General features: G+C 45.8%; 2 protein-coding genes and 3 long non-coding RNA genes across 6 annotated transcripts; 4 read left to right on the top strand and 1 right to left on the bottom strand.

The window, feature by feature from the left end:
- The first annotated feature begins 13,218 nt into the window (after nucleotides 1-13,218).
- On the top strand, nucleotides 13,219-15,179 carry LOC125759369 (uncharacterized). Of its 2 annotated transcripts, XR_007416973.1 has the most exons (5): nucleotides 13,219-14,154; nucleotides 14,262-14,479; nucleotides 14,544-14,598; nucleotides 14,702-14,758; nucleotides 14,907-15,179. It is a non-coding gene; the product is annotated as an uncharacterized LOC125759369 (long non-coding RNA). The 2 variants fall into 2 exon arrangements; XR_007416972.1 differs by having other exon boundaries at nucleotides 14,262-14,598.
- A 10,575-nt stretch (nucleotides 15,180-25,754) lies between these two features.
- Nucleotides 25,755-80,393, top strand: LOC119400171 (uncharacterized). The gene is made up of 16 exons (XM_037667159.2): nucleotides 25,755-25,961; nucleotides 27,551-27,717; nucleotides 32,268-32,381; nucleotides 35,308-35,565; nucleotides 35,791-35,875; nucleotides 38,296-38,454; nucleotides 42,696-42,988; nucleotides 43,849-43,939; nucleotides 50,264-50,396; nucleotides 51,829-52,194; nucleotides 55,292-55,982; nucleotides 60,384-60,590; nucleotides 66,526-66,589; nucleotides 76,401-76,563; nucleotides 78,048-78,168; nucleotides 80,282-80,393. Exons 1-11 carry the CDS (start codon nucleotides 25,830-25,832, stop codon nucleotides 55,453-55,455), a joined length of 1,962 nt encoding a protein of 653 aa, XP_037523087.1. The 5' UTR covers nucleotides 25,755-25,829; the 3' UTR covers nucleotides 55,456-55,982; nucleotides 60,384-60,590; nucleotides 66,526-66,589; nucleotides 76,401-76,563; nucleotides 78,048-78,168; nucleotides 80,282-80,393.
- On the bottom strand, nucleotides 70,974-71,885 carry LOC119399115 (tigger transposable element-derived protein 6-like). The gene has a single exon (XM_037665930.1). It carries the CDS (start codon nucleotides 71,883-71,885, stop codon nucleotides 70,974-70,976), a length of 912 nt encoding a protein of 303 aa, XP_037521858.1.
- A 13,135-nt stretch (nucleotides 80,394-93,528) lies between the features above and the next one.
- On the top strand, nucleotides 93,529-96,798 carry LOC119400174 (uncharacterized). Its single transcript, XR_007416974.1, has 4 exons — nucleotides 93,529-94,193; nucleotides 94,325-94,381; nucleotides 94,446-94,546; nucleotides 96,720-96,798. It is a non-coding gene; the product is annotated as an uncharacterized LOC119400174 (long non-coding RNA).
- Nucleotides 96,799-100,936: 4,138 nt separating this feature from the next.
- On the top strand, nucleotides 100,937-103,271 carry LOC125759370 (uncharacterized). The gene is made up of 4 exons (XR_007416975.1): nucleotides 100,937-101,057; nucleotides 101,829-101,893; nucleotides 102,324-102,405; nucleotides 103,024-103,271. It is a non-coding gene; the product is annotated as an uncharacterized LOC125759370 (long non-coding RNA).
- Nucleotides 103,272-144,179: the final 40,908 nt, after the last annotated feature.

A 144,179-nucleotide genomic window follows, 5' to 3' on the forward strand; every position in this document is an offset into this window, starting at 1 on the left:
CCACTTTGTTGCATACAACTAACGCAGGGCAGTTGTCGGTCCCTTTAAAGTAAACCGTAGACTTTTTCTATTTAAGAGGAAAGAAATCACTTGCGGTGGAACTGGCTTAGATTTCTTTTTTTTTTTTTTTTCTTCAAATGAAAGCTCAGGTCCTCTAGAGCCTCGAAAATATACTGGTAAACTTGCATTGATATTTTTTAAAAGACTTTCCAAATCAAGTCACCTTTTTTCTTTTGTTCTTTTAAATGTGCCACACTAAATAGAAAAAAAAACGTACACTCAAAACAATATTTTTTAGTGAACATAAAGAAAAATGTCAGCAAAGTACTAGAGAAAGTTGGCTTTCCTGTGCGGCTCCTTGTCCCTTTTACTTGTTGGCCCCTCCAGCCAAAGGTGTCGCTGTGTCATCGTGGCCGACCGTCTTCGCGCCGCTGTCACGAGAGGAATCAAGAAGCATGTTCTTCCGCGCTTATGGACCTCAACCAAAATGGCTGCCACCTCTGTTCACGACAATCTGTCGGCATCGCCAGTGAGATCGCACTCTCGCAAGCTGTCTTTAGTGCCGGTCATTCGTATCACAATTTGAATTACACTAAAAGCCTTGATTTTGTGTTGTGGGCACTGTCTGGTAACAACGATCGCCGTGGTGTTTCTTCTGCTGTAAGCGCTCGGCGCTGCCTGGAAACAGCCGCCAATGCACATACTGGAATATGAGTATTTGCACCGTTTATCGGCACTTCATGCAGTACCCTGTGCGATGCAAAATGGCCGTTGCCATCGGCGTGCCGTGGATGGTAATTAAACAACTGCAGTCTTCATTCGGGAGCGATGAAGTACATTTTGATGTCACCTGCTCGGGCTCCATGGCCAAAAAGAGAGCCAGCAATGTGCAAAACCAGAATCAAGCGGTTGAGGGAAAACCCAGAAGAGCAGAAATTCACCGTCAGCAATAAAGCAGCAATTCACTACTCCAGCTGCCCATTAAACTCCTTTCACATGTTGTATTTTCACGGGGAAATAAAAAAAAAACGAACTAAAATTTTATCTGCGCTCAAAATGAAGGCTTCCAGAGGAACTATATTACGGCACGGATGCGCTCGTAGAAGCTTGGGTCCAAGCGCTGCCTGTAGGCGCAAAGCGGTCGATCGCAACACTCCCCACTTCCTTTTCGTCTCTCGCGGCTCCCCCCCCCCCCCCCCCCCAAGCCCATGCCCCACTTCTTTATTTTTAACAGTCACATTGACGCAGCGACACTATGGCTCAAGGTGGTCCTTTGACGGCGAAAAGCCGCACTGCTCTTGACTTGTAGCCGAGTATAGATATGATTGGCTTCACAGTATAACATTACCGTAAAATATATACAATATTTAGGAATGCTAGCCATTTGATTCGAATACGGAGGAAACCTATAAAAGCGGTCAAAAGACGGTATTTTTTTTTTCGGTACGGACAGTGCCCTTATTTGCTGGATTATTTGCGAATGTTGTAAGGTTGGCCCCCCTGCTAAGTTTTTTCCCAACCAAGAAACCCTAGTTACGAAGCTCTTATCTTTTTACTCCAGACACGGTATATTGATGAAAAGCCAGGGGGTGTGTAACAACAGCTCTCCACATCTATGGTTTCTAGTTAATCGTTTGTCCTAACAACCGACAGTGGTTCTTGTTTTTTATTTTATATCTCTTGCTCTCGCGAGGAACGAGGGTAGACAGTATTGAACTCTAGTCCTGGCACACTGCCTGGCTGGCTGCGTCTGCAATTAGCCGCGGAATTTTCCGTGCGACATTCCACGGCGCCCAGGGCCGTACCCAGGATTTTTTTTCGGGGGGGGTTTGCGTGTAGAACGGCTGCCATTTTTAAAGATTTATACTGGCTTATTTTTGTGAATAAATCAAGTACATCGCTTACTTGTAATAATTCGATGGTACTTTTCAATTATTTGTACCCAAATAAAGAAATTGGTATGTCAACCTCAAATTCTGGTTAAAGCAAGAAATAAGTTTGGACAATAGCACCACCAAAGCCGGGGACACCGCGACCAACGGCTCCTGATGAAGTAACACAATGTAACCACGGTACAAAAACGGTATGTATGTGTTACAAGCTGCCACTCTAGCGTCGCCAGCGCGAAGTCGGCGACGGGAATGGCAGCAGGTTAGGTCGTTCCGTACGTAAGCAGAGACAGTGAAGAGATCAGAGACGTGTGTGGGGAAAAACAAAACTCTAGTGATATTGCAGCACGAGGAATCTAGTACAACACTTAATACCAACTAACAAAATACATATAAAATCAATAAATCAGCTTACAAGAGAGAAGTATTACAAACTACACAAAACTAACCAACAATAAAACTACAGATGAGAAAGTCCGAAGGTATAAGCAGGTGAAGGGATACCTGTGATGACCGGCAGCGTTGAGTCCACGACGATCGGATGCAAGAAGTCAGAGAGAGTTCTGGCACAACTGCGATGTCGGCGGTGTTGCAGCGCTGGTGTTTCCGGTAGGCTAGTGCTTGAAGCCGATCTCGGGCAGGTTGAACTTACTCGACATTCAAGTACCGATGCCTACGTTACAGACGTTAATTTCGCGTCACAACTAGACGAATGGCTAAGTTTAGGTGGCCAGCCGATACGGAGCCACAACCACTTAAGGGATACTTCTTGATCTCCTTCTACACCATGTTGGTCAGCAACTAGACTGCTTAGCAAGGCGAAATCCTGCGCTTAAATCGACCTCCGTGTCCCCTCATTCTCGTCCTGGGGGAAAAGAGACCTCTACATGGGTCCAATCATGCACGTTTCATTGTTAGAAACTCCACCCTAAAAATATATTGACCGCGTCCCTTTTTAATTAGGAGAGGGTCCTCAACTGAGCGAGAGTGACAACCTGTTGGGGTTCTCTCATACGGCTTGTCCACAAGCAGTTTTGCCCGTGGGAATGGTCAGTTTCCTTGGTTTCAGCCGGTGCGTCTTGCAGTCTACAGCTGGTTCGGGGTGCATCGCGGCCTTTGACGACCCTGCCGACGCCGCCGTAGGTACAAAGGATCAAACATCGGCGACTAACGTTTGAAGAAGAACACCCCATTCAGTACTTCCCTGCACTAAAGACCAGTCTTTTCATGAGCGAACGGTTCCACCGGTCAGCGGGGGAGTGCGGCGCCCGTTAATTTGCCGTTACGCCGGGTCGCAAAAATGGCAGTCCGTGACAGTATGTATGCAAGCAAACAAACAAGTCGCCCGACATTCCGATCTTCTTGTTACCGTTCGCACATTCTGCTTGCTGGATAGTTTCCTCGTAATTGCGAAAGAATAGAAGGGTTGAAGCTTGGGCTAGCTGGGTTTAGCTTTTAATCGACTCTTGAAACATAGAGGGAAGTTTAAACGAGGAAGTTTTTCCTTCTCGGCAACTTGCAAAATTCTGTGAGGACTTGTTCTGGGGTCACTTGAAGTTCTCGATGGATGCTGAGCAGTGCTAGTCCGGTCAATCTGTCGTTGTTCATATGATTTCGAAGGTAGCTCTTCAGCCTTCTCAGTGTGGAAAAAGTCCGTTCCGGGGTCGACGTCGACACGGGTAAAGTCGCCAGGATAGAAAGTAGGCTGTGGATGTTCGGAAAAAAGTCGCGGTTGCACATCTCTAAGGCCTGTAAAGCACAAGCTGGGCGATTCTTTTCTTCGATCTGGCAGCATTTGTTCACCCACAGTGTGAACTCTGCTTCGATGACATTAGCGGAAGGAATGTCGCCAAGGTAAAACTGCACTGCATCATCAATATCAGAAAGGCTAGCCGATGCGCAGAATTTCGGCAGCAGCATGTTAAGGCCAACCACGACCTTCTTATGGGCATCGAACCGGTCTCTTAATTGATTTTCGAAGTCAGCCAGCAAAGGCAAATACACATTCCTCCGGTAGTACTCTTCGGGAGTAGCAGAAGGTACGTTGCTTCTTTGCATCTGCCTTCCAGTGATGCGTGGTAGGGCCATCTCAACATTTGTGATCTTCAGCAAAGAGAGCGACTTCAGAAAAATTTTATTAAATTCCGTTTCCGCACTAGCCCTTTTTGTGGAAAGAACGTCTATAACATTCTTTACGTGATCGCACGCTTGAGCCAAGTCACAGTCAATTTTTTGAAGAAACTTGCAAAGTGGCAGTGTCAAAGAGAAGAGGTCGCTACAGATCTGAAGCGAAACGACAAACTCGGGCTTCGTAATGGCATTGAGCAGTTGAGAAGCTTTTGATGAAGTATCAGATGACGCGGCCTCTTCTTCCAAATATTCGAGGAATTGTACAATAGGCACGTACAGTTCAAGGAAACGCTGAAGTGCATCGTGACTCTCTACCCACCTTGTTTGGCAAAAGGAGAGAACTGATTTTCTTTTTTCTTGTGTTAAATCTAAATTGTCGAAGCTCAAGAGTTTTCACAGTTTGTCAGACTGTCTGGCACCCCAGCGGGTAGAGCCATACTCGGCATGCTGGGACGCAACCCCGCGGTTGTCGGTCCTGACGCCGTGAAGCTGCCCAACGACGTAAGATCCAAGATTTCCATACCCCGGATGCCGCGCAATATGCATCCAATCTACAACGAAGCACGAAGACGAGCCAGGGGTAAATCTTTGCTCGCCAGTGCCCACTTGGACAAGGATCGAGCCTGCTTTGTAGATGCGGCTTCGTACACTCAAGAAGAAGCCTTCTCCTCAGTGGTCGTCGACTGTGATTGCAAAGTGATCAGCTGCGCTACCATCCGCACTTCTAGCTCCAGCGTTGCAGAGCAGGTTGCCATTGCTCTTGCGTTGATGGACGGTGTGCATGACACAATTTATTCAGACTCCAAGGCCGCTATCAAGGCCTTTCAGATGGGCATGGTGGCTCCCCAGGTCCTACACATCATTCACAAAGTCAAAGACCTCAAAAATCACTCATTGGTCTGGTTTCCTGCGCACCTTGGAACCATTGAGGGTGTCTCGCTCAATCCCAACGAGGAGGCGCACTCGGCTGCACGAGGTTTGACTGACCGTGTACCGGGTAACGCGTCATCTCCTGGGCGACCCGAGCCTCTCTGCTCGTACAACGAGATATGCAAGCACCACTATCTCTCAAGAAGAGTGTTGCCTCTACCACACTCCTCGCTATGCAGGGCCCAAGCTGTTACTCTCAGACTGCTACAAACAAGCACTTACCCGAGCCCTGCAGCACTGCACTCAATGTACCCTGAACGGTTCCCAAGCCCGGACTGCCCCCTGTGTGGTGGTTATGCGGACTTCGAGCATGTCCTGTGGGGATGCGCCTCTGCCGGTCCCCCTTTCACCCAAGCGGAAATGAAGAGGCTCATTAAGGCCCAGGACCAGACCTCTCAAATCCTGGCCGTCCAGAGGGCCCGCGCGAGGGCCGTCAGGTTTAACCTGATGGTCCCCGAGTGGGCCTAGCCAGGTGACGTTGAGTTTACTCGCGTCTATTGTGGACCGAATAAAGTTGTTTCACTCACTCTTGTGTTAAATCTTCTACTTTGTCTCGCAGTTGGTTCGTCCTCTGTGGCGAAGCTCTCACAAACGTACAGGTTGAGGATACAGTTCCCAAACAGTTGCGGATGCTGGGGAGTTTGCATGCGTGAAGCAGAGCAAGGTTCAACGAGTGGGCGCTACAATGCACGTACAACGCTTTGGGCGCTGTTTGACGAATGAAGGCTTGAACACCGTTAAGGTGGCCGCTCATTGATGCCGCGCCGTCGTATCCTTGCCCGCAAAGTAGGTTCAGGTCAAAGCCATGACCTCTAAGGCTGTTCAGGATTGTGCTCGCCAGCGCCTTGCCAGTGAGATCGTACACGGGAACGAAATCTACAAAATCTTCTTTAAGTATGGGCACTCCCGACGTGTCGTGTCCAACGTACCTTACACATAGGGAAATGTGGGCGGTGCGAGATATATCAGTGGCCTCGTCAGCTAGAACTGAAAAACACGAACCTGAGTTGACGTTTTCAACTATCTTTCTTTGTATGATTTTACCACAGAGGGTGATCAACTCATTTTGAATTTTTGGGCTCGTGTACAGCGCATTCGCCGGAGATGTTTCCATGTGAGCTCTCAAGGCGGCATCTCCACATTTTGCTCTCATCCTAAGCAGTGCGCGGAAATTTCCATCATTTTTCAATGGCAGCACTTCAGACATATTTATCGGACCAGAGTCGTCTGTGCCGCGAAGCGGTACTTCTTGCCTGCCACAGAAAAGGATTGTTTCTATTATTGGCAGCAAGATCTTGCGGTTTTCTTCCGCCTGCTTTTTAAGACCGTGGTCAAGTTGTGTTAAGATGTCATGCTGTGAGCGGGACCGGACTGCTAAAAAGTTCTCCGATAGCGTTGTTGACATGGCGTGATAACTGCTGGATGCGTGGCTCTTAAAGGCGTCCATGGCTTTCTTGTAATTGGTGAACTCCTTAGTTACAAAACAGCCCAAGCGCTGGTGCTCCCCTTTTCCTGCACACTCGCTTGCGAAGACTACGCAATATTTGCATAATGCTCCTTGAAGCTTCTCTGAATAAACAAGCCATGGGTAACGATCTACCCAGTGAGGTTGGAACTTCAGATTCCTTTTCCCTGTGGCTGGATAATCATAGTTAGCCGGAGGGGTCCACGGATTGAGCAGCAGCTTCATCGTCGTCTCTGGATCATTTACATTATTGCTTTTCGAGACAAACAGTCCAAGTCCAAAATATTCGCACTCGTCGCACAGAGGGGAGGCGAACCAGAATGTGTAGGTGCCATGCCACTCACCTTCCTTGGGCATTGCCCAGTGGTAAAGGCGTCACTTTGCCCAGCGTTGACTGTAGAACAAAGGTCACTTGGAGTTGCACTGCGGCCACCATCATTTTCCGGCGGCGCATGGGTGTCCTGCTTGTGTTCGTTCTCAGGTGATTCACATAAACCGGTGCATTCTCCTGAGTCGCTACAGAAGTTCCGACGCGCTTGGCTTTCCACCAGTGCTGAGGAGGGCGAAGTTTTATCCTTCGAAGGAGGCGGTTCTTCTCCGTCCGCTTCATCGGTTCGAACTTTCTTGAAGTAAGACGCAAGACTCCTTTGCTTCGTTGTTGCAGAGTGTCTTTTCATTTTGCTGCCGCAATCCTGTGCACGCACACAGAAGTGGCCAGTGGCTCCAAAAAGACGTTTGCGACTGCTTCGACTGCCTGGCGTGAACGGCGGGCGATGTTTTCTTCCTCTCTTATCCACTTTACAGTGGCTAGAATGTAGAAGTGTGATGAACGCTCCGGCTCCCGCGTGGCGCATGTGTTTTCTGAACGCCGCTACAGCTGGTGTGCATGCAGGACCATTATTGTACTCCCGCTGCAGCAAACTGGATTAACGCTACTTAAAGACCTTTTCACAGAAGACTCCATGGGCACTCCATACTCCCCTTAATATACGTGAACCCCCCAAGAATGCACTGCCGAGACATTTGCACTCCCGTGGTACAGTCCAGAAAGCAGGTGTTGCTCCGTTCCTGTGAAAAAGTCACCTTTTCACAGACGGCTCCCTGGGCGCCTGCATAATTCTCTCTGGGCTGCGCTAATTAAATAGCCGTGACCCCCCAAAAATGCACTTTGTAGGCTGTGACGTCAGCCTCTGTACTCCCGCGCGCAGCCCAGCTTGGCGGCGTTTTTCCTCTCCTGTGAAAGTTGACCGCTGGTGCCGGATTGTGTGCCGGCTGTATCCTCGCTTTGTGTGCTTTGTAGGGAGGCGCATATACCTTGTGTGTACAGAAGAGGTAGATTTCCTTGCGTGTGGTTAAGGTTGTTCGAAGTTGCTCGGATATGCCAGTCTTTCAGTAGATGTCATCTTCGATGATTCGTTTCGGTGGCGAAGACTACAGTTTGAGAAAAGTTTACCCTGCAGCCTGCGTCCTCGGAATGCGCCGCTGAGTTTTTCCGCTTAGGGGTTTCGTTCCCTGGCAAATTTGCGCACGTCGTGTTGGTGTTGCCGTTGCTGTCGAACTGTTTACTTTCACAGAAGGAGACGCGCTTTTCGTAGAAACCCAAAGCCGACACGTGCGGTCCGCACAGACGGATAACTTCTCCAGCGGCAATGCACAAGGAAGCATCTGGAATCAATAAAGGAGCTGCTACGGGGTGAAAGACGAAAAGAAAAGACTCGAAGGAACGCGAGGGCGAAGTGCAAAGCTGTACAAATAGGGCAGGTGCGCGTGCGGGGGAGGGAGCGCTGAGGTGTTCTGGTAGGTTTGAAGAAAGGAAGAAGAGGGAAGCAATGCCAGGAAAGTTGCAGTGTAACTTTGGCAGCTGGGGGTCGCTGTGAAGGCGTGTAAATATTTTAGTATCACCCGAAAAGTTAAAGCATCAAAAAAATTTCGGGGGGGGGGTCAGAACCCCCTCAACCCCCCCCCCCCCTAGTTACGGGCCTGACGGCGCCTACCTACCAGGGTGGTCTGGTCGTTATGGTGATCGGCTGTTGACCCGAAGGTCGCGGGTTCAAGTTAAGTGGTCGTATGGCTGTGTTAAGTGGCAGCCTGTGAGGAACTCTGAGCCACCAGAGGACATAAATGACACGAATTCAAATGGAAAGCATTTCTTAGCAAGCTTCAGCCGCTTTAAGCATATCTGTCTATCTAGCCGCCTATGACTTTCTGATCTGGTGGCCGTTTCATTTACTGAATATGTACCAAAATTGGTATGGCATGACATGAGTGCATGACGAACACTAGTGACAGGTCATAAAACATGCAAGTCGTGATGTGCATGTCACGTACGTAGAGCATGATTTGCACGAGATGGTCTTGGTGCCCTACCAGCCATTTCATTAGATTGATATATACCAATATCGGTATGACATGACATGAGTGTATGATGAACATAAACGGCAGTTAGTAACATGAAAATAGAGACATGCATGTCATTTTCGGCATGATTTACATGGCGCAGTCTTGGCACAGTCGTTTCATTTCGATATATGCCAAAATTGGTATGGTGTGACTTAGCATATGACGAACATAAATGACAGGTCGTAACATGAAAATCATGACCTGCATATCATGTACAGAAATTAAAGAGAAAACCCCAACGAAGTTTTTTTTTTAAATACCCAGCGCTTAAATTTAAATACCCTTAAAATTATGTTGCCCACAACCAGGAAGATATCCGCCGAATGTTTACATTTGTTGTCATGTACAGTATGATTACATCACACTGTCTTGGTGTGCTTGCGGCCGTTTCATTAACTTGATATATATAAAAATTGGTACGGCATGACATGAGTAAATGACAGGTTGTAACATGGGAATTATGACGTGCATGTTGTGTACGACACGATTTACATGCCACGATCTTGGTGCACTTGTGGCAGTTTCATTAACTGGGTATATACGACGGTTGGTATGGCGTGACATGAGTGTATGAAAACCATAAATGGCAGGTTGTAACATGAAAATAATGGCATGCATGTCACATCATGACTGACATGACACAGTCGTGGTGCGCTCGCGGATATTTCATTAACTTGGTATATATGAAAATTGGTATGACATGACACGAGTTTATGAAACCTCATGCGTTGCATATTATATACCAGAAAGTACATTTCATTGTTTATACCGTCTCGAAGTTCAGCCGGAATGCTAGATTATCTTTTGCTCGCTTTTGTTGTCCACTGTGTGTGTTACATTTTGTAACACACACAGTGGACAAAGCTTGAAATCCTCTGTCAGTGCCCCTATAAAGCGAAAGTTTTAGATACCTCATAAAACATGAAAACGGACTGCGGCGTCAACATGAAGTGCTGCAAAAATCATCATCATGACGTCACAGATTGCCTAAATTTGTGATGTCACATGGCGATGTCATCGTCTGACATAATCACTTCGTCAAACGTTGCCCGATCCCGAAGGCACTGCTGCAAAACTTAAACCATGTTAGGCGCAGAAAGCCCTCGGGGCTTGGCGAAGGATAGTACAATCAACTGAGAAGAGGAAGAAGAAAAAGATGGCTTTCGCTGTCAAGTCATCTTGGCCGAATCTATAAGGGTCAGTATGATTTTTGCTTTACAGTGATCAATGCTCACAATTTGGAACCACACAGTGTTATTAAGAGTGTTGTGTGCCACTGAGAGATATGGTGCTTTTCACAGAGATGCAGCTACATCGACACCCCAAGCAACGCTGGCCGACTGCCGACGTTTGGCTGATCACTGGCAAATAGCCGGCAGCCGACTTCACTGGCCACCAGACATCCGAAAAGGGTCTGCCGGAGGTGCGCTGCCAGCTACGTCGGCACTAGATCGGCTGCACGATTCGCGCCACCGTCGGTGGCCGAGTGAACGCCTAGCGCGCCAAACGCTTGTCGGCACTTGGTCGGCTGCACGATTCGCACCACCGTTGGTGGCCGAGTGAACGCCGAGCGCACCAAACGCTTGTCGGGGCGACAAGTCGGCAACACGTCGTGCCGGCCTTGGTTGCCGGCAGAGGATTCGAACAGCGTGTATTATTTTAGGGCAGCATAAAATACACTGCAGGAAGTGCAAAAAACTCCTACAGTGTGATTTTTTAAACATTACAAAAATCACCTGTGACACACAACATACTTGTGGTCCTTGAGCTGATTACACCAAGTGGTAGAGATTATTTGTGCGAACAATCCAAATACATTATTGACTAAACAAAAATAATAGCGAGCCATTACATTCGTGCATGGTTTCTCCAGGCGTGCATATCTACTTTTAAAGATTTTTTCGAGACCATCATTCGCCAAGTGTGCGACAGTATTTATATACATGGGCGTTAAACTAGGCTTTTGTCGTTGTTCGATGCTTAAAACTGATTCTTACAAAAATAAACGTGACTGAAGCAACAGTGAACTTCTGCCTAAAATTTGATGGCATAAATATTAAATCGTAAGATTTCATTCCAATTATTGCAAACTCAGTGGCTACAGTTAGTCAGTTGCAGTAACGGTAAGTCAGTGTAATTTTAAGGTCATTAATGAACTTTATTTAGATAGGCGATTATTTATTTTGCTTTTTCATGCAAGTAATGTCCCCCGCTTGCATTAAACCGAGCTCACATAATACATTTATGTCATTTCTGAACTAAAACGGCCATTAAAAACAATTCTGTATAATCTAAAAGAAGCATCGTCTGTATACAGACGACACGAAGCATGAAAATTTTTGCGTGCTGCCCGAGCAGCGCTGCACACCCAAACAGTCTGTGGATAGAGAGACGCAGTGTTTTGTTCTAACAGCTAGTCCTTTATTATGTAATTTGCGCAATGTAATGAGTACAAGTTCTTATCTTTCGCTGACGGATAAGTCAGGCAAGCGGAAATACCATATATGCTATGTGAAAAAAACTCATCAAAAGGCGTGGCCGCAATGTAAGATTTTAGTACCAATACACGAACAAGAAATATTCTTTCAAGATTGTTAGAACGAACACATTGCAATGGCAATCCACTGAAGACTCGTGCTGTGAAAAATAAAACGCAGGAGGCGGAAAAGTGCGGGAAAGAAGAGGGTCAGAAGGAACCGCGCTGCTCTACAGTATAGAGCGTGGAGTGAAAAGCACATTTAAAAAAGAAGCAAAAAAACATGCGCTACGGCGGCCCGCGCCCCGGAAGGTCCCGGTGGGGAGAGGGAAACTTCTTTTTTTCTTTTTTTCCGCTGTTCTCCGGTTTTCTTTCTCAGCGTGGAGCCGCCTCCTCTTTCGAAGAAGCCGCACATCTGCAGGCCCACCGTCAGTGCCCAGCAGTGCTTTTTGCCGCCAAGATAAGAAAATGGGACACGTCCGAAACAGCACCGCTAAAGACTTGCGTTTGTCAAAATTTACGCATGTACGTCTAGGTAGCAACAAATTTTCAATTAAGTTAAAGCGAATTTATCTTTTTTTTATTGTGCAATGTAGTTACACCTTTACCTCCCACAGATAATAAGCTCTGGCTGAAACCAGGGAACTATACAGTTACGACGGGTATATTCCCCGATATGCCTATTTGAAAAGTTTCTGTTATTCCATCACTTTGTCAGAGGTCGCCTTGTATATGTTTGTGACATTCATCCTTTTAGCACAGCATTTCAAATAAAAATGAACCCTTGTTTTTAATAAAAGACAAAGCAGGTACACCGTAACCTACATTATAAAGAAGTTAAAATACTGCACAATTAGGATATCACTGCCTCAAGATACGAAATAATGCCAGTCAGAAGTCGCATTGTGGTCGTTTTATACGTCTTGAAAATACTAAACAAAAAGATAAGCGAGCGAATATGATGCATGGAAATGCATGAGAAACATTCCGCGGATTTGTCTAATCTTCTTACTCATACGTATAAAAGAATCGCATATAATGGAGCATTTGCGGCGGGTAACGCGCAACGCACACTGCTGTTCTGTTGGATCAATGTTAATAAAATGTTTGCTAGTTCCGTTATTTCACAGAATAATAATTATCCATATAGGAGCAACACGTGCTTAAAACTGGACGCTGTAGCTTTATATTTCTATGATTCTATGGACGCTGTAGCTTTATATTTCAAGACGCATTAGGGGCGGTTAGTTGGTTAGGGGCGGAATTTAAATGTCGAAGTTTTTCACCTGTTTCGCAAGAAACTTCGCAAGGGCGTCCGCAGAACTTTTTGCAGGGGGGTGCATACGCAAGGGGGGGGGGGGGCATTCAGCACTGGCAGCCTTTCTTTCACTGCCGTGACATGACAGGCAAGATTAGTCAGTAGTTTGTAAGGCGCGAAATTGAATGGCAAACCTGAAGGCCAGGACCTGAGTGTGCTAATGAAGCTGTGTAGCTTATCGCAACTGCATAGGAAAATAGTATCCGAAATTCCAAGGGGGGGCAGCTGCCCCCCCTTGCACTCCCCTCCGGACGCCCATGAAACTTCGCAACCTTTAGCGATCGGGCCGCCGAGAATCCTCCGCCGCATTGTCATGAGTACCGATCAAGCCCTACCTCTTATGATGAAGCACTTATATGCTCAATGTACAGTGGTACGACATGAGTGCTTTTCAAGTGTACTGAGCGTTTACGGTTTCTGCTTGAAGCTCAAGAAAACGTACCACCTTTGCATGCATTAGATGCAAAACACTTGAGTTGAACAACAGCAATAAATGGGAATAAATGCGAGTGCCGAGCAGAAATTTAATTTTGATCGTGATACTATAGCGCGCTAGGCTCTATTAAAATATCTACGATTTTGAACTGTCCACGGAAAATTATCATCCCCTCCTCCGCCTTGTCTATGAGCTCAAGTGGGACAGTTCGGCACTTCTGGAACGCTAGCACGGTGCTCACGCTTTAGCACTGTCGTGAATATAAATATATGATTGATCTGATCGAGCCGCATGACAAAGGGGGGACATCAGATATAATGGTTAAATATAGAAGTGTGCGAAGATTGAACATTTGGAATATCGAATCGAATATCGTCATACTTGATTCGGTCTTCGGGAATAGCCCATATGCGTTAATACGAATATTTCAAAATATCATCTATGCCCAAATAAACACGAAATTAGCGTAAAAATACAATAATTTCTACGGTCATAAGCTATACGTCGTTTGCAGAGCCAGAATTCGATAGTCCGCACACACTGAAGAGTTTTAAAATTTCTACTTGATGCTCAGTTTATGGTTTTCATGTTAATTTGTTTTAATGTTAGAGTACCAACGATATTTTGTGTTAACAACGAAAACGGTTCAATTCAAATTCGATCCGCTTCTTGCACGCATTAGCGCTGCCCTAAAATGTTCAGGCATATGCTTCAGTTGAAATTTCCCGCTCCTTTTTTTTCTCACCCGAAAGAGCTGATATAAGCAACACGTGCGTTCCTCCGAAAAAAAAAAAAAAAGTGGTGAGATCTCTCTCCCAGAAAGAATGACAAGGCCTGAAAGGAGGAACGAAGAGGGAGGCGGGGCGTGCAGCGGGGCTACCATAGCGGGGCGCCGGACCCCGCACCTCTCGCGTTTTCTTTTTTTTCTTTGCCACAGCGCTGGGGAGGGGAGCAAGCTCCATGCGTCAGTTCCCGCCAAATTGTAGCTCTTTCGAGCGAGGACGTGCTGACTGAAACACTGCACAGAGACGGGCAAGCACTCAGAGGCATTTCGTTTGCCTTGATCCTGGAGGCGGCCTTCTCCCATTGCCGAGGATTTGAAGCGAACTCGTAAGTGGCATTTTATTTCCTCGCTGTATCGCATGGTGAGTTTTGTCTAGCAACAAAATCAAATTTTATTTGCACAATTGATGCGTCAATCTGGTCGTCTCTTCTAGCTGGCAGATCAGAAATGTTCAGGCGAACGGCGGTTATATTTGTCTGTGGACCCAAGACTTCGTTGACGGGCAAATATGTCAGATTTTCTTGTTTTTTATTTGTGGCATCTTATTGTAAAGCCGTGACATATTTTGCCGTTTTCTCTAGGGAACCCTGCAACAAGGACTGTAGTGTGAATAGCGTGCTGCGCTGCTCTCGCCAACTGAAAAGAACTCTGGTAAGATGCATGCTTGGTTATGAAAGTCTCACGCAATCGCTTTTCACATTGAATTTGGTCGCAGGTGTGCTGTAAATGCCGACTGCACAATATGTGACTGGCCCGCGGCTGCTTTGAAGGTAAGATTGTGTTCTCATTAATCTATTTATTGTACCATTTGTTTTCCAGTGACATAGCCAACAACAAAAACCTCGATCCATCCTCTCTCCACATATTATCTAGTTTGTGCGCTGTGGAGCTTGAAGCACTTCTCGGAATTTCAGCACACTCGCATTTATTGTAAGTGCAGTGTTTTTCTTATTTGTGCAGCGACAAAATTATTTTGTTTAGTTGTGTGAATAGAGTTTCTAGACGCGACATGTCTGTGCAACTGGTCAAGTAAATAATCTACCTTTCTCACAGTATTATTCATTGTTGTTTCTTTCAGTTTTTCCCGACAGAAGAAAAATGCAAGTCTAACATCTCGACGGTAAAACGTCGCATCTGCGCACGTGTTCAGGGCCAAGAGCACGAGAAGTGGCCGAAAGAAGGGAGCCGATCCAACAGGAATGCCGTCCGTCTTTATATTTATATATGTCAGCGTTATCATGCCGTGATCACATGGACTGTACGGTTGCGTTGCACAAGGGCTGATGCAAACGCTCCGTGCGAACAATGTTGCATGGAAAATTAGTGCATCTATACAATTGCAAAATAAAGATCTAAAGAGAGAAAACTTATATTCACGTCTTTCTTTTATTGTGTGTTACGTATTAACACGTTAACAAGTGCAGACCGTTAGAGGAGTTTAATTCCGTCTTACATGTGCACTCTGCCCGTAATTAATTCAGATAGAGTTAAACGCCTCTATAAACTGCCCGTTCACATTAAATACGACACGCATCAACACACCAGAAAAACAATTGATGCGTTTTGTTAGAACACGCACAAAAAATAAGAAAAAAAAAGCAGAGCAATACTAGCGAAAAACGTCCGCAACCGACCCACGGCCGTCGGTAAATCGACGCTTATGTAAGGTCGGGCATTAGTCAACCCGCGAGCGGCATGCACTCGGCCACGGTGTTAGAAGTACAGGTGGAACGACGCAGCACCGGCGCCGTGCGCTCGCTGCGTCGAACTTCGGTTCCTCCGCGCCGTCACGCCGCGAGGTGGCAGGAGCAGTCAAGAGGCTCACAGCGGCGCGCGCCGGCCTCTCTTCCGACCAAGCCACGGTGACGAAGCAGTTGTGGCCACATTGCTTCCTCGTTTAATTCTTGTTGTGCGATGGCAGGTCATGCTATTCGAGTGAGAAAGCCGTGAAATGGGCAAAAAGTGTTTTGTGCCGCTGTGCAACTCTGTGTACAAGACCTGCACTGAAAAGTCGATTTTTCTGCACCCTGAGATGCGGAACGCCTGAATGTTTGGCGCCATGCGATTCCGCGCAAGGACCGCGTGCTGCAGTCGACTGATTACGTGTGCGAGAAGCACTTCAAGCCGAGGTACATAAAGAAGACGTGGGAAGCAGTGTACAATGGGCACGTTCTTGTGAGCACATCACGAAAGGCGGCTCTGGCTAATGACGCCGTGCCGACGAAGTATTGAGTTCGTTTTGAGTTCATCGTCTTGAGTTCATCCACGCCGTGAGTTGGCCCGCTTTTTTTTAACACCTACGTGCGTTTGCAGTCTTTCTCTCTCTGTGCGAAAGCTACGCTTGTTAACAATGAGAATATATGGGGTTTTACGTGCTGAAACCACGTTATGATTATGAGGGACGCCGTAGCAGAGCTCCACAAATTTCGGCAATGTGGTGTTATTTAACATGCACTGACATCGTAGAGTACACGGGTCTCTAGCACGCCGCCTCCATCAAAATGCGACCGCCGCGGCTGGGATCGAACTAGGGAACTTCGGTCAGCAGCCGAGTACCGTAATCGGTGTACCATCGCGGTTGACAGGCTACGCTCGTAAAGACTCCGCACACCGCGATCGACGTGTTCCTTGAAAGACGAAGTAGTAACGCTGTCTTCGGGTGACTATGCGAGACATAAACAATGAAATATATTCCTCAGTTGGCAACAGAGAAGAATCGGAAACATATATCCACCATTCATAATGTCTCCCCTTCTCGCAGTGCCAAACCAGGATGCTTTTTCATATCCTTCGTCGGTGCCTCAAACTTAGCTGCTGGCATTCGCTAAAATTCAGTATTTTATGCACGACCAGCTAAAGAGTCGTATTCGTGACACATTTTTTTATCCGCGATCAACGACCGCAAATTACTTCGAATGTTCGCGACAGCAAAGACACTGTGTATTTTCTGTTGTAATACTACGGCTAATGCGGTATTTTTTCTAACTATCTAAACTATACTTCTACAAATAGAACTAATTTTTGTCATATTTCAGCGTGACGTCACTGTCATATCTTTAATTGTCCGAATGAGGAAAGCATATGTTGAATTTGCCACCGCCAACCTTCGCGGTGGCAAATTCAACATATTCAACAGGTAGCGGCTGTATCGTCCAAATTTCGATTTATTCGAAGCTATTATTTATTTATTTATTTTTGCGCTCGTTATAGCGCGAACGCACAGTTTTTTTATTCATTTCGAGGGGCGGTCGCGGCTCCGAAGCGACCACGCCTGATACCGCTCTTGAGCCACCAGTAGTGTAGCGCCATCTAGGGCCCTGCGGACAAAAGTTCGCCGCTTCCGGAGGCGCCGTCGGTCCACCTATACTTCTAACACCGTGCACTCGGCCTCGTCGGCCACGGTGGACGGGCCTACATTGGGTGCCGACGCAGGCCCACATGAGGCCAATGTCAATCCCCGAGACCGGCCCTACATCGGGTGCCAAGGTTGGGCCAACGACAGTGCAGTTGGCCAGCGACGTCAGGCCGACATTTTGCCAAGGATAAAATGTTGCTTGGGACGGCATTCGCAGGATCGCAGTAGTTATTGACTGGTGCCCGTAGCAGCTTCCACTTTTCTGCCGAAGAATTTCGAGCATGCAAGGATTGTAACATAAATTTCCAGCAGGTGTTTAAAGGGAAACTCCGGGGATTTTTCGATATTCACTGATATGAATTAAACTTTAAACATATGTTCTCTTCGGTACCCTGATGATATGGGCCAAATTATACAACCGTAAGTCGTTCAGTTTTTTAGAAAACGAATTTTAAAATTGGTAGCCAATTCCGGAATCACGCCTGTTAACGCGGGCCACCCTGTGTGTGTGACGTAACGTGCCTACTCTTTTTCGAACCCCGCCTCGCCCAGCAGACGGTTGCATCGCGCGCTTCTACGAGGTGGCGACGACGCGAGTAAAGTTGTTCGGTTTTGTTAGCTGCTAGCGTCTTAGTCGTCGTTGACATCGGGTTTTACAGTAAGCACGCACAATACTGAGCAACGAGGAGATCGATGCGGGGCACATCAGCTACTTCACGCGCCGGCAGGTCGAAATCAAAAGGCGATGCTTCCGCGCTCAGATAGTAGCTGCAATCATTGCTGAACTCTTCACTGGTAAGTTGATACGGGCTGGCACAGCTTGATTCCGCGTCGATGACATAGCCAACTTGCTTTTCGCGCGATAGAGGAAGCACGTGTGCTATGTTTACACCCTGGCCAGCCGTGGCGGCGTGTAGCGCACTTCATGACGTCATCGCATACCAGCACGGAGCAGCTCAGCTCCCTGTTTCGGTTTCGACTGGTCGTTTTTTGCTTATTTAAAATTAATGACGAGTCTTTCAGCAAAATGAACCACCCTTGCTGTTGTAAGGCTGTTTATACTATTTGAAAACGGCATTATCTCAATATGGTCGAAAAGGCACCGGAGTTCCCCTTTAAAGCAACAGCCATGAGAAAAGGCGCATGTGCACAGGGTCGACCACATCCAAGGTGAACGCATTATTAGTATTCAAGTCGGTAAAAATAGAATGTTTATTCTACTTTATGAGGGAAACCTCCATTACATGATGTCTATTTGTGGTGTCGATAAACAGGATAATAATTTTCAGAATTACATATTAAGCATCAGCTTCTATGAAGTCCGGAATACAAAGGCGTTCACCTTGTAGTTGGATACAACTTAAAGGGGCCCTGCAACACTTTTTCAGCATAGTCTGAAAACGCTGCCGATCGGTAGTGAAGGTGCCTTAGAACACGCGAGCCAAACATAGCACAGCACATGGCCTGGAATTTAAAACTGATTCTCATAGTCGCTAAAAATCGTTCCCCTCGCAATCAAATGCCATAAACCCAAATGACCATGCCTAAACTCTAAAAGTCAACGGCCATTGGCTGTTTTGAGCATCGTGCGCTGCATAGTTACCGTGGCCGCCGCTTGATGTCGTGAAGTGGCCGCTGTCTCGACCACATTGAAAGTAAGCCACGCATTCGAAGAAAAGTGCTCAAGGTCATAACTCGTGAGGTCCAAGGGACGCATCTTGCTCCCTTGTCATCACCATAGGCGTGTGCAGGGTTCCTCATCAGAGGGGCGAAGGTTCATCGCAGACCCCCCCCTTCCCCCCCCCCCCAAACGTACGCCTATGGTCATCCCCCTCCCTTCGTAGCTTTCAGCGCGCTCGCTTGTACGAAAGGAGAGAGCGCTTGAATCGTGCGACAAATCCCTGTAACTCCGCTCGTACTTGACGGATAATTTTTGCGGCAGTTGATTCGTAAGGCAATAAGCTCTTTTAATGAAACCATTCGACAATTACTTGAGAAAATGTCGCAGGGCCCCTTTAAAAAGTCCGTAGAGGCCTCGCCCTGATGACCGACACGCGGCCAAGGGCGCGGCAGCCAATCGCTTCCGCTAAGGAAAGAGTCCCGCGCATGCACTCGCAATGTTCTACAAAGGGAGAGCCACCAGTCTTCCGGCTCATGACGTCAGTCTAGAACGCGCGTCAATTGGAGCAGGCTTGTGCGCATCGGCCTTGGAAGAGGAAATGCCGCAGACTTCTAAAGTTCTATCCGACTATTGATGAGGACGACTCTGCGTTGCCCCTATCTAATGGCATTTCAGATTATTCAAAGAAGCGTACGTCCTTACATTGTAGTGTTCAGCTATAACATGTGAATTGGTTAACCAAATACAATTGTATTTGGTTAACCAATTCACATGTTATAGCTGAACACTACAATGTATGTATTCTTAGGATTGTCAGGCTAATTTCCCAGCAACTAAGCCAATAAAATCACTTGTTTGGGGCACCTTTCGCAAGCCCTACTTTTATTCCAAAAATACAAAATTTTGCATGTCTGGCCGGGATGAAACATTTTAATTTTTAAAGAAGGGATCCAGACACCGACCAAATAATTTTTAAATCCTTTTGGTCTGTGTCTGGATCCTTTTTTAAATTTTGGCTGTTCACAAAAGATGGAATGAATGTTACGTTCAGTCCAGTTCATAAAACCTGCTGTTTCAAAGTTACGTGGGATTATCTGGAAACATTGTCCATTCTACAGTTTGCGCCATTTTTTTTAATGGTCTATGGTGCACATTTTAGGAAACAGTAAGTTAGGTTTACATATAACGTAAGGAGTCTGTTGTGTATAAACTGGTATTTAAGTTATATCTTTTTAACAGAGTATTCTGTGTTCAATATACTAACGTAGAAATTTGTAAGAGGGCTCCGTTTTACGGAAACCGCTGTAGTTTGGTAATGTAAATGTGCTCCGCAACGGTTTACGTTTGGCTTTGTTCTTGACCAGGAGCATAATTTTTTTCTGATAGTACCTGATGCAGATAAAGCAGTGATCAATACAATCGGCTGAGAAAAATATAAGCTTTACGTGAATTCAATCGCTGAAACTCTAAATCCAGCTCTAATTCTTCGGTTAATGTAGCGCTGATGTAGTTCTTGATGTGGGTCTTGGCGTAGTTCTAAATCTTGCGCCTAATGCGTCTCCACCACCGTGAAACCTGAGGAATTGTGTAGCACGGGCAACCCAGCGATTCTTTTGGCAATCGTGCGCTTGCCGAGGCGGTGGCGCCCTCTGTCGCGCGGCGCGGGTCTCAGCCGGACGTTTCAGAAGAGTTTTTCGCGACTTGAGGCAAAATATTGCGATTAATTCTTGGTTATTTCTGTAGTTTATATTATTGCAGACCTTTTTAGTTTATTTTGAACGGGTTCTGAACGTTTTTAGCCTTGTTTTGGACCTGTATTGACCAGTGCGTGGCCATGCGACACGAGACAGTGGATGGACGACAAACTGGGCCCCTAAAGAGCTACGCACTTGAAGGGACTGACAACTGATTTTTCCCGGTGCAGTTTTTTTACACGGCGCAACGAGGAGCTCCCCGTCATTAGTGAATAAACCTGCAGCGGTTGATTCCAAAAGCGCGTGGATATTTTGTAAAGAGAATTTTTCAATCTGAGAAGCCGCTAAAAAAGTACGAATGCCTCCTCCAGCAACGCCGAGAACTGAGAGCAATTCCGATAGCTTTCCTCGCAAAATATGTCCATCATGCTAAATGTTCTAATTTCACAGGAATGAGTGCAACTTTGGTTGACCACCTTCATTTTGACATTTTCAACCGTTTTCTTAATTTAAAAAAAGCCGGTAGAGTAAGCTTTTCGAACGCTCGTCATCACGTGAAATTCCTTCACCGCCTCGCGTGCCAGGCTAGGGCCAGGCGCTCGTGGTACTTTTCTAACTTGTCTACAGGTGCCGCTATATGTCTGCAGGCGCTAGATTCACTGGAAAAATTCTCTAGTGACTAACAGGGGCCGCTTTCAGCTAACTTGCATGCTGCCCGTGGCCTCCGCGATTAGCTCCGGTAACGAGCGAATCGCGGAGGCCACGTGCTACCGTTTATGAGCATCGGATCACATATCAGGCGAAGGCGGCGCCGCTGTTCTGCTCACTACAAACCACGGTGTTCTACAAACGAAGGTGTATCGGCACATTTTTAGGCTAGAAAAGATTATAATAAAAAAGTGTGCTGTATTTCAACACTGATAAGAGACCATTAACCGCGTGCACCAGTAAAAGATATCGCCATCATATGCGTCTTTGCTTTTTGCGCCGCTTGAGGCGCGAAAAGTGACCTTAGTGAAGAAATAAATATGTAAATCCGCGTTTAAGGAGAAAAACAGGGCTCGTTTTTAGCCAATACGATATACAATCTTTCCAATAGGGGGGTTATCTAAATTGTAGTTCTGGGCGATTGTATGCGTCCCTTTTAAAATGTGGGAATCTTGCACTAGTGGTTCAAGGCTGGACTAGCAGCGGAGCTGGTGACCGACCTAGAATATTAGCAAGGTCTAAATTAACATGATCCTAATTATAAGGGCTTCAATTAGCTTGGTCCTAATTGGTATGGTCTTATTTAGCAAGGCTCTCTCTCTGCTTCTTTTTCTCTTCAGAAGGCACCCGCATTGAAGAAACACACTGCACAACCATCGTGTCAACCTCAATGGGTGTGCTGGCCACAGGCAAGGTTGCCGTTGGGTGAACTTGAAAAGGAGCCAGAACTCAAGTCAAAAGTTGCCAAATTAGCCGTGCCATTTATTATTATCGCCAAATTTGTACCCAAATAGAACAGAAGGGGTATTATGAATGGATTATTTAGTACAGATTGATAAATATAATACCATTTTGAATGAACAAGACCATAGAAATAAGAGCATATTTTTTCCCACTATTAGTTGGTCTTGACACCACAGATAAGTATATAAACTCATTACGCGCACATATAGCTTATGTAGAAAAGATACGAGTTCTTGCCAGGTACAAAGTAACATAGAACATTCCAACCAGGAAGTCAGCAGGAAAATTAAACGTTGAAACAGTTTTTCATTGAAGCTGCAGACCGAATTCGATAAGTATAGTTTGCATAATACAAGTACAGCTTCAGATGGTGAAATCTGGTTAAAGATGAACACACCCCAATAGACTACAAACAATCCCCAGTACATCCGATGGATGGTCATCGCCGGATGTTCGAGAGTCCAGTGGACACCCGTACACATCCCAATGACGTACGGCGGACATCTGACGGACCGTCCCGCGCAAACAAAAATGCGTTAATCTGGACGTCCTGGACACGTCTTTCACGGACATTCAGACGTCCGCCGGACTCAATTTGGACATGGACGTCCAGGGGACACTTGTCGGATTTTAAATGCGGTCATCCGTGATAAATCCGGAATTTCTGAAGCCTTAAAAAACTTACATGCATCATTCAGTTCCACATTAACAAGCCTAATATCTAAATTAACAGTTATTACTATTCAAGTTAATATACAGTGCCTTTATTATGCATATTTCGGCTAGTATGGTGCATGTGGAAGCACTTCTCATACATTTATGATGACTGCACACCAATGTAACTTACATTAATTATGTTGAATGGGCTATTGCTGAGCATGTTGTGTCTTGAGGTAATATGTTGTCACCCATGCAACCTTTACCAGTAAGAAGGTCTTTTAGTTGCTTTGAGGACACATCATTTGTGAACGCAACAGCACAGTAAAGAAGTGAAGCATGGTGCATATGTTGTTGGGAGTACAGCTTCTAAAGCATTGAAAATGGAGAAGTATGAGTTGGTTTTGTTGGTGTATCCCTTGGTGTAACACTTCATTTTAACGCCGCGAGTTTCCGTAACTTGTGACGTCGCGTAACAAAGAGGCGATTTTATGGCACATTGAAAAATTTTGACGAATAGCGAAGAGCCAATGAAAGACAATACGCCGTATTGAAAATAGTTCGTTATCATTTTTTACGCAGTCATGCGTACGTGGTAATCACACGGTGGATCACTTACGCGTCATTTGTTGCGTCGTTTATACGAGCAGGTGCTCTGAGCATGACCGAGAAAATTTCTACTAGTCATTAACAGCTAACGACGACCTATATAGAAGGAAACAATGCGGGGTAGTTTAACGTTATAATCGCTCACATTTTTTCAAGGAAAATCTGAGCTTACACAGTTTACGTAGGCTATTTACTTGAATGAACCGGAGGGGAGGAGTACACGGCCACTTCACCGATCTTCCGTCAACCCCCCCCCCCCCCCCAAAAAAAAAAAACTGGGAAAAGTAGAAGGCCAAGGAACGACACCTAGCATATAAATTCGTAGTCATTTATAATCTTATACCTATACACAAACAGCCCAGTGTGGTTGCTTACGCATTAATCGACTAAACTTGGTCTTCTTCTTAAGAAAGACTTTATATTACAGGGCTCTAACAGCAAAGAAATTGGCACTCGGCTTATCCTGAAGACTTCTACGAAGTACCTTGCTTTGTCAGTCACATGTTTTGTTTAATAAGTGAGAACTTCAGGTACTAGAGTCATAGCAGATTCTTTATACTCGTCGTATATCTACAACGCCAAACTAAGACTGCGAAGTTTGCTGATGCAATGCTCAGATAATCAGGTTAAATTTGGGTTTACTTTTCAAACATCACGGTAATATTTTCCAAAGTGTTATTCAAGACTGCTGTGTTGTCGCGGTATAAGGCGGCCCAGCCTGCACACTCTGTTTGTGCAGATTCTTCCTTGATTTAAAACAAACAGTTTTGAAAAGCAAGTCATCTGATCAGCTCTATGAACATAAAAATCACCTCAAGTTATATATATATATATATATATATTGGTAAATATTCTACGCTGGTATGTCTAAGATACTTCAAGGGCGCGCCCGTAGCGCATATATATATATATATATATATATATATATATACATACATATATATATATATATATATATATATATATATATATATATACATATATATATATATATATATATATATATATATATATATATATATATATACATGCGCTACGGGCGCGCCCTTGAATTATCTTAGACATACCAGCGTAGAATTTTTGCAGTATTTGACGGCAACATACGTGTTTTTTTGTGTGTGTGTTACCGCGCCCCCGCATAACAATCGTTTCATTTTTGTCGTTTTGTGTAGTTGCATCAGTGTTCGACTGCTATAGACCATGGTCAGTAAAATAAATTCATTTTTTCACAACGTCGAATCGCACAGTGCGTCGGATTCAATCCAGCTTGCGAAAATTTTTTGGTAAAATGCTGGTTCTTGGGCCGTTCGTGACGTTCACGCCAGTGGCCATGGTTTTATTCTTGGAGGACCTGGAGTCAAGCCCGTAGACCCGAAATTTTGATAGAGGGGGTGTTTTACCGAAAAAAAAAACGATAATATGTGTTTTTCTCAAGTTGTCGAAGCCTTTAGCAAGTGCCGTCCCCCCACCACGCCCCCCAAAAAATTCCTGGCTTCGGGCCTGCCTGGAATGATCGCGCGTCGGCCCGGGACATTGCAGGGCACACGCCGCACAGAACAAAGGCTATCCTGTGTAGTGTGTACTCTTTTATGTCCCGTACCGAATTTGTGCTCTGCAGTTCAGCATTATGAACTAACCAGTTCAGCAACGAATTCTCTTAGATGTTATATTGTTGCGAGGCTGAAGTGTGCTAAAACTGGCACGCAGATAGGAAAGGTCGCATTGTTAGAACGTGGCACCGTAGCCTATGGTGGCCCTGGCAGCCACACGCCGACAAGGAGGTTACAGTTCACTGTAGTTACAGGTGGTTACAACCTCCTAGCAAGCCGATGGCCCTCGAACACTGTCAAATCCCTCGGCTTCGTCCCTTACGCTTTCACGTCTCTACTCGGCTTCTTTACTGCTACCATGACTGGGACTGTGTGCATGTAAACTGAAAAGTTTGGGGCGGGAGCACTGGTTAGCCAAGAGGGTTGTTGGGGGGTTCACCCCCCCCCCCCCCCGCCGCCGGAAATTTTCAAGTTTGCATGTGTATGTATGCACGTACACATACAAACTCACGCAAGAAGATTCATAAAGTATGGTTGAACCTCCTTCCCCCCTCCCCGCCCCGAAAAAAAATGCTGACTACGCAACTAGGCGGGAATTTGTCACCTCCTCCTACCCCCTTTGTGGCTACACCTTTATTTCAGAACGGAGGAGGATGGTGCGCGCCATGCAAGTACTGTGCAAGTACACGAGAAATACGAACACAGTACCGTAATATGAAATACGAAGGATTTCACGTGGTTATTTCAATGGCTGAAGGGACGTCATGGTCGCCATGTTTTTACCGCTGTTCTCATTTCTTTTCTATAAACGTTGGTTCCAACGTAGACTGACATAGAACTATAAACGTTGCTTTCCGTTAAAACTATAAATTAACGTTTGTAGGAACAAGTTTTGTAAACGTTGCTTCTCACATTTGACTGGTTTTGTTTGACCACCAACCACGCACTATTTCCGCTCACTTTCCCGCGCCGGCTGCGTGTGTATGAACGTGCTGATCGTGTGTGTTGATGAGTGACACGCGCAGTGGTGCCCCGGTTCCCCTGCGTTGTTTCTTTCGCCAAAATGGGCGATGTCTTTTGCCTCGTCATATTACAAAACGGCAACCGGCGAAAGCTGAAGCTGGCGATGGGAACCTACGCCGAGTTCCTGGAGAAACTGACGGCAATCGTGGATGTCGATCTCGAAGACACGCTGGTATATTTTCCTTGCTCCCTCTGCATGTTCTAACTGCTGTGACTTGTGGATAGTCGGGGGGTGAACAAAGAGCTCAAAGTGAAACGCATGCAGCTTGTATTGGGCCGTATTGTTTCTCATATACCAGCACTATTTGTAACCCTCTTGAGTACTTCATCCACACTCGTGTCAACTATCATGAAGACCGTAACGTTATTTTCAAGCATCGGCGCGGTTTTCGCAAGGGCTACTCGTGCCACACGCAACTTGCCGAATTTATTAACGACATGCACGCACTAATGGACGGGTTTCAAGTTGATGTAACATTTCTAGATTTTTCAAAGGCACTTCATTGCATTCCACACCGTAGGCTGTTACTGCGCACCTCTGGTGCTGCCACTGATGCGCATTTTACTCCCCGATTCGGGCTTTCTAACGATCCGATACGCTGCATGCCGAGGTGTCATGGAAGTAGCAATCGAATTTACGCTTTGATGCCGTAAAGAAAAAAATGCATGCAACAAAAAGACTTTTTAAAGGAGGCACTGTGTGTGCGTAATTAAACGGGACTCCCAAATGAAACATTGCTCCAGGCATCAAATACAACAGTTTGCAATTCAGTTTGAACATCGCTTGTCAGTGAGGTCGCCACTATTAATGTAGTTACGTTCAGGACTTTGGCCCAGGAACCGTGTGAAGGCCAAATAAAGTGCACCGAAAACAATAAAAAAAACCGGCGATACTTAACTGCTTCAAAAATTTGTTGCCCGCAAAGTGAAACACTTCTGATAGTAGTGCATATTTGAATATTTGTGAAGTGTTTTCAGAGTCGGAAGGTAGATGTTTGGGTGCTTGCTAGCTTAGATGTATGTAGTTGTTCCTTGAACTTTTACTTTTCTCAGGTTATTACAATGTTTTACATTGGGCCTTTTTTCCTTTTTTTTTTCTAATAGATCAGGTTCGCTGATACGATAGTCTATGTTCTCATGTCTGATGTACCTTGACGAAAACCAGTTTAGAAATGAAATTCATAATCCATTATGAATCTGTACACATTTAATTCATTCTGAACTGTGACAGTGTGAAGCGAAACTAAGTTTTTGGCAGAATGAGTGTGCGCCTGAACGGCTTAAATGCATAGCCTTCTTTCACCAATCAGTAGTGCGAGTCTGGCAAAGATTGTGCGACATAATTGTGAATGCCGTTTCCAGTCTGTGCAAGTGGCAGGCTGTGCTGTCAAAACGACATAACCCGTCGGGCTGTCCCGTTACACAACAGCAATCATTGTGCGACATGTTTGCATTTCTTAAAACTACGTCCCGATTGCCTCTCTGTCACAAATGCTGTGTATGGCTGATGGCGCGCACACTGTTCATGGACTGGACGTTTTAGTTGCAGTTTGTTGAAACAATTACAGAGTGTGACAAAATACACCCTAAACAGTCTGACTGTTCTTTTAGTGTTGGGATGAAAACAAATGCTGCAAATGATTAGACAACACACTGATTAAAATGCATAACAATGCCTTGTTTCGTGAACTGCTATGCATCCCATGCATAGAACTTCCCATTCTTTTTAAGAAACAAAATGCAATACCCTGTCCCAAACAGATCCAGATGTTTGACACGGACCTGGACGACTTTGTGGACCTTGTACCTGGAGACGAAATTCCAAACAAAGCAAAGCTACGTGTCGTCTCAAGGAGTGCTTCAATTCTGTGCAATGCAGCAATGGCTACTTGTGGTCAGAATGCCGAACCCACGTCTCCACAAAATCTGTGAGTGTTATCCAGTATTGGATATTTAATCAAACATCCCATTCAGTCATGGTTTCTCCATCAGCGTCATCATTCTCAGCCTATTTCCATGTCCACTCCAAGACGAAAGCCTGTCTGAATAATCTCCAATTTACCCTACCTTGCGTCAGCTGATTCTCATTTAGAGATGCAAATGACCTTTGGATATTTCAGATCAGTGATGATAAGACATGGAGCAAGAAATATTAAGGAGGTGAAACTCTGGTTGGAACGGGCATCCAGATAATGCCACAAAAATAGCATGCGCTGACGGAGGCACTTCAACTGGCAGCATCACGGTGCATGAAATGAAAAATGGAAAAAAAAAAAAAAAACGTGACAGTTGCATGAGCCAGCTTTAGATGAACACACTCGCACGTACTTTTTGGCAGCGTTCTTGAACAAACAGCACCATTCTTGTCAGCGAAACGTAATTTCTTTTTTTTCCTTCATTAAATTTTTTGTTGTCAGTTTCTGCGAGCTTACGCAAGGAGTCCGCAGTGATAGGGCAAGAAACGATTACAGTCGAACGCGTTCCGCATCCACACTCCATGTGACTGCGGTGGAACGGGAGCCACACACGCGACCGGTTCCCTTGGCAACTGAAACGGCAGTGATTGCCTTGTCTGCCACCAGATGCTGCCAGCATGATGTGGCTCTCTGGGAGCGTGACGTTATCTGATCGCCTGAAATAGCAAAGTTACGCCTCCAAATGTTTCTTGCCCATGCAGTAAGACAAAATGAAATGCTCACATAGCATTTGATGGAAGGGCCATCGTCTTATTTCGAACTAACGATATTCTGATACATTTTAGTGAAAAGAATGAAATTCAGAATAGCTGTATGTTATAGGGGAGCACGTTTGACAAGAGGTTGGGTATGTTGCTCTGTATTACTGTTGTTAATTGCTGTACCTTCTGCCATCAGCTCCCCCAGCTCAATCATAGCCACCAATTTGTACAAAATTATTTTCGTTCATTTTATGTTGCAACACATCGTCAAAAGAAATTTAATTGACTATTTAACCAGATTACGCAAACTGACACAACTGAATGATCGATCGCATTGCTGCGATAGATGAGACTGAAAAAAAACTATTAAAACTGAGTGGGGTCAGTGTTAAAAATTAACCGTACTTATATTACGGAAAAAGTCGTGTGACAACCACCAACTAATTCGCTGCGGCTGCTACCTCGAAGAAGCCGCCAGCAAACGTTTTCCTGTCTCCACTTCGTGGCACCCCAGCGGCCGCAAATACAACTATTCTCGACACCCGCTCTCCTCATAGAAAGCCGCCCAACGCGGCAGACTGTACTGTGCGTTTTTCCATCCAGCAGCCGTAGGAGTACTGACACAAAATTTTGAAGGCGAGATAACTTACAGGATAGATTTGTGTGGACACATGCATCATCTACAAAATATCAATGGATAATGTAGCCTAGAACATATTTAAAATCAATTTTAAAGTGCGTGGGCACATGAAACGCGCCTTCGGTTTTCGTGTAAAGAACCAACCACCACCTGCGTCATAAGTTTGTGTTGGCTGCCACGATCCTTGCAAGCGCTCTCTCCTAGCAGACCTTTTCAACGAAGAGAGGGGGTAGACTTGCACGGGAGTGCAAAGGCTGATGTTCTTGCCTCGTCAGTGCATTTTTGGGGGGCCATGCATATTTACAACTTCTCAGAGGGGATTATGGCAGCACCCAGGAAGCCTTTGTTCAAAAGGGTGGTCAACGCAGTGCTCATGTGCGTGTGTTTTTGTGTGCTCATGTAGCCAGCTATGTTTACACGAAAACCACTCTGGGTCCTGCCTCACTAGGCACTCTCTGAAACCGAAACTGCAACTGAGCGCTATAAAACTCCAAATAATTAACCGTCACATGCTCAAGCAAACGAGCTTTTCAGCCGTGATAAGCGAGTCATTTGCTACTTATTGCAACAGAAAAAACACGCGAAATTTTTGTGTCATTGCTCCTTTAAAGGGGCAGATGAGATTAAGAAGTTTGTTGGGATAATGTGGCCACCAACAAGCACAGGACCGGGTTAATTGAAGAAACATGAGAGGAGGTCATTCCCCTGTAGTGGGCATAGTCAGGATGATGATGATGTGTAATTGCCTTATAATTAGCAATGTTGAGACAACTGCTTTTGTTTGGCATGTGCTACATCACAGCAATGCGTGATACGCTAATCACGCTTTGCATGTAAGTCTTATGCTTTTAATTGTATCGGTAACCCCTGGTAGTTGTGGTAGCAAAGCAATATGGTAGCGCCCATGCAGATGTGGTCACCTGCTTCAATCTGAACTCGCGCTTGCTACTTGCCCACTCTCGTGACACCAATAAATAAACTGTGAAATCGGCTCACTTGATGTCATCTCAAGATGACGACAAAGTATCAGGCATGTTTTAACGCAATAGCATTAGAGAGCTCATGTTGCAGAAATTCCGGTGTCGGCGTTGGCGACGGCGTCGTTGGTCGTGAGCGAAAAATCGTTCGTGACCTAAAAATTGAAAAAGATGCAAATAAAATAAAGAAGAAAAATCTTCGGTCCCATTGAGGTTCGAACCCGGGCCGTTCGCGTGGCAAGCAGGTGTCCTACCCTAAAGCCACGATGTTACTTGCAACTGCTTCGGAAAAAAACACTATATAAATGCCAGGTAGTGGAAGGAGTCTTCTTCAGTAGGGTACGGATTTGGGCTGGTTGGTGCATGACTTCACGTAGAAAACAGCGCTACGATGGAAGAAGCGCACAATCACGCGAGGCGACGCTTAACTGCATCAACTGTTTCAGTGCGATTTTCATGTATGAAAAACTTTGAAGTACACATGCATGTGAAGACCAATTTCACATCTTTCGCATTCCCATCGGTTCTCGGACTTCTTGCCGTGTGCCTTGTAAACTAAGCACAGCCTTGAGGGATTCTTTATTTTGTTCGACAAGTGTCACGACGAAACTGAGCCTATTCGGTGATTTGTAGGCGCATTAACGAGGCCATCAAACTACGTTTCTTGCGCGACGCCATGCTTCGAAAAAGCCGGTATAGTGCAGCCATCGCCGCTAAAAACACAATTTACAAACAGCTCCAAGAATGGACCAACTATGTCCATCTAGCGGAAAACATATAAAAAAACAGCAAACATTAGATAATGTGCTGCCATCTGTGAGACATTGTGACATTGTGTTGTCTCGACCATAACCTCCGAGATGGCGAGCGCGCGGCTCTCCGGCACACAATGACTTGATAAATTCTAGGAAGGCGTCAGCTGCAACAGGTGCCACCGTGTCGTTTTGTTCCGATGCTGCCGTGTGCTCACTTTAATTGCCCAAAGTGTGCGCGCAGATGCTTTGGGGGTGCCAAGCGAAAGACGTGGTGCAGATAAATACATCACTAGGGATACTCGCTCTTTTTATTGACAATGTAAGCCTTCACAGTGCTGTAACCAACGTGTGAGACGGAGTGTAGTCCGTTAAATTGGGTTTAGTGGCACAAAAGTGGCACAGGCCACGTTCTGCCAGGCACAGCATGCAAAACTGTGCTGCAAAACTCTGGGCAGAATACGTCATGCATGTGCTCGTCTAAGTGAAATGAATAAACGTCTCGCTAAATACAGTAGACTCTCAGTAAACGGAAATCGCTTGAATGGAACAACTGCCTCTAATATGGTTGGTTTCGTACTTGGATTCTGGAGCCCTGTTCATCTTTCAGTAATCGGAACTCCTGTTAAACGGAACACATTTCCCTGGTCCCTTCCTGTTCCGTTTAACAAGAGCCTACTGTACTGACCTTTTCCGGCCACAGACATTATACAGTGGCCAAGGTTTTCACTTAGTTTCGCCTCATGTGCCTTTGAGACGTGACGCTTTATTGCACCGTGTTTTTGGTGTGTTTTCAGTGCGATTCCCAGCTGCTTTATTACATGCTTCGCCTTTGGGCAAAACTGCCAATTTCTCTTTTGAAGTGTTTACTATAGAAAGGTCATCACTGTAATAGACCTTGTAAATTTTTAACATGTGAGCTGCAAGTGTTTTACTGTGTTGATTGCTTGCCCTTGAATAGATTTTTGTGTGTTCTGCCAGGTCACTGTCAGCCGCGTCAGTCGTAGCATTCGTACATGAACTTTTATGCTCCATCGCCCAGTCAAGTTGTGTTTTTGTAAGTTTATGTGGCATGTGTCGATATACGTTTTCCTATTTTGATCAATGTCCTGCATGTTGTGCTTTATCAAACACAAGAGGTGAGACATTCTAGTAATATTTTCACTAAATCTTCAGAGGCTGTGTACGAGCCTTTATGCAGTAATCCTTGCTCACTGTTAACTATTGGTGACATAAAGTAATACATTCGTCAGTCTTATGATCCAAGTTTTGCCTTAACGGGGAAAGAATTGCAGTATGGCTGTCAAGCTTTCTGCAGAGCAGTTGATTATCAGGTGTAATGTGTAAAAGCTGCAGTTTATTGATCTGCCGTTTATATTGCAGAATAGGGCTTTTGTTTCTGGACCAGAAAAATTTCTTTTGACATTTGCAGTTGTGCAATCCAGCCAGCTTCAGTCGATGAACAAGGGGAAGTTTTGTTGCAAGCAAGTGACATTGGAATTCAAGAGGCCGGCAGTGATGCAATGGAGACGTCTCAAGCTGTGCTGTGAGCTGACCATACATTAAAAATTTCACTCTTTCGCTACAGTTACAAGCGAGTCTGCAGCAAGGAGTAGTGTACCATGCATATGTAGCAGTGCATTTGCATCTGCAACCGTGATCCGCCACGGTGGTCTAGTGGTTATGGTGCACGACTGCTGACCTGAAGGTCGCGGGATCGAATCCTGGCTGTGGCAGCTCCATTTACGATGGAGGTGAAAACGCTTGAGGCCCGTGTACTTAGATTTAGATGCACGTTAAAGGGGTGGTGCCACCAAATTTGTGACTTGCGCATTCTTTGCTGTAAGCGCTTCCTATAGCTCCAGGGAGCATGATGCACGAACTAAGATTCATGTATTCTCGCTAAATAACTTAATATCGCCTTTTGATTTGGACAACTTTCGGTTTCGGTTTCTGGGCGCCGAGGTTGGGCAGTGACGTAGAAGTGTAGGAGGCGTGGTCACGTGACCACACAAGGTTGTGACGCACATAGCCAGGAAGCGATCGAAACTCGGGGAGTGATGTAGCAACCGATGCTTTGCCGGTACTACAGTGAACTAGAATGTATTCCAGTTCATTACAGCCGGTACGTACGTTGCGGAAGTGGCGGAGGTCCGGAGGTCACTCACGTTACTACAGCAGATTTGGTGTGACGTCACTACAACTTTCGTTGCCCATCCTACAGATCTACGTCACTGTTGGCGCGCTAGCGATGGGTTTCGATCGGGAGAATGAGCATCTAGGTACACTTTGGAAGTGAATTAAAATATATTCTAAACGTTTGCTGTGTCCGACCCTTCGTGTGGAATGTCCTTGCATACAGAGGAAACCCACAACAGGCTTGTTATAGCCTCGAAATTTGATGGCACCACCCCTTTAAGAACCCCAGGTGGTCAAAATTTCCGGAGCCCTCCACTACGCCGTCCCTAATAATCATATCATGGTTATGGGACGTTCAACCAACAATTATTATGTGCAACTGCACTGCTTGCCTGTATCTTTTGGTGATTAGTATATTGGATGCAGGTATGAATCCAATTCTTGAAAAAATATCAGTCTTTCTTTAATGTTGTAAATGTGTCTGGTGGTAAGAAATAGTGTACCTTGTGTATCTAGCAGCGCATTCGAACGTGCAACTGCACTGATATACAGTTCCTGTGCTGGCTACCATGTTAAAGGCAGGCATAGGTTTTATTCTTAAAACTTATAGTTAAAGAACTGGAAGTGCAGCATTTGCAAAATAAGTTGGTATGTATTCATGTTAAAGAGACAGTGCTTGTAAACACGGACACAAGAGAGAAGTCAAGACACCACAAACGCCGACTAACAACTGCAAAGGCACGAAAACTTATCTGCGCATGCCCATGCAATAGGCGAACCTATCAATCCGGCATGCGTAGTCTACATGAAAGATAACTATTCAGACACTTGATTTCTTCTTTATGCAGGTTAATCGATGGTTGGCTCACGCATGCGCTACCACTATTATCGATATGCCAGGCCTCAACCATTAAACGCGTTTCTTCATTCCTGTGCCGGTACAAAATCGTGCATTCATCGAATTTTGCCATGCACTTACACTCTCTACAATGTAAAGATTTTTGCAAAATCGTGCATTCATCAAATTTTGGCGTGCACTGGCCTATGGTGTCGTCTATGCTGTAATAGATGTATAGTCTGACCAGCACTGCAAATGTGCTCACATTTTCCTTGATCTACGTGTGGTTAGAGCCACAAACGCCGACTAACAACTGCAAAGGCACAAGAACTTATCTGCGCATGCCCATGCAATAGGCGAACCTATCAATCCGGCACGCGTAGTGGTCTACATGAAAGATAACTATTCATACACTTGATTTCTTCTTTATGCAGGTTAATCGATAATTGGCTCACCCATGCGCTACCACTATTATTGATATGCCAGGCCTCAACCATTAAACGCGTTTCTTCATTCCTGTGCCGGTACAAAATCGCGCATTCATCGAATTTTGCCGTGCACTTACACTCTCTACAATGTAAAGATACTATTTACAAAATCGTGCATTCATCGAATTTTGGCGCGCACTGGCCTATGGTGTCGTCTATGCTGTAATAGATATGTAGTCTGACCAGCACTGCAAAAGTGCCCACATTTTCCTTGATCTACGCGTGGTTAGAGCCACTGTAGCGTAATGAGTGCCCATGAGGATAAAAAGATAAATGTTGCGTTTCAACTCGTTTTCGTACTATGTAAACTCATGTTTGGTGCAATTTTGGCACAGAATAGTGAAAATGTAAACATTTCGACAGAAATCTGTCTGGCTGGGTGGACGATTTAGGAGGTTGAAATGGTGAAAATGCGAAATGAAGCAGTGTATAGCAAGATTTGTCTTTCAGAGTAGTTTGGCGCATTTGGTGCAGCTCTCACATCACTGCTTAGGCTTTGTATCGTACACAGAAAATTTGTGTTCTGATTACTGAACTTATTACAGGCAGACAATGGGATATAAGCCCATATTGATAGAACAAGCTAAGAAAAACTCGTGTCATTGAATGCCACTCATGTAGAACATGGATGCAAGGAGTTGTGGGAGAACAGTTTCTCTTGTCCATTTGGTTCTCCTTGTGTATGTGCATTGTATGCTCGCCTTTCCAAGCAACCACGTGCTACTTCAATCGTGTTTGGTTGGTGCAGATGGACAAGTAATAAAAGTTGTGCGAAAATTGAGATCACACAAGCTATCGATTGGGCTGAAAATCTCGGCAGCAAAAGTTTTCTTCTGTATCACTTTAAAAAAAAATTCAAAAGCTCAGTTGTATGAAATGCACAGACAGTGTTTGTCCGTAGTCCAAAAGCGTCTTTCAGCTCAAGAGCTCACTACCTTTGATTGTCCAGTTCTGTGCGGGTGCTCTTTTTGTGGACCATTGACTCGCTTGCCTATCTTGTTATGCAGGATCGTGACGCGAATGGAAGATGCACCTTGTGCAGTTCTCTCCTACAGGCAAGTGGGCAGCAGTGACGAGATGCAAGTTGATGACACTGCCATCAGTCACACGTCAATGCACAACAGCGATGACTCTCTCAAGTTCGTGCTGCCTCCATCCTTCGGCGTCTGGTGCGACACATTTTTGCAAAGCAAGCGGCCAGTCACTGCAAAAGTCAAGACGCACATGGTCTCTGTTCTCTTCAAGGCTTGCTACAGGGTGACTCCGTGAGTGTGTTAGTTTTGCACCATTTTTCTGCAGGGTCTGCATTATCAGTTGTCCGACAAAAAACGGCTTTTGACTGTGGTATAAGTATTTTCTCATTGCATGTAACATTCTTTGACTAGGTTTAACTAGAGGGACTAATGCGGTTATTCGATCAAATAGTGTTTGCTCAAAAGGTTTATTGATGTCGTGCATTGCACAGAGGTCTATATAAATCCTTTTTGCAGATATCCAACACCAAGGCTGTACAACAAAGTACTTGACTCACTGGTGGCGAAGTACCCACACGTGATGGAAGGAAAGTTCAACAGGGTAAGATGATATATCCTCATGCAGCAAATGCAGTAATGTAAGAAAGCACGACCTTATAACATCTTGGCACATTTGAAAACTGCAGTTTTACGCCGATGTTACCAAACTTCGTAAAGTGCTGAGAACAACACCAAATGGCCAGATATGAATGAATGTTCTTTATTGTTCACATATCATGTACAAAGTATACACAAACTGTATGGTCCCATAGCCAAAGGCTAGTGCATGTCCCATTTAAAAATACACATAACAGAAACTAATAATTCTACTACAAGTAAACAGAAAATGAAATTTGATATCATGCAAGAAATAGCGTTTGGCTACTAACAAGAGTAAAATGAATTCGATTAAACAAAGAAAAAAAGGAATAACATGACTTGTAGTAAACACAAAAAAAGTTTGGTAATAGTGGTGCACAGATCTGCAAAATGAAACTTGTAGTTACAAGTATTAATAATACAGTAAAACCCCGTTAATTCGGACTTCACGGGACCAGAGAGAATGTCCGAATTAACCGAGGGTTCGAATTATCGCGAGTACGATCAAAACACTAGAAAAATGTTTCCGCCACCACCAGACTTTTATTTCTTAAAGAAGTCGGTGATCGCGGTTTGCTTCGCGGAGGCAACGTGCAAGGAAATCACAAATTTGCTAAGTTCCTGAAGGTCCGCGCACACTGTGCCGCAAAGCGGCGGTCTCGCTGACGCAGCCAGGTCATCCAAGCCTTTCTATTAAAGCGGTAGTCGACAGGCAGCTGCTTAATGTTCTTCAAACATCTTGGCTTCGCAGCCTTTCCTATCACCAGCAGCGGCAACTACTCTGTGCCGGTCATGCTCGTAGCCAGAAGAACCATCACCCGCTCTTTTCTCAGTTTCCCGCCGACGCACGGGTCCCCCTTAAACACGATCGTCTTGTCAGGCGCTGTCTCGTCAGTGTTGAAAATGTTGCACGGCTCGTACGTAGAAAGGAGTGCGGAAAGTCCGGAACGCCAGGCCTGCACAACGCTTCACCGCGCACGTTGTGGAACACCAGGGGTGCTATCGCGGAACGATGCCTTATGCCATATTCTATGCTATTCTTATCATCCACCACTCATGGCTGGCTGATCGCGTTGATACAGTGGCTAGTACGGTCCGATATTCTAGGGACCGTAACTGTAGCGTTGATAACGCGGACGGACCATCGCCATGTTGCCTGTTGCTGATGACAGTAGCGATGCACTGCCTTTCATTGTGTATGTGCCTCCGAGATGCAAAGCTCGTTTTGAATCTCGGAGGCCATAATCCGATCTCGTTACCTCGTTTTAAATCTCGGAGGCCATGATCCGATCTCGAAATTGTTCAGATGCGCCGTCATTTCGGCTGCGAATCCGAATTATATCCGAACCGCGGCCGTGGCGGTATCCGCTGCTGCTTCCCCGTCTCGACCCGACCTCGGTCGGGAGTTCGAATTAACCGAAGCGCGGTCGAATCTGTCCGAATTAATGAGAGTTCTCAGCCATAGAACAGTGCACATTTTGGCCGGGACCAGACGCCGCGTCCGAATTAACCGAAATTCCGAATTAACGGGGGTCGAATTAACGAGATTTTACTGTAATTCTTTTGAATAATATAATAAAGGGAACAAGGATTTGCAACACTTTGCAAAGAAAACACAAAAAACGTAAAGTACAATATATGCAAATGGTTAAAAAAATGATAACCCAAAATACCCGTCAACTCAGGAGGCAGAGAAAACTACTTCAAAGTAGTATTTTTTTCAGTGATCTCGACAAGTTCTGGGTATTCTTTATATAATGCAGTATACCATTCCAAACTATAAGCATTTTTTGTGGGTGGTATATTGAAGTTGTCAGAAGTTTGGTTCCTTGTTAGGCGTCTGGGGGCGGGGTGGGGGTGGGTACAGAGTAATGAAATAGGTAATGGCTCATCGTTCCTTACAACACTGTTTATACATGTAGCCAATTTTAGTTCCCACACAAAATCAAAAGGTAAGATTTTCAACCTAGAAAACAGTGGTTTGCTATGTTTTTAGTATTGTGAGAAAGTTATCGTACGTATAGCTCGTTTTTGCAACCGTCATACTGGCTCAAGATAAGAGTTATATGTCGAGCCCCAGGATTCTACGCAGTACAAAAGGTTGACTAAAGTAAAGTACAAAATGCGCAGAATTGGAACGTTAAAATATTCGCGAGCTTGCACGAGGGCATAACAGCTGGGAGCTAGTTTCGAGCAGACTGTGTCCAGCTAAAACTGCCAATTTAAGCAGCTATCTAGAACGATGCCAAGGTAAGTAAAAGAGTCAGTACATGCAAGGGAGCGATAATTGGAGTAGGATTTGTACGGCAGTGGAATAACATACATGAAGGTTGTGTCTGTATGAAGCGTCATTGTCTGTTCGCTTGCATCTCACTGTCACAGCGCCGCTGGTTGGTTGCCCTGAGGAGCATGTTCAAAAGTGAACGCGAGAACCTCACAGCGGCTTCGGCGGCTGCGGTCGAAGCGCAGGAAACGTGTGGGCTCAACCTGTCGCAGGCCGACGCTGACGACGAGTGCACCTACGCTCACGGACAGCATGTGGTGAGTACACAAAGCTGTGAAGATACAGCAAAAAGTAACAGTGTTGCAACCAGAGTTACATGGAGCAGAAAAGTAACCCTGTTACAGTTATGTAAGCTTTTGCCGAACTGATTTCCCAAGTTTCAACAAGTTAACTTGTTACAGTTTGCGCCGACTATGTAAATGGATTCTTTCTTTTGTTACTGGAAGAACAGTAATTAAAGTGTCGCAAATGCAAACAGTGTATATCGTCATGATTTAGATTCGTGACAGCGATATTCTCTTTCTGGGATCAGTTTACCGCATATAGCCGATTATAAGTCGACGTTTTTTGTTTTTTTTTTCATAAAATAGCCTTCCATAGTTCGGGGGTCGACCTATAATCGGAGTCGACCTATACGCGGAATCGTAAAGTCGACTTATCTGTGGAGTCTGACAAAAGGTCGTCGTCCTCGGATTTCCTGCTATTCGATGCATCGATAACATCAGCTGCAGAGGCAGCGGAGTTGCGGCAACTGCTATCTCTCAATGCACGCGCGCCGCTTCCTGAACCAGGCATTCTTGCAATCTGCAACAATGATCGCAAAACTATAGCGAACACTCGAGGCAAAGCTATGGAGCGCGTTTAAAGATCGCCGCACGTCATTAATGCGAACTGCTTGGGAAACACGGTCTCGAAAGCAGTATTTCAAGCCTTTGACAGAGGGTGAATGATGCTCTATGAATAAAGAGGAATTTATTTTGTGATGCACCCTGCAGTTTTGTTTTCATACAATAGAAATGATTCATTGACAAACCATCGGCGTTCCACAGAAAAGCTGGTAGCGCCGTGTGGGCTGGCAACACTTCGCGGGGAACTAAACCACATGACCACTCACATGCGCCCACAAGCTTCTTCATGTTATGTTCGCGTCTTTTTGCACGCACGCCTGTTCGCCATTTCTGCATTTTGCTTCGTTTGCGAGCAGTGGTGTGCGCGATTTGCGACGCTGCCAAACGAACGCCAAGATGCCAACGCTACGCTGGCAACAGTACAGCGCTGCTTTCAAGCGGCAAGCAATATCTACGCAGAGTCGGAAGGCAAGGTTGAAGCAGGGTGCAAGTTCGATGTGTCGGAAAAGTGCGTGAGGGAATTGAGAAAACAAAGGACCAAAACTTTCGCGTGCGCTGCTACACGCCGTTCCTTTCGCCGTTCCCCGCAGCATGCTCATCCTGGACTCCTTCCGCGGCCACCTCACAGATCGGGTGAAAAAAGCGGTAGCGGACTCTGGATGTGAGCTGGTCATCATTCCAGGCAGACTGACACCTATTCTCCAGCCACTCGACGTGGCGTTCAATAAGCCATTCAAAGACCGCATGTGCGCGTTCTACAATGAATGGCTCCAACAAGAAAATCCGAAGGCACCGACAGGGAAGCTGAAGCGCGCTTCTTTGAGTGAAGTGGCGCAATGGGTCAACGATGCCTGGTATGGACTGCCAACTGACATGGTCCGTGTGGCGTTTTTCACGTGCGGCATCTCAGTACCACCTGCACCTGTTCCGACGGCGAGCAGCAGCAGTGCAGTGGTGGGAAGCCTGCGCCAATTGCGCCAATCTGCGCCAACTGGCAATTGCTGCTCCACACTGCTCCAAAAGGGTCTTTTTTGCCTAATTTGCGCCATTGCTGCGCCACAACATGGTTTTAGGAACCGAAACTAATGTTTCGTGGACAGCGCGCTTCGTGAGTGGATGTACGTCGTGATCGCCATCTTGAGCTGCTGCATTTGTTAATGGCGCCACTAGCGTCCCAGCCGTCGTGACAGCCGACGCAATCCAATTCAATATCAGTGGCAACGGTACAGCAGCACTGGTACCCTAGACCTAGCTACCCTAGCAGCACTGCAACCGCACCGCAACCTTCGCTTTCTGCAAGCGATGCGCACTCCTCGATGCTGATGCTCTAGCGGTCCTGGCAGCGGACGGAGGGGCGTTTGTGTTGTCGCCTAATAAAAGCGTGCAGTATGGTTACGACAGAGCTACGCTTGCTGTGCCGTACGCGTGCGTTTATCGTAATGGCGTGAGTGTGGCGTGGTTTCTGTGTGCACGATCCGCAAAGATCAACTCCGCAACAGTGAGCTGCTTTCTTTTCTACAAAGCGGTGCGCGTGTGAACGCGGTCCGGCACAACGAGCAGCAACGATCGGCGGCTAAATGTGTGCAGTAGGCTTAAAGCAGCGCGACGCGACAGGCATGCCCGAGAAGTTAGGTCAATAGATTTATTGCGACAGGGTTGTCAGCGATACGTCATACTGGCGCGGTCGTCGGTGGCCACCACCTCACATTCGTTCTTTCCCTATGCTTGCATCGCTGCAATCGCGCGGAAGTAGCTAGGAATCATTTATCGACCTATTCCCGCACTTCTCGAAAAGGTGGAAGACAGTGTGGCGTCAGCAAGTTCAGCGGCGCAGTAAACTTTTATTGCGTAAAACGTTATCGCGGCACGCAATGTAACTGTGTGTGTGTGTGTGTGTGTGTGTGTGTGTGTGTGTGTGTGTGTGTGTGTGTGTGTGTGTGTGTGTGTGTGTGTGTGTGTGTGTGTGTGTGTGTGTGTGTTTGTCAGCTAACTTGTGCCAAGGGTTAAAAAATGCAATATTAGAGGCAGTTGAGTGAAATCATTTGCATATTGCTGAAAGCCACCTTACGCATTACGGATTTTTTTTTTGTTTTGTAAATAATTTGTTAATTAGGATTATTTAACTCAATTGCGAAATATTGACTCTAGGCAAGAAGTGGGATTTGCAATGTTCGAGAGCGTCTTCCTAAACTCCCATTGCATTATTTGCGAGAAAGAAAGTCTCACGTGTACCATTTCTTCCGAGCTGCAAAGAAGCCCGAGAAATACGAAAAAAAAAAAAACACGTGACTAGCGCTTTCGCGCACCGCAATTGTACTGCTCTCAGCCGTGGTTTGAGCGAACGAAATCAGCTGCGGCCGCGACTCGCCGGCTTCGTCACAGCTAGTTGCAGCGCTAGCGGTAGGCCGATAAGTTGGCGGTCGTTTCTTGGCCCGTGTCAGCCAGTTGGCGCACGTGACGGTGCAAGTTTTAGCGAGCGCGGGCCAAGCAACAACCGCCAACTTATCGGCCTACCGCTGCAACGGAGCCGGCGAGTCGCGGCCGCAGCTGATTTCATTCGGTCAAACCACGGCTATGGTGGCTACAACGGCTGGGAGCAGCACGATCACGGCGCGCGAGTGCGCTAGTCACGTGGAATTTTTTTTTGTATTTCGCGGGCTTTCTTTGCAGCTTGGCTGAATTTCTAGGCTAAATTGGCTAATTCTAGGCACCTTGGCTAAATTCTAGGCTAAATTTTCTTCCTCTGTGTGTTTCATGAAAAGTCCATGCCTGCTCCAAACACAGGGGTAGCTGCTCCAAAAGCAGATTTTGCCTGCTCCAGTGGCTGCTCCAAAATGCTGGAAGGCATTCCCACCACTGCAGTGGCTCACACGATGGCAATGACCATGACTGCGTCCTTCTCTCAAGCGACGACGAGTCGTAGGCAGTGTTTCACGGGCGAATAAATGTTTCTTTGCATCACTCCCTCTTCTGAAAAACTTATTGGTGAGCTATGGCCGCAGCATGAGGCTGTGTTTGTAGTCAACTTTTTTTTTCCCCTAGAAGGGGTTGCAAGTTGGGGGGTCGACTTATAATCGGCAATATATGGTACGTATCATTGTTATTGTTAATTTTTAATATAAATTCGTTATTTTTTATATCTCTTCTAGTAACCCTAATGTTCCATCACTGTGCAAAAAGCATCAGTATTGCAGTTACATGTTACCTAAATAAAAAGTAACAAGTGGCAGCTAAAAGTTAATGGTGAAGTAACTGGTTCCTGCTAGTAATGCACTATTGGTGACTATAGTTGGATACAGTTCAGAAGGCTGACATTTTCTCCTCGAAGGCAGATGCATACAAGCCTGCACCAATGGGTGCATACTGCAGACTGATGTCATGAGCCGGACAGCCGGTGACTCTTCCCTCAGAGAACATTGCCAAGTGCATGAGTAGCACTATTCGTTTAGTCACGAAGGCAATCAACTGCCTCACTTCTGTCATTTGGGTGAGGCCTCTCCGGACTTCTTATGTTGTATCTGACTATAGTTACTTCCCAAGACGATGCAAAGCCACAGGTTTGAAGTGGTAGCATTAACTTTCCAGTTCACACAGGCTTCAGCATGTATATTGAATTTGTCATTTCTTTACTTTTCACTGCTTCCAACCAGAAGACAGCATCGAGTTCTGAGGCCGATATAGCTGGCGATTCAGAAGCCAGGCCTTTGGACCCCATGGTGTCAGACCCTACGGAGTCTCTGGAGATGAGCGAACACTCCGAGGACGACGAGCAATTGATGGATTGTCCGGACTATTCGGACGCCATGCCAGAGAACGTCACAGTGTCCAGCCTGCTCAGAATGTGCACTGATGAAAAAGCATCGGAGGCACTGATGGCACAGCAAGAGAGTCGGGCTTCTCTGGACGAAAGTGAAAGCTGCGATGAATCAACAGAGGAAGTCAGGTACCGTTCAAAAAGAGTCATTGCCATTGCATAGGTTAACCATAATTTTCAGGTTACAATAGCACCTGCCACAGTGATCTAGTGGTTTTGGCGCTTGACTGCTGAACCGCAGGTCGCAGGATTGAATTCCGGCCACGGCGGCCACATTTTCGATGGAGGCGAAAATGCTTGAGGCCCGTGTACTTAGATTTAGGTGCACGTTAAAGAACCCCAGGTGGTCTAAATTTCCGGAGCTCTCTACTAGGGCGTCTCTCATAATCATATCGGGGTTTCGGGACGTTAAACCCCAACAATTATTATGTCACCAGACTCATGAGCACGTGGCGTTGTTACTTTACCTAATTGATCATTTCTCGCGAGTGTCCTCACCTAAGAGAATACATCTTACACCATGATTGAGGTGCACGATAGCACCCTTTCCCAGCTTCTGTAGCCAGAAAATACTGCTTTGCTTTGGTGGCCGCTCTCCATCATGCAGCACACGATTTGAAAAATGCATTCACATAAAGCACGAACAAGCCAATTATGACCTCTTGCACAAGCAGAAGTTTTGGTTTATTGTCTTGTATTGCCCTGAGGTAGCACTTAAACTTTGTTATATTGGAATCTCGGATAAATGCACTTCATTACACTAATTGAAAAATGGTTTTTCATAAACGTGAAGTTATTGAAACAACTACTTCACTATATTGAAGTTTGTTATATAGAGGTTTAACTGAATATCTGTGACGAATTACCGTGAGTTAAAAATTTGCATAGGCCATCACTACAGCATTTTCCATAGTTTATGCATTGCATCAGTGCATAAAATGCCACAGTTGGTCAACTACTTTGTTGGTGTGTTTGTTTATTTCATGCAGGCGATCCAAAAGTGAACGAATCAAAAAAGTCGGGGGCAGCGTGTTTCAGAAAAAGGCACACGTGTCAAATGGCAAGGAAAAAATATTAAAGGTAAAAAGCTTTTTTTTTTTTTACAGTAGACTCAAAATTAACAGAACAGTTGTGTCTACTTTTGGAATACACTCAAACCTCTTTATAGCAAAGTCACATCTGCCGCGAAAATAACTTCATTATATCCGAAAATTCGTTATAAACATTTATTTGTAGCACTGTATCTCTGACAAAACTATTCTTCATTTACTTCGTTATAACCGATAATTCGTTATATCCGTGTTCGTTATATGGAGGTTTAAGTGTAGATCCGTATTTCTGTGTGTTTCGAATGACCTTTTACATCCAGAATTCATTATAAACTGCGGAGAATTATTTGAAATTGTAGTCCCTGAAACTGCTGAGCAATTTCAGGGACCGCCCTCTCCTCGTCTCATATCTCGTGCTGGCATCTTGCAGTCCATGTTTCCATTAACGTCATGCAGGTCCCTCATCTGATACACATAAGCGAGCAGGCTGCATGTTTGGAACGCAAGTGCGCTTGCCCATGAAAGCCAGTGTCGCTGTAGAATGAATTCGTCTGTCCGAGCCAGCGAAGCGACTGTAGAGAAAGGGATGAGCCGCCGTCCCCATTGAAGCCCCCTGTCGGCGTCTTCTTTATTCGAGTACACTGCTCCAACATTAATGATGATTGCACCACTCCTCCTCTTCTGCAGAGTTTTCAACATCCCCCATGCCCCCACAGTGGCGCCTGATGATGAACTCCAACACACACATATTCTAAATACACTGTGTTTGTTCTTCACTATTCACGTTGGTTCCAAGTCGGTCCTGGTGGGATCATCCGGGTTTCTTTCTGCGCCTGGCCTTCCAGCGATACTTCCGACGCTTGCTCCGCACACGCTTTCGAACGTGTTGCCCTTGATGTACTTGTCCTGTTGATGAGCAGTTTTCATTGGCATGGACGTCCATTATGTGGTCCCTTCCATGAGGTTCTGGTGTAGCTCATTTCTAGAAGTTCTCTTTTTGTTTTGATTTTCTCGCCTTGACTGTGTTCACCTTGGAAGTATCAGCCTTCTGCTTCCGCCTTGGTCTGGGGGTGTTTCATTCGCGGCTGTGACACTGTCTCGGCATTTCGCGCGTATGCTGACGTAGTGGTATGATCAACATTTATGAGCAATAGAAATGGCAGGCTTCTGTGTCCTCATTGTCTTTCCTTCCTTTCTTCTATTTCTTTTCTCTTGATGAATTGTCGTTGATATCCTTCCACCGGGCACTAGAGTTGTGCGAATAGCAAAATTTTGGGTGCGAAGCGAATTCGAATATTGAAGTGTGAGTGCGAATCGAATCGAATATTTTTCGAATATTTCTCGAATATTTTTCTAGTACTTCGAAGCAAAATTGCAGTTAGAGAGGATTCCTAAGCATATTCTTATGAGATAGCAACATGAAACTGTTTCTTTTCGTTAGGTTGATGAAACACTAGAGGGGTGGTGTTTCATAGTTTTCTTATCAAGAATGAGGCAATGTAGAGGCCGAATTCTATTTATGTACATGATTTGGTGCAACCAAGGTGTTTCCGACAACACTTTACACATGATAGGCAAAGATGCCATTTTCTCAGCCTCTCCTCCTCTTTCAACTTCTGTGGAAGCCCAACTGATGTGGTGGACAAGGGTGTGCTCCCTTCAAGTCCGGAGTTCCAAATCTGCCTCGTAGACGTCGAACATCTGAAATTTTGGATGCTAAAAAGCTTTGGCTTCCGATTTTTCTGACTTCCTGCCCAAGTTTCAGGTCCAAAACAGCATTAATTTAGCCCCCACCTCTGCCACATCTTTCATCTCCATGTTGGAACCAGCGTTTTCTTGAGTTAATACATTTGCGACCGTAGCAGAGCTTCAAAGGCAGCTTTGCCGCAATGCCGAGGTGTGGTGAGGTGAACCATATTGAAAATCTAGGGACCACTTCCAATCGGACGTTACTGTGTCTTGGCAAAGTTCGACCGTAACGGAGCTTGAAAGGCAGCCTTGCCGCAATGCCGGGGTGTGATGAGGTGAAGCATATTGATAATCTAGGGACCACTTCTAATTGGATGTTGACTGTGTATTGGCAAAGTTCAACCGTAACGGAGCTTGAAAGGCAGCTTTGCCGCAATACGAGAGTGTAATGAGGTGAAGCATATTGAAAATCTGAAGGGGTCACTTTCAATCGGACGTTGACTGTATTTGTTTTTGGGAAGTTCGAATAGTTCGAATAGTAAAATTTCAGTGCGAATCGAATCGAATAGCAAACCCTATTCGAAAAATATTCGAAATTTCGAATATTCGCACACCCCTACCGGGCACATAATCCGCAGGGTTGAGGACTGCATAACACCTGAATCTGTCTTCTTCGGCATACACTCATCCTCAAGATCTGATGGATCGCCTTTTGGATTTTCAAAGGCTTCCCGCTTTTCTATCATAGAAGTCTCTTCCATCAGGTACACCTGAGTTGCAGCTGCCTTTTCATTAGCTTCATGGGTATTGCACGTTGCCAAGACTTCTATAGGTGTGGAAGAAGTATTTACAAGTTGACGTTGTTCTTCGCTGTCGATCTTTCAGATTGTATTCTCTGTAGTGGGAACGCTAATTTGTATGCTTTCGTTATGTTGCATTATTTGTTTGGTGTTGACTCGTCTAGCTTCTGTGCAACAAGATTGCTGTTGAAGAGGTAAGGACTGGATTGTGGTGACGTAGACTAAGAGAGTATTTCTCTTTGTGCTTATGTTCTAATGCTTTATTTTATTGAGTCACAGTGAGCCTGCCGAGCCTTTAATATATCTGCTATCTTATATTCTGTTCTGATCTTGGCTAGAATAATCTGATGCACGTAAACATCGGCGTCCTACATCTCAGCTTCCGAATGATGGACGGTCAACTGTATCTTCTAGCTCCTTATCGATTCATTTGAGAAGCTTGTACTGCTCAATCAAAATTTGGTTAATATTCCGCAACTCGCTTATTGATGGCCGATCTAAATGCGACAGACTTTTGATGTTTGCGATGGTTTGCGTGGCGGCCTTGCCTACTTAACTCCACCCTTCAAATAGGGCCTTCATGATCCAGTCCAGTGTCGGAAATGTAAGAAATTGGTGGCCGGCAGCGTCGCAAGGCGAAGTCTGCATCAGCGTGGGATCCATCGCGGAAGTTTTGCACAGCAGAGTCCTCGGCATTGTCGACATGTCATGCTTCACGATCTGGATCTCTGGGACGGTTAGGCCTCGCACATCAGCTTCACCCAAAGGCGGCGCGACGACAGTCCTCCACGCTACAGATGCGGTCGAGAATTCGTAAAAGCCGCTCAGTTTCACCTCTGAAGTTCTTTTCTTGCGGTTTTCACGCCACCAAAATGTAGAGAGAGGGATGAGCCACCGTCCCCGTGGAGCCCCCCTCTGATCTCTTTTTTATTCGAATACAGCGACAGCGAAATTCCAGTGTCAGGAGTCAGATACAGATCTACGGAAGAGAGGAGCAGAGGTGAAACGCCAGTGCCAGTGGCTAGACGCACCATGCATGGAACAGCAAACGGTGCACAAACAGTAGAAAGGAGACTGTAGAAGAGGAAAGGATATAAAATATCGTGTAATCACGTGAAATGAGAAGATGAACACAAGGGAAACACAGGCAAATCAATTCTCCGCAATTTATCCTGCTTTCACTTGTGGTGAAACTGGCTTAGATTTTTTATTTTTTTGCTTCAAATGAAAGCTCAGGTCCTCTAGAGCCTCGGAAATGTGCTGGTAAACTGGCTTTGATTTTTTTTTTTAGAGACTTGCCAAGTCTTCTTGTTTTCTCTAAAAGTGCCACACTAAACAGAAACAAAAACATACACTCAAAAGAATATTTTTTGGTGAACATAAATAAAAAAAAGTCAGCAAAATGCAAGAGAAAGTTGGCTTTTCTGCGCGGCTTCTTGTCCCTTTTACTGTATCTTAGAGGAAAATGGCATTGTGGTGTCATAGCACTATCTGTGCATAATAAAAGAAAGCTATGCTCGGTTACAAGTCAAGAGCAGTACAGCTTTTTGCCGTCAAAGGACCCCCCTCCAGCCAATGGTGTCGCTGTGTCGTGTCGTCACGGCCGACCGCCTTCGCGCCGCAGTCACGAGAGGGATCAAAAAGCGTGTTGTTCCGCGCTTATGGACCTCAACCATAATGGCCACCACCACTGTTTGCGACAATCGATCGGCGGCATCAGAGAGATCGCACTCTCGCAAGCTGACTTTAGCGCCGATCATTCGTATCGCAATTTGAATTACACGAGAAGCCTTGATTGTGTGTTGTGTGCACTGTTTGGTAACGACGATCACCGGGTGTTTCGTCTGCTTTGTAAGCTCTGCGTAAACAGCCGTCGATGCACGTACTGGAATATTTGCGCCATTGATCAGTGCTTCAGTACCTTGTGCGATACAAAGTGGCCGTCACCATTGGCGTGCCATGGATGTAAAGAACCGCAGTCCTCATTCGAGAGCGATAAAGCAGATTCCGATTTCACTTGCCCGGGCTCCCTGGCCGAAAGGAGAGCCAGCAGTATGCAAAACCAGAATCAAGCGGTTGAGGGAAAACCGAGAAGAGCAGAAATTCACCGTCAACAATAATGCAGCAATTCACTACTCCAGCTGACCATTAAACTCTTTCACGTGTTTTATTCTAACAGGGAAATTTTTAAAAGATGAACTAAAATTTTATCTTTGCTCGAAATGAAGGCTTCCAGAGGAACTACATTACGGCGCAGATGCAGTCATAGAAGCTTGGGTCCAAGTGCTGCCTGTAGGCGCAAAGCGGTTGGCCGCGACATCAGAGTTGCAGTGACACCATTGGCTCAAGGGGGGGTCCTTTGACGGCGAAAAGCAGCACTGCTCTTGACTTGTAACAGAGTGTAGACATGATTGGCTTCACGGTATAAAACTTCCGTAAAATATATACAGTATTTAAAAATGCTGGCCATTTGATTCAAATACGGAGGAAACCTACAAAAGTGTCAGAAGACATATCGCTTTTTTTTTTTTTCAGTACGGACAGAGTGACCTTATTTGTTGGATTATTTGCAAATGTTCTAAGGTTGCCCCTCCCCCCTCCCTGTTAAAATATTTTCCAGCAAGAAACCCTAGTTACGAGGCTCCATTTTTTACTCCAGACACTGATGGAAAGCCGGTGGTTGTGTAACAGCAGCTCTCCACATCTATGGTTTCTATTTAATCATTTGTCCTGACAACCGACAGTGGTTCTTGTATTTTTTTATATCTGCTGCTCTCGCGATGAACGAGAATAGACAGTATGGGACTGTAGTCCTTACACACTGCCTGACTGGCTGCGTCTACAATTACCAGCGGAAATTTCCGTGCGGCATTCCACGGTGCCTACATGCTGTGGTGGTTTGGTGGTTATGGTGATCGACTGCTGACCCAAAGGTTGCGGCGTCATATCCTGGCCGCAGCAGCCACATTTTGATGAAGGGGAAATGCTAGAGGCCCATGTACTTAGATTTAGGTCCATGTTAAAAAACCCCAAATGGTCTAAATTTCTGGAGACCCCCCCCATATGGTGTCCCTCGTAATTATTTCAGGGTTTTGGGACCCAATACGCCAACAATTGTTATATTTGTTCTGCGGCACCTATATATAGACAAGCACACCTCGAACAGGTGGGACTGCAGCGCCTTGCTGTTGCTGAAAAGTGTCCCCATTATGGGAAATTTTCAGCTCCTTCTCATTTCAGCTCTTTGTCATTTGTCAACGTCAGCGGTCTGTTGAGATCATGGCTGCGTGCATTGTGGCTTGTGGCACATTTGTGCTGTTTCATGCCATAATTCAAGGAATTCTGATATGAAATTTGACACTTGCCCTGGTGGCATCGGGTAGATTCTCTGTGATTAAGTATGTCACATAGTTTTGCATGTCCCTAATATCATTGACTGCAATAGTGCATTAACTTGTAACTAGCATAATTCTTTGATTGTTGCAAAAATTGAAACCACCAGAGACTTGGAAGGCATCACTAGCATTTCGTCCCTCACTGATGCAACACTTTCAAAGCGCTGAACTACCGAGTGCAGTCTGAATCGCAGTTGTCAAGAGCGGTTGAATGCATGGGCGTTTATGCTCGTGCCGTGCACAGCTGCTACCTTTCGTTAACTACAAGCTTCCGTTCACGCTTGTAGTGAGCACAAAGACCTAGCATGCGGTATGATCATGTTGAATATAATTACGGCATCGGTCCCTGTGTATTTTTGCAAAAAATGGCGCTCTAGACAGGTGTAATTCAGACTGTACATAGTGAGAGCACTACATAGCGCATACGTTGGTCTATTGTTACCTTTTTGTTTAATCTTATTTCGATCACAGATTGTTTTGAAGGACTGTATGAAGCTGGAAGAAGAAACTTCTGGAGGAAATGTGAATGAGCTCCCCCTTAACGACAGAGTTGTAGTTGGCACTGAAGTGGTTCCAGCAGCTTCACCAACCCCTGCTCGTCCAGGTGCCGTCTTTTATCTTCTGTCTAATCGGTGGTTTTTGAGACTCGGGAGTGTATTGAACTTGCCTTACAATATTTCCACAAATTTAAAAATATTTCTTAAGTGCGTGAATTCACTTCTAGTAGTTCATTGCTGTAGTGTATGTGTATCATAAGCGATTTTAACTTGGGATGGCAGGCAGCATAGTCCATATCAAGCATCTTAAACTTGGACAGGAATGTGAAATGGTATCTCCCGTCATATATTATACACCAGGGGCGTAGCCAGAAATTTTTTTCGGGGGGGGTTCAACCATACTTTATGTATGTTTGTGCGTGCGTTTGTATGTGTGCGTGTATATATACGCAAGCAAAACTGAAAAATTTCGGGGGGGTTTCAACCCCCCCAACCCCCCCCCCTGGCTACGCCCCTGTATTACACTGACTTAAAGCCTCAAGCACCATCTGTTGATAAAGCCAGATTAGAGTACTGTTTCAATATGCAGTGAATAGCACCTGCAGGCATCAACAGAGAAAGTCAATTTTCAGTAAAACTATTAGTTATACAGCTTCTGTAGTGATGGGTAACAGGAATGTGCCGGTGTGTGCATTGCTGCACTATTGGCCTATTGGTTTGGATGCTTGCGTGAATATGAGGAGGCCATGGCTTTTACCCTCATGTCATGTTTGTTTTGTTTTGTTATTTTTTTGTCTTAATGCACACAAGTTTCAAAATTATTCTGTACCAAAGGCTTCCACTTACACTGCCTATTTTGTTTCTGGAAAGGCAGTATTTCCTCATTTTGTTTCTCTTTTGCTGGAACGACAACTGTAACCTGTTTACTACATACTTTTATTTTGGACTCCTATGCAAAAGCTTACTGCAAATGAGTTCGACGGAATCCCACCAGGTGGCAAAAGGGTCATGAAAGGGGTAATTGCCAACTACCCGTTTGCAGCACAAAGCCACAAGGAAATCCATACAGATTGCTCAGAAAAGAAAGCTTTCTAGTTGAAGAAAGAAACGATTTTTTTTTCAACTGTAACATTCTAAAGTTGTTGGTTATAGAAGTTTTTTTATGTGATGTAAGCATTTAGTGTTTATCGAAGGTACATTGCTGGAGTTGCGATTGAGCGGTTGTTCCAGTGCATGAATGTGAAGGTATTCTTTCCTTGCCGTTTTGTTCTTTTCATTTACACTTACTTTCGCACTATCCCAGTCAATGCCATGGCCCATAGATGCTGCATTTTCAGTCAGCGCATTTGTTGCAGTGCACTTGCTTTTGACATTTATCATAGTTTTGCTGTGGCAACACATGCTTGGCAAAAAAAAGTGCGCTGATTGAACATGCAGTATCCACAGGCCGTGGCATCGACATCCTTTCGTGCTCACGACATCAAATCAGTCACCATATCTAGCATTATAGGTTGCTTTTTTTTATTATTATTCTTGCAGGCACTTTACAGGGGCGCAGTAGTTCAACAGATTCCTCTGAAAGTGGAAAACAATATGAGAGTTTTTCGTTTGACTTTGAAAGCTTGCCAGAGTATATTCGAAAGGCGCTTAAAGCCCAAAGACCACTTCCCTCCGTAGAAAGAAGGGCTCTGGTACGATGTGTAGTTGAACAACTGACAAAAGTGTGCCCCACACCAGGACGGGATTTTATTCGAGAGGCAGCCAGGACGGTCGTACAGGCCTTTCCTGACGCCCTTGAGGACCGTGGCCTAGATGGTGAACTGCGTGGGAAAGGATACAACTCTTTTTTTCAACAACTAAACTTCCGGGCTGACAACACCGCTGGAAGGCGAACCGTCTCGCCAGGTGAGCAGAGGTGCTGGAATCCAGTTAAGTGGTCGTATGGCTGTGTTAAATGGCAGCCTATGAGGAACTCTGAGCCACCAGAGGACATTAGTGACAATTCAAATGGAAAGCATTTCTTATCGAACTTCAGCAACTTTGAGCGCATCTGTCTATCTAGCCGCCTACGGCTTTGTGATCTGGTGGCCATTTCGTTTACTGGATATGTACCAAAATTGGTATGGCATGACATGAGTGCATGACGAACATTAGTGACAGGTCATAAAACTTGCAATTGGTGATGGGCATGTCATGTATTGCATGATTTGCATGAGGTGGTCTTGGTGCCCTGCCAGCCATTTCATTAGCTTGATATATACCAAGATTCGTATGACATGACATGAGTGTACGATAAACATAAACAGCAGTTAATAACATGAAAATAGAGACATGCATGTCATTTTCGGCATGATTTACATGGCACAGTCTTGGCACAGTCACAGCCGTTTCATTTATTCTATATACTAAAATTGGTATGGTGTGACAGCATATGACAAACATATATTACAGGTCGTAACATGAAAATCATGACATGCGTGTCATGTACAGAAATTAAAGTGAAAACTCCAACCAAGTTTTATTTTAAATTACCCAATGCTTAAATTTAAATACCCTTCAAATTATGTTGCCCACAACCAGGCAGAGATCTGCCGAATGTTCACATTTGTTGTCATGGACGGTATGATTTACAGGACACTGTCTTGATGTGTTTGCAGCTGTTTCATTACCTCGATACATATAAAAATTGGTACGGCATGACATGAGTACATGACCAACATAAATGACAGGTTGTAACATGGCAATTAGGACATGCATGTTGTGTACAACACGATTTACATGCCACGGTCTTGGTGCACTTGCGGCTATTTCAATAACTGTGTATGCGAAAATCGATATGGCACATGAGTTTATGAAACGTCATGCATTGCATATACCAGAAAGTACATTTCATTAGCACGGTATATGCTAGTTTATACATGAATGTATGCATGACAAACATGCGATAGTGAACATGTCACGACATGAATGCCTTGATTTGTCTCAAAGCTAAGCAATGCTGTGTATGCAGCTCCATGCTTACTGCTGCGCATTGCATCGAATCACACAGTTCTTGGGATATGCCGGACTTCTTAAAACGCAGGGGGAAAAAATGCCTGGAAGAGATTGACATGTCACACGGTACTGACTATGCAGAAGAAACGTATCCTGAACAGAGGAGTTTCATAAACACTAATTCTCCTCCCCTACATATCCAGGGTGAAGGAGGAACGGCCAGTACTTCTTCACAGGCCATTATTCCTTACAAGATTTCCAAAAAGTTTAGACATCCCTTAAGTGTGTGAATTAATCTTTAGTACATTGCTGTAGTGTATGTGGATCATAAGTTTTTTAAAATGGGATGGCAGGCAGCATAGTCCATATTGGACATCTCAAACTTGAAGGGGATTGTGATATGTTATCTGATGTCGTATTTTACAGTGGTTTAAAACCTCAAGCACCATGTGTCTATAAAGCCAGATTAGAGTATGGTTTTAATATGCAGTGGATACCACCTGCAAGCATCAACAGTGAAAGTAAATTTTCAGTAAAACTATTAGTTGTACAGCTTTTCTAGTGATGGGCAACAGGAGTGAGGCACAGTGTGCATTGCTGCACTATTGGCCTATTGGTTTGGATGCTTGCATGAATACGAGAAGGACATGGTTTTTGCACACATCTCGTAATTCTTTTTTCTTTAATGCATACAAGTTTCAATATTGTTCTTCCGTAGCAACAGGCTTGCGCTTATAATGCCTGTTTTGTTGCTGAAAAGGCAGTATTTCGTCCATACATTTTCATTTTCCAGAAATGACAACTGTAACTGGTTTACTGCATACTGTTAGTATGGACTCCCACATACAAGCTTACTTTGTGGTTTGAGCGTTACAGATGCTACAGTGCACAAACTAAAGGAACTGGCCTGTTCAACATACTTTCAGAAATGAAATCAAGGGTTCGAGAGAAACCCGTCTGGCCAGGAAAATTCATGGCAAAAAGTGCCAAGCGCCGACCATTCCTTCAATTAAAAAGACGTTTCGGACCCATTACGGGGCCTTGTTCACAATGAAGGAAAGGTTTTAAGTGGCATTGGTTATGTAACTTTCATGACGTGACAAAAGCATTGACTGTATATCGAGGGTAGATTGCCCGAGTTTCAATTGAGCGTGTTCTGTTGTCTTACTATAAAGGCATTCCAAATTAAGCGTTGCTGTTTTCCAATTTTCTTCGCACTATGCCAGTTGATGCCATGGCTCGTGGATGCATGTGTTGCCATGTGCTTGTTTTTGACATCAGTTGTGCTGTGGTAACGAACACGTGGCAAAAAATACGCTGATTGAACATGCAGTGTTCACGGGCGATGGCATTCAGTCGGGATACTGTGAAGATAATTTCGAAAGAAAAGAAGAAAACGGCAAAGCTTACTGAGGAATGCCTGCATATTCAGGACAACGGAACACACTCAATTGAAAATCAGGCGATCTAACCTTGATATACACACAGTGGTTACGTCACAAACCTTTATCACCAATGCTTCTTATTCCTTCATTGTGGACAACGCTCCTGTAGTGTAACAAGGCGAATACATCTTTTTATTTCAGTGATTGGATGGCGCTCGTTATTTCCCATCGTACCTTCACAAAACGTAACCAGATTAATCTTGCATACAGTTGCCAAATTTTACGGATACATGTGACATTTTGAGCCGCTGTCTTTATTTAATATGCTGTATAAGATGGTGCACCAAGTGCGTATTAACATTCAGCCAAGAAAAAAAGGCAGCCTAGGGTTTGCTGTCCTCGTTTACTGCCACATGCCTTCACTCCCTAGTGTAAAGGGATTCTGAAAGGGCAGGCGTGATTGGAGCCGAAGTGGTAGGACTTTTCCTGATAAGGACTTGTGAATTTTATTTGTCCCCTGAGTAGAAGTGGCTGCCTTTACATTCTGTCACGTTTGCAACATGAAATAACTCACCATATCTAGCTTTATGCTTTATAAGCTGCTTTCTCTTTTTTTCTTCCAGGCACTTCACAAGGGCAACGTATTCAATGTATTCATCCGAAAGTGAAAGACAATATGGGAGTTTTTCGTTTGACCTTGAATACTTGTCAGATCATGTTCGAAAGGCTCTTAAAGCCAAGAGACCGCTTCCTATCAGAGAAAGAAGGGAATTGGTGCGATGTGTAGTGGAACAACTGACAACAGTGTGCTCCAGGCCTAGACGGGACTTGCTTCGAGAGGCAGCCATCACGATCGTACAGGACTTTCCCGACGCCCTTGAGGACCGCGGCCTAGACGGTGAACTGCTTGGGAGAGGATACGACTCTTTTTTTCAACAACTAGAAAGCCGTGTTGAAAACACCTGTCGGGGAAAAGTAAAAGGAATTGCCGCGCCAGATGCGCAGTGCGGCATCAGGAAGTCAGTCAAGAATTCATACGGCTGTGTTAACTGGCAGCCTGTGAGGAACTCGGAGCCACCGGAGGACATTGATGACAAGGTTCAGTTTTTAAAACGAGAGGGTAAGAAAAGCCTGGAAGAGATTGACGTGCCACTTTGTAATGACTACATGGAGGAAACGTATCCGGAACAGAGGAGTTTCATAAATACGGATCCTGCTCCCTGCATTTCCAAGTTGAAGGAAGAATGGCCAATGCTTTTTCACAGGCCGTTCTTCTATAAGCACGGGAACAAGCTGCTTGCCAAGAATATAAAGGTGCACATGGTTTCGTTACTTGTAACCTTTCTGTAAAGTCCGAAATTTGTAACCTTCACCTTCACTTGCTTGCTCGAGTCCACTGCAGAACAAAGGCCTCTTCTCACTTCTCTCCAACTTACTCTGTCATAAGTCTCGCGTTTTTGTTTTGTTGAAGGGGCCCTACAGCACTTTTTGAGCATGGTCAGAAGACAGTGTCGATCGGTAGTCGAGGGTCCTGAGAACATGCGAGCCAAATGTTATAGTGCAGCACGCGGCCTGGAATTTACAATTTATTCTCAATGTCTGCTGGAAATCGCTTCCTCTTGTCTCTACAAATGATGCGATATACCCAAATTAGTGCGCCATATACCCAGAGTCCATGGCCGTTGACTGAGTTGAGCATCGTGAGCTGCATTGTTACCATAGCACCCGCAGGATGCCACCACGTGAATGCTAGTGCTCTTGCGATCACACTGAATGTAAGCCGTGCACTCAAAGAAAAGAAAGTGATCAAGGTCATGACGCAGGGACATATCTTCTTGCCCCCTTGTCATCATCCTCCCTGCGTAGCTTCCAGTGCACTTGCTAGTACAAAAGGAGAGAGAAAGTGCTTGAAGTGTGCGACAAATCCTTCTAACTCTGCTCATACTTGACGGATTCTAAAATTTTTTGCGGCAGTCGATTTGCGAGGCAATAAGCTCTTTTGATGAAACCATTCGATGATTACGTTGAAAAGTGTAGCTGGGCCCCTTTAAGGTTCCCACAGGATGAGATCAGTTTTGTTTCTTGCTAGCTCACTTACAATTTTGCTCTCCTATTTCCTGTTGCAGTGTTACAGTGAACTCTCACTTGAACTTTAAGGCATTCAAAGAAATAGTTCATTTAACTGAAAGTTCACTAAATTGAATATTCACTAGAATATGGAACAGCCTTGGCACAGCAGATATCGAGTCAAAAGTTTTAAATGCAATTTATTTTGAAAAGATTTCTGTAATTTTCAGTTGGACTGGCACCCTTAAAGCACAAGAAGACAAAGCTCTGCAGAGAGTCTACGTTTGTGTGCTCTGCCTCTGGCGCAGCTTGTTGCCGTGACATGAAATCTTGCAACTTTCTAATATAGCCTACAGCCTCGGCTAGAGACACAAGATTTGAACCTGCCTCAGCCATTACAACTTCCTCGTCACACTCTTCTCCCGGTTCTGGACTAAAACTGGAAGCAATTTCCAAATCTGACAGTTCTGCACTGGTAGGATGCTCACTGTCACACTGCATAGTCTTCATCTTCGTTGAATTCATTTAAAAAATTAGTCCGGGTCCGCAGATCAAGTTTGTTCAACTGAAATATTCACTATTCATAAATTCGTGTAGCTGAAAGATTTTTGCATAGAATGCATTGGATAACCGCTGGGGATTTTCTAAAAGTTCGTTATTTTGAAATATTCGTTAAACCGACGTTCGCACAAGTGAGAGTTCACTGTAGTAAGCCTTAATCTGCGAGTTGTACTAACAGGTCTCCATGACTCATCCCAGTGTTGGACACCGAAGTTTCCTACCATGCGCTGTCTTTTTTTTTCTGCCAGCACCTACTTAGTTGCCAGTTGTGATGTTGGTGCTTATTTTCTCTGGAGGACCTTCATACCTCTGGCTTCCTCTCTAAACTGCAAGTCAGTGTAAAAGCTTGCACTATCTTTAGCTTTACTTCTTTTTTAAGGTCTATATCACTTGTGACCCTTCATTTTATCCCGAGGAACCCCTCTCTGCATCATCGTCAGCCTGACTGGGACCACTGCAGGGCAGAGGCGTCTGCCATGTTTCTCCAATTAATCCGGTCTTGTGCTTGCTGTGGCTGCGTTATCCTTTACGTCTTCATCTTATCTGCCCACCTAACCTTCTGCTTCCCTCCCTGCATGCATGCGTTATCTTGGAATTCAGCCTGAATACCTCCCATGTAAAAACAGCTCCTCTCCACGGCTACAGCTACACCGAGTGTGGTACAAAGCTTGTGGCCTAGGTGTCTGACCTCTAGACATACTGTTATCTGAAGAACCCCTGTAGCACAGCATGTGCCCTTTATTTAGTTTAGCAAATGTCTTGTCCAGTGTCCTAACCGCTTTCTGGCTTATGCTATTTTGTGTGATGTCAGTGCACGTTAAAAAATACAAGATGGTGAAAATTCCGGAGTCCTCCACTAAGGTGTGCTTCATAATTATTTTTTGGTTTTGCCACATAAAACCCTAGATATCACTAAAATGTCTGATAATTCATGAAGCAGGCCCGTAATTTCACATTTGATGGGGTTGGAATGTTAAATTCTGCCAGGTTTAGCTTCTATTTGAAGTTTAAAGCAATTCAAATAACTTGGTGTTTTGCAAATGCAATGAAATTTTAATACTTGAATTATATGTTTACTTGAGTGTGATCATTATCGAAGGAAAAAGTAATTGGTCTCGGAAATTTTGCATCGCCTTTAATAACGAAATGCTTCTATCTGAATGCAAGTGTTCAAAGCATAGTCCTTGCCTGGAAAGCAGGTAAAAAAAAAAACAATGAATTTCACTTTCGCGTGTGCAACATTTTATGCAGTGAATTGAAAATGGGACATATTGTTACAAAACAAAATAACCGTTAAAAGCTCCTTAAAGAGGCCCTGCAACACTTTTTCAGCATGGTCAGAAAACGCTGCCAATGGTGCGAGCCAACATGCGAGCCAAACATTGTGCAGCTCGCAGCCTGGAATTCATAATTCTCAAAGTCAGCTAGAAGCCCTCCCTCATCTCTCTACAAATGATGCCATAAGCCCATATGACTGCACCATAAACCCAAATCAATCAATCAATCAGGTTTTATTCATAACAAAATTTAGTACAGTGCGTAATATTTATACAGTTGGGACCCCAGAACTTGACGTGAGTAGTGGAAGGGGTCCCTTTGACAGATGGTGCTATTTGTATCCGTGTGGAAAGATCTTATACACAGGTGGATACAAAACAAGAAACCTTATACAATGCTTGAAAGGAAACGACAGTATGCAAAGCGTAAAAGGAAAGATGAGAAAAGGAACAAAAAAAGAAGGCTGAACGGTACACAGTACATGAAAGGAAACTAAGCTTTTGTAAATTTAGGCATTGCACAGGAAGTACTGGCGCAGTGAGTTAGAAAAATGCTGAATGGACGGTGATGAAGTTATTTCTTTAGGAAGTTCATTTCAAAGACTGGCTGCAGTATTTATAAAAGAAAATGCTCCATAATTTGTGCGTGCGCGTGAAACTTAACAACGTTAACAAAGAGGAACGTGTTGGATAGTGCGCAATGTGTTACTGAAATTGAACTGACGGACAGTGTATAATATATCTTGGAAATTTGTACGTAAGAACTGCAATGCGGAAACGAATGTGACAATGCAGCGTTAAAATATGTAATAGGGGATAAGCAAATAGTATGGACTTGGTATGTTGGGTAAAATAGATTATTTGCAAAACTGTATTTTGTGCTACCAGAATTGGCTGTAATGTTGTGGGATACGCAAGTCCGTAAAGTGAAATACAATATGACACATATGATTCAACAAAACTATGGTAAAGGATCAGAGTTTACAGCCGAAGTTTACAGCCATTGGCCGATTCGAGCATCGTGAGCTGCATAGTTACTGGGGCAGCCGCGAGATGCCATAACGTGCCCCACGCGCCCGCTCCCGATCACACATAAAGTAAGCTGCGCGTTCAAACAACAGACAGTTCATCGCCCTCCTACGTAGACAGTTGCCATCGCCCCTCCTACGTAGCTTTCAGTGCGCTCACTGGTACAAAAGGAGACAGAAAGCGGGTTGAAGCGCACAACACATGCCTGTAATTCTGCTCATACTTGACGAATTCTAAAAAAATTTGTGCAATAGTCATTGTGTGAGGCAGTAAACTCAATTAATGAGGCCATTCGATGATTACTTGGAAAAGTGTTGCAGGGCCCCTTTAAAGTAAAATATCACTGTTGGGTAAAGATCATGCTGGTCATGTACTAAGACCATCTGAACTAATGGGGTGGCTGGCAGAAGGTAGCACGAAGCCAAATTGATTAATAACTCAAAACAAAGTCAAGTGTTTAGCATTTTGCAAGCAAAAATCGAGCAATTCTTCGGAAACACAAGCAAGTAAAAATCAAGACAACCCTCTACTCATTGAGTACCTGCAAGCAGGAAATAATTTAATAAGCCAGATATAGGACTTTTTCTTATTTGTAGCTGCCACTGATATAGTATGTTCAATTTTCTATTTATTAGGTAGTTGTCTTTTCATTGCGGGTTTCCACAGATTCCCAGCTTCATAGTATCTTGCAAGCATTCTCTGTCTATATCACGCTGAAGCTAATTCAGGACACTGTGACTCGGTTGTGTACTGTCATTACTCAGTCCATGTGATGTTTCAGGCAATATTTGATAAAAAAGTGTCCACATACGCACCGCCACTCGTTCAGCACTTGGAGTCGGTCCCAAAGAAAGAGGTCATGTATACGCTGATGATCATGCAAGAGGCGACAAAAAGAGGCAACACGAAAGCAGAGGAAGAAGCTATGCTGCCCCTTCTGTGCTCATATTTCAGGGAAGATGAAAGGCATCTCTTCCGGGTCTTGGAGGTGAGTTGCAATTCACTTTGTGCTTTTAGGTGTTGTCGGGAACGTTCACAAAGCATATCACACATTTCTTTTACAATTTTTCTGGCTGTTGCTAAAAAAGAAAAGACTCGTAAACAAAGCCTCGGTAATACAGTGGTTAACACTTTCCTGTCCGCGGGAAAATAGGCCATTTGTGGGTACTCTAGTAAACAATTTTTCTACTGCCACACAAAATTATTGATACTGCAATATATGGTACTAATCTGTAGAACAAGGACTGCACTTTCTAACGGCGTTACATTTAAAGAAAACATTACTGAGAGAATTTGCAAAAAAGAAAGCTTTAATAGGAAATTTTTGCAACAAAAACGAGAGCACTCTGTAAATAAATCAATGCTGCTTTGCACCATTCAAACAAAGAAATTTCAATATGTACGTTTTGACCAAAAATGGCATATCAAATATATCCGAAACTATAAGCATTCTATCTGCAGCCGTTATTTTGATCCATAAAAGAAAACATTAGCCCAAGTGGCTATAGTGCCACCGCGCAATGCAGTTATGTGATGCAGTGAAGCGTACGTTTTCGCAGCATGTCTTGCAGGAAACATTCTTTTTCTGCTCTATTTTTGGCTCAAGGGTATACATCCGTGCATATTCATTAATTGTGCCTCATATCTCAGCGATTATTTCTTAGGCAAAGAACAGCACGAACAAATCGACGGGTCAGATGAAATGCTGTGCGGCACTGCTGAGCGCAGTGGCGAAGTGCACTGCGGTTTGCCTTCTCGCGCTAAACTCCACTCGTTGAGTAGCCGTCGGCAGGCAGTCCCACCCAAAGGTGTTGACACCCTGCAGATAACAGCTGTGATCTTAGAACACGCCGGATATCTTTAGAACGGAGCACAGCCACGACAACTCGGGTTGGAGATCGAAACGGAAGTTGTCGGCAGATACCTCTTGACGTTCTGCGGCTGTTCAACACACTTTAGCTATCTTTCAATTATCTTCTGAGTCTTCGCTGCTGCCATCATAAAAAAATATATAAATCAGACTCGTCGGATCGCCAAAATTTGCCGTTTCCGAGATACAGGTTCGCGCGATGTTGACGCCATCTTTGAAGCTACGAGCGTTCGGCCCTCTTGACTTAAAAGGCAGTTCAAAGCTCTCTTTGCAGCAGAAAAAGTAAGTGACACAGTAAAACTAGAGAAATGGTGCCTGTTTTATACGATGAATAACAGCTGTCTGTAAGTGCCTCTAACACGGCAAAATTTTCAGTTGAGAACTTCACTTTTATTCCTTAAATACCTCCATCGAGGGGTATTACATAAGGGGTGGTGTTTAATAAAACTATACAAGGGTGTTTTTAATAGATTAAAAAAACGTAGATGGTTTAGTGATGGCAGAAATGTCATGAAGAAGGCCGTTCCAGTCTTTTGCTGCTCGTATGTAAAAGGAGGCTTGGAATGTGATGGTCCGGGTACGTGATAGTGCGACTTGAAGAGGATGACCAGTGCGATGAGATAGGCTTGAAGAGGGTGTGACGTACGGTGGATGATTCAGTGAACTGAAATAAAACATATGAAAAAGAGAGAGGGCGCAACCTGTCGGCGAATGGCAAGCGTTTGCAAACCCGATTCCGCCTTCAAGAATGAGATACTGATGTCATATGAATATGCACAATGAATTAACCTGGTGGCCCGATTTTGAAGCGATTTGAAGTCATTTATGATATATGTTTGATGGGGGCTCCAGATTACAGCACATCAAGCGGGCCTCATTGAGGCCCGCTTGATGTGCTGTAAGTGGCGCTAGTCATCAGCTAAAGAAATAGCGTTGTTAGAGTGCATCAAAGAAGCGTCCTATATGTAGGACACTGGGCAAATATGGGTTAATATCATCCACGCTTGCAAAGATGAAAGCTTAATATTTTCTATGATCGTAATGATTCCGTCCGTACAAAATGTAATTGGGGACATAAACTCGGTAGTGCAAAAAGGTGAAGATAATTCGGGAATTGAACTTTCATTAGTAAAAACAGAGAAAAGGCTTCGTTTAAAATGTTTGCGCATTCACTGCTGTTGACTGCATCGCCATGCGCATTTAATACACTAATGGTGCGCATCTCCCGAGGTTTCATAATTTGCCAAAACTTACGAGGGCTGGTTGCAAGCATTTTAGGTAGCTTATCATGAAAGAACAAATGCTTGGCATTACGAATAGCCCGAAGATAGTTATCTTCAGCGGCATAATATTTTTCCCATGCAGCCAGGAGTTGAGATTGTTTGGCTGATCGAAAAAGACGTTTCTTCTTGTTGTTTAGTTTTTAAGTGTATTGGTAAACCATGGCTTATTGCGGTTTGCGGTGAACGTGATTTTCGGAATAAACTCCTCGGCAAGAGTGGCTAACTTATCTTTAAAGATGTCCCAGTTTTCATTAATAGGGCGTGTGCAGCTTACTCTCTCGAATTCAGGAAGGAAAGCGGCCAATTTGTTATTAAGTGCACTATAATTGTCTTTGTCGTAAAGATGGATTGTCTTAGTGACTAAATCTCGTCTCACAGGTCGAAACGAAAAAGTGTGGATTACCTTGTGATCACTGATGGCACATAGATATGTTATTGATGATAAGCTTTCTGTATAACTAGCTAGGATTAGATCTAAAATGCTTGAATTGCTCTCCGTAACGCACGTCGGTTGTGATACAAGAACCATCGATAGCAGGCTATCGATGGTTCTTGCAGGCTATCGATGGGTATAGGCGCGGACAGGAGAGTGTTAATAGTGCTCAGCTGCTGACTCGAAGGGCGCAGATCCAATGTTGGCTGCGGTGGTCGCATTTAAATGGAGCCAAATGTTTAGGCCTATGTACTGCGTGAGGTTAGAGGACATTAAAGAACACCGGATGGTTCAAATTTCCGGAGCCCTCCGCTACGGCGTGCCTAATGATCATACTGTGGTTTAGGCACGTAAAGCCCCAGATTTTATATAATTATAAGTGTCACGTACGTGTTCCTTGGCATAGTGCAATGCAAAAAATTTGAATTGGCCGGGAAACAAGTAGCATGTGGTTGTGACATCTTGCTTCACCCTTGTATCTGACTGCGCTGTGCGAGAAATGCTGCGAGTTTGCAGCAGAATGGAGCTCCCGTATAGTTGATGGTGAAAGGAAGCGCAATTCATTCAAAATCTGTAAATGTCAGCCGTTTTTTAAGTTTATTAACTGCAGAGCTGTTTAAGCTTGAGCTTGGTCTGGTCAGAGTGAAACGCAAACTCTCATCATCCTTAGTGCTGCCGGACATGAGCTATGCATGGTGTTGGCAAAAACCCTGCTGGCGCATGCTTTCTTCGTTCTCTTCTTCATCTTCTGCATAGAAAAAAAAGAGAACGAAAGGGAAGAAATAGACAAAAAGAAAGAGGAACTGGGAAATAGAGAAAGAAAGAAATACAGGAAGGGAGGGAAAGAACTAGATGGAAACAGAGACAGAAAGGAGATAGACAAGAACAGGGCGAAACTGAAAGAAATAGAGAGGAAGAAAAATAAAGACAAACAAGGAAGGCTGCCAAGCCTCGCTGTTCTTTCTTGCTCGGCACTACTAATGCAAAGCTGTTTAAATCTTTTACTTTTTTTCTCATTCAGAAAGAGGAGCAAAAGCTAAAGGCCATGTAGGCTGACAGATGTTCTTACTACTTTGTGCATTCAGCATGCACTCATACGATTTACAATACAAGGTAAAAGAATAGAGGTAGAACATCATACATACACATCGTGAATATATAGTATTTCTATTTGCTCTATGCTCTCGAGTAGTAATGGCCAAGAAACCATTAATATCGCATCGGCGGGACCTTTGTGCCGGGATATATGTGCTAACCTTTGCAGTGAACCTCCCCTGAACTCATGTGCAATCTTTTTGCTCACTTTCTCAAAACAGCCTTTCTGATTATCTTTCAGTTTTAGTTTCTGGTTTTGGTCCAATCGCAATAAGTATTTTTTGTCACAAAGGGGAACTGGAGATTGCAAGACGTAAGATGCGGACCTTTATGACCATTAAAAAATTTTAAAATATGGTAATTTATCTTGGGTGCCAAACTGGGGTTTTATATATAAAAGTTTTCCATTATATATTTTCAGCTCAAGTTGACCTGTGACATTCATTCTGACGACATTGCAGTTCTGATGATACTAGATTATTTCGATACGCTATTATTCTTCCTAATGTCCAGTATTTTAGAAAGAGCTCACCAAGTAGCACACGCTGTAAATATCGATTTTTAAACGCTGCAAAGCTACTCATTACACAAGCAAATCGGGACAATTCTGATTTTAAAAACAAAGGGCGCTTGAGCTTCGCCTCCAAAAAGTAGAACGTCCTAGCGTAATCGGGCCCCATTCACAACACTTTCTCAATCACTAGCCCGGCTTGACCTCTTGGTGGACACCTCAGCTATGCCATGAGGAAATGAACATCTGTGCAGGTAACATTGGCCATTTAAAACTATCCTAGAATGCCTACTGCGAGCTCAGTTGCGAAGTGCCCACTAAGGCATAAATCTTCCATTTGCATATTGGCAAAGTACCCACTCCGTGTCCGTAAAACAACGTGCTCACCTGCGCAGCTGCACACTTTGCTGGTGCTGTTGCTGATAATGATAACTATGTCTGCGTACCTTATAATTGGTTGGTCTTTAAACCAACCACTTGTGCAATTCACGTTTTGACACATGGTGTGATTCTGCGCTTCTCCCGCACAATGTTGCAGTTGAAGCCCTTTATAAGAGGCACTAATATAACAGACATTTGGGTATAAGAGACACCAGTGTACATACATCGAAATAGGGGTTGGTCAGAAAATGAGAATGTTGTACCCTGCTTATAAGAGACACTTCATATAAGGGACAAGAACTGCTCCCTGGTATAAAGGAGTTCAGCTGTGCATGCATTAAGGGCACTCCTCGCACTATGTGACATTCGTGGGGTTTTTTTTTCAGAAACACTTTCAAGCACGGGCATGGCTTTGTGGTAGTGCACCTGCTTGCCTGGCTGAAGTCCTGGGTTCGATTCCCACTCATATTGAGGATTTTTATTATTTCTTTTTTTGCATCTATCTTGAATTTTTGCTCTCAGACAACACTGAATTTCAGTGCTCAACCAGCACCACCGTCACCGATACCGGAATACCTGCAAAACAAACTCTTTAACATTATCGCGTTGAGGCACCCACATATAAAAATAAAAGTTAAAGGGGTCATGAAGCACCCCTTGGGCTTGTTGAAAAAACACATCCTGCGGAATGCTGACACGGCTATGAACTGCTCAGCCAAATATTGCAGTCGTGCGCACCGCGCAAAGGCTACAAGCGGAACGCGAAGTTGCTGTTTTCTCAGGCGCCCTTTTTCAAACAGAGGCCGGTTCTCACTCTCGTCGGTGGGCGGGGCGTCTGCCGATTGACGTCGCGGTCTGCATCGCAGCGTCACAAAAGACATAGCATCCTCATTGGCCAATAGCCGACGTAAATCGAGAGCGGGGTTCGGATCAGATGCGCTTCTTGCCACGGGGTGCCGCACTCCTCAGTACACAGTAGCCGCGCTCGCGCACTTAAATCACAGCGGGAGAGCGATCGCGTTTCATGACGCACGCTGACGTAACTTCTTTCCCCCGTGCCATCTCTCCCCGTGTAGCTTCCAGTGCGCTTGTCGGCACAAGAAAAGAGAGAAAGCGCTGAGAGCGTGCGCCCAAACCCCATAACTCCGCTCATTCTTGACGGATTCGAGAAATTTTTACAGCAATCAATTCGGGAGGCAGTAAACTCCGATACTGAGGTCATTAGATCTTTACTTGGAAAAGTGATTCATGACCCCTTTAAAGTGGAGTGTTTGAAGTGTTCAGGTGTTTTCTTGGGGAAACGTTTGAAGTACTGGTGACCTGAATTCCTCTTCTTTTTTTGTCTTCCAGGAAGGAACGAACATCACAGAAATACTCCATGAGCTGCCATGCACCCCTACTATCGTTGCACTTGGTATTCTCCCACACGATTTTTCATTTGCATTGCTATTTACTCGTGAATGATTAAGTAGCCCAACTAGCATTGGCTTTGGCTTCACCGCATGTTATCTGCTAGCTTTCTGAGGTGGGGGGTTAAATGACAGCAATTGGCAGTAAAGGATATAGTATACTCCCTGTTTCCAGCACACCTACAATTGCTCTTTGCTGAAGAGGCAATATGAACTCGCTGCAGGAAGTGATAGCCGATGTTTATAGAGATTTAGTGCGATCAGAATGGCAAGTTCTGCCATTTTTGGTGAAGCAGAAATCAATGGTACAATTCTTTTCATTGGGCAATGGGCTTTCCTGAACGTACATAAGGCAGCTGAAAGATTCAAATGTTCCTTATCTTTAGCATATTGCATTGGCGTTGTTTATTTTTATCTGCATTAATATGGTGTGGAGATGAAAATTCCAGTTGATGATAACCGCAAACAGCCTGCATCATCATTTTATCACTGTTGCTGTGAACTTTTCGGGAGATCTTGCTGTGATTGCACACACAAAATATACAGAGCTCAACATGTTTGTCAAGAACACTGGAGCAGTGCATTCCGGAGTGAACGGCATCTCAAATGCAAACACTCAAATGCCCACTGTGCCCACTACACCAAGCTGACTCCGAGTGTGGCTTGGCTTGGCCTGCGGTTTGGCCGTAGTAGACATTCAGCAGGTACTTGACTGGCTAAAGCCAAAAGGCAACCATTACATGTAGCAAGAAACATGGCCTTCAAGATTGGCAATCATAATTTTTGTGTGGATTTTGACCCTGGCACGACCTCCAGCAACTTTTCAATCTACATAGAACTTCGTTGATAGTTTCCGGAAAAAACGCGGAAAATAAACGTACGATCCGAATCAAGTAAAATTGAGGCTGGCAGGGCCGTTTTAAGGTGCAAGGGCAAAAAACATTTATTTTAGAGCTGTGCGAATAGCAAAATTTTGGGTGCGAAGCGAATTCGAATATTGAAGTGTGAGTGCGAATCGAATCGAATATTTTTCAAATATTTCTCGAATATTTTTCTAGTACTTCGAAGCGAAATTGCAGTTAGAGAGGATTCCTAAGCATATTCTTATGAGATAGCAACATGAAAGTGTTTCTTTTCGCTAGGTTGATGAAACACTAGAGGGGTGGTGTTTCATAGTTTTCTTATCAAGAATGAGGTAATGTAGAGGCCGAATTCTATTTATCTACATGATTTGGTGCAACCAAGGTGTTGCCGACAACACTTTACACATGATACGCAAAGATGCCATTTTCTCAGCCTCTCCTCCTCTTTCAACTTCTGTGGAAGCCCAACTGATGTGGTGGACAACGGTGTGCTCCCTTCAAGTCCGGAGTTCCAAATCTGCCTCGTAGACGTCGATATATAAGAACATCTGAAATTTTGGATGCTAAAAAGCTTTGGCTTCCGATTTTTCGGACTTCCTGCCCAAGTTTCAGGTCCAAAACAGCATTAATTTAGCCCCCACCTCTGCCACATCTTTCATCTCCATGTTGGAACCAGCGTTTTCTTGAGTTAATACATTTGCGACCGTAGCAGAGCTTCAAAGGCAGCCCTGCCGCAATGCCGAGGTGTGGTGAGGTGAACCATATTGAAAATCTAGGGACCACTTCCAATCGGACGTTGACTGTGTCTTGGCAAAGTTCGACCGTAACGGAGCTTGAAAGGCAGCCTTGCCGCAATGCCGGGATGCGATGAGGTGAAGCATATCAAAAATCTAGGACCACTTCCAATCGGCCGTTGACTGTGTATTGGCAAAGTTCGATCGTAGCGGAGCTTGAAAGGCAGCATTGCCACAATGCCGGAGTGTGATGAGGTGAAGCATATCGAAAATCTAGGGACCACTTCAAATCGGACGTTAACTGTGTATATTGGCAAAGTTCGACCGTAACGGAGCTTGAAAGGCAGCCTTGCCGCAATGCCGGGGTGTGATGAGGTGAAGCATATTGATAATCTAGGGACCACTTCTAATTGGATGTTGACTGTGTATTGGCAAAGTTCGACCGTAACGGAGTTTGAAAGGCAGCTTTGCCGCAATACGAGAGTGTAATGAGGTGAAGCATATTGAAAATCTGAAGGGGTCACTTTCAATCGGACGTTGACTGTATTTGTTTTTGGGAAGTTCGAATAGTTCGAATAGTAAAATTTCAGTGCGAATCGAATCGAATAGCAAACCCTATTCGAAAAATATTCGAAATTTCGAATATTCGCACACCCCTAATTTATTTCTCAAAAAACATGGAGGGACTCTTCGATTTTCAAACTCCTGGCATCTCGCTGGCAGCCAGAGGTCAGCCAGCTAGTTCCGCTCCCGACCGGAAATAACGCCGTGGCCGTGTGTGTTGAAATCCTGAGACAACCCGAATATTGCAAAATCGAATTCTGGAACAACCAGCGTAAACGTAAAGAAACGCTACCGCCGTGTCAGCAGACAAAACTTTGCGCTGCATGAGCGTCAGTTCTTTCTGCATTGCCGCTTAAAAATGTGTGGCTAGGTTTGCCGAAGAGCGGAAGTGACATTCTCGAGCATACGCATTTGGGATACGATCATGTACGTTCGCAAGATCACGCGCGACTTGCCCCGTCCGTGAAGAAACCTGCCGCCCCGCTAAAGCTCAACTCTGCGCAGTGCACGTAAGAATCGCGGTACAACACGATACACGAAATCTCGCGAAAGTGATAAGCATCCCCGAAAGCAACAGCTGCTCGCGGCTATCGCATATTACGTCGCCCACTCGCGCTGATCAGTTTGCGTTCTGTCTTAACTTGAGACATGCACTGGTATGTTCGCCGCCACTCGTGATCGCACCATCTCGCACGGCAGAACGCGCCTTAAAAGATAACGCCCAGCGTAATGGCAACCGAAGGTGAAGTCCCCAAGCGTCGCATTGCGATCTCTCGAGTTCTGACAAAGATGGTGGCGAGTGCGCATTGTCTCGTTCTGGCGTCTGATAACCAGAACCTCCCAGATATTTTCCAGAACAAATTTTTTCTGGCAGCTCCTGACGACCCGCTGGTAGGCAGAATTTCCCAGCCACAGAAAAATGAGGAGCAACCCGAAAACGAACGCGCTCCGGGAGAAAAGTGTGGGGGAAATTATCGGCCATATTTACTGGGCACAATGGCGGCGCTGCTATGGTCACGTGTCGTGGCGTGTTGTGCAGCGGCGGCGGCCACAATTGCGTTTCCGTAGGTCTTGTACCGAACCGTGGCGGACTGGAGGAGCGACAGCCTCCATTCTTTGGGCCACACTGTTAGTTCCCCCGGCTGTTGTAGCCATGGGGTCTGGACAGAAGTGTGTGGAACGAGTGTGCATCTGTACCGTGCTACCAATGAAGGATTTGCAATGCTCAGCAAAATCGCGCCAGGTGCTACAGAAAATACTTTTTTTTTTTTTTTTTGAAAGCTGTTTTAAGATTTTGACGGCCAGCGTCACCGCCTGCCTTTGGGTTGCTGTGTGCTTGACAGAGAGCGGCGTTCGAGCAATTCGGAGAAGACACGAAGGGGACTGAGCAATGCGGAAGAGACATGGAGGGGACAATTGAGCAAAGCAGAGAAAGCGCGGAGGGGGGAAAGGCACTGCGGAGATGCCGCCGTCGCCGCGTGGCGGCTCTCTGCCACTTCGCGCTTCACAAGTACACGAGAGGGCCCTTTTTGCACACATGAATGATAGTTTCTGTGCAAGACGTATCATACGACCGCAATAACGTCGAAGTCTGGGTCAGTTGGTACATGACGCTGAGGCAAAAACCAGTAAAAAAAAGACTCCGGAGAGTCCTTGTGTGTGTCACTTCTTCCCCTTGTCCGGCGTCTTTTTTTGACTGGTTTTTGCCTCAGTGTCACATACAACCGCAGTTTTCCGCGATGCTGAACGTTGATGCCGAATAATCGTATCTTCTGGGAACGTATTAACCAGAACGTGTTACACATAGCTGTATTGGGTTATTTTTAATTTTCGTGATTTTGAACGTAGGAACCGGGAAATCGTACTAAGCAGGAACGTATCAACGAGGTTCTGCTGTATTGTAAACATCACTTACAGCGTGTCATGACGTTCGACGTCGCACCCACTCATTCAGCCGGAGTCCAAAAAATCTAACGGCATACTGTGGGGCATCCAAATTTTCAGTCAGAATATTGCATTACTTCAATGATGGCGGTGCTGCAAAAGTGTCAGAATAAACGAGCATGTTAAAATTCTCAGCATCCAAATAAGCGGTCGGGGACATATACAGTAAAAGCTCGTTAACTCGGATCTCACGGGACCGGAGAAAATGTCCGAGTTAACCGAATTCCGAATTATCGAATGGACCATGAAAACAAAAGGAAAACTTACACGGCACAGACAAACCTTTATTTCTTAAAAAAGTGGGTTATTTTTGTCTGCCTCGCCGTCGGAATTTCTGACAAAACGATCTTATTTAGTCCCATCAGGTGGTGGTGCGCACGTTCACTGTCGCGAGAACAAACGCAGAACTCCTCGAGGATAGCGAGGGCTTTGGCGGCCTCCTGCACGGTGCGGCGACGTCGCGTCGGCTCATCCTGGCCGTCATCATCGGAACAGTGATTTTGGTCCTCTTCAAGCACTTCCGATAATATATCATCGTCAGTCAGCGGACCAGCAACGGCAACATCAGAGTCTATAGCGACGTAGTCTAAAATCTGGATGCCACTAGGAAGGAGAGAGTCAAAACGAGTGTCATTCACCTCGTCATCCATATTTCCAGTGGGCTCGCGGGTGTCCTCTGGAGTGGCCTCTGGAGGAATATCCGAGTCGTCAGGGCGGACAAAGCCGCTGTGCCGGAAAGAATTTGCAATGACCGCGGGCGGCGTGTCGCTCCAGACATGCGCTAAAATGTGAATTGCGGTCAGGAGACTCAGGTCATATTCTCGCCCTGCTTCCTTGCACAGCAGGATCCGTTCCAGCACATGCTTTCTGTACCTGCTTTTTACGTGCTGAATTATCCCTTGATCCAGCGGTTGCAGAGCAGCCGTCGTGTTTGCAGGTAGAAATACAAGTTCGATGCACTCCAGCCCTGTCACTCTGGTATGAGCGCTGCAGTTGTCAACTAGAAGTAAAACCTTGCGCTTGTTAGCGGAGAAGCGGCGGTCGAGTTGGCGCAGCCAAGCTTGGAAAATATCCGAGGTCATCCAGGCCTTTCTATTGGCGCGATATTGCACAGGGAAGTGGTGAATGTTCTTAAAACACCTTGGGTTATGTGCCTTCCCGATGACTAGCAGTGGCAGGCGCTCGGTGCCCGACATATTTGAAGCGAGAAGCACAGTGATCCTTTCTTTGCTCCTCTTCCCTCCAACGCATGGGTCGCCCTTGAACGTAATCGTTTTGTCCGGCAAGGCTTTAAAAAAGAGAGCCGTTTCATCGGCATTGAAGACGTTGGCAGGTTCATAACGAGCCAGGTACTGGGGAAGCTCTGTTGTCTTCCAGTCAGCAATACGCCGTTCATCCACTGCTGCTTTTTCTCCGCACACGTTTCGAAAGACCAACCCGTGCCTTTCTCTAAAGCGGGCAAATAAGCCTTCAGACGCACTGAAAGATTCGATGTTCATTCTCAGTGCGTACCTTTCAGCTTGCTGACAGATCAACGGTCCACTCAAGGGAAGCTGGCTGTTCCGCATGTCTGTTATCCACCGCAGCAGTGCGTCTTCCAGCTTCGGGTGTGCTGCCGTCCTTAGTCGTTTTCGTTTTCCGGTGAATTTGCCGCTGTCAAACGCCGCGAAAATTTTTTCTTTGTTCTTCACGTAGTCACTTAACGTGCTTCTCTTAACACCGTACTTTTTCATTATCTCCTGTCGAGAAACACCTGCGTCCACGTCTTTCAATATCATAACCTTTCTTTCAAGATCATTAGCTGGCTGCTGTGGCCGCTTAACTCCTGTGACGGTCGCCATCAGCATGAAGCGTGACGGCGGCGGCAACGCGCACAAACACAGCCGCAACACGCGAAGTCACAACACAAAGAACCAAGACCCGAAGTACACCAGTAGGCGTAGCGAGCAGCTGCTGTTAGTAGACACTGGATGCGCCGGTGGCCCAAGCGCTTCCGCCGGGTGGTGACTAGCGCCACCTAGCCACTTCCCCCCTCATTCACTATCATCATGATCATATTCTGCTGCAGTTCGCTCGGTTTCGGTTTCTCCAAAACTCCGGTTCCGCCGTCGGTTATGGCAAGCGGTGCTTGAGCCTCCAAGCCGCCGAGATCGCGCGACTCTGGAGTCCCGATAGCCCTCTCCGGAGTTGTCCGAGATAACTGGTGCGCGGCTAAATCCCTCCGAATTAATGAGCATTTGACCTCATTGAAATATACACAGTTTTGCCGGGACCGCGCCGCGAGTCCGAGTTAACCGAATTTCCGAGTTAATGAGGTCCGGATAAATGAGCTTTTTTAGACAATACAGATTTTTGATAAAAATTCTATGACAGTCAAGCTCTTGTCGTTTTCACACATTAACTCTATGTCGAGGGTGAAATGCTTTCCCGCAGCTAAAATGACGTTGACGTGACTAATTCACAAAAGCTCGTTACTTAGCTTTTTAATTATTGACTTGAGGGCGGGTATTTATATAACGAAGTTGTAGTGCGTGCCAATTTATGGCATACCTATTTTTTAGAAAATCACAAAAGTTGCACATACTTTGAGATATTCGTAATCGAATTTCAAGGGTGAAATCAAAACTGATCACGCCTGGTGCGCACGAAGCGCGGCAGAACACTGGAATGACACATGACAGGGATGTGATGAAATTTGAATGAGGATGCGCCAAAGCAGAATTTGGTAAGAAAAATCGGCAAGCATTTGAAATACACTGGTAGACAGCTTAACGTTTGCGTGCGATGGGTGGTGCCTATCTGTTTCTTTCTTAAGCTATAAAGAGGTGCGAAAAACTATTTTGGCTGTCTGCAAGAAGAAGCGCCGCAGTGGCCGCCCCTTAGTTTTATGCTTCCCAGACAAGGAAAAGGTTGATATTGCGGTTTTCTTGTGCACAGTTCGAAAGAAGCAGATGAGCACCAAACACTGCGCGCAAAAGTAAGGCGATGCGCAGGCGCTTGTGAGATGACTTGCAGCTTTTCACGGAAACATACAGCCGCGGTGTGCTGTCATTCAAATTTAATCATTCCCATGTGACGGGTAGTTCCGGTCTGACGTAGCAGAACGGTTGTGCTTCGTGCACGCCGGGCACAATCAGTTACGATTTTGACCTCGAAGTTTGATGATGAATATCTGGAACTACATGCTAGAGCACTGCACGGGCCGATTTTTCCGGCCCGGGCCCGGCCCAGCCCGAAAACGCTATGCTCCGGCCCGCCCGAGCCCGGCCCGGTGTTCTTAAATGTGGCCCGTACCCGGCCCGGGCCCGAAAGGTCTGGGCCCGGCCCGGCCCGGCCCGGCCCGGCCCGTTTCAGCTAGTTATGCCTTGAGCATAAAGAAGGCACTGTCCAACCTTCGGTTATTGTGAAGATACCTGCCGCACACAAGATATTTTCTAGAGATTGTTTTAGGAACTTCTTTCAGTGTCACGACTTTCACTGGTACTGTGCATACTTTTGGTGAATTACGCGCGTAACACTCTTGCGAAATGATTGCAGGGCAATATAAAATATAATTAGTGATAGCTGGCTATTTCATGTACGCACGCAGTGCTAACCACGCAGTCTCATTTTTGCATTTCAAAGAACAACTACAAAATATAATACCTGCATAAAGTGGAGAACAACGCATGGCAGAAATTTTTAGGTTGAGTCTACATCAACTGCATACGAGCTAGGGCTGTTCAGTAAAAGTAGCAAGTCTCCTGCAAACTTCATCTATTGCACAATGCAATGAAAAAAAAAAAAAACGTGCTCTAGCTGCTTCTGAAGAATACGCCAGGCTGGGCAGCGTTGCATAAATTAAAGCTGTCGTGTTGACGCCTCGGCAGGCAACTGCACCCAACCTACACTACGTTTTTGTGTTCAAAACAACAAGGTTCTTTGTCCCACCCTTCTTCCCCGAGTCACCGCCACCGCTACTCGGGGAAACGAGTGTCTCTATGGTCTGGCGCATCAGCACTAGTAATGGGAAAATCAACAACGGCGTTTGCCCTGGGTTAAGAGTCGCTCCGCATCTTGCTCTTAAAATGCACGAAAAACAGCTCCTGAGATATTGATGACTCACAAGTAGTGTTGGCCAGTCTAAGGGCATGCGAGCGTAGCTGCATACTCGGAATGTTTCCCTAGATACCAACGCGCACACTTTATATATACACTAATCTAGGCAGTTAATAATATTAATAATAATACTTGGGGCTTAACGTCTCAAAACCACGACATGATTATGAGAGACGCCGTGGTGGAGGGCTCCGGAAATTTCGACCACCTGGGGTTCTTTAACGTGCACCTAAATCTAAGTACACGGGCCTCAAACATTTTCGCCTCCATCGAAAATGCAGCCGCCACGACCGGGATTCGATCCCGCGACCTTCGGGTCAGCAGTCGAGCGCCATAACCACTAGACCACCGCGGCGGGGCCAATCTAGGCAGTTTACCGTTGCTTTCTTACACGGTACCCAAGAACGTCTTTCACTCACTATAATGGCGGAAGCTTATATTAGGCGTTTCTTGAAATCCCGAGTAGCATACCGATGGAGCAAAATTGTAGACGTCTTGTACTGTGCAATTTCTGTGCACGCCAATGCACTCCAGGTGGTTTAAATGACCCGGAGCCCTCAACGACGGCGTGTCATATAGTCTGGGTCGCTTCGGGAAGTTAAACCCCACAAAACAACAAAAACGAAGCCACACAACGTACACACGCATTTATACCTATACGTATGAGACCCGGGCCTAATACGGGCCTGGCTCAGGCCCGAGCCCGACCCGAGCCCGAAGATCAAGGGCCCGTGCAGTGCTCTACTACATGCAACTTTTGTGATTTCTAAAAAGTAGGTATGCCATGTTGGCACGTACTACAACTTTGCAATATAAACACCCGCCCTCAAGTAAATAATTAAGAAGTTAATGAACGAGTTCTTGTTAATTAGTCGCGACAGTCATTGTAACTGCTGCAAAGTATTTCCGCCTCAACATGGAGTTCGTCTGCGGAAACGGCAGTAACCTTACTGTCACATGTTTTTACAAAAAAATCTGTATTGTCTAAAAAAACACTCTGTATGTGTGTGTGTGAAAAAATAAGTGCAGGTGCACATACAAAAACAAAACAAAAAATACATTTATTGAATCTTTTGACCGAGGATCGGTCTTTTTCAAGACCAGTCCCTGGGTGAATGTATGTATTTTGTTCTTTGTGTATGTGCGCCTGCGCTTTTTATGACTTTTTAATCACTGCATCTAAGAAAACTAAACACCATTTTTTGGCATTCAACAACCAACGAGCTGACACGCTAAGTATAATTTGTCTTTCTTACGTTAACTGTATGAGGAGCCAAGCTTACGATAAAATTGCATTTGGCTTGAAACTTAATCCAGATGTTATGTGCCCTCATCCCGCAGAAACATCTCAAATAATTGTTGTAGACTGTTTCAGTGAGCACCTTTATTGTTTTTAAAATATAGTTCGACTTTGCAGTCACTGAATCATGTGTGTTCTTGAAAAGCACTCTACATTGCAGGCTTCAATAGAAGCCAAAGAATGCTTTCGAGTGCTCCGATTGCAGCAAATGTATTGGCAACCTTTTTCTAAAATTGCTTTACCCGTCACATCGCACTGATTATGAATAACGAAGTGATTTTGATTCATTGCTTTGCCTGCCATCTTTTTGCAGGAAGCATTTTCCACAAGGAATGTTTCGTGACCTGCGAACAGCAGATCCTTTTCACAGATCCAGTAGACTTTTCGGAGGCAGCCTGCCTTTTACTTCTGAGCTACTTTGTTTTCAACTTAGCCTATGCAGATGCTGTTGCCACAACTCTGGAATTTCTTCAGAGGTGAGAGATATGAAAACAAAACATGTAATGATAAAACTTGCCATTAAGAATTATTTATTTGCTTTCAATTGAGGTATAAATTGGAACACCGAGTGGTGTAAATTGTGCCTCAATGTGACCAAAATTATTCTTTTCTCAAATTCGGAATTTTTTTCTTGTAAAAATTACACTTCAGCGGTCGGAAAATATTTTTAAAGCAAGATATACCTTCCACAGAGTAAGCATTCATTGCTCAGATGTTCGTGCATAGTGCAATATTTCAATGGAAGAACTGCATAGAACATTTTGGTCATATGTCTGGAAGCCTATATGACAGAAAAATTGTAGTAATATTACTTAGCTTCGAACACGTTACACGAACACCTTTGCCCAATATGTAAACCAACTTTGGTATATAAACTAGAAACAATACTCTCAGAATAAATTTTCTGACAAACAACACACAGAAGACACTCTGCAAAATTTGGAAGGCTCTCATGTGACCAAAAAAAAATGTTTTTTCTCTGAAATACGCTAATAAATTTGACATAGTTGCCGAAATGGCTGGGACGTTTGGCATGGAATGACCAAGTTCTGGTGTGGAATGACCCGGATGCTGTGGCGGAACTTTTTTTGCATGATGACATGCATAGAACATGCATTTTTATTATGTAATTATGACATTTTAGCATTTTCATGCAGCCTAACTGGGTCCCAGTGGACTGAGGAGTGAATAATATAGTTTAAAAAACATTATCTCTTTCATTTCACAGCAGGATAGAGAACAATAAAGTGTTAATATTTTTTTGTCTCTTTTCATTTTTCAACACTTTTTCATTGTACTAACTGCTTTTTAAAATTACGGAAATTATCCACTCGTGTATTCCGAAGAACACCTCTGCAAGATTGCATTGCTGTACGGCAACTTGAAGGGGGGAAAGAGATAACATGCGCAAACTCAGAAGCAAGCACAAACATCAGTTTCACAAAAGAGCAGTTACAATTAAGTGTTAGTAACACACAACTTTGTTAAAACTTGCCTTTGTTAAAATTTGGGTTCAGCACTGTGTGATGTGCACACAGAAGAAATGCCTTGGAAAGGGCACTTGTCATTTATGCTCTTGAGCACAGATAATGAACCAAGACCTTTGCACTTCACCAGACAAAATCAGCGCACACTTCACAAAGATGGACACAAGGAACATGAGGCAGAGGCGGTGTTTCTTGATGTATTTCTTTGAATGGCATATTCCTTGATGTATTTTTATGTTGCTTAGTCAAACTTTATTTGACCATTCAAGCGGGTCAAGCAGAATTACATTAGAGCCACACAATAATTAGCTTACAAATTGCAAATTATTAGGACTCCAATTTTTTGAAAATTAAAGCAACCTTGTGATGCTTTGAAAGCAGGAACAGACGAGATTGTGTCTATGACTCTATAGGGAAATCGCATGGAGCCAAAGTAAATTTCCAGCTGATGTACTCTTTGCTATGCCTTCTAGGGAGATGTTCACCATCAACCCACTTAGAGGCAGCAAATGTGGGAACGGACGAAAGTCTAGGACAGCAGTGAGCGGTAAGATAATGAGACTGGTGCAGCACCTGCGGTGAAGGACTGAAGTTGTAAGTTGACTTTCACTGGTGTTACACTCAAACCTCATTATAACAAAATCACATCTGCCACGAAAATAACTTCGTTATATCCGAAAATTTCTTATAAACGTTTATTTGTAGCACTGTATCTCTGACAAAACTATTCTTCATTTACTTCGTTGTAACCGATAATTCGTTATATCCGTGTTCGTTATATGGAGGTTTAAGTGTACTTGCTGATAAGTTGTAGTATTTTGCTTGTGCGTGTGGAGCCTGATATCCAATAAGGGTGTAATGAATGCGCGAGTTAGAAACAAGTCTGAAGTGCTCAACCTGTGAGGAGATTTATGACAAATTTTTATTGAAAGAATGCTGAAGCACTTGTTTTTGCAGTAAGGCACCATTTCCGATAACGGGAAATTTTTCATATTACAGCAATGATGTTTTAGAACAATTTAACAGCAGCTTCAGGAAATGCACGCCCACATTGTGTGACAGATTGCACTGCATTTTCATTATCATATTTTGGAGCCCACTTACACGGACACTGAATAGCAATGCAATGTTTAGGTTGTGGGGTCTCTGTCAGACTCTAGGAACAAATGCAGTAAAACCTCGTTAACCCTGATCTGACGGGACTGGCAAAAATGTCCGCGTTAACCGAATTCCTGATTATCGAATGCACCATGAAAACAAAAGGACAATGTGCTCAGCGCAGACAAATCTTTATTTCATGAAAAACTGCGTTATTTTTGTCTGCCTCTTCATCGGAATTTGTGCTAGAACGATCTTCTTCAACCCCATCAGGTGGTAGTGCGGACGCTCACTGTCGCAAGAACTGACACAGAACTCTTCGAGGACAGCGAGGGCTTCAGCGGCCTCCTGCACGGTGCGATGTCGCGTCGGCTCATCTTGACTGTCATCATCGGAACAGTGATTCTGGTCCTTTTCAAGCACTTCCGATAATATGTCATCGTCAGTCAGTGGACCAGCAACGGCGACGTAGTCTACAATCTGGACGCCACTAGGAAGGAGAGACCTATCTCCTGTCGAGAAACAGCTGCATTCACGTCATTCAATATCATCACCTTTCTTTCTAGATCATTTGCTCGCTGCTGTTGCCGCTTCACTTCGGTGACGGTCGCCATCAATATGAAGCGCGATGGCGGCAGCAACGCGCACAAGCACAGCCGGCGAATGCAATATGCACTAGCTCGCACGCTACGCGCGAAGTCACAACACAAAGAAACTAGCAGCATAGGCATAGGCGTATACACTGGATGCGCCGGCGGCCCAAGCGCTTCTGCCGGGTGGTGACTAGTGCCACCTAGCCACTTCTTCCCTCTCATTCACTATCATCATGATCATATCCTGCTGGAGTCGTTCGTTGAGTTTCGGTTTCTCCAAAACTTTGGTTCCGCCGTCGATTACAACAAGCAGTGAGCGCTTGAACCTCCAAGACACCGAGATTGCGCGACTCAAAGCGTGGAGTCCCGACTCCGGAGTTGTCCGAGTTAACCGGTGCACGGCTAAATCCCTCCGACTTAACGAGCATTCAACACCATTGAAGTACACACAGTTTTGCCGGGACCACATCGCGAGTCCACGTTAACCGAATTTCAGAGTTAACGAGATCCGGATAAACGAGGTTTTACTGTATACAGTACACAATGTAGTGTAACGAACACGTGGGCATTTATTAGCGCCTTTTACACAACGGTGAGCCCACCAGCCGAGTTGTACAAATAACTAAAGTAACACAACGAAACACTAGAATGCCAATATAAAAAGCCCACAAAGCGTAAGACACACAGTGGACAAAATCAAGCAAAAGATAATCTAGCATTCTGGCTGAACTTAGATTCTCTTCAGTGTCCCTTTTACGGCATCCACACAAAAATTGTTGTTCGGATCTTTTCTTGTGAACGCTGCTTTTGTTCACTCGTTCAGGCATTTTGGGGATCATGCCCCTTCCACTTTTAAGTATTTCGGTGTGCTGTGGATATATTAAAGCCTGCTGCTGTGTGTCTCAGTTATTGTAAATCAGATAATCAGGTGCTATATGTAATTGTGGCAAAGGTTACCTTCTTTCTATTGGTTCAAGTGTCTTAATCTTCTTTGTTTCTTGTCTTTTTTTTTTCAGGTGAGCCAGTGTGTGAGCAGTCAAGTCAAAATAAACTCCAACTGTTTATGTTCAGAGTGGCTGGAGGTTCACTGTTTATTTGGCAAGAAGTAGATGCACATTTCCTTTAACAGTTGTGAACTGCTTCACACTTTGTAGGAAGCACAGTGAATTCTACAAGCTCTGCTGAGGAATATGTGCCAGATAGGGAGTTTTACTAAAGGAGCACTGACATCAAATTTACGCATGTCAAAATTTTTGCATCCACGAGTAGTTGTCGACCCTCTAGTAGCGATTCGCGACCCAAAATACAACTGAGGGACGAATAATTATCTGTTTTATTGATTAATATGACCAGTATCTAGCACGATTCAAAACAGGTGGCAAGACAGCCAATTTGTAGCGCTGGCAGCGCTTCCTCAAGATCCCCTTCAGACCGCGCCCCAGCTGATCACTTGGCCACAGAAAGGAGTGACGCAACGCTCGGCTGACATTTCGTCTGCTAGGCACACACATGCAGTCGTGTCATTGTCACCAGCATTGCCGTCTCTACATCAAAACTGTTGACAAGTGATGAAAACAACATTCTGAACTTAAATTCGCCGCTATTTGCAACGTCATGAATCATTTTCGCTTCGACACTTTGCAAAACAGCTATTTAAAAAATGGACGCCGTTCCAAGTGTTGACGAAGAGGTGCCTGAGAACAAACACTTGGGCTATGCTCACTGGTATGCCTCAGTTAGCTATATTAGAGAATTTTGGCGTGCACAGCATTCCACTATATGCAAAAGTGTTTACGGAATATCCGAATAGTGAATTCACACCAGTGGAGCAGTGGAATACGTTATAGGTTTCTGCAACAATTCTGTACTTTCCAGGTCCGTGCAACAAATTCCTGTAACTCCGCTCGTACATGACGGATAAGTTTTGCAGCAGTTGATTCGTAAGGCAATAAGCTCTTAATGAAACCATTCGACGATTACTCGGGAAAATGTTGCAGGGCCCCTTTAAGAAGTCCGGAGTGGCCTCGCCCTGATGACCGACGCGCAGCAGGCAATCGCTTCTGCTAACGAAATAGTCCCGCGCATGCACTCGCAATGTTCTCCAAAGGTGGAGCCACCAGTCTTCCGGCTCATGACGTCAGTCTAGAACGCGCGTCAATTGTAGCAGACTTGTGCACATCCGCCTTTAGAAGTCTGAGGCATTTCCTATTCATGAGGACGACTCTGCGTTGCCCCTATCAAATGGTATACAGATTATTCAAAGAAGCGTCCTTGTATTTGGTTAACCAATTTACATGTTATAGCTGAACAGTACAATGTTGTATCCTTAGGATTGTCGGGCTAATTTCCCAGCAACTAAGGCAATAAAATAATTTGTATGGGGCACCTTTCGCAAGCCTTACTCTTATTCCTAAAATACAAAATTTTGCATGTCTGGCCGGGATGAAACATTTTAATTTTTAAATGAAGGGATCCAGACACCGACCAAATAATTTTTAAATCGTTTTGGTCTGTGTCTGGATCCCTCTTTAAATTTTGGCTGTTCACAAAAGATGGAATGAATGTTACGTTCAGTCCATTTCATAAAAACCTGCTGTTTCAAAGTTACGTGGGATTATCTGGAAACATTGTCCATTCTACAGTTTGCGCCATTTTTGTAATGGTCTATGATGCACATTTTAGGAAACGGTAAGTTAGGTTTACATATAACGTAGCAAATTAGTAAGGAGTCTGCTTTGTGTAAACTGGTGTTTAAGTTACATCTTTTTAACAGAGTATTCTGTGTTCAATATACTAACGTAGAAATTTGTAAGAGGGCTCCGTTTTACGGAAACCGCTGTAGTTTGGTAATGGAAAAGTGCTCCGCAACGGTTTACGTTTGGCTTTGTACTTGACCTGGGGCAGAATTTTTTTTCTGATAGTACCTGATGCAGATAAAGCAGTGATCAATACAATCGACTAAAAAAAATATAAGCTGTACGTGAATTCAATCGCTGAAACTCTAAATCCAGCTCTAATTCTTCGGAATTTTGTAGCACGGGCAACCCAGCGATTCTTTGGCAATCGTGCGCTTGCCGAGGCGGTGGCGCGGCGCGGGTCTCAGCCGGACGTTTCAGAAGAGTTTTTCACGACTTGAGGTAAAATATTGCGATTAATTCTTGGTTATTTCTGTAGCTTATATTATTGCAGACCTTTTTAGTTTATTTTGAACGGGTTCGGAACGTTTTTAGCCTTGTTTTGAGCCTGTATTGACCAGTGCGTGGCCATGCGACATGAGACAGTAGATGGACGCCAAACCGGGCCCCTAAAGTTCTACGCACTTGCAGGGACTGACAACTGATTTTTCCCGGTGCAGTTTTTTTACACGGCGCAACGAGGAGCTCCGCCTCATTAGTGATTAAACCTGCAGCGGTTGATTCCAAAAGCGCGTGGATATTTTGTAAGGAGAATTTTTCAATCTGAGAAGCCGCTAAAAAAGTACGAATGCCTCCTCCAGCAACGCTGAGAATTGATAGCAATTCCGATAGCTTCCCTCGCAAGATATGTTCATTATGCTAAATGTTCTAATTTCACAGGAGTGAGTGCAACTTTGTTTGACCACCTTCATTTTGCCATTTTCAACCGTTTTCTTAATTTGAAAGAAGCCGGTAGAAAAATTACACCATTTCCCGCTAAAGGGGACCATGAGGCGATGCGAAGCCGGAGCACTCGCACGATCGCGTTCCGTTGGCGTTCGTTGGGCATGCTACCGACCTCGCGTCGTGGAACGCGAAGAGGAGCGCTACGCGCCTCTTGTCTTCCCTCTAGCCTGGCCGTTCATTCTCATAGGGCGAGCGGGGAGCGCGGTCGGCAGGCGTGCGAGAGGGGGGCAGCGTAGGAGAGGAAAGAGGGGGAGGGGACGCGCATGCGCTGGTGCTCATCGCGGCGTTGCGCAGGAGAGAATTTCGGCATGTCTAGCCCGCGTTTCAGAGGAAGAGTGGAAAGGGGAAGTGGAGAAAGGAAATGGGAGAGGGGAAGAGGACAGGAGGAATGGTGAGTGGGAGTGGAGAGGAGGTGTATGGAGAGGGTATGCGCAGTAAGGGCGGTCACGCCGCACACCACCACCGGATTTAACTCTGCCATAAGATACTTCGCATCTAATAAGCTTTTCGAACGCTTGTCTAGTGAAATCCCTTTTCCAACTTGTCTACAGGTGCCGCTATAGGCCTGACTGGCTGCCCAGGCGGCGCTGCGAAAACGGTGCTAAAAAGCGCCCCCTACGACAAGTTCTTTGGTTTCGAGTAGTCAGACAGGCGGTCGCATGCAGCACTAAGCTCAGATGCGCAATGGAGCCGCCGCTGTCGGTTGTGCTGCGCTTTGGATCTCGGCCAGTTTCTGGCGTGGCTGAGTTCTTCAGGCCAAGCAATCTGCGTAAACGCAAGAAGCTCGTCAACGTCAAGTATGTTTACGACGTGCAGGAGATTGAAGGAACCATTTCGGCGCGCTGCAACTCGCAAGTGCAGCGAATCTCATACGACGTTGAACTCGAGTTAAGTTTTACGAGCATGCTCGCGCGATTAACGACAGTGCATAAACGAAAAGATTGCTGTTAATAAAGCCGACATGATTTGCATTACACGACGACATTACACGACGAAACGGAATCAAGAAAGGTCAAGTGACGAAGCTAGCCGTCGGCGGCCCGAATGAGCGCATTCGCGTCGTGTGCCGTTTTCTGCCGCATTCAGTCGCAAACACACTTTTTCCCCATGCACGGTCGTAATTTTCAACATTTGCTTCTAGGGAATTCGTCAAATTCTGTCAGCGTGCGGTCGCGGTCGAGAAGCGACGGCGCGCAATGTTTACAGCCGGCCGCTGGAAGCAGCCGGCTGTAAGCTGCCGGAAAAATCGTAGGCACATACGCAGGGTGACTCATGTCATCGTTTTTCTCGTTTCGCACGAAATGCCGGCTGCATATCCTCGTGATCGCCGTCGGCAGCCACGGCGTGCCGTCTGGACTGCACACAGGGAATTATATAGATATATAAACGCGTGCACGCGCGTACGAAAAGTAATCAGCACGTTACGTTACAAACCAAGTTTTGCTCGCGTACTTCACGCGTCGGACGGCACGTATCCAGCGGTTCCGTCGCTCCGCTTCGTACGGCTTTCAGGGGAACCAGTAAAACCGCACATTAGGATCCTTACCCCCATGTTCGAGGCAATTAACCACGCAACAATAACGGCGGCGACCGCGCTTGGGGCCGCGCGCTGCTCAGAGCCGTCGCCCAGACCACCTGCTTTGGCACGGTTTGTTGAAGCAGGGATCGCTCGTCAAACATGTCAGACTCTGCAGGCATAGCGGACAAGTTCCTGCGTACGTTTTAAGCACTTTTTGAGCCTGAAAACTAGGCGCAAAATTAAGTAAAACGCTTAAAGCAACTGAGAACTGCGTAACTCGCCGGTCGGCGTCCATTTTTGACTACCCAAGCAACTCCGGCGCACGCCACCAGGCTCCGCCACAGTACTCAAAACTCCAGCGCGTCAGCCCTATATGTCTACAGGTGCTAGATTCACTGAAAAAATTATCCAGTGACTAACAGGGGCCGCTTCAGCTAACTTGCATGCTGCCCGTGGCCTCCGCGATTAGCTCCGGTAACGAGCGAATAGCGGAGGCCACGTGCTGCCGTTCATGAGCATCGGATGCTGATCGAACGTATCAAGCGAAGGCGGCGCCGCTGTTCTGCTCACTACAAACGAAGGTGTATCGGCACATTTTAGGTTAGAAAAGATAATAAAAAAGTGTGCTGTATTTCAACACTGGTAAGATATACCATTAGCCACGTGCGCCAGTAAAAGGTCGCGGTATCGCCATCATATGCGTCGTTGCTTTTTGCGCCGCGTGAGGCGCGAACAGTGACCTTAGTGAAGAAATAAAAATGTAAATCCGCGTTTAAGAAGAAAAACAGGGCTCGTTTTAGCCAATACGATATACAATCTTTCCAATAGGGGGGTTATCTAAATTGGAGTTCTGGGCGATTGTATGCGTCCCTTTTAAAATGTGGGAATCTTGCACTAGTGGTTCAAGGCTGAACTAGCAGCGGAGCTGGTGAGTGACCTAGATTATTAGCAAGGTCTTCATTAATATGATCCTAATTATATGGGTTTTAATTGGCGTGGCCTTAAAGGAGTCCTGACACAAAGATTTTCGCCCTGCGTTTTTTTGCTGCAATGTGTTGCTGGGGGCCTGTTAGTCATAACACGGCACATCGTTTGCTGCAGCGCGCGACAGATAATTAATTACAAGCTCCTCATTACCGACACAGCCTCAGCTTCGGTTTGACAGAGCAAAAAAACGACAAGCCGCCGGGTGCAACTATCACCATCTAGCGAGTGAAATGCTCGGTCACGTGAACACACAGAACAGTGACGCATTTTCGCGCGGTCTGCCGTCGTCGGGCTCATTGTCGTCTGATGGCGACGATTTTCTTGCGGCGGGGATGGAAGGAATTTTCGACGTGGCGAATCACTTCAGGTTTGACCCGCTGGCGAGGAGTGATTCGTCGGGAAGCGCGTCAAAACAGAAATGGCGGCTACGACGTCATCATAACTTGTACCGGCTGCAACGGTTACGTATGGGAAGTAGGGGGGTCACCTCGGGTCACCTCCGAGGGTGTCAATGCACTAGGTGCGGCCTATAATGCTGGATCGCGCTCGCGAACTTCAAAATTCATATAAAATACCTTCCAAGCTTTATTCACTGTCGATATTTTGCAGATGGTACACGCACGTACACGGGAATCGATCCAGCAGGCTATCTCGGCCGCGAAATTTTGTGTCAGTACCCCTTTAAGTAGCATGGTCCTAATTGACATGATCCTAATTAGTATGGTCTTATTTATCAAGGCTCTCTCTTTCTTTTTCTCTTCAGAAGGCACCCGCATTGATGAAACACACTGCACATCCATCGTGTCTACCTCAATGGGTGTGCTGGCCACAGGCAGGGTTGCCATTGGGTGAACTTGAAAAGGAGCCAGAACTCATATGAATAGTATCGAAATTAGGCATGCCATTTAAAGGGGTGGTGCCACCAAATTTGTGGCTTGCGCGTTCTTTGCTGTAAGCGTTTCATATAGCTCCAGGAAGCATGATGCACGCAGCAATATTAATGTATTCTCGCTAAATAATTTAATATCGCCTTTTGATGTCGACAGCTTTCGGTTTCGGTTTCTGGGCGCCGAGGTTGGGCAGTGACGTAGAAGTGTAGGAGGCTTGGTCACGTGACCACACAAGGCTGTGACGCACTTAGCCAGGAAGCGTTAGAAACTCGGCGAGTGATGTAGCAACCGATGCTTTGCCGGCACTATAGCGAACTAGAATATATTCTAGTTTACTACAGCCGGTACGTACGTTGCGGAGGTGGCGGAGGTCCGGAGGTCACTCACGTCACTACAGCAGATCTGGTGTGACGTCACTACAACTTTCGTTGCCCTTCCTACAGATCTACGTCAGAGTTGGCGCGCTAGCGATGGGTTTCCATCGGGAGAATGGACATTTAGGTACACTTTGGAAGTGAATTAAAATATATTCTAAACGTTTGCTGTGTCCGACCCTTCGTGTGGAGTGTCCTTGCATACGGAGGAAACCCGCAACAGGCTTGTTATAGCCTCGAAATTTGATGGGTTAATATTATCGCCAAATTTGTACTCAAATAGAACAGGGTATAATGAATGGATTCTTTAGTATTGATCTATGAATAATATCATTTTGAATGAGTAAGACCATAGAAATAAACGCACAATTTTTTCCTTATAGCTTGGTCTTCACACCACAGATAAGTGGCATATAAATAAACAAATTACTATAAATTCATAGCGCGTGCGTATAGCTTACGTAGAAAAGATAGAATTCTTGCCAGGTACAGAGTAACAGAATATATATATATATAGAGAGAGAGAGAGAGAGAGAGTAAAAGCTCGTTAATTTGAAAAATGAGATGGATAATTCGGACGATCCTCGAAGCGCGCCGAGCGCGACTCGCCGCAAATGTGTGATGCAAGGGAAAGAAAACGGCGTTTGCTCGAGAGCCTAAACGGCCGCCGGCCTTCAGAAAGGCGTGATCGTCATCTGCCATCGCGTTGTTGGTACGTAATAAGGTATGGGTTCAGAGTACCTTTCGGATTGAAACACGAGTCTTGAGCCGCGTTCACATTGTGAACAAAGTCGCGAATGATGAAAATTGAGGCTTTTCCACGGCTGTTACGCTGCATATATATATATATATATATATATATATATATATATATATATATATATATATATATCGTAAAGAAAACGGGAACTTGTTCGATGTATCAGATAATTCGATATACAACTTTTAATGACATTATTGTACTTGCGATGCGAACTTCGGTGCGAAAGTTGGTTTAACGGCACTGCCTAATTATAATGTAAGAAACACAGCAATACGCGGTTTTTTTTTTAATTTGTATTTTTTCGTAGTTTGTAGTTGAGTTTGTCGAGTTATATGCGGAGGCGCGTTATACGCGAGAAAATGCTGTATTGATGTAAATAGCGCCTCAAAATTTGCATACACAGCAGTGTGTACTCGTCGGGTGCCGGAAGCGTCTACTCTGCCTTGGCCCTAATGTCAGATTTTTACTTCAATATCTCTCTCTCAATATCTCGGAGCGTGCTTCTTGGGATGCTGCACACATGCAGCGGCGACTTAAAGCTTCTTTTCATAAAGTTTGACTGTATATATTATCGCCAGCTTTGCGCAGAATAGCATGTTCTTCTGTTTTACGGTACCTATCGCGTTAACAAACGAGCGGAGATGTGAACGGCGTCTTTAAAAAATTCGGACCCTCTGTTCGTCAGTACCACACAGTGACGCATCTGATCCGGTGCGTCGATGCGGTAGCAGCGGCCGACTACAGCGCCACTCGCCACCTCCGCTTGAGCCGAGTTTTCAAACTGAAGAAACGTTGGAACAGACATAGAAGCCAGTGAGTACTTTCTCGCGGCTAGGAACCAGCGGGGGCTACCCGGACTCGGGGGTGGCCGTTCGGCTCGACGAGCTTTAACTGCGGTTCTGCTTAACCGTGGTTTACATGATTAACCGCAGTAAAGGCCAACGCGGCTTGCCGTTGCTACCCGGGCTAAGTTATAGCTCAGTTGATCAAGCTGATGAAATCACGGGCTGATCACGTGGTCAACAATAAGTTTGGACACATGCTCGCTAAGTTTTGTAATACGAAACAGCCTACCACGAAACAGCCCTTCTACAGTGTATTGAATCGTTCCACCTTCGACTACTTTGCGGCTCTATGAGACGTTATACGGCTGGACACGAAAAGCAATTCCCCCCAAGAAGCATGTATACAGCGATACTCTCTCGCTAATCCCGCCGAGGACGGAATAATCTTTGTTGCTACTTGGAAGGGTAGCGCTAGTAGACACGGAAGACGCACTGACACACAGACGGAAGCGCTAGCCGTTGCGCGGCGAACCTAGTTTTCCACGAGTTTTGCTTGACTATTGTTCGCCGATTGGAGTCGCTTTCCATGAAAATCCTCAAACAACACGAAGCTAACTTGCGTTTACGGCTGGTGCGAAACTTGTCCTCCATCTTGTCAGCTTCTCGGTTTGTGAGGGTAACCCTGCTTACCTAGCTGGATTTGCGATAACCCCGGCTAGGAGTGACTAACTGCTGTTACGTCTGCCATGTAGCTATCCCTAACCGTGGTTAGCCGTAACTGTATATTCAGCTATAAGGCTGTTCGTGTGACAGGGGCGTAAGCCGTGCAGTCGTGCACAGAACAGAGACACCCAAAAGGGGCCTCGTGGTCATGAGCCAGCAAGGCGACTAGATTACCTGAGCACGTGCAAAGCACAGGTAAACAACCCTCGAGACCTCGGCCGTCATCACCGCGGTGAAGCGACAAATGTCGCATGCAGCCAGACCGGCTCGAGCTGTTGGTTCCACAAACACAGATGACATGGCGCACTAGGCCAAGTCGTGAAACGCTGATGAGAGCCATCATTAGGCATTTATCGTAAGCTGCCCTCCTAACTCACTAAAAAAATGAGTGAGGGACGGTGCCAGACTTCGAGAAACTTCTCGCCTACGCGGTGCCGTTCCCTGTAGAGAGCATACCAGATCTCCTTCCGTACTTCTGCAAGTACTTCGTGTTGACACGGGCGCTCCCCGCCAAAGACAGCACCGCAGCGTGCCGCCGAAACTTGGTAAGAGCATTCTATGAGAAGAAGCACGCACTGGTTAACCGCCGGTGCAGGCAGTGGATGTAGAAAGCGAACGGTTTTGAAGGGAGCACCAGGATGGCCTAACAAGCTTTAGATATCCCTTGATGTGCCTCCCCCCCCCCTTCCCCCTGGCTACGCCAGTGACTACAATAGACTGAAACCCCGCAGTGCGGATTATTTTTATTCATGACGACCGGGTTAGGGTACGTCCGTGTCTGCACTAATGTAACCGCATGTGGCCTGTTTAATCTAGAATGTACCAGGGGGAATGCCCTGCGCCCTAGGTAATAGTGCTTGGTGATCTCGTTATAAGTTAACAGCTGGTCCCTAAACTCGGGAGCGGGAGATCCGGCCTCCTCAGGGAGTGCACGGCATACTAATCCTCGTGCCTCCCTGTGCGCTACCTCGTTGAGGTTACGCCTGGGGCTTGAGTGGATAATAGTTATATTTATCACGCACTACGTCTTCAACTGCATGTGGCAACTTCTCACACTCATACGATGCGCAGCGGTGGAAGGAGTGGCAAATGCACTTCATCACAGACAAATTAGGAACGTCTTTTCGCAGGTGCGATCATTAGATAGTTCCTTGATCCCATCATAACGTTGGCGTCATCCGCTGCGAACCCTATCATTTTCTCTTTCACCCAACCTAGGATAAAGAAACAAAGCGAAACAAGTATATATTATAACATTACTATTCGACTAGATCTAAATTGTACATAACTAAACATAATGTTAAAATATTCTTTTACGCCATTTCTCTAGAACAGGGGTCGGCAACCTGCGGCCCGTGGGGCATTATTATGCTGCCCCCGGCACGAAGTCAGAGCCCCGTCCCCCCTCTCCTTGTCACTTTATATCTGAAGGCCGACATGGCAGTTTATACCTCAAATGGGGTTACATGGGAAAAAAGAAAAATAAACATGATTTCTATTACAGTTTTGTACATTCTGACAATTTCATCGAATTTTTTCTCTTTACATGCAAAGCACCCACCCCCTTCCTGATTTGCCGTGCGGCCCCGCCGTGTAGGCTTCATGCAGCTGGGCCCTCCGCCTCAAGAGGTTGCCAACCCCTGCCTCTAGAAGTTTAAACTTCCAGATAATTTCTAAGAATTCTGCGACAACGACTAAGCATTCTTTCTGCCCGCTATCTGGGCACGTGTTGCTCCCTGATCAGTCAGCGTGACGTGTAATGAATGTTCGTGCGTGCGTGAATATACGCACATGCACAATTGAAAAATTTCGGGGGGGGGGGGGTTCAACCCCCATCCCTCCCCCAACCCTGGTTACGCCACTGATGGCTTAGTTCTGGTGGATCGTGTCCACGGGCAAAACGACGCGTAAAATTACACCATCTCCCGCTAAAGAGGACCATGAGGCGATGCGAAGCCGGAGCACTTGCACGATCGCGTTCCGTTGGCGTTCGTTGGGCATGCTACCGACCTCGCGTCGTGGAACGCGAAGAGGGATGCTACGCGCGTCGCATCTTCCATCTAGCCTGGCCGTTAATTCTCACAGGGCGAGCGGGGAACGCGGTCGACAGGTGGGCGAGAGGGGGGCAGCGTAGGAGAGTAGGGAGAAGGGGAGGGGACGCGCATGCGCTCGAGCTCATCGCGGCGTTGCGCAGGAGAGAATTTCGGCATGTCTAACCCGCGTTTCAGAGGAAGAGTGGAAAGGGGGAGGGGAGAGGGTATGGGAGAGGGGAGGGAGGGGATGGGAGAGGAAAAGTGGAGAGGGGAGGGAGGGGAGAGGGAAAGTGGAGAGGGACAGTGGAGAGGGGAAGGGGAGAGGGTGAGTGGAGAGGAGGTGTGTGGAGAGGGTATGCGCATGCGCAGTAAGGGTGATCACGCTGCACACCACCACCACCGGATTGAGCTCCGCCTTAAGATAGTTCGCATCTAATATAGTTTTCGGCGACCCTCGCCCTCTCGCCGCAGGTGCCCCTCTCCGTCGCCACCGCCGATACTTCATTCAGAAGTGTCGCGATACTCGGCGGCGGCACTTCCCACCAATCGCGGTGCCCCTTCTGTCTCGTGACGTAGAGATGCGCAGCTGTTATCAGCAGGTGCCTTTGGGACTCGCTATCGGGCAGACGCGTGCCGTTTGCTCGGAGGAAGAAGAGCGAGAACTGAAGGAGCGCCAACGCGCGCAGAAGCGCGATGACGCCGTGAAGCCGCTGTCGCAGTTACTCAGCTTACTCGCTTCCATCTTCACAGTACTTCAAGAGTAACGATTTTTTTTTTTGATGACCTCCTAAAATGAAGTTGCCAAATTCGAAGATCTAGGTTTGGATACCGTGCATGCCTGGAATTTTCGGTATTCAGGCCCGATAATACCTCGGATGTTGGTTGGCCGGCTCGTTTATCGGGTTTAACGTCCCAAAGGACTCAGGCTATGAAAGACGCCCCAGATTAGGGCTCCGGATAAGTTAGATCACCTGGGGTTCTTTAAGGTCCGCTGAAATCGCACAACACCGGCCTATAGCATCTGGCCTCTATGAAAATGACACCGCGGCGTCCGTGATCGAATCCGCGTCTTTCGGATCAGCGCCCGAGCGCGCCGGCTCACGCGTCGGCGGTAGAGTTTTCGAGCCCCAACATTCTTGGTAAGTCGCGGGTTCGAGTCGTTATTCACTAAGTAACACTATACACATGTAATTTCTGTGGAGCCGTGGCCATGGTTGTTTTGTTGTTTTTCTGATGACCGCATACAACTAACCAGACATCGACATTTCCAATTTTCTAACGTTCCAATGTCACAATTTTTGCCATTTTCGAGTTCTTTTCCCAATTACAAGGAGTTACGTGATGGACACAATTTTTGCTTGCACACCCGCGCACTTGGATTTAGGTGCGCGTTAAAAAACCCTAGGTGGCTTAAATCAACCTGGAGTCCCCCGCCATGCCATAAAACGTAAGGATTTTTTTTTTTAGTCTGGTGGGAAGGGTGCAATTGAACGTGCTAATCTGTGGCGCAGCGTTAAGTCTGGTTGATAAGAGGTGCTCCTCGTGTCTGTGATAGAAGAGCGACTGGTGAAAGCGCCTGTCGATGAACTTAGCGGCACGACAGCTACGGCTCGACGTAACCTGCGCCTATCGTTTTCGCAATGCAGCTGTGGCTCATTAGCTTCTGTTCCAGCAGGATGGCGTTTTTCGAAGGATCGTTCCCGATATTCTAGAAAGACAGCGTAATTAATCAGACCATCCCATCGGACATCGCGCCGTTGTAAACCATGCCAGATTCGTATATCTTGCGCCTGCCCGTACCAGTTAAGACCTTCCAGAAGTCTCCTTTAATACAGCGCAAGACTAGAACCTAGAACGATCACCTCGCCCGCATCGTTACGGCCGCTTTGTATCCAACGGCCGTGGTCATGTACAGAAATTACACCCCATTTAAAGCAGCCGTTAAGAGCCATTACATGTGCATGCGAACTGAACCGCTGCCATTTCTTTGTTTCCTTTTTGCCTATGATATCTTTCTGGAACGCTTAATAAAGGTAACGGAGCGTGGTTTCTTATTGAAACGGATTCCAGAAAAAGATGGCGTGGCAAGAGTTGAAGCAGTAAATATGGGGCAGACTTTGCCCCCCCCCCCCCCCAGTCACTGTCGAGGGGGGGGGGGGGGCGTGCGCGCGCCATATGTGCTCACGTTCGTCACATAATTGCAAGTCATGCCGGCGCAATTCAAGAGTGTAAGGTGTACGCGAGAAGGCCGACATCACTTCAGCTCTGCAGTTTAGACGCATCTGGAACCACCGAGCTTCATTATCATGTGCCGCTTGGGCCATCCTTCAATTTTGTTTTTGTACATCTTCGGTTTCTTTCCACCGCAGTATGCGCCGCGCGCAGATCCCGCCGATAACGCGGCGACGAACGATGCCGTGACGTAATGGTGCCACTAGATCTGGCTGCAACAACGCATGCGCGAATATCGGAGCATCGTCGTGGAAAAGGGTTACACGCGGGCCGCTGACTTCCATTTTGCTCTCGCCAGGCGGTCGCGCTGCGCATGTTGCGAAGAGCAGTTTTTCGGCGCCATGAAATGGCTTGCCACGATGTTCAGGCACGGGGCGTGTAGTTGCAGTACGTACGAGTCGCGTTTTAACTTTATTCTGTGTGTGTGTGTGTGAACTTTACCTGGACAATCATGGAGCTGTGTACCAGGAACTGCGTCGCCTGGAATTCATCGAGGACCACTGCGAGCTTCGTCGTCGGCATCAATTGGTAAGCCACAATTGATGGCAGGCCGGCGAGGTGTGGGGCGTTTTCACCGAACGTCACTCGCTATAGTTTCCTAGCTCAACCGAGGTTAAAGGTTGCGTGGAACTTTAGCGAGCGGGTTCCTTGAAAACTGCTGCCACTTCGGGTCCAACTCCCCGTGACACAGGCACGCGTACTACAGCTTTCAGGCTTAGCTTACGGTTAGGTAGGTAGGTAGCTTGTGAGGGGTTGTGTTCACGGGCGGACTCGACACCGGGATGCTCGTGGCGCTCCTGCGGCCGTCATTTCGTGCCAGACTTCTGGTGCGTAATGCGGTTTTCGCGGGCCGCAAAGCGGCGTCCCGGTGTAATTGCCTCGTCGGCTTGTCCCCACACTTCAAGCAACTGGCAACGTTTGAACTTCAAGTCTGCACAACGCAACGCGTCGCGTCGGGGACCTGCTACGGGCGGAGCACAGGTGGGTTAACCCTTTTCTTTGACGTTCACATGTTAGGGCTAGTACTGCCCGTTCTAGCTGGCACTTTTTTTTCCCGGTTTGTGTGTTCCCTTTGCGGTGTTAACCCTTGCCCTCTTTTTTTTCTTTTGTAGCTTCAACTTGGCTGCTAGACCATGGACCAGCCGTGGCTTCGCGCTCAAGCGTTATTCGTGAGACTGCGTTTATTTTTTTACGCGTGCTTTCATCGCCTAACAAGTTTTGCTTTCGTTCCAGGAGCGCTGACGTACTGACACGCCCCGTGCCACACCGGCGTATCTTCCGCACTATATCGCCGACGAGTCTTGATGGCGGACGTGCTCCCGGCATTGGATCGAGTAAGCATGTCTCTCGTATTTCCATGAGCAGTACATTAAGCGCGAAAGGGCCACCTTGCTTTTTCAAGCCTTGTTAATCGCAGCCATCGTTCTCTCAAGGGTTAATACGGTCGTGTCGAAGGGTTTAAGGGTTCCTAAATGTCGACAGCCGCCTTAGTGACTTGGCAGCTTACTGCGTTGATGAGCTAGCATGTGGGCTGTGCGGTTACTGTAGCAGGCCATGGTATTGCGCATGTATTTAGTTGATAGCATTTCTGCATGTGCGTACGTGTGCTTTAAATTTGGGGGCCTTGCTCGCGGTATAGTTTGCAATTTCGGCGCGGTATGATTTGCAGTTTTGGCGCGTCGCGCGCGCGCGATAGTTTGTAAATTTGTTCGTTTCCGTTTTAATTTTTTTTCTTTGTGCTGGTCTTATACCGCCCTTCAAAAATAACTTACCTTTATAAATTTTTACAACCTGTTTACTAACAGACTCACTGAGGAGGCAAGTTGCAAACGCTAATGGTGGCCGTAGTAAATTACGCTCTAATTAGGACTGTTACGCAACATTTACACAAACCAGGGCTTTCTCAATTACGTTAGAATGAGTTTCACCCCCCCCCCCCCCCCCGAACAGTAATGTGTCAGAATCAGGGTCTGAAACGTCATTTCTTCCTCTAAACTTATGAATTTTCAGATGACGTGTTGCCCTGAAAGTTGCTGTTAGTGTAAATGTTGTACAGATATTGCGTAGAAGCCTTGACATTTTGTTTTCTTGCTCGTGGTTCGCTCATGTCTCAATGTATGTACAGTGAGTGTCAAAAGTTTAAGGACCACCAGACATAATTAAAAAGCTGAATATTCCTGCCGCTTAGACCAGGTGCCTTTGAGATTTCCGACCCATTCTGAAACGAGCCGACAAGTACTGTGCAGTTAGCTGAATAGTCAAATTCCTGAGAAATGGCATTCTCGGATCATGTGGTCTTTAATCGAGAATGTAGTGACACCACGAAATGTTAAATTATTTTTAAAATTACAGCAATATTGTTCATTTGCCTCATTCTGTTGTCACTGCCATGCCATTTTGGCCATGGACAAGTTGAAACTTGTATTCTGCTCAACTGTAAATTGTTACTTGAACATATATGCCATTGAGATATGTGCATTCACTATGGTAATTACTTGTAATAAGCCTTACTCAGTGTAAGAAGACAATTTTGCTGCACCATTTGACCTTTTCTTCGATATGCTTTCGAGTTTTGGTAATTAATCCTAATTAGTGTGCAATTAAATATTTAACTACTCAGCAGTCGGTCATCTTTCCTTATTTATATAACTGTAATGTTAAATCTAAATGCATATGCGATTTGTATTGGGTTTTATTCATTTAGAGCAAATTGGGTTTTATTCATTTAGAGCAAACAAAACCTATACTTTTGACATTGGCCTTAGAACGTGGTTCACTGACCAAGCCATCAAAGTAGTGCCTCCACTGAAGTGGTTGGCTGCAGTCATGAGCAGCAAATAAGGAAATTGTAAAGACAGTGATTAGGCAGAAGGTTCAATTCACCCTATGCATGCTGTATCTTGCTCATGTTAAGACTGAGCGTGCAATCACGCACACAAGAGACTTAAGACACCACAAACGCAGTTTCTCATTAGGGAGTATCGTAATCGCCGTTTGTGGCGTCTTGACTGTGTTCACATTTGCAGTCTTTTAACTTGAATATGTACCAACTAGCTCAGCTCTCCGTTACTGTATATTAGTTACTGTATAAGCTACCTTTATGTAGCAGAGTTGCACATCTGTCTTCCAAACGCCGCTAGCAACCATGCATTGCGAAGAAGCTGACGCTCGGGCCAATTTTTGTATTTCTCGACGCCGTCGCTGCAGCGAACTGAATTAACACTAGTCATCGACAGCCAACGTTTATCGCCGGCCTTCGACACGCCAGACATGTTTGTCGGCGACACGGTAGGCATGTCGCCTGCAAAACGGAGCGCGACTTCACCGCATAGCTGTGGTTGCTAGCCGGACCTATGCGCTACTCTGCTACCTAAAGGTAGCATATACAGTAACTCAACTATATCTTGTTCTTTCTTGGCTACTAGTCCCATGAAGTGGCAAAGAACAAGTTGTCCACTTGTGTACGTTGTGCTTCGAGACGTAATAAGTTCATTGACTTCATCCCAGGAGTGCCGACTGTCTTCACACGCCCCCTATGCCACAACGGCAGATCTTCCTGGTGGATATCCTACCGGCACTACCTCAAGTAAGCACTTTCTCATACGTCCACGAGTAGATTAAACAAGAACCATGCTTCTACCTGATTTAATCGCAGCCATTGTTCCCTGAAAAGGTTACTATGGGCATGTCGGAGTGTGCTGGTATACCTGACACCCACCACAGTAACTTAGCGACAACGGTGCTGCGTTGATATAAGCTAAGTTGAGGGCACTACAGTTATGATTTCCAGCAATTGTAGGTGTGTGTATATGTTAAGAAACTCCCGTACATTTAGATACAGGCAGCACATTAAGAAAATCTAGCTCCTTGAAAACATTTAGTAAGTAGTCGGCAAATGCTTGAGTGCACCTAACTGAGCTGTTTGTTAAATCATTAAAACGGGAACAAACAGTATTGGACAAGTGAGTGATAGAACGACAGACAGCGTGCTGGACAGTCTGTTCTCAGTCTAGCATCTAGCCCTTGTTCCAATCTCGGTAAATGCATGCATTTTATCAGCTTAGTCGTGCTCGACTTTGGCCTTAGTGCCTCTTCCTGGTCAGCAGCTAATACACCGACAAATACTGTAGTTCCTAACCAGAAAGGCTTACCTTAGCGTTTTAGAGTACAGCTCTGTTGCCGCGTCGAATGTCGGCGTTCCTAGTCTGTCGGTCATGGCAGATTAGGAATGCAGTGAAATACAAAATCCAACGTGAGGAGGATGGGGAAACTACAGAGGATAGAAAGTGCCGCATGAGACAAGGTGCAGTAGTATTTTCACTTTCCGTCGAGGCCACGGCTCATTGCCACCACTGTCGAGAGGACACGTGCATTAGCGAGTATCTTAATCGTTGGTAATTTTTAACTCTAGATAACTGCCAAACCACTTCTATGTTGAGAGATGCCGCGTCGATGGCTCTACTTACAGGAGTTCGTATTAGTCGAAATTTTTGTTTTCGGCCCTAGACTGACAGCAGTGGTGGGTTTTAGCATTTCTGAAAGTATCGCGACAAGCCTAATTGCTAAACGCTTTTAGCTTATATAATGTCCACTGCACGGCAGAGCCCTCTATGAACAATGTCCAATGCAGTTTCCTGCGCTAGCAGATTCTATTTTATGGTTGCAAATTTCTTAACTTCTTCGCTCCACCTATAACCCATTGCTGCCCTCGGACACACTTCGTCTCTTGTTATTCATCCAGACACTCTATTGACCACCAGTTATCTGTCCTCGTGGCATGACTTGCCCTGATCAGTTTTTCTCTTAATGTTTCCTCCAATATCTACTACCCCTGTTCGTTTAGAGTCTTACTGCTGTCTTCCTCAACTGTAGTTTTTGTTTCAAGGTTCTGTGTGGTCCTTTCAACGAATGTCTTAGTTTCTCTCGCTTTCTGCCCTATGTGTTAGAACTGACCAAGTGCACTGGTTCTACTCTTCCCGCTTTCGTGGCAGTGGTAATATGCCGGTGATGAGTAGAGAATGACTACTGTATGCGCAACAGCCCTTTTTTTAATCTTTGTTATTTTTCTTTTGCATGAGTAGGCTTTCCTGTTAGCGTTTAGTGTCTACATACTCTTCTACTTCTTCTAGGGTACAGCTGTTCAACACGCACTTGTCTCTCACCGTACCACCTAGCATTATCTTTGCTTTCTGCATGTTGAGCTTCAGCCCCGCTTTGACGCTTTTTCGGTTAGTCTTCAGTCATTTCCCCTTGGCTGCCGTCATTCATAAAGTGTACGGTGTCGTCTGCAAACTGTAAAGTGCTAAATATTCTGTTAATCTTTCTTCCTATTTCTTTCCGATATAGTCGCTCATACTTCCAGACATGCAGTGAACAGCCATAGTGATTGTACCTTGAGGTCGAACCTCTTTCTCGATCGTGAATTAGTTGCTTTTCTGGAGTAGCAGGGTAGCTGTGGAATAGCTTGTCCCATGTAACTTGAGCCAAGACTTCAAAAATGAAAGGCTCGTCGGAAGCGTTGAAGCCTTGGAATTTAGTGGGTGTATGTTCTGGTTCATCGTTCATTCGTGCCTCTGTGTAGTCACACTCAACGAGTTGCAACACGGTGACCTTCCTTCAAAGGACCCTAAGCTTCAGTGACAATGGCAGATGTTACATTGGTTTATAAAATACCAGTAATCTGAAGTGTTCCCTTAACTAATTTTTGTTTGCACTGCCGTGTTTTATCGGTGCCACTTTTACCACGGGTTACAAGTTGCAACTCGTATTGGGCTCGACTGTGCCTTGTTACCCGAACACATGAACTGGGAGCTTAACATGGTAATTAACTGAAATAATTGTTTTCTGATGCTAATCAATAAGCTAATGCCATATCAATTCACTTTACTGTATCTTGTGGTTTGTATGTGCACTTGTATGTGCCTTTGGCATTGCCCATGACTGCCAGCGCAAACGGAACACGGACGAGAAAAAGAAACGACGACATAGGCGCTGTGTCGTTGTTTTTCTCGTCGGTGTTCAGTTTGCGCTGACCGTCACGAGTATTTTCCAACTCGCTACCCTTTGGCAATACCATACCAGTTTCTCCCTTGCTTTGACAGTAATCTTTAAAGAATACTAAATTTAGAAAAGGGATACCATCTGCGCATTGTGTGCTTAGAGCCATTATTTTTCATTACTTAGTATGGTTTTGTCTTTTTCATTCTTGCCTGAATCGCTAACATGTCAAAGTTGTAGGCCGGCCCAAACAACCTTGGAATAGAGCACTCATTTTCTGCAGAAATTTTTTATTGTTTTTGACCGAAAAAAAACAAAAGCCCGCGACATATTCAATAGTCGCACACACACATGCCTCTACTCAAGCGCTTCAGAACAAATTTTGATGGATACATGGCTGCATTCGTTCATCACCGCATTCTTTTACCATGCTAGATGGTTCGATACCGGTCTTCACGACCTAGCTGGTGCAGAGGTTATGTCGGTATCTGCTGATTCAGTCTCATCTGGCACTTAGCATGGCTTCAACTTTTCACATGTTTTTGTAGACAAAATAAGGTTTGCACAAATTGAGTTGGGTCGCAACCTCTCTCCCCACTCGCAACTGACAACACGCTTATCAATGCGTGAGCAGCAGTTTCTGATCTGCTATCATTGTAGATCGTGAAGCCATATACGGTGTGGCGATAAACAAATTCAGCAGTGTATCTGTCCGTTTTCGCATGGAAGTACTTCAGTAGCGGTGCGCAAGCATACGCCTATTTAAGATTTCGCATACTTCAAGGAATTCTTCCTCTGAAAAACCAGTCTAACTTCAGCGTAAAATGAGTGCTTGATTCTGAAGTTATTCAGAGGTGGCCAATTTTAAAATCTACCAGTTGCATGATAGCTAGCATTGAAAGCATCGTAGATGTACATAAACTACCGCTAATGTGCAGCTGTTACAATTTTTCTAGGCTTGTTTTAACTAAAACACGCTGAATAAAGCAAGTCAGTGCAAACACACGTCTTTGATTAATTGCGGTTCACTCATTACCAACCATCCTAACAAGGTAGGAAATATTGCAGCGCATATTTAGATTATCAATTAGTCTGATTTCTAGTTCACATTTAATGTGAATTTTTTCAGTTACTGTATCATTAAGTTTTATTCTGTGCTCTTGTAATAGAACAGACTTGACATGGCAATGGAAACTCTGCATACAAACTAACCGTGCATTCACCTATTTTTGGGGTTTGGTTCACTGATGGTAATTCCGTACAACAAAGTAGTACGTTTATTAAAATTAGTGAACCAATTGCCAATTAAATAATAAACTCTTGTCACCAATATCTATACTTTCAATGAGCTTTACTGAGTAAGAGTACAGTTGGTAGTAATGACTGACTTTATCTGGTAGGGAATTTCACTACCAATATTTTCACTACGTTCCTTAAAGACGTTAATGCTTTTTGCGACGTGTAACAGTCTATTATAGCGGGAAGTTGAGCCTTTTCATAAGAATTCTTCCTGAAAAATGAGTCTTCAAAACGTACACACAAGAAAAGGCAACTCAAACTGCACGTGTTCTCTTCTCCGGTCAAGTGTTTGCCCGCCCACTCTTTCAAGATTAGCCGGTTAGTATTTACCCTCCCAAACTTTTTTTTTAGAGGGCAGCGAGTGGAGCTCCCGCTGCATCATCAGTAACCAGTGCCTCTGTAATGTCATTGCAGCTCTACACTCATGCCTCCGGGTCTAGCAACTGCAGACGACGCCATCGTCAGTTTCAGCGCCAGCAACACATCGGGGATCGCCACAAGGATCGTCGTTACTGCTAGCTTCAACATCGGCATCAAACAAAATGGAAGGTGAGCCTGCTAACCAGGCTGGCAAGGGTCACTGTCTTCTCCCACGACGGAAGTGCGCGTAATAGCTTCAGGTTTAGCGAACACTAGGCAGGCAGGCAGGTAGCTGCTAGGGGTTTCCGTCGTGGGGGCAAGACCCATCCGGAATGTGGTTTTCACGGATGCAATGTGGCACCCGGAGTTATCGTGTCAGCCTATTACGTTTCAGAACCAGCGTTGACTCCAATCGGCATGTCGTCATCATCGACCAGGTTGGTTTCTTTTTTCTTTTACTATTTTGCAGATTCCTGCATTCGTCCTCGTCTGTCGTTTCTTCTTGTCAGCATTAATTTCTGTGCTAAATGTAATCATCACTAGATCCTAAAATCTAGTAATCTAGTTAAATCTTTAAGTGAACGTGAAAGAACCCCAAGTGGTTGAAATTTCTGGTGGCCTACACTAGTCTCTCATACTCGTATCATTTTGGGACTTAAATACCCAGGAATTAATTACCTAATTAAATTTAATTGTCTTCCTTTTTCTTCTTGCACTACAATTGCAAATGTCCTATTCCCTGCTGCTGCCAACTTGTAAAAGGTGCGAGACCTTCATCAAGCACTCCTTGCTTTTAGTCTCGTGCCTTCCATCAACTCTTGTATTGGTGGGAAATGGATAATAATAATGATAAAATGACTGCTGTCAGTCGATTACTGTCGGTTTTATTACAGTCCGCGTCTTTCCAGTTTGTGTGTCATTGCGATGTTAACTTTTTCTCTTGTTTCTTCTCTCGCCGAGACACACATGGTTGCTACCTTGGTCAGTCTCTCACCTGATCCAAGATCTCTGGAGCACTGCTCATGGTGAGTGCCTATCATTCTTTAAGCAGTACAGGTTTTTGGGTTAGTTGGTTGTTTGCTATAAATAACTCCTTAGTGCTGGAAAGACAGGACGTTAAAGACTGCAGGACACGTGCATGTCCTGTTGTCTTTCACGTCCAGTCTAACGCCAAGGCACGATTTCTATCATGCCTTCTGTGTGCACTTTGGTCTTCTAACGAGTAGCCCCTCTGTTTCAGGTCGCATGATCCGGTGTTCATAGTCTCATCCGCTTGAGCGAATGAGGCAAATGAACACGGCCTTCCGCAACTGTCATGCGTAATTGCGCAGTCGTCCTGCACTATTACGCATGATGTCTTGCCCAACAATGCTCTACACCGGTCCGCGTAAGTTTAAGCAATTCTCTTGCCTCGCGAACTGTCGGGAGTAACGAGCTATTCCCCTGTCATTTCAGCTTGTCAACTTTCGCTTCTGGCAAAAGTTGATTCGGCGTTCTTCCCCGGCTGGAGCGTGCAGTTTGCTGTGCGGTACATCTCGTAAGTATGTTGTATACTTCGGGCAATGCATGTACGCAATGTATTTCACGACTGGTGCCAGCCATGGTGGCTTAGCAGCTAAGGCATTTTGATGTAGGTGAAACGCATCAACACCAGTGTACAATACTCGCAGATTGAAGCCCGCCTTTTTTTTTCAGTATAAAGGCTCTCTGTTCAGACATGACACTAACCAATGGCTGAGTAGGAACCTACCTAGCAGGGCCCTTCCTGCCTAGCGTCTCAGGAGTTGTTTACTACTACTAGTATAACTACGTCTATGAACAATCGGTCTGCTAAAGCTAAGCGAATGTGGCCACTATAGCAATTCTGGCTCTAAAGCAAAGGTTGGCTCTCGTGTCAGTGTTCCAAGTGGCAATTGTACTGCTATATATGACGTGAACTGTACACCGTGGAATTGAAAATACTAGCATTGCTTAACCATTTTTTTTTTCAATCCGTGAGTACTGTACCTAGATTTTGATGCATGTTAACAGGGCTCTGGGTGGTTGAAAGTAATAAAGTTCTCTGCCATATACGGTGTGCCTTGTAATCGTATCATTGTTATGGCATGTAAGACTTCCGAATTTGATGCAACCAGTGATGCGTGTGTCGTTGCAGCTCTGCAAACTATTGGTGTCACCAGGCCCACGTGCTGCTAACAAGAGGCCATGGACAAGGATAGAGCTGCTTCCCTGGCAATTAACAGAACACTGACGCAGTCATCTTTATCAGCGGCAGCGGCTTCATCAGCGGTATCGAACTGGCGAGGGTGTGGTGAGCGAGTAACAGGGCTGGCAAAGGTGGCATGCTTTCAACAACCATTGTCACTTGCCAGTTCTCTTGCGCCATCGAATCTTGAGGTTAATGGTGCACGTAGCTGCACGTAATGGTGCATGTGATGGAGCACGTGCACGTTAATGGTAACCACGTAGCTAAACTTCGGCACAGTTGTTGCCGCGACGGCTCTTCTCCGCGATGAAACCGAAAGGGGACCAGCTGGTGTGGCGGTGCATATAGCTTCGGGCTTTGTGAACCTGAAGTCGTATGAGTCTTTAATGGCAGGTCGTGGCCGCAGCGAAAGGACAAGCAACACAACACTCACAAACACGATAGTTTGACCCTAGGCAGATCGCGTACAGGACGTCCTGGGCAGGCTAGCGCCGGACTGTAAAGGCCAACATAGGTGGGTATTACCTTGCCGGTGCTTGTCATTCGGTGGGTAGTACTCTGCCGGTGCCAGTCTTCCCAAACGTCCACCCAGTAAGTCCTGCTGCGGCCACTGTCACCGCACGAGTCGTGTGGCAAGGGGGAACGTTTAGCGGACACTAGGCAGGTTGTAGCTAACACTAGGCAGGTTGTAGCTAACACTAGGCAGGTTGTAGCTTTTGGAAGTCCCCTTGCGTTTTCATCTGGAGGAGGGCCCACTTCTGACTCCGTTGCGCTCCCGGCCAACGTTTTGTGCCGGTTAATTCTGGTACAAAACGTGGCTTCCGCGGATGCAAGACGGCGTTAGTTTGCTCGACTGCTTAATTGTTGTCGCCTTAACTAAATGCCATAGACTTGTATCAGCAGCCCCAGTGAGTAGTGTCCATGCTGCGATGGATGTGCAGGCGAGTTTTTCGTATTCTATAACTCTCAGGCCTACGCTTGTTAATAGTCCCTGTTAGTATATTGCAGTCCCTGTCCTTCTACGGTTCGTGTGTTCCATTTCTACGGTCACACTTGCCCTCCGGTTTGTCTTCAAGCCTGGTCTTCAATGATCCTGACCTTGGAGAAGATAGTGCATGGATCACCCGTGGGCCTCGCAGTTGGAATTGGTACGTGCTGTGCATCGATCATGTTTCTTACACTTACTTCAAGAGTTCTCCCCAACTGTCGTTTCAGTTCCCGGTGGCCATATTAGTATGCTGAACGCAAGGTGGCTGCCATGTTCCTGCGTGGGTTCCTGCGTGAGCCCCAGAGCCAGTGTTCGAGTGCTGTCTCGAGTGCCATCAGGACACAGCTCAAATCTTGTTCAGGCAAGACGTCTGGCCTTCAGTGGCTGCTTTGTAGCCTCTCGAATGTATGCTGTAAACCCGTGAGAGTGGAAGTACAATCGTGAGCAGTACGAGCGGGAACACGCAAGCGCATGGCAATCCTCAAACCCAACGCGGGGAGATTTGCGGCGGTCACTGTCGGAAACATACTGGAAAGGGTGCTGCAGTTCCGCTAAATGTTGGCACACCCACCTCACTATTGCTGATAAAAAAAAAAAAAAAACTGCAGCTGATTGCATATCGCGGGCCACTCGAGAGTATAAGACGAGTATGACAAGCAGAGCGCGGCAGTGTGCAGTCTGTACATATCGTGGTTTTGGGACGTTAAACCCCAGCAATTACTATTGTAGTGTACATATCTATAGCTCCGTGCAAAATAGTTTTTCCATTCGCTTGTGTGCGTGTGACACAAAAAATCGGGGTACAGCAAAATAGTATAAGAAGCGGTACTTTGCTGTGCATGAGTGCTACAATAGGTGCTGCGATATCAAGCTCTTGTCACATTTCATGCATCGTAAAACTGAATGTGTGGTGGGAATGAGTTCATGAGAAAGTCACCCTCTCCACTTCATTTTTCAGTGCTACACGAATGTCTGTCAAATTGGGGTTTGATGCTATTCGCCGCACGCTCATGTTCTGTCGTAGTGCTCGTTGTAGTATATTGCGCATATCCAGGACTACAAACTGCCTTGTATGACATTACAGGTCCTCGACCTGTGCAACCTACTACTGTCTTCATAGTTTGCACCAGGAGAGCCGACATCTGCCCACCCCCATTGCATTTCCCTGCTGACGCTGAACAGGTCTTCCTGGTTTGCATCCTCTCAACCAACACAGCCTCGCGTGAGAATCTCTTGTACTTCGAGCAAAACGGTGAATGATAATGGGAATATGCTTTAGCAGAGTCTACTGCTTGGTGAACTGGTGCATAGCTTAACAAGATTTGTGGCGCAAACTGAGAACAAGGAAATAGAAGACGGGACGCCAGCATCCTCTCCAGTCTTCTCTCTCGTTCCTCGTTCTCAGTTTGCACTACAAACCTTTCGTTAAAGGGGCCATGACACCGAATTTTCGATCATAATTTGTGCCTTGTGGGTTAATCCCCGTACGTCCACAAACAAGCTGGCGAAATTGCAGTGCATTTGGTCGAGCACCTACTTTAGCTGAATATCTTTATAAACACGAGTGTACCGAGGGTCGGGCAACACTGGCGCACTTGTGAACTGTGACGTAACAAGCTTCCTGCTTTGCGAGCGCAGACATTCCGGCCAATTGCGGCGAAACGTTTTTTGTTTCGTAGCCAGCTGCGCATGCTGTCAAGCTGTTTCAGCTTTCTTCAGCTTCGCATTGAAACTAAACAAGTTCGCAGCTGCTGAAACTTTGCTAGAAGGTGAAGACTTCACTCCATGCAGCACATGACGGCGCACACGCCATGGCAAAATGGCAGTTGCCGGTTGTCGTACAGGTTTATAACCGGCGACTTCAGGGCTTATTTTGCACTGAAACGTTGTTTTGCAATCCAATTTTTATATATGTACAGGCACAATAGACCCTCTATTTTATCTTTTGCTGAAAACCACAAATTGTCTGACCATGTCATGACCCCTTTCAGATAATGGGACTCTGGTTTTAAAAATTCGTACAATCTCAGACTTGCTTCAGCACAGCTGTGTGAAAGCTGTGCTGAAACATTCTGGCTTTTCATGGCACTTGCATGCGCCCTCTGGCTTGGCAGCTACGGCGTTGCGTCGATTAGCACTAGGATGAAGGCTGCAGTGGATGCATTTAGCTGGGAGCAAAATGAAGACACCTGTATAGATCTAAATTTAGGTGCACATTGGGAACTTCATGAAAGAAAGAGCCCCAAGTCCGACATGCACGTAATCTTGCCGCAGTTGTGGAAAATAGAATCTTATATTTTAATTACTTCTACTTGGTAACTATGAGACGTTATCAATGCAGCTTTGCAAAGGGCCGGTGACATCTGGAACATAGACTGCAAAGCCAGGGACCACTGACAAGGTGGTGAGCAATTCGTCTAGGACCACTGAAATAGCCATCATTGCTGCGAGCTTCGCTAGTGGCACCAGCTTGACAGGTGAGCCCATGACACGCTGGTGAGGGTGGAGCATGTTCAGTATATTCCCACTCGCCGTAGTTTCTTAGTACCTCCAAACTCCAAGGTTTTACGGTAACTTAACGTGTTATCCACTGCGTATAGCTTCCCCTTGCTCAAAGAGCTCCCACTTATGCTCAGGCTACTTGTGTGAAGTGCACCATTACATTATCTCTTTGCGAGATGCATTATTGACTGTCTGTAAATGCGTGAAATTTATGCAATGTGATGCCAAGGTTCTGCAGACCAAACTTAAAGCAAGTGGAAATGATGGCATACTGTATTTTACAGCACTTAATTGCAATTACAATGTAAATAATTATGTAAGTATTGTACATTCAGTAATGCTATACTAGTTATTCATAGACTGAATTCAATGATCCACTCAAATTACATGCTATAGTTATCTGCTGGCAGTGAGCCATTTCCAAAAAATGTAAAATCTTAATTCCTGCCGAAATGCCCCACGTCTAACGTCTCGTTAAACGCTGTACTGCCTTCATCAAAGCATTCGTGTAGCAAAATATTCCAACCATAAGTGATATAAACGCACTTTCAGGCAACAATTCTTTACTACCAGCTCGGTGCTGGCGGTAGTTTCCTTGCCAATAGTGCACAGAAAAGTAGTCTCCAAATAAAGACCCTATGTTGCAAAAAGTTAAAGGCAAGTGCGAATATTTGAGCACTTTGAATATTCAAACAAATATTACAGTACTCAAATTTGCTTTGACATGAATTTAAATTATTCGAAATTTAGAAGTATTCGAAATAAATTAATAGCATGTAACCTCCCTGTAAAGGTTGTTTCACTGCGGTAAGTAATTCTATGCCGTGAAAACACCTGTCCAGGAAAACTCCGCACTGCTGCAAAGCCCATTTCAAGGTTAAATGAATGTATTGCCGTCACATTAACATTTTTTAAGTGTAAGAGCATGTTATATGGGCTTATACGATCTACGTATAGTAAGTTTTCAAACCTATTTTACCAGTTATCACTTGCATCCTACTGAAATTCAATTCCACTTCATTTGAAGCCAAGGGAATTGACATTCGCACGTCTTGTTCAGATTTTAAAAAATATTGTTCAGGTTGGTTCGGTCATGACAGATGTGCTCATTTTTCTTTATAATACGCGATGCGTACTATTCGATTCGAAGGTTACTATTTGCCCATCCCTAGTTATGTGCACTCTAGCCACCTCGAGTACGTTGTGTATATCGGTAAAACAGGTGCATCACGTCGTGCCACGATTAAAACGTGGCTGGCTTTTCCTTGCAGCTTACCGTGCAGATCTGCATCTGGTGCACGCACTGGATGATCCCACATGTCCTTCGTGTATTTCATCCAGTTCTTGCTCCACCAACGATGACGTCCACGGTTTGACCGTCCCTCAGCCGACAGCAGTTTCTTCTTCCTGATGGTGCCCACTGCGTTCTCTTAATGGACCTTTGCTCGGCGATCCTGCAGTCACTTGCGTAAGTACATCTACATTGACTAACAGGAATAGAGATGCAAGGGAAGAAGGCTATAAAACAAGAACACTCTGAAATCGGTTTATTGGTGAACAGTATATGCACATATACACACACAACCAGGCTAACTCCAGAGCGTGTGCAAGATATTACAAAATTTCACAGAACAGTGACTAAAAAAGTGCACAGAAAAATAAGATCTACAACGTGCCGCAGAAAGTACAAAGCGATGAAGTAGCATTCAAAAAGTGTTTTGTCAGTTAGTACTAGTTATCTGCACACCTCTTCATGCTTCGGGTATTTCTCGTATCAGTTTATTTCTGTGACAAACAAGATCTGCGTTTGTCAAAGAGCACACACCATTAAACTGAGTTGAGTCTTAAACTGAAGCAAATTAAAGCGGAAGAAACATCACCGTTGGTGGGATTTGACACTACAGCCTATAAATGTCTCATTCGATGCCCTACCAATTGTGGCAAAAAAATTCCCGTTCTTTCGTCAATTCCAAGGCGAAGCAGAAATTCGGCTTTGTCTCAAATTCGTGTCCCCCATAAACTTGCATTGTGTGTTTCCCTTGTGTATCTGCACGACATCTAAACGTTAAATATGGTGTCCTTACAGCTTTTAGACCCTCAATCCCATTCAGCGGACACTATGTACAAACCCGCATCACCTTCCATGTCCATCCAGTGCCTCCAGGGATGCTCTTGCTTGCCTTCTGCGGAGTGTACCGTGCCTGGAAGCCCATCGCTGCAGCCTGCCCCTCTCTATCTTCACTCTGTGTAAGGACTTTGTTTCGTGTTGCCGTTCATCATCGCTCCGCTGTGACCACTAGTGCATGAAAAGTGGGCGGTGAACTGCTGCTCACCCTGCCCCAGCGAGACTTACGCCCGCAATCTCTGGATCCGCCTAGGGCTACCAGCTCTTCCTAAAATTCTGTGCAGTGCATTTGTCCCAGTGATTTATACCCTAGCAATGCACTGAGCTGTTGGCAGAATAAGCCAATGGTTTTCAGAATCTATCAATATAAAAATAATAGTATGCTGTGCTATAAGGTGCATCTCATGATTTTAGCGACAATGTCAAATATATTGGACAAATGTTGTCGATGAAATTACACCAGCGTAACGTTTGGTGCAACATTTCACCCTTATGCTAATGTTTCACCACCATATACAATCGCAGTGCGATTGATCGACTAATGTACATGTTTTTGTTGGCCATGATAGAGGCATCCACTCACATTGTGCAATGTAGTGGCATATTGACCCTTTTACATTAAACTGCATGGAAAGCTTGGCAACTTTATACGGATTCGTCTATCACTCTCACGGCAGGGAGGCTCCTTCTGTGTGTGCATGTGTTTGCACACGTTTGTTGCGCATTTTGGGCGACACGCTGTTCTGTTAGCCATTCACAACTTGACTCGGTGGCTCCTTCGGTTCGGTTTTGAGGTTATTTGTACGGATGCAGTCGGCATTTGTCCAATTAAGCGGTCCAGCTGAAGCATTGCCAATCGTTACGTGGGGGTGATTGAGTCTTCACTTTGGAATCTGTTCGCTTCGGGCGTCCCGGTTGGAGGGCGTCCAGAGCATTCGTATAGGTCCAATGCTAACACTTGAACATTTTCCTGCTTATCGTCCACGACTTCATCTAGGTACCTGTTACATCCTTCGGTTTGTCTCCGCTGGTATATGCTTCCCAACTCTGCAGTCGTCCTTGCATGCTTCAATCTTGCTTCACCTGTAACATGTAAAAGCATCAATATGCCAAAAAGCGCACGATGTGACTGGAGGGGTATGTGGGGGCGGGCCATAATTATGGCAAACAAAAACTTACAGCCTGATGAGTCTGTTTCGACGTGTATGGCGTGCGTAATGCTTACCTTTTTTTGTCTGGCAGTGTTCTTCTATATGCTTTTGTAGGAAACTGATACAGGCGACGATAAGTAACGTGTGGCAGCAAAACGGTGCACTGTACTTTTTGAGTGAAGAATGTTTGTTTCTCAGTGAAGTTCTAGGATGTTGATTGTTAATCAGAGAATCATATGTACGTGCTGTTTAGCACCCTTTGAATGTTCTTGAAGTTGTTTTTTGCCAGATTGGTTTCCTCTAAGCTTTAAGTGTGCACAATGTGTTTATGTAATAAACAGATTTAAGAAAACAATGTATTCACTGCATTTATGTTGATCGCTATAGTCGGGTACAGCTGTAGCCGGGTACGACTGGAGTGGCCCTGCCCAGATGACCGAAGCGCGGCAGCCGGTCGCTTCAGTGACTAAGGACATAGTCCTGCTCATGCACTCAGCAATGTTTTCCAAAGGCGGAGTCTCGTAGTCTGGCTCTTGACGTCAGCCTTGAAGGTGTGCCCATGGGTGCAGGCTTGCGTGCATCCGCCTTTGAGGAGAAAATGCCGCTGGCTTCTAAAGTTGTAGCCATCAGTCGAGTAAGGTGCAAAGTTTTATTTAATAAGCCTTTGTTAGTGAGACATCATTCAATGTGAAATGCTTTGAAATATTGAGGCTTGCGTTAAATTGCTTGTTATTTGCTGTTCTGCACATCTGCTGCTGTGCAGTGTTCCTTTCTAGTATTGCCCCACATTTACAAAGTACTTCTAGGCCTCTACCATTTTAGTATTTTTTCCTTCCTCTGGTAAGACGTATTGTTGCTACATGGCTTGTCCAATTGCGTGCATGTATCATTATGCAATATGTTGTCCATCCTAATCTATAATACATGTTGCCTTCGCCCAGTAAAGTGTGAATTCCCATGTAGATAGTATATTCGTGCCCCAACTATACGTGCAGGTTTTCAAACCTTTCTTTGTCAAAGAACTTGTGCTGTTGTGTTCGTTCCCATTCTTTGTTCCAAACATAAATTTTGTGGTTGCTACAATTTGTTCAAATAAAACATGCATTGTGTGTTAAGTTTCTTTTTGAGCACCAGCGAGCGCTAAATTAGTCAAGCGAGTCTCTGCACAATCTGGCTTGCCGTACCAGTTAAGGTGGTGAAATGTCTTGCTCTATATAAGTGCAAGTCATTCATGAACTAAGCATTGGAATGGTAGGTTGCTCAAATAAAACGACACATTCACAAGACAGAAATCCAAACAAGGCAGAAGATCAGAAGATGGAAGCTTCAAGAGGTGAATATTCTAGAATTCTGGGGAGTCGCTGGAGTCAATTCGACAAGTGGTTTTGTCATCGCAGCAATGTGGGGGCTTAAAACCGTGCTACTTGTCAAAACATCGCCTCCAGCGACGCCCAGTGTTTAATAATATTGATCTACGCTCAAAACTGGACACACAGGTTAAGTGCAATATTTTGCTTGTCCTATGCACCCCCTTGTGTGGAAGTGTCCATTTCTCTAACAATATTGGACATTGTCAGATCTGGATTTTCAGTGGGCAAGTCTGCAACTGAGGATAGATGCAATCTTGCTACCTTCAAGTCCCATCTCTGCTGTGTCACAGTAGCCACTGTATAATGAGGCCTAGTATCCCACTATTTTGACGTTTAAAGCAGTGAAAAGCATCTGCCATTTGAGACTGCACTCACCTCTATGCTTTTCAATTTTGTGGGCAATGTTTGATGTACGGTTCTTTCATGCTGACATTACCGAACTGAGCACCTTAAGTTCGAGAATAAAGTGGATATTGTTAGACTAGTTCAGGTATTCCTAAAGATCTGAATGAAGAAGTTTGTCAGGGGACTAGGAAGTCCAAGAGAAGGAAGTGACAGAAGTCTGCTTCTCGGAGCTTGATGAACGTAAGCAAACACAAAGTTGAAGTCAACGTTGTTTCCTGATTGCTTTAATGCCAAGCATGGTAAGTGATGCGTTAATGGTGTAGACAATAGGTGAGGTGCTGGAAGCAATGTTTCATGTGCTGAAATGTCCCAGAATCTCTCGAAATACATTGTCGAATTTCTCAGAAAAGCTTTCACAAAGGTAAGTTTAGCCTCCCATCGTGACTGGCAGTTACTAATAGGGCGCCGCCAGCGGAGGTACAGCTGATCTCCCAATCGTAAGCCTGCCTCCCTGTCAGGGGTTGATGAACCCCTGACACTCCCCTATGCCCCATATCATTTTTGGTATATATCAGGTTAACGAAACGGCCGTAAGAACACCAAGACTGTGGCATGTATATCATGTCGTTCATGACATGCATATCATGATTTTCATGTTATGACTCGTCATTCATGTTCGTCATACAGTCATGTTATGCCATACCAATTTTGGTGTACATTCTATTAACGAAACGAGCAGGAGAGCACAAAGTCGTAGGCGGCTAGATAGATAGATAGATAGATAGATAGATAGATAGATAGATAGATAGATAGATAGATAGATAGATAGATAGATAGATAGATAGATAGATAGATAGATAGATAGATAGATAGATAGATAGATAGATAGATAGATAGATAGATAGATACGCTCAAAGTCGCAGAAGTTCGCTAAGAAATGCTTCGCATTTAAAAAGAAAACCCTAATGGTTTTTGTGAGCCTGAGTTCACATGTATAACTCTCTTGAAAGACAACGAAGGAGGGGAAATTTCATGGCTCGTTTTCTTTGTTAGGCACAGTGTTAATGAGAAGTATGAGAAGCAACAGACAATCAATCCTTGGAAAGTATAGGGGACGGTATTCGTAGTTAATGATATATATGTGCAGAAATTAAACTGGACAAAAAGACATGTCGCCGGCAGGGACCGAATCTGCGACCTTCGATAACCATCCCCAGGATTTCGGGACATGTAGATGGATGGATGGATGGATGCGCTATGACCAATTGTGTTTATAATAATGATGATTAATTATTCGTGAGCGCTTTGTAATGGGTGGGCTTTTAAAACTCCCACTCGTCGCGCAATTCGCATGCTTCGACGTCTGGCGCGATTCGAATTCTACGCTCTGCCACTCAATGTTACGTACGTCAATGAGACTCCTGCCCCAGCATGACATTCATGTAGTGTTTTTCCGAATCAATTTCAAGCTATGGCGTGGCTTTGTAGTAGAACACCTGCTTGCCCCGCTGAAGGCCTCGGTTCAGTTTTCACGCTCAAGGCCGAAATTTTTTTATTATTCCTTTATTTGCATCTTTCTCGATTTTTCGCTCGCAACCAACGGCGCCGACACCGGAATTTCTACGGAACGAGTTCTTCATTGTTACATAAATTTCCTTATGGTGATGATCGTGTTACGTGACTAGGACGGGCAGACTCGCAGTTCTCTCGGTGAGACGGTGCAGAAAGTGTTATCCTTTCATTGTTTTTTTTTTTTTTGTATCGCCGGTACAACGCAGTTACATGGCTTAGATGCATACGCGCTCTGCAAGTGTTGGTGTGTAGCTCAACGTTTAAGATACTCGCCTTCGAAGCTGAGGGGCTAGGTTCGACTCCCAACACCGCCTAGAAAGTTTTTTTTTTACTTACAATCATTCGCTCTATGTGACATATAGACGGACTGACAAAGAACATAAATTTGTCGTTCATTCTGCATAGAAACGCTTGCACATTTAGAGTGATCTCCTTATAATTTGTTTGCATCGCCAATACAACACATTCATATTGTTCAGATATACTCGCCCCCGGCAGGCGCCAGTATTAGTCCAGTAAGCAGGATGCCCTGCTTCTGAGCATAAGGTTGTAGGTTCGAAACCCGGCACCGCGGTGAGTTTTTCTTTTACACATTGATTTCTTTTGTGTGTGTGTGTGTGTGTGTGTGTGTGTGTGTGTGTGTGTGTGCGTGCGTGCGTGCGTGTGTGTGTGTGTTTAGTCTTACGTGACAGAGAGACGGACCTTATTCGGTAACGATATTAATAGCACCGCAATACTCGATTCTGCTATACACATCCGCATCGAAAGTACCTCCAAGGTGCGCTGGGTGCTGACGCTCTGGATATCTCGCTGCAAAACGACAGGCCGTACCACATGGTTTTCAGCGTAACGAAAGTATGCGATAATGAGTCCTGTTCGTTTAATCAAGCTAACATACCACCATACCCCATTGCGTGGGTTTTCTGGTCAATAGTCCATTTCAATGGGAGAAATCCGAGCTCAAGGTTCCCCTGATGCGTTGGCTTCCCCGCAATAGATACCCAAAACCAGTGAAAAAAGTTGAGGCCCTTATCACCCACGATAAGGCTCAACTTTTGTCTGACGTCACACAATGCAGCGATGCGTTGCTTCCGAGCTCAAAGTTCCCCTGAGGCTTTGACTTCCCCGCAAAGATGCCCAAAACCAGTGAAAAAAGTTGAGGCCCTTATCACCCACGATAAGGCTCAACTTTTGTCTGACGTCACACTATGCAGCGATGGGCCACTATGCGTTGCTTCCGAGCTCAAGGTTCCCTGATGCGTTGGCTTCCCCGCAATAGATGCCCAAAACCAGTGGAAAAAGTTGAGGCCCTTATCACCCACGATAAGGCTCAACTTTTGTCTGACGTCACACTATGCAGCCATGGGCCACTAGGCGTTGCTACCGAGCTCAAGGTTCCACTGAGGCGTTGACTTCCCCGCAATAGATGCCCAAAACCAGTGAAAAAAGTTGAGGCCCTTATCACCCACGATAAGGCTCAACTTTTGTCTGACGTCACACTATGCAGCGATGGGCCACTATGCGTTGCTTCCGAGCTCAAGGTTCCCCTGAGGCGTTGACTTCCCCGCAATAGATGCCCAAAACCAGTGAAAAAAGTTGAGGCCCTTATCACCCACGATAAGGCTCAACTTTTGTCTGACGTCACACTATGCAGCGATGGGCCACTATGCGTTGCTTCCGAGCTCAAGGTTCCCCTGAGGCGTTGACTTCCCCGCAAAGGTGCCCAAAACCAGTGAAAAAAGTTGAGGCCCTTATCACCCACGATAAGGCTCAACTTTTGTCTGACGTCACACTATGCAGCGATGGGCCACTATGCGCTGCTTCCGAGCTCAAGGTTCCACTGAGGCGTTGACTTCCCCGCAATAGATGCCCAAAACTAGTGAAAAAAGTTGAGGCCCTTATCACCCACGATAAGGCTCAACTTTTGTCTGACGTCACACATGCAGCGATGCGTTGCTTCCGAGCTCAAAGTTCCCCTGAGGCTTTGACTTCCCCGCAATAGATGCCCAAAACCAGTGAAAAAAGTTGAGGCCCTTATCACCCACGATAAGGCTCAACTTTTGTCTGACGTCACACCATGCAGCGATGCGTTGCTTCCGAGCTCAAAGTTCCCCTGAGGCTTTGACTTCCCCGCAATAGATGCCCAAAACCAGTGAAAAAAGTTGAGGCCCTTATCACCCACGATAAGGCTCAACTTTTGTCTGACGTTACACCATGCAGCGATAGGACTACTATGCGTTGCTTCCGAGTTGAAGGTTCCCCTGAAGCGTTGACTTCCCCGCAATAGATGCCCTAAAGGAGTCGAAAAAGCTGACGAACTTACAGGGCCGGAACAAGCGGGAGGGGGGCGCTTAGCGGGTAAGATCCCCCCCCCCCCCACCCCGAAACAAATCTCTGGGTACGGCCCTGGGCCCTTATCACGCACGATAAGGCTCAACGAAGAAAAAAAAAACCTTCATCGTAGCACTGGGATTCGAACTCACTCCCTACCGCTTCGAAGGCGAGCGCCTTAAACGATTCACCTAAGTACCGATGCTTTCTTCGCCCGCTTGCATCTGAACCACATGAATGCGTCCCACCAACAAAGAAAAAGAAACTTTCATCGCAACAACGGGATTCGAACCTAGTCCCTCACGCTCCGAAGGCGAGCGCCTTAACCGTTCAGCTAAGCACCGATGCGTTCTTGGCCCGTATGCATCTGAACCACATGAATGCGTCCCACCAACAAAGAAAAAAAAAAACTTTCATCGTAGCAACGGGATTCGAACCTTGTCCCTCACGCTCCGAAGGCGAGCGCCTTAACCGTTCAGCTAAGCACCGATGCGTTCTTGGCCCGTATGCATCTGAACCACATGAATGCGTCCCACCAACAAAGAAAAAAAAAAACTTTCATCGTAGCATCGGGATTCGAACCTTGTCCCTCACGCTCCGAAGGCGAGCGCCTTAACCGTTCAGCTAAGCACCGATGCGTTCTTGGCCCGTATGCATCTGAACCACATGAATGCGTCCTACCAACAAAGAAAAAAAAAACTTTCATCGCGGCAACGGGATTCGAACCTAGTCCCTCATGCGCCGAAGGCGTGCGCCTTAACCGTTCAGCTAAGCACCGATGCGTTCTTGGCCCGTATGCATCTGAACCACATGAATGCGTCCTACCAACAAAGAAAAAAAAGACATTAATCGCAGCAACGGGATTCGAACCTATAGTCCCTCATGCTCCGAAGGCGAGCGCCTTAACCGTTCAGCTAAGCACCGATGCGTTCTTGGCCCGTATGCATCTGAACCACATGAATGCGTCCTACCAACAAAGAAAAAAAAGACATTAATCGCAGCAACGGGATTCGAACCTAGACCCTCACGCTCCGAAGGCGAGCGCCTTAACCGTTCAGCTAAGCACCGATGCGTTCTTGGCCCGTATGCATCTGAACCACATGAATGCGTCCCACCAACAAAGAAAAAAAAACTTTCATCGTAGCATCGGGATTCGAACCTTGTCCCTCACGCTCCGAAGGCGAGCGCCTTAACCGTTCAGCTAAGCACCGATGCGTTCTTGGCCCGTATGCATCTGAACCACATGAATGCGTCCTACCAACAAAGAAAAAAAAAAACTTTCATCGCGGCAACGGGATTCGAACCTAGTCCCTCATGCGCCGAAGGCGTGCGCCTTAACCGTTCAGCTAAGCACCGATGCGTTCTTGGCCCGTATGCATCTGAACCACATGAATGCGTCCTACCAACAAAGAAAAAAAAGACATTAATCGCAGCAACGGGATTCGAACCTATAGTCCCTCATGCTCCGAAGGCGAGCGCCTTAACCGTTCAGCTAAGCACCGATGCGTTCTTGGCCCGTATGCATCTGAACCACATGAATGCGTCCTACCAACAAAGAAAAAAAAGACATTAATCGCAGCAACGGGATTCGAACCTAGACCCTCATGCTCCGAAGGCGAGCGCGTTAACCGTTCAGCTATGCACCGATGCGTTCTTGGCACGTATGCATCTGAACCACATGAATGCGTCCCACCAACAAAGAAAAAAAAGACCTTCATCGCAGCAACGGGATTCGAACCTAGTCCCTCATGCTCCGAAGGCGAGCGCCTTAGCCTTTGAGCTAAGCACTGACGCTTCCTTCTAGTTTCGGCGAATCTTCAAAAATCGAAAAATATGGAATTTTTAAAGGCTATAGGCTTACCTATTTTGAGAAAAATGCACCTATACTAGCTTCGTCGAATCTTCAATAACGGAAAAATATGCAATTTCCTTTTTTTGAGAAAAATACGCCCTAAACTATTTTCGGCGGGTCTTCAAGAATCGAAAAATATGGAATTTTTAAAGGCTATAGGCTTACCTTTTTTGAGAAAAATGCGGCCTAAACTAGCTTCGGCAAATCTTCAAAAATAAAAAAAATATGGAATTTCCATAGGCTGTATATATTAGCAACTCTCACGGCCTATAGGTGGCGCGACTGTACATCCAACAAGGCGGTCTCTGAGATTAGCCATACGTTTGCATATGGCTAAGCGCTGGCAGTCCTTCATGTAATGAAATATTCTGCAGCATTGGGGACAATCATGCAGAAGAGTCGAAATCTGAGCCAGTTGGTTCATGTTACTTGATTAAAAGCCAGCAAAATCACAGGACATGAGAACGAAGCACGCACGTACACAATGCTGGAACTAATCAGTTAACGCTTGGAACTATAACAGTTAGTGCGTCTGCTTTTTTCCTCATGGCCCATGATTTTCCTGGGTTTTCTTCAAGGGACAATCATCTCTTGGAATCCTGTTATACAATATCGTGTTAAAGGAGAGTAGCGTCCTTAGATCAGCGTTAGACCAGCGCTTGTCCCGTCCTCTTCTCTTGTGTGCGTTGTCAATTTCGTGCGCTGCGCAAATATGGATAAGTTTCACCTCGCCGCCCACCTGTTAGTCCTACAGTAGCGGGAATCTTGTAGTGTGCACGAGCGCAGACGCCCGGGCATTGCGGTATGGGAGGGTTGGTCCAACTTCACGGTGAGAAAGCAGCGCTGACAATGGATTTCAAAAGCATGTGCGTGTCAGCAGAAAGATGTCCATGTGTTTGCATACGTGTACCTGCTGTCCCAAGTATATACGTGGTTCGTTGCGTAAAATAATGCGAGCGAGTCTGGTAAAAAGAATTCGTTGATCAGATCCGTACTTATCAAGATTCTTCAAAATGGCCGCCTTGGGCATGGATACACCGCTGCAAATGCGATTCCTTCGCAGCAAAGGCTCTCTCAAAGTCGGGTACCGTGACTTATCACAGACTGACAACCCGTAAGATGATGGGAACACCTTTGAAACTGACCTTTCAGGCTTGAGCTTTGGCAACAGCAAGAAGTCTGCCGGGATCGCATCATGGCTGATGCAGCCCTGATGTGAACCAGGCAGACTTCCTGTTCGCAAAGCTTACGAGAAGCCTGAAAGGTCAGTTTTAACGGTGTTCGCGCTAACTATTTAACACGTCAGTGTGCGATAAGTCATGGCACCTGACTTTCAGGGAGGTTTTGCATCGTGAGTATCGCGTTGGCAGTGGTGTATATCCATGCCCAAGAGACCATTTCGAAGAATTTCAATTTGTACAGATTGGATCAAATTCATTTAAGAGATCCAGTCTCTTCACTTTATAGACACTCTTTCTATTCCTGTACTTCCTGTTTTAGTACCTCACGCTGCTTTCACTACCAGCAACTACACTACAGTGTGCATGTGATCAAGTCAAGCGATGTGATCAAATAAGACTCACTTTCGACCTGTACATTAGATTTCTACGACTGCATGTGCTCTCCACTATCGTTGCACTTAGTGTCTCATGGGTAGAAAGTATGCAACTTATCATGTGAAATACGTTTAACTGGCACTTTAGCTACTTGACTATCTCGCCTAGATTAAGCACCCTGGTGCACCTGGAGGCATACGCTTACAGGGCATGGACTCCGCTGTGGAGCTGTATTCTTGCTGTTAACGAATTGTGTAGGTCGCAAAAGCTTCCAAAGGTTGAAAACAGTTACCGTTCCTAGGCTATTTCCTAGGCGTCCAGACATTTGGCTCTCTGTCATATATAGTGCCCCCTGTAAAATTGTGTTGCTATGTGTACATTACCAAATAAATCTAACAGACAATTAAGCTAAGGAGAGCATAGGGGACACTATTTGTTCTTAACTGTGGTGTAATAACATAAATTGAAAGGAATTGGATTGGACGAAAAAGCACCATTTCCATCAGTGGGATCTAAACCCACACCCATCAAATTACGTGTCCAACGCTCTACCAATCAAGCCACAATGATAGGCGCATTCCAGTTTACTTTGTTGGGTATCTCTGTAAATCTAATCCCAGATAATGTTAAATAAGGCCACATTTAGCTAAGGTGGAGAGTGCGAATTTCTTTTCACCAGAGGGTGGCACGTCACTTTTGCCCAAGGCGGCTGCTGACCAATAAACCCTCGTATGCTAATTTAAGGTATTAAGTTTGCTAGCTTAAGAATTAAGTTTGCCAGAATGAGGCCCTCGCTATGAATGAATCAAATAAGGGCAATTTTTGCCGAGACTCTCATTTCTTTGTTAAGCACAACCACATAAATGCAACACAGTTAGCCCAGGGTAAGCATTAGGGGACATCATTGTCTTTGACTAGTGTAGCAATCATGACTTAAACTGAAGCAAATTAATGCGGCACGAAAAATCACCCTCTCGGTAAATGGGATTCGAACCCACAATCTATGAATGTTGCGTCGGATGCTCTAACAATTGTGGAAAAAAATGCCTGTTCTTTTATTACTAGGCTAAGCAGAAATTCGGCTTTGTCTCAAATATCGTGTCCCCCATAAACTTGCATTGCTGTGTGTACCTTGTGTATCTGCACGACGTCTAAACATTAAATATTGGTGTCCTTACAGCCTTTCGACTCTCGATCCCATTTAGTGGACGCTATGTCTGAACCTGCATCGCCTTCGGTGTCTACCACGCGTGCCTCCAGGGGGCGAGGTGATCCTCCAGTCCTGTCCTGCGGCCAAGGCGTCCCTTGGTCCACAACGACTCCCCTTCGGGGTTCCCACCTATTGCTCTCCTTCTGCGGAACGTATCGTGCGTGGAAGCCCATCGCTGCGGCCTGCCCTTCTCGATCTTTACTCCGTGTGAGGACTTTGTTTCGTGTTGCTGTTCATCATCTCTCCGCTGTGACCACTAGGTGGATGAAAAGTTGGCAGTGCACTGCTGCTCACCCTGCCCCAGCGATACTTATGCCAGCGATCTTTGGATCTGCCCAGGGCGCTTCATGATTTCATGAACAGCAGTTAAGCTGTTTATGAAATTCTGTGCAACACATTTGTGCTGGTGATCTAGAGCCTAAGAATGTACAGAGCTGTTTGAAGGATAATTCAATGGTTTGCAGAATCCTCAGCCGCTATACGGTGCATCTCGTGTTTTAGACTGTCATATATATTGGACCAATGTATTCGATTAAATTACACAAGTGTAACATTTTGTGCAACATTTCACCATCATGGTCATGTTTCATCTATGTACGACTGCAGTGCGATTGATCGATTCATCTGCATGTTTTTGCTGGCCTTGCTAGAGGTATATCCACTCACATTGTGCCATTAAGTGGCATATTGGTGCTCTTATGCATTAAACTGCATGGAAAGCTGGGAAACTTGGTATGTATTCATCTTCTATCAATCTGCATGGCAGGGATCGAGGCTCCTTTCTTCTGTGTGTGCACGTGTTTCCCTGTGTGTTTGTTGCTTATCTTGGGTGACACGCTCTTCCATTCCACCCATTCACAACTCAACTCGGTGCTCCTTTGGTTCGGTCTTGAGGTTATCGTGCGGACACACTCGGCAGGTTCTCATTTTAAGCATCGCGATTTGTTACGTGCGGGTGATCGAGTCGTCACTTCTTTGGAATCGGTTTGCTTCGGGCGTACTGGTTGGAGGGCGTCCGGAACATTGGTATATGGCCCAATGCTAACACTTGAACAGCTCCATCTCCCTGCTTATGGCCCACGACTCCATATAAGTACCCGTTATATCCTTCGGTCTGTTTCTGGTGGTATGTGCTTTCCAACTCTGAAGTCAACTTTGCATGTTTAAGTCTTGTTTCACCTTTTTGTGAACATGTAAGAGCGTCAATATGCCAAAAAGCACACAATGGAGGGGTATGTGGGGGTGGGCCATAATCATGGCAAACAAAAACTTGCAGTGTCATGGAAGTCTGTTTCGACATGTATGGCGCGTAATGTTTACCTTTTAATTTAGTGTTACTGTAGTGTTCTTCCATATGCTTTTGTAGGAAACGTATACAGGGCCCAGGGGACAATAAGCACCGTGTGGCAGCAAAACGGTGTACTGTACTTTTTGAGTGAAGACTGTTTGTTTCTCGGTGAAGTTCTAGAATGTTGATAGATTGTTAATCAGGGAATCATACGTACGTGCTGTTTAGCGCACTTTGAAAGTTCTTGAAGTTGTTGCTGTTTTTTTTTTTTTTTACCAGATTGGTTTCCTCCAACCAATGCGTGTGCAGGTAGGATGTGTTTGTTATAAAGATAAATGCAGTGAATACTTTGTTTTCTTAAAGGGATACTGAACAAAATTTTCGCCGCCGAGATAAATGACTCAATTGAAAGATTGGGTGCTGAAATTTGTTGAAACAACCTTCATTTCAACCAGAGACTAGCAGAAAATAATGAATTTAATGCATTTTTCGCGAATTGGCGCGTCTAGCGGCCGCGCCGCGAACTAGAGAGGAAGTGACGCGAAACTCCGCGGATAGTGACTCGTCAACCGTGCTCGCAGCAAAATCGCTTACCAATCGACATCGCAAGCCGCCACCCGCTGCCGCGCGTCTCTCCCAAAACGTGTTTTCACGGTCGGGAAGGTGTTCTCCGTGCGTGTTCTCAACCGGCAGCCAACGACGCCATTGCCGCGCTCTCGGCCGTATTACGGTCCCTAGAATAAACTGTTTTCTCAAGCGGAGCTTGCGCCCACGTCTACGAATTTGCCGTCTGTGTTGTGTGCTGCTACGTAATGTGAACGGTGAAGCACCTGACACAACGCAGAATGCCTCAACGCTGTTCTGCGCTAGGGTGTGCCCTGTCATACATTTCCAACAGAGCCGAAGCTTCGAAGGATATGGATTCGCGCTGCGCGCCATCGCAGCCAACGTGGGTGCCTTCAAAGCGTGACTTTTTGTGCTCTGAACACTTCGAGGATAGTGACTATGAGTTACTGTGTAAATTGCTGGTCCCGGCTGCCGACCCACGTTGGGCTACGGCGGCTCGTCTGGCTCGTCGTCCTTGCTGTCGCTTGACACAGCAGAACGGTCACACGCATATGGTTGTATTTGGCGCATCCGTTTTGGAGGCCCGTCGAACTCGGAGTCGCAATGACCGCTCGTGGAACCACTGTCACTCGCACCTTGCATCTTTGCGCTCTCGCGACACGCTCGGTAGTTGTAGCGGTTTTTGAGGAATAAGCGCTATTTTGTTTCCTATGTGGGGAAAAGAGGACAAGGCTCAGCTATGCTCAGCGCCACACCAGCCACTCTCGGTTCTTGAGAGGAGAGGTGGAGAAAGGAAAGTGGCAGGGCAGGAGAGAGCGTGCCGGTTGCCCCCCTCTTGCTGGAGCACTCGACGTCACGTCCGCCGACAAGCGCAGTGGCATGCAGCCGCCGCACTCTCACAATCCACTAAAAATACGGCCAACTGCTCGAAATTACGTGAAATAAACACTGCGTACCGGAACAGTCGTGTCGTCCGAGTCGAATGTAAGTGTTTTCGTAGCTTTTTCAAATTTTTGTTCAGTATCCCTTTAAAGGACCCCTGACAGCGAAATTTTTGTTGGTGACTTTTTTGCTGTAATTTGTAGCTTTGTGTCTGGTAATCTCTAAATTAAATCGTAAATGCTCTAGCGTATCGTACAACTAATTCTAGCGTAGTTAATTGTGACCATTTTAGCACCACTTCAAAACGCCCGCCTAAAAACCACAAGAAACTGGCGCCCCATGCGGGGGAGCGTCAAAGACCACGTGCACTCAAGCTGTGGTGACGTTGACAGCGCGGTTTTCAAATCGGGGCCCCGCGCGCGGTAGAGATTGAAAGTATTAAGCGCGTGTCCCCTCACGAAAACTACCGCGAGAGCAGCCCGACAACAGAGCCAGAGGGGTGAGGAACAATAGGCCTCGCCGGGTGCCAGTGGTCGTATTGTGCACGTGCGCCCCGCAAACCTTCTGTGACGTCCACAATACTTGCTTTACTCGTGGAACGTCACACGGGGCCTCTATCTACGTCATACCAGGATGTCGCAAGGTGCAGCCAAATCAAGTGAGCACTCACGCTTACTTTAAAACCAAATTAAGATATCTTAAAGGCAACGTTCGTCACTAATAATCGGTCAGATGTGCCCCCGTATACAGGAAAGTCAAACAACACAAAGATCTCGAGGTTTCAATTTTGGTGTCAGGGGTCCTTTAAATCTGTTGATCACTATAGTCGGATACAACTTTAGAAGACCGGAGAGGCCCTGCCCAGATAACCGAAGCGCGGTAGCCGGTCGCCTCAGTGAATAAAGAAATAATCCTGCTCACGCACTCAACAATGGTGGGGTCTCGCAGTCAGTCTGGCTCTTGACGTCAGCCAGGAGTGTGTGCCCATGGGTGCAGGCTTGCGTGCATCAGCCTTTGAGGAGGAAATGCCGCTGGCTTCTAAAGTTGTATCCGTCAGTCAAGTAAGGTGCAAAGTTTTATTTCAAGCCTTTGTTAGTGCGACATCATTCAATGAAAAATGCTTACAAGTAATGAGGCTTGTGTTAAATTGCTTGTTATTTGCTGCTCTGCACATCTGCTGCTCAACAATGTTCCTTTCTAGTATTGCTCCACGTTTACCAAGTACTTCTAGGCCTCTACCATTATTGTATTAAATGCGAAGCATTTCTTAGCGAACTTCTGCGACTTTGAGCGTATCTATCTATCTATCTATCTATCTATCTATCTATCTATCTATCTATCTATCTATCTATCTATCTATCTATCTATCTATCTATCTATCTATCTATCTAGCCGCCTACGACTTTGTGCTCTCCTGGTCGCTTGGTTCATCGAATGTGCACCAAAATTGGTATGGCGTAACATGACTGTATGACGAACATAAATGGCAAGTCATAACATGAAAATAATGACACGCATGTCATGTACAGCATGATTTACATGCTACGCTCATAGTGCGCTGGCGGCCGTTTCGCTAGTTTGATATAAACCAAAATTGGTATCTTCCAACGTGACTGTGTGGCGAACATAAATAACACGAGTTAACATGAAAATCATGACACGCATGTCATGCACAGCATGACTTACGTGCCACGCTCATGGTGCGCTGGCGGCCGTTTCGCTAGCTTTATATACACCAAAATTGGTATCTTGCGACGTGACCGTGTAACGAACATAAATAACACGAGATAACATGAAAATCATGACACGCATGTCATGTACAGCATGACTTACGTGCCACGCTCATGGGGCGCTGGAGGCGGTTTCGCTAGCTTGATCTACCCTGAAATTGGCATTGCGTGACGTGACTGTGTAACACGAGTTAACATGAAAATCATGACACGCATGTCATGTACAGCATGACTTACGTGCCACGCTCATGGGGCGCTGGCGGCGGTTTCGCTAGATTTATATACACCAAAATTGGTATCTTGTGACGTGACTGTGTGACGAACATAAAAACACGAGTTAACATGACACTCATGACTCGCATGTCATGTACAGCATGACTTACGTGCCACGCTCATGGGGCGCTGGCGGCGGCTTCGCTAGCTTGATCTACCCCGAAATTGGTATTGCGCGACGTGACTGTGTAACGAACATAAATAACACGAGTTAATATGAAAATCATGACACGCATGTCATGTACAGCATGACTTACGTGCCACGCTCATGGGGCGCTGGCGGCGGTTTCGCTAGATTTATATACACCAAAATTGGTATCTTGTGACGTGACTGTGTGACGAACATAAAAACACGAGTTAACATGACACTCATGACTCGCATGTCATGTACAGCATGACTTACGTGCCACGCTCATGGGGCGCTGGCGGCGGCTTCGCTAGCTTGATCTACCCCGAAATTGGTATTGCGCGACGTGACTGTGTAACGAACATAAATAACACGAGTTAACATGAAAATCATGACTCGCATGTCATGTACAGCATGACTTACGTGCCACGCTCATGGGGCGCTGGCGGCGGCTTCGCTAGCTTGATCTACCCCGAAATTGGTATTGCGCGACGTGACTGTGTAACGAACATAAATAACACGAGTTAATATGAAAATCATGACACGCATGTCATGTACAGCATGACTTACGTGCCACGCTCATGGGGCGCTGGCGGCGGTTTCGTTAGATTTATATACACCGAAATTGGTATCTTGTGACGTCACTGTGTGGCGAACATAAAAACACGAGTTACCATGAAAATCATGACACGCATGTCACGTACAGCATGACTTACGTGCCACGCTCATAGGGCGCTGGCGGCCGTTTCGCTAGCTTGATCTACCCCGGAATTAGTTTTGCGCGATGTGAGTGTGCGACGAACATAAAAACACGAGTTAACATGAAAATCATGGCACGCATGTCATGTACAGCATGACTTACGTGCCACGCTCATGGGGTGCTGGCGGCCGTTTCGCTAGCTTGATATACACCAAAATCGGTATCTTGCGACGTGACCGTGTGAGGAAAATAAATAACACGAGTTTACATGAAAGTCATGACACGTATGTCATGTACAGCATGACTTGCGTGCCACGCTCATGGGGCGCTGGCGGCCGTTTCTCTAGCTTCATCGACCCCGAAGTTCGTATTGCGCGACGTTACTGCGTGACGAACATAAATAATAGGAGTAAACATGAAAACCATGACACGCATTTTCCTCATTGACATACAAGACGATGTATGCAGCTCTTTGCTGGTTGCTTCGCATTACATCGATTCCCACAATGCGTGGGATCTGCCGGCTTTTTTTTCCCCCTTTCTTTGGCTAAGACATGTTTTCGCTACATATTTGTCCGATAGGGAGTATATATAATTATGCAATATGTTGTCCATTCTAATCCATAGTACATGTTGTCTTCACCCAGTAAGGTGTGAATTCCCATGTAGATACCATATTTGTGCCCAGACTATACGGGCAGATTTCCACACTGTTCTTTGTCAAAGGACTTGTGCTGTTGTGTTAGTTTGCGTTCTTTCTGTTGTTTCAAACAAATTGTGTAGTTGCAGCAATTTGTTCAAATAAAACGTACATTGTGTGTTATGTTATCTTTCTTATTTAGCGCTCGCTGGTGCTCAACTAGTCGAGCGCTTATTCTCCGCTCTATCAGGTTTGCTGTATACCAGTCAAGGTGGTGAAAGGCGTTGCTAAGTGCAAGTCATTCATGGACTAGACATTGGAACTGTAAGTTGCTCAAATAAAATGATACATTCACAAGACAGAAATCCAAACAAGGCGGAAGATGGAGGCTTCAAGAGATTAATATTCTGGTACACGGGGTGTTGCTGGAGTTGTTTTGACAAGTGGTCTTGTCATCTTCAATGTGCGGGAATAAAAACAAGAGCACTTGTCAAAACATCGGCTCCAGCCACGCCCAATGTTCAATAACACTGATCTACTCGCAAAACGGGAAGCGCAAGTTAAGCGCAACATTTTGCTTGTCCTACGCACCCCGTTTTGTGGAAGTGTCAAGTTCTCTACCCGTTGTTCCAAGTTCTAATCGTACATATATTGTCGGAGTATTGTCGGAGAGTACATATATTGTCAGCAATGAGTAAGGTAAAGACACAGTATACTGTACTGATGGGCGACTTTAATGCAAAGGTAGGCAAGAAGCAGGCTGGAGATCATGCAGTTGGGGAATATGGCATCGGCTCTAGAAACGCCAGAGGGGAGTTACTAGTAGAGTTTGCAGAACGCAATAATTTACGCATCTTGAATACCTTCTACAGAAAACGGGCTACTCGTAAGTGGACGTGGAGGAGTCCTAATGGCGAAACTAAAAATGAAATAGACTTCATAATGTGCGGCCACCCGGGCATTGTACAGGATGTGGAAGTAGTTAACAAGATCCGATGCAGTGACCATAGAATGGTAAGATCTAGAATTCAACTTGACGTGAGGAAGGAACGGCAGAAACTGATACGCAGGAAGCCGATTAATGAACTAGCTCTGAGAGGGAAAGTTGAGGAATTCAGAGTTTCACTTCAGAATAGGTACGCGGCTTTAACCGAGGAAACCGACCTTAGCGTTGACGCAATGAATGATAATCTGACTAGTATCATCAAGGAGTGTGCAGTGGAAGTCGGGGGTACAGTTGTTAGACAGGACACTGGTAAGCTATCCCAAGAGACGAAAAACCTCATTAAGAAACGTCAAGCTATGAAAGCCTCAAATGCAACAGACAAAATAGAGCTGGCGGAGCTTTCGAAGTTAATCAATAGGCGTAAAGTAGCCGACATAAGAAAGTATAATATGGAGAGAATTGAGCATGCTCTAAAGAACGGAAGAAGCCTCAAAGCTATGAAAACAAAACTGTGCATAGGCAAAATCAGATGTATGCATTAAGGGATAAGGAAGGCAAGGTCACAAACAATATGGATAGAATAGTTGAGGTAGCGGAAGAGTTCTACAGAGATCTGTACAGCAGCCGAGCCATTCAGGATGATAACGTAAGAAGGAGTAATAGCGCAGAGGAATCTGACATCCCACCAGTATTGACAGGAGAAGTAAAGAAAGCCCTAAAGGGAATGCAAAGAGGCAAAGCAGCTGGTGAGGATCAGGTAACATCAGACCTGTTGAAAGACGGTGGAGAGATTATGTTAGAGAAACTGGCCACCCTGTATACGAAGTGCCTCTCGACGGGGAGGATACCAGAATCTTGGAAGAATGCCAACATCATCTTGATCCATAAGAAAGGGGACGTCAAAGACCTGAAAAATTACAGGCCCATAAGCTTACTGTCGGTTGTCTACAAGCTATTTACAAAAGTAATTGCTAACAGAATTAATACGACATTGGAGTTCAATCAACCAAGGGACCAGGCAGGATTTCGTACAGGATTCTCAACAATAGACCATATTCATACTATCAATCAGGTGATAGAGAAATGCGCGGAATACAACCAACCCCTATACATAGCCTTCATAGATTACGAGAAGGCATTTGATTCGGTGGAGACATCAGCAGTCATGCAGGCACTGCGGAATCAAGGCATCGACGAAGCCTATATAAACATAATGGAAGAAATCTACAGCGGATCCACAGCTACTATAGTCCTCCATAAAGAAAGCGACAGAATCCCAATAAAGAAGGGCGTACGGCAGGGAGACACGATCTCTCCAATGTTATTCACCGCGTGTTTACAGGAGGTTTTCAGGGCCCTAGATTGGGAAGAGCTAGGGATAAGAGTTAATGGAGAGTATCTCAGTAACCTACGATTCGCTGATGACATTGCATTGATGAGTAACGCGGGAGACGAATTGCAGCTCATGATTACTGAACTGGATACGGAAAGTAGAAGAGTAGGTCTGAAAATTAATATGCATAAAACTAAAGTAATGTGGAACAATCTTGGTAGAGAACAGCGCTTTGCGATAGGTGACGAGTCACTGGAAGTTGTAAAGGAGTACGTCTACTTAGGACAGGTAGTAACCGCGGAGCCGAACCATGAGAGTGAAATAACTAGAAGAATAAGGATGGGTTGGGGCTCATTCGGCAAGCATTATCAAATCATGAATGGTAATCTACCACTATCCCTCAAGAGGAAGGTATATAACAGCTGCATCTTACCGGTACTTACCTACGGAGCAGAAACCTGGAGACTTACAAAGAGGGTTCAACTTAAATTGAGGACGACGCAGCGAGCGATGGAAAGGAAAATGATAGGTGTAACCTTAAGAGACAGGAAGAGAGCAGAGTGGGTCAGGGAACAAACGGGGGTTAATGACATCATAGTTGAAATCAAGAAGAAGAAATGGATATGGGCCGGGCACGTAGCACGTCGGCAGGATAACCGGTGGTCATTAAGGGTAACTGACTGGATTCCAAGAGATGGCAAACGCGTGAGGGGGAGACAGAAAATCAGGTGGGTAGATGAGATTAAGAAGTTTGCAGGTATTACGTGGCAGCAGAAAGCACAGGACCGGGTTGATTGGCGGAACATGGGAGAGGCCTTTGCCCTGCAGTGGGCGTAGACAGGCTGATGATGATGATGATGATGATGATATTGTCGGATACTAATGTTCAGTGGGCACATATACAACTTAAGATGCAGATGCAATCTCGCTACTTATTATTAGTGTGGTTATCTCAATTCGTGTTCTGAGTGGTTGTCGGTCCCGTTAAGCCCCAACCACACGTACGCGTTATAACGCGTGGCGTGTAGATTAGGCGTCGCGGGAGGGAGCGAGCATGGGGAGAGGGCACGCCACGCGCTCACATCTTGTAACGCGTACGTGTAGTTAGGCGTTTAGGCCGGCCTGTGCTATAGTAGTCGGCGATCCGCCGAAAATTCCTAGCAAATCGATTGGCTGATCCAGCAAGACAGGTGATCTCGCTTTTGGAGTGTAAGCGCGTGCACTTCAAATCTAGCGGCGGATTCACGACATCACACGAGCTCACTCAGATCGAGCCGTGAGTCTGTGTTTGGGTGAGTCCAGATGAGTAATATTTTTGTGTGTCTGAGTCCGAGTAAGTCCGGTTGAGGAAAATTTCGGTGAGTCTGTGTCAGAGTGAGCCCTAAGCGCAAAATATATTTCTTGAGTGAGTCTGAGTGAGCTTCACCTTTTTTTGCCGGCCTAAGGTCCTATCTACTCAACTTCAGCATTACTATCCGCCTTATGACGGCTGACGTTTATACTCGCGTGTATACTCACACATACTTCAACGCACTAGCGTTATATGCCAGCTCAATATTTATTGATCAGAGGCATGAGTTATGGAAGGAGGGAGGTGCCTTGGTTTCCTCCCCCACCCCCCTACGCGCAAGCTCTTTGACGGGAAGTACTTGATAATAATATCTCGTGTGAGTAGCGTCTTTCAATAAAAATGTCCTTACTGGTACAACTACTGATAACTCATATTAGATGTGAAGCATCTTATAGCGGAGTTCAATCCGGTGGTGGTGGTGTGCGGCGTGACCACACTTACTGCGCATGCGCAAACCTTCTCCACTTCCCCTCTCCACTCCCCCTTTCCCCCTCCCCTTTCCCTTTCCCATCCCCTTACCACTTCCCATCTCCGCTCCTCCTCTCCCCTTTCACCCTCTCCTCTCCCTTCCCCCTTCCCCATCTCCCCCCTCTCCCCTCTCCCCTTCCCCTTTCCCCCTCACTACTCCACCTCTGAAACGCGGGCTCTACATGCCGAAACACTGCTTCGCATCGCCTCATGGTCCCCTTTAGCGGGAGATGGTGTGATTTTTTGAAGGTACGAGATCGAAATACGCCACGTAGAGCACCGATTATGACATATTGCCGTTAAAGGACATTGATACCACAATTTAAAAAGATAAATATACACTAACGCACTCATGAGTCGGCTCACTCGGACTCACGGCTCGATCTGAGTCTGAGTAAGTCCCGGGGAGTAATATTTTTTTGAGTATGAGTCCCAGTGAGTCTGGCTGATGAAAATTTTGTCGAGTCTGAGTCTGAGAGAGTCATAAGCGCAAGATATATTTCTTGAGTGTTTCTGAGTGAGCTCCACCTTTATTTTGCCGACCTATCGTGCCACGTCTCTTTTTTTATTGTAGACATCTCATCACTACCCTCTGTTTATGCACTTCGGCGAAATGAGCGCTAAAAAAAACTGCGAATTTCTGGTAGTAACTTTTAAATGACTTGTGGCAACAGAATTTCAGGAAATCTATGGACCGCGCCAGGGCTGAGAGAGAAAATAGAGCTCTAAAAATTATTTTCCTGAAACGTTGCAGTAAATTTTCGCAAAATAAAAAGGAAACTGTGAACATTAAGGATTTATCTGTAATTACTGTCGGCATTTTAAAGTAACGGTCACCATTTTTGACAATTGCGTAACGCGCTTGCATACTAGATGGTTTTGACTGAACATAATAAGGGTTGAATATACACTCCCCTAAACAGTTTCAATTGAAACTAAGTACACACGGTCAATAGCTGGTCAATAGTTACTTTTGACTCACACAAAATACGCTAAATTGACACGCAAACAATGATTTTCAATAGAAACACAGCGGCCAATATTCTTGGGAAACTCAATATAAATAGTCCATACGCGTTTAATTTAAACACAATACATCCTATGGAGAAAAGTCTATTTAGCCTTAATTAAATATTTATAAGCATTTTTGTAAGGGTATTGACAACATCACGATGCAAACTATTATGCAAGAGAAGTAACCGTAGCCACACAGTCTTGCTTTCGTCGGTATCAAAACCGTGCAGAAAACATGGCCGATAATTTAGTCTTTCAGCAAGTTACGAAAATAGGGTGCACAAATATGGTACCGCATTACGGTACCGCTCCTCCTTTCTCGCTCGTTGTGCTTTTGCCGCTCCTAATTCCAGTAAGGGCACCCCAACACCACAAAAGCTTTTTCAAAAATTACTGTGGGGTTGTCACGCCTCATTATTGTCTGTCAGATTGTTAACGAGGAACCTGCCGTTCAGGGGACGCACTGTCACTGGAACTGGGAGCGGCTTAAAGGGGTACTGACACCTTTTTTCGAAGGCGAGTTTACTCTGCCATACAAATCTCCTGTGTGCATGCAGAGACGTACGGCTCTGAGCAAGTGTGAAACTCAGCAAATGCTGATAAGATATTTTATTTTGCTATTAAAGTCACTTTTTCCATGACGCACCTACCGACATCGGCACTAGCTTGACGTCAGGCTACAGTACTATAGTCGGGTACAACTTTAAAAGGCAGCGGCATTTTCCCCTCAAAGGCGGATGCACACGAGCCTCCACGAATAGGCGCGCACATCAGGTGACGTCATGAGTCGAACGGCCGGTGACCCCGCCGACGGAGAACGGAGAGCGGGACTATTTCTTTAGTCGCGGAGGAAATTGGCTGCTGCGCTTCGGTCATCTGGGCGGGGCCTCTCCTGTCTTCTAAAGTTGTACCCTATAGTTCTGGTGACTTCACGCAGCAGGCTGGCTAGTTGTGATGACGTCAGGTACCAAAGCTTCCCAGATGGCCCCTTGTGCGTCACTAACGGTAGGGTGGCTAGAATGGGGAGGTGTGCAAAGTGGCCTCGGAAACCGGTCCCCAAAGCTAGCCGTACCCAGGAATTTTGTTCGGGGGGTCTCTGTGTGTAGAACGGCTAGCTTTGGCAACTGGTGGTCGCTGTGCGGGCGTGCAAGTATTTTAGCGTCACCCGAAAAGTTAAAGCATGAATAAATTTCGGGGGGTGTCAGAACCCCCTCAACAACCCCCCCCCCTCCCTCTTAGTTACTGCCCTGCCAAAGTGCACCGATGACGCAAGGGGCGCTGTACGCAGGGGCGCGTGGCGTTGAGCAAACTACGTAAGTTTGTTATTAAAACTTTGATATAGGGTAACTTACTGGTTGTACACTGTATCCTCTCGTCTTCGTCCTGTTTTTGCGCTGTTTCGCCATCTAAGTTTCATGAAATCACTCTGTTATATTAGGGTAGATAGCTTCTAGTCAAGAAAGAATTTTATTTTTTTTTTATTTACTGAATGTACATATTTTTTATTTCTGTGCGTGTTGGCCACAAATATTGAATTCAGCGGTTTTCATATCCTCCTCTCCTAGCGCCTACGTCGCCACACTACGATGGAGCTGCTTTGTCGCGCTTTCGGGAAACGGGAGACAGTATGAACGAATGGATTCGCCACGGTGGCGGATGTAGCGGTCCCACTCCGGCGGCACCAGCTCCGCCTCTGCATTTTAGTCATTGTTTACTGGCGCACTGTGCTTGCTCTGATCAATGGACGGATATGAGTTGTATTGCATTAGAAAGTTTACGTTCTTCGCTTTCTAATGAGGCTAGTATTGTCGCCTAGTCTAGAGCGTTATTTCATAGCAATAGAAACAGTGTGAGCAAAAAACAGCGTTTTTGCTGTAGAAGCCTCCGTTGTATTTCCAGTGCGGCAAAACTGTTCAACATAACGAAATGAAATTTGCTGAGCCTTTTAATGAAGCGTTATGCAAGGTTTCTATGAAGAGATATTGTCAACAAAGCAGGTTCCAATAAAAATGAGCAAAACAATGAAAGTTTATGAGTAAATAACATTTCTTCTCTTATGTGTAGAACATCAATATTAAATGGGTTTCCAAACTGCAGTGTACTTTATGTCTACGCGAAGTTATTTTGTGTTCTCATGAACAGTTCATGAATTATTACTATTTCAATTCGGCAATTTATGGCTCTTGGTCAGGCATTACCGACGAAGGGACAAAACTATCCAAGCTGAAGCTATGAAATCTTCAATATTCAAGCAGCAAGCCTTTCTCTAGGTTCCTATGAAGAGAAAATTGTCGTAAGTTAATTAGAAAATTTGCAGGACAGCAGTGAATTTAGCTAATTTTTCTGCTTTCCAGGTTCGTGCAAATTTACTCTTTTTTTCTTTTACAGGCTTCACACGTAGTTTCTTGTAATTACCAGCACTCACTAACTTTACGAAGCAGTGCTTGAAACAAACGTTTTTCAAGAAATAATCAATCTCGCAAACGTTTTTTGATGGTGGAGCCATCTGTGAAAAAAATATCAAGTTGCGTCACGTCATTTCCGAGGTTCGTCAAAAGTGGCGCCTCTAAACATTACTAAGCCACCAAAGCACGGATGAGTTATTTCTCCAGACTTCAGTGTTTAGCCCAGTGGCTAAATCTAAAGTCCCTAGATTTTTTCCTGTCTAGGGACTTTAGCTAAATCTATACTCTGTTCCAGAAGTTCCGTGCAGCAGAGCCAAGGCTACACGACCCTCGAGCGCAGGTTGTTGCGAAGCGAGATGTAGTGCCCCATATACGTAGCCCGTTGTTTGTCCTCATGACTTTTGCAAGCGGTCTCGTCGGAGGATTTTTACTTGAAGGCTTCTCTGCGTGTTGTAGCTGTGATTTGTATGACGATTCTGTCGCAGTTTCTGTATAAAACAATTTTTGTGGCTCCATGATACTTAAGAAAGAGTTCTTGCTTGTACGTGTTATAACATGCAAATGACGAAAGAAATAACGCTGTTGTGGCTCGTATGTGTTTGTTTTTACTTATAAAGTACGAAGGAATGGTACGACACTGTCTAAACTTTTATGAGTAGTCCGCACAGCCCGAGCGTCCACAGCGCCGCGGAAGACCCAGTCTTGGGTTGTGATTAGTCCGCGGTGGCAGATTTGGTCACTCCTTAGTCAAAATGGCGGCGCCTGGTTCACCTGTGCGGTACTTTAGTGCGGTATCGTTCCCGGATCAGAACGAGAGAAGGGAAGATAGCGTGTTGCATTGTACATAATGAATGCGTAGCTAGTAGGATTAGGATAGACTATTGTGCCGAGGATTCCAGGAATTGCTTGGTTGCTCGCCTTTGTACTCAGGTGACTGTAGAAGCGTTTTTGAAGTACACAAAGAACTTGACCTTACCTCCTCATATTTTTTAGGCTCGTATGACAATACCTAGCCGCCATGGCTGCGATTGGCGCTGACTAACACTCCTAGCGGAAAAAAACATAGGCCCCTGTGGCTGGCATTTCTAGATATCAAGGGAGCTTACGATAGTGTTATTCAAGAAGACTTGTGGGGAATACTGGACACACTAGATGTGGAAGATGGAATAACTAATCTTTTAAAGGACATTTATAAAAGTAACAGGGTAGTTATAAAATGGGAAGAACGGGTATCCGAACCTATAGAGATACAACGCGGGCTTCGACAGGGGTGTCCCTTGTCACCTTTGTTATTTATGCTGTATCTACAAGGATTAGAAGCTAAATTAGAGGGGAGTAGACTCGGCTTCAGCCTCTCTTTTGCCAAGCAAGGAAAACACGTTGAACAGTCATTACCGGCATTGATGTATGCAGATGATATAGTATTAATGGCCGACAACAAGGAAGATCTGCGGGGATTGATAGACATCTGCGGCAATGAAGGAGATAGGTTAAATTTGAAGTTCAGTAGGGAAAAATCGGCAATCATGATTCTTAATGATAATGAAGGCAGTGAGCATAAGATACAGGAAGTCACACTGGAGATTGTGGATAAATAAAAATATCTGGGCGTAAGGATAAACAACGGGGCTGAGTACCTAAGGGAGCACGAAAGATACGTAATGACTAAGGGCAACAGGAATGCAGCTGTAATGAAAAATAGGGCACTGTGGATCTACAATAGGTATGACGTTGTGAGAGGGATTTGGAAAGGGGTAAAGGTCCCAGGTTTGACATTCGGCAATGCGGTCTTGTGCATGAGATCAGAGGTTCAAGCAAGATTGGAAATTAAACAACGTGGCATAGGTAGGCTTGCTTTGGGAGCACACGGGAATACCCCATATCAGGGGGTACAGGGTGACATGGGATGGACATCGTTCGAGGGCAGGGAGGCTAGCAGCAAGATAGAATTTGAGGAGCGATTGAGAAAAATGGGAGAGGAGCGTTGGGCTAGGAAAGTTTTCAGCTACTTGTACATGAAGAATGTTGATACTAAATGGAGGAAGCGAACTCGAAAATTGTCAAGCAAGTATTTAGACAACAGCAGAATACCAAGCCAAAAGGAAACATCGGTTAAGAAGAAGGTGAAGGAAACAGAGAGGGACATGTGGAAAATGGGGATGCTTACGAAATCATCACTGGAGACCTACCGAACTTTCAAGCAGGAAATTGCAAAAGAAAAGATCTACGATAATTCTCGGGGTAGTTCTCTGCTGTTTGAGGCCAGGACGGGAGTATTGCGGACCAAGACGTATCGAGCCAAATACGAAGGCACAGACACGTTATGTAGTGCGTGTGGAGAGGAGGAGGAAACGGCTGAACATTTGATAATGTTCTGTAAAGGGCTTCACCCTACAGTCCAAGATGTCTATCAATCCCTGCAGATCTTCCTTGTTGTCGGCCATTAATACTGTATCATCTGCATACATCAATGCCGGTAATGACTGTTCAACGTGTTTTCCTTGCTTGGCAAAAGAGAGTCTGAAGCCGAGTCTACTCCCCTCTAATTTAGCTTCTAATCCTTGTAGATACAGCATAAATAACAGAGGTGACAAGGGACACCCCTGTCGAAGCCCACGTTGTATCTCTATAGGTTGGGATACCTGTTTTTCCCATTTTATAACTACCCTGTTACTTTTATAGATGTCCTTTAACAGATTAGTTATTCCATCTTCCACATCTAGTGTGTCCAGTATTCCCCACAAGTCTTCTTGAATCACACTATCGTAAGCTCCCTTGATATCTAGAATGCCAGCCACAGGGGCCTGTGTTCTTTTTCCGCTATTTCAATACACTGCGTCAATGAGAACAGATCATCCTCCAACCTCCTTCATTTACGAAACCCATTTTGTAGTTCCCCCAGCACCCCCTCATTCTTAACCCATGTCTGTAGTGCATCACCAGCCTGTAAACTACTGATGTCACTGTTATAGGACGGTAGTTGTTTATATCAGCTTTGTCCCCTTTCCTTTATAGATCATGCTCATCCGGCTTAGTTTCCACCCATGGGGGGCTTCGCCATCCATTATTGCTTTGCTCGCTGCTTCTCTTAATGTTTGCTTAGAGTTTGGACCTAATTTCTTTATTAGCATAATTGGGATGCCGTTAGGGCCTGTTGATGTGCTATTAGGAATCCTCTTCTCTGCCCTTTCCCACTCTCGTTGTCCCAGTGGAGCCACTGCGCTAATTGGTCTATTCTCATCCGTTAGGGTGCATGCATCGCTTCCTTGTTTAAATTTTTCTGACATCATTGTTCTTATAAATTTGCAAAATAGTGAGCGCACCCTGGCGTACACTATGCAAACACCTGTAAGTTGGCTTTCCAGCAAGAATATTTTCCTACAAAACTCTTTGTTCCCTGACTGCTTATCTCCCTCTAAGCTTGTTCACCCCTCCACATTTAAACACGTGCTCAGCACCAAGGCTTTTGAAAACATACTGCAGGAATGTCACGCCTCATTGTAGGTTCCCTCTTGCCCTGGGAGAAAGGGCGAAATGAAAGAAAGGAAAGACGGGGATTAGTGGTGAATGGAAAAAAAAAATGTTTGTCGGCCCTTCTGGTAGAGGCTCTCCTGTGGAAAACAAACTTGCTCGCGCATGCTCTGTAACTATTTTGCAAGTTGTCAGTTTTAACGAGTCTTACTGACCCGACTGCAGCGAAAAGTGCACATGGCTGCGCGAGCTGTGGACGCAGGTTCTGAAACGCGTGATTTTCAGTAGGTTGTCTTGTCGAAATACGTATTGTATTTACAAGCGTAATAATTACACTCGCGTAATAGTAACACATCCGCTTTCGTCATTTTTTTTTTTTTCGAATGATCATCGTACCCTCGAAAATCAATGATGTGACTGTCATTTGCTTGTTGCAGTGCACGGCAAACGATCTAGCAGAGAGATAGCAGATATAAAGCTGAGGCAGTGCGGAATAGTCAGACAACACGTGCACAATTTACGCTCTATGAACTCGGTGAAACGCACCCGGTGAAACGCATCCCCCATACACTAATGACAGGGGGTTGACGGTAGGAGAAAGGCGCGTCGCGTTAGTATATTGTCCGCTGAAAGATGCGTGCCTAATGTACTTAGACGCACATGGTTTCGTAAATCTTCCAAGTTAGGAAGAAAATGGCGTCGGACGCCAGCTGCGCGTGAGAGAGGGCCGGAAAAGGAGGCAGTTGTCGGTACTTAAGTATAGAGGAAAAATCTAGGGACTTTAGTTCTACCTTTCCAGGAGAGAGAGAGGGGGGGCACCTCTTTCCTGGACACTGCAAAGGCTCTCTGGGCAGTGCCGGCAGTGCATCCTTTTTTTTTTCTTGGGGAACGGGGGGCCCGTCAGAAGGGAGGGGGGGGGGGTCTTCAGGCACATTTGCAACATCCCAAAGGAGCTTATGGCAACAGCTGCCCCCCTGAAAAAAAAAAAAGAGTTTAGTTGCAACAGGTGCAGGCCACCGCCTGCTGCGACGGTCAAGAGCTCGTTCCTCTTCTCTCTCGTTTGTCTCTCTTCTTTTTTGTGTCACCGTCAACTGTGCGTGCTACAAGTTTAACGAGCGCGCAGCAATGGGCATTTCTCAAAACGCGCCCTCCGCGCCTGTCTAGTGCGATGGCGTCACCGAGGAGTGGAGAGGCCTTTAGAGAGTGTTGACCCGTAGCGGTATTGTTATTTTTCACTTGGCAACACTGGCCGGCATAGATCTGCCTAAAGCCCCTCCATCGCGTCTACTGCCGCAGCCGGCGGAAAACGCATGGAGGGGCTTTAGATCTGCCTACAGCTGACACACCTGCAAGGATACCACCTTAATCATCTCCGGTCTGTGGTAAATAGGCGCGACCCTCCCTCCCCACCCCCGCCCTCTCAATCCTGAAAAAAAAAAACCCGCAGTCGAGGCAACGATGTCAGCCTTTGTACCCGCGAGCCACAAAGGAGATGAGTCTTCTGTGAAAAGGCCTATACATAGCTTCCATTGACGTCACCGTGGTCGCCACCTTGGTGAACAAACTGGTTGAGACGCAGGGTGAGCTCTCGCTCGAACGCGCGGAGCAAGAAACGGTGACATCAGATTAGTTCCGGTGCCCCCTCGCATTCCTTTGTGTTCCCCCTTGGCGCAGCCGGCGAACAGAAGAAAGCAGGGAGGGCACAAAAGAACGCGCGGGGAGGGAACGACTGGGCATCCTCCGCTGAAATGACACTCTAATGAGAGAAAGAAGTCACGGTGGCCGCCATGTTGGTGAATAAGCGCAGAGAACCTGTCTGTGACGTCAAGTGCAAGCGATGTATACTAAGCCGCGCACGTGTGCAGAGCGAACGCCTGGTCACTTGCATTCCTCGGCTTTAGTCTCTCTCTCTCTCTCTCTCTCTCTCATTTCTCAAAAGCTTGGTTTTGTGGGTGTGCATTTTTGCAGTCTGGCAGTGGTTCTCGAGGAAAACCGAGCACACACTCGGCAAACATGGTTTTGGAGAAGCGTGGCTTCTCCGGCTCCAGGCCTAACTACCGGACGCCATGCACGAGCAGCGAGGGCCGTCTGTGCAACATTTTCCAAGACCTTCCACTATGGAACCAATTCTTCTGGCCACGTGGGTTTCGAACTGAGGGAGCTTTCTCCGGGCCAACTGTCTCTCGTCCAAGTCCCTGAGGCATGCGTTCCCTCGGATAGTGCGAAGGAAGAGAAGGAAGCCGCCAAGATCCTACGCCGCCTGCTGACGCATCACCACTGCATCGTTTCAGTGGACCTGGACGGCGAACTTTTCAAGCGCCATCACCAAATGATATGCGGCGCGTTACGCGAGTGTGTGTCCCTCAGAAAGCTCAAGTTGTGCATGCCGAGCTACGCCACGAAAGCGTCGCTGATGTTCGTTGCAAAGCTGCCAAAGTTCAACCAAGTGCGAGAACTCGTGCTCTGTCGTGTGCCTTTGGACACAAGATCCGTCGAGGGCCTCTCGGCGTTCTTGGCAAGCACCCGGTCGTTGACGGCGCTCAACATCGCCCACCAGGATATGGGCTACCAAGACGCGGTCGTCATCTTTCAGGGACTCAAACAGAACGCAACAATCACGACGCTGTCGCTCGACACAAATCTACTGAGAGAAGCCTCGCCCCAATGCGGCATATTCTCCGATTACTTGCGAACGAATAAGACGCTGCGCATCCTAAGCGTAACGTCGCTCTTCCATAGTGCATCGAGTTACCTTCTTCAGATCACCGAGCCGCTTTACCACAATACGACCCTCTGCGAGCTGAACCTCATCGGCCTGAACCTAGATTTGCAGAACTATAAGCTTATCACTGACATGCTTAGGAAGAACTGGACCTTAAGGCGGTTCCACATGGTCGACTGCTTTCATGGCGACTACAGCACCGACACGAACCCCGGCGTGCGTGCATTCAGGGACGGCTCAAGCCCGTTCCCCATGTGGTTGGTGGCGCTCGCACAGAACGAGGCGCTGGAGGAGCTGACCTTGGACCTTTCATGGATAGGGCCGGATGATTGCGATTCCCTGGTCAAGGCGCTAGCGCGGCACGTGTCTCTGAAAAGGGTCACCGTCCAGACCATCAGGGACAACTGTGTGGCCCAGATTTGCAGGGCCATTCGGGACACCGGCGTGACGGAGCGCTTCTTCGTCACCGAGCAGCAAGTCTTGGAGGATTCCGTTGTGGAGCTCCCGGAGTGCAGCGAGCTGTCATCCGTCAGCGTAGACTACACCCACAGTACACGCGAATTCGAGCTGTTGCACAACGCACTGCGCCTGCTGCCGCAGTGTAATCAAGTGAAGTCACTGCGCCTAAGAATGAGAGAGGCGATGTTCGAGGGCAGTGTGAGCTCATTGATTGTGGCGTACATCAGCAACACGACGGCGCTTAGGGAGCTGGATCTGATATTGATCCCCAAGCCATGGATCTCCGTCGAGCGGCCCCAACGAACGCTGCTGCAAGCGCTGTCCAACAACAAGGGCCTACGCCGGCTGTCACTCCGTGGTATCCAATTCGACGAGACCGAAGCCCAGATGCTCGCGGACATGTTACATTCCAGCCGGACGCTATTCTACCTGTCCTTCTTACCGGGCGACGACGAATCGATGCTCTTGCTGATGCGGAAGCTGTCGACCAACATGCATAGCAACTTCACGCTCCTCTGCATTCACGTGGGCATGTTCGACGCGGGATGTATCGGTGACAAGTTCGTCGTAGACGACGTCTTGCGTCGCAACGACACGCTGGTGATGCGCGCGGCACACTTCGTGATGGGAATGAGACACAAGTACTGCGCGGCCGCTGCTGAGCTTGTGCAACTCAACCCCGGCCTGGTGATGAAAGTTCAGGAACTCGCGTCGGTCGATGAAGACCAGGCCGTGTCGCGAATCAAAAGCGCCCTCAAGAGCATCGTCGAGTTGGACGACTTCATGTGCCTGGCAGGGGTCGTCAAGGAGACTGTGAGTTGCCACAGGCGCGACGACGGTCAGAAGCAGTTAACTGACCTCAATTTTGACTGTTGGCTGCACGTTCGGCAATATTTAAAGGCGGACGACATCCTGAACTCAAAGTAGGCGCGGAGTGTGGTCGAGCTATGTGGTTGGTGATTGGTGCACTGCAGGTTTTCTGTTTAATTTCGCCAGAACTGCACCTTTTGCTCTTTGTGTATGCAACACTTTGGGATGTCTAGTGCTGGAGCTGATATCCAGAAAGTTTTCCGCCATAAATTGCCAATGAAAAACGTCATTTCGTTACACTTTTTTTACTTGGAACCAGGGATCTTCCAAAGGAGTTGATAGGCTTTCACTGAGCGATTGAGTGGTCGGTTTGCAAACGTCTGCAAGAAGGCCTTCTTGCAAGGTTCCTTTATTTTTTTATTTTCAACCAAGCAGTGTCGTTCACAGACCGCTTTTCTCGCGTGTAGTGCCTTTGCCGCTCCAGGTTCCAGTTAAAAGTGCGTCCCCCAAACGACAGCTTCCTCGTTCATCATGCGTAAGCTGAGTGTCAACACTCAGCTTTCGACAATCCATGGTAATTCTTGAAAAAAAATAATAATTTGTGGTGCGCGCGTACCTTCACTGAGATTAGGAGCGGCAAAAGCAAGATGAGTGATAAAAAATCGTCAGGCTTGCGCCGAGCACGCAGCACAGTCACAGCGAAAGCTGGAAGAGCGGCCTTTCTAGAGCCCGTTGTAAACTCTGTTGGGGCAACTAATACAACTAATTGCAAGGTACCCACTACGCCGTAAATCATCATAATTTTTGTGAAGTATATATAGGGAAGCACCACGCTATGCCATTATTCGTCACTCTGCGGAGAAGCGTGGTACCCGCTACACACCTGTAAGGCATTATGTGGACTGTTGATGCTGTGGCTGATGGCAATGACGAATTATGGCTGAACCCTTTGTAATGGTTTGGAAGCATGCAAAAACCCACTCGCTGCGCAATTCGTATTCTGTGACGCCTGGTTGTTATTTTATTCTTCTGCTGCGCTATATTACACATATTTTGGCGTGATTTCTTGCCCGACATGACGCCTCTGTAGGGTCCTTTTTTTTCGACTGCCACGCAGAGGCCCCGGGTTCAAATCCCATACGAACCTGGATATTTTTTTTTCTAATTTCATTTATTCTTATTTCGCGCGATAGCGGTTACTGACATCGGTGGTGGACAACTACGGTGCCAAAACCGGCTGTTGTGTTCTCATAAGAGCTTTCACTGTAAAAGCAGTGTGTGAACGACAGTGCTTGATTAAAAAAAAAAAAAAATCCTTGCAGGAAAGCCTTCTTTCCGATTGTGTGGCTGTGACTTTGCAACAGCCATGCTTAGACACACAGAGAGGTATTCCAGATTTTTGTTCTCCTCTGATTGTCGTGCTGACCGCGTGCACTGTTGCATCCAACAGTTGTGTACTGTGATGATGATGATGTGCCTCTACGCATGGCTCATACCCACACTGTGATTTATGGCAACTTCTTTTTTTTATGCCTTTGGAGGTTACGCGCTGTTTGTGCGTACGTTCTGCTTTGGCATACCCGTGATAGTGTATTACGTGAAAGTGAACTGAGTGATATTTCTATCAATTGTCTGTTTTATTTTCATAATGTATCTTAAGTGATAGTAAGGAAAGAAAAATAAAATGCTTGGATTCCCACGAAGCACCACCTCACGATGGATGTCTTGTGCGTTCGTTTTCTGGTTCGTCTGGTTGGTTGGTCGGCAGCCGGGAGAATTTATGAAAAACATTTCTCGCGGCAGTGGCCTCTTATTGGGTCTCGAAAGTCAAGTGACAAGCTGTCGGGAAAAACTGCCTGCGGCTACAGCTGCGGGTGTACCTAACGTCCCCAGATTTTTCTTCTCTTCTTTATTAAGTGGCGACAACCATTGAAGCGCCGTCGACAAACCTCATTGGGTATATACGTTCGTTTTCGGTGGCCATGTTCTTCCTAACGCTTTTCCCGCGCCTGCGGAAACAGCGGTGGACGCAACCCCCGCTCACTAATGACGGGGGATTGGCGGGAGGTGAAATGCGCGTCGCGTTCGCATATGGCCCGCCGAAATGTACGTGGCTTCCTGACCACGGCCGGTCTGGAGGCGCACGCTGAAGGAGCGAGCGCGCGCCTCCAGACCGGCCGCGTCCTGACACAGCGGCAGACGCCGGCTGCGCGTGAGAGAGGGTGGGGGGAGGAGGCAGTTGTCGCTACTACTTAGGTAAAAGTGAGAAATTTAGGGACTTCAGGTGCAGCCGGTCGTGGGTTGCTTGTTTATTGCTCGAAGCCTGGGCATTGCGTGCACGACCACTCAGAGCGTCCGTACGCGTGCGCAACAAGTTGCGCTGCTTCGCATGGGCGTGCGCACAAGAGGGGCAGCCCCATCCCCTAGACATCTGAAGTCGGACTAAAGTCCCTAGATTTTTTCCTTTTACCTAAGTACCGACAGCTGCCTCCTTTCCCGGCCCTCTCTAAAAAAAGGAAAAATATAGGGACTTTTAAGAAAGAACAGGGAAAAATCTAGGGACTTGAAGTCGGACCTGTCCCGTCATTGTGCAAGTTCACCGTGTAGTCCATTTTGAAGAACGGTAAAAGCGGTGTGTGTGTGTGTGTGTGTGTGTGTGTGTGTGTGTGTGTGTGTGTGTGTGTGTGTGTGTGTGTGTGTGTGTGTGTGTGTGTGCCTTCTTTGTGTCGCTGTTTCTTGTGCGCTTTTACCGGCCTTAAAAATATAGTGCAAGTATATGGCCATGCAGGTTTTTCACGACAACGGCCACCGTGATGTTGCATTCGAAGAACTGTTCACTTCCCACAGTAGGGTACGCATTTGGATTATACCTGGCGACAACTTTCTGTGGCAGCACAGCCTACGGAACCGAAGCACA

This window comes from Rhipicephalus sanguineus, chromosome 7, assembly GCF_013339695.2.
Source record: "Rhipicephalus sanguineus isolate Rsan-2018 chromosome 7, BIME_Rsan_1.4, whole genome shotgun sequence".
Classification (NCBI taxonomy): Eukaryota; Metazoa; Arthropoda; class Arachnida; order Ixodida; family Ixodidae; genus Rhipicephalus; species Rhipicephalus sanguineus.

Excerpts from the sequence above, each read along its gene's own strand:
- LOC119400171 (XM_037667159.2), top strand. The coding sequence starts at position 25,830 with ATGGGCGATGTCTTTTGCCTCGTCATATTACAAAACGGCAACCGGCGA. Across the intron at positions 35,876-38,295 it reads TGGAAGGAAAGTTCAACAGG|CGCCGCTGGTTGGTTGCCCT; the intron begins GTAAGATGATAT and ends TCACTGTCACAG. Across the intron at positions 38,455-42,695 it reads ACGCTCACGGACAGCATGTG|AAGACAGCATCGAGTTCTGA; the intron begins GTGAGTACACAA and ends GCTTCCAACCAG.
- LOC119399115 (XM_037665930.1), bottom strand. The coding sequence starts at position 71,885 with ATGTCGGGCACCGAGCGCCTGCCACTGCTAGTCATCGGGAAGGCACAT.